Source organism: Emys orbicularis, chromosome 1, assembly GCF_028017835.1.
Source record: "Emys orbicularis isolate rEmyOrb1 chromosome 1, rEmyOrb1.hap1, whole genome shotgun sequence".
NCBI lineage: Eukaryota > Metazoa > Chordata > Testudines > Emydidae > Emys > Emys orbicularis.
In genome coordinates, this window is record NC_088683.1 from 93,624,287 (window position 1) to 93,753,605 (window position 129,319).

The 129,319-nt window shown below is 43.6% G+C and overlaps 2 protein-coding genes and 1 pseudogene across 2 annotated transcripts; 1 reads left to right on the forward strand and 2 right to left on the reverse strand.

Annotated features, from left to right (window-relative positions):
• The first annotated feature begins 11,463 nt into the window (after window positions 1-11,463).
• Window positions 11,464-17,250, forward strand: LOC135895516 (intraflagellar transport protein 56-like). The gene is made up of 5 exons (XM_065423626.1): window positions 11,464-11,516; window positions 11,636-11,773; window positions 12,336-12,428; window positions 15,162-15,240; window positions 16,321-17,250. The coding sequence occupies exons 1-4, from the start codon at window positions 11,514-11,516 to the stop codon at window positions 15,171-15,173; spliced, it is 246 nt and encodes an 81-aa protein (XP_065279698.1). The 5' UTR covers window positions 11,464-11,513; the 3' UTR covers window positions 15,174-15,240; window positions 16,321-17,250.
• Window positions 17,251-28,391: 11,141 nt separating this feature from the next.
• LOC135879126 (zinc finger BED domain-containing protein 5-like) lies at window positions 28,392-30,285 on the reverse strand (annotated as a pseudogene).
• A 19,629-nt stretch (window positions 30,286-49,914) lies between these two features.
• On the reverse strand, window positions 49,915-114,953 carry LOC135885826 (guanylyl cyclase C-like). The gene is made up of 27 exons (XM_065413732.1): window positions 114,743-114,953; window positions 112,565-112,677; window positions 111,900-111,967; window positions 108,192-108,407; window positions 100,269-100,390; window positions 98,936-99,032; window positions 91,513-91,630; window positions 88,712-88,850; window positions 87,129-87,214; window positions 86,058-86,169; window positions 84,733-84,814; window positions 81,612-81,717; window positions 80,634-80,696; window positions 79,981-80,052; window positions 78,971-79,075; window positions 78,251-78,337; window positions 73,235-73,367; window positions 69,337-69,474; window positions 65,169-65,257; window positions 63,784-63,875; window positions 62,147-62,305; window positions 56,885-57,077; window positions 56,314-56,488; window positions 55,135-55,233; window positions 54,288-54,382; window positions 53,705-53,781; window positions 49,915-50,089 (listed from the first exon to the last, which is right to left on the reverse strand). The coding sequence occupies exons 1-27, from the start codon at window positions 114,951-114,953 to the stop codon at window positions 49,915-49,917; spliced, it is 3,222 nt and encodes a 1,073-aa protein (XP_065269804.1).
• Window positions 114,954-129,319: the final 14,366 nt, after the last annotated feature.

The window sequence follows — 129,319 nt, forward strand, 5'->3', positions numbered from 1 at the left end:
TTCCGCTTATCCATATGTATTTGGATAGTAAAGAGAAGTTCTCATGTGTTATACCATTCATCATCCAATAGTTTTCCTTTTTTCCTGGAGATTGATTGTACTCTATTATCTGTTACAATTTCTTTAGACATTTTTTTCTTCAAAGACATTTGTTTAGAAATGTATGATTATTTCTCTGCAGATAGAAAGGGAGGACACTGCCAGAAACATTGATATCTCTGAGTTACTGCCTGATCATTAACGGATCTTATCTCCAAGACTGTATTTCCCCATGAGCCCTTTGGTAGTTCTACTGGAGTAAATGGTGCAGGTGTTATTATTTCTTTCTGAACGTTGTCACTTTGATCATAATTTTCATATTTAGGTGCATAAAGCATATGTAGGCACTTAAATAGAAATGCCCTGGTAATTCAGCAGATATCTGTTGTTCAACATTTCATTTATTTTTGTAAGGGATGGCAATGAACTGTTTACAAGAGTCCAAGTCTCTCATATCTGTGTACATTTATATTTGTCCATTGGATTTTTTGCTACTACTTTTGGAGATATCCACTCAATCAATAGTTTCATGTATGTTATCAAACAGAGCTTGATCTAAGTGATTTCACTGGAGCATCATGGGAGCACAAAGCCCCATGACTGGGGTTTAAATTAGCCGTTATCCCTCAAGAAAGAGGTGTTGGGGTCATTGTGGATAGTTCTCTGAAAACATCTGCTCAGTGTGCCATGGCAGTCAAAAAAGAAAATATTAGGAGCTATTAGGAAAGGGATAGATGATAAGACAGAAAATATCATGCCACTATATAAATCCATGGTACTCCCACACCTTGAATACAGCATGCAGTTCTGGTTGCCCCATCTCAAAAAAGATATATTAGAATTGAAAAAAGTACAGAGAAGGGCAACAAAAAATTAAGGGTATGAAACAGATTCCAGATGAGGAAAGATTAAAAGTCTGGGACGTGTCAGTTTAGAAAAGAGACGACTAACGGGGGATATGACAGAGGTCTATAAAATCATGAACAGTGTGGAGAAAGTGAATAAGGAAGTGTTATTTACCCACTTCCTGGTTCCTTTGATATGTGGTCACACAATGAAATTAATAGGCAGCTGGTTTAAAAGAAATGTAAGGAAGTACTGCTTAACACAACACACAGTCAACCTGTGGAAATTGCTGCCAGGAGATGTGAAAGTGGAAAGTTATAACTGGGCTCAAAAAAGAATTAGGTAAGTTGATGTAGGATAGGTCCATCAATGGCTATTAGCCAAGGTGATCAGGGACATAGTCCTCTGCCAGGGGCATTCCTAAATCTCTGACTGCCAGAAGTTGGGCCTGGACAACAGGGGATGGATAACTTGATAAGTTGCCCTGTTCTGTTCATTCCCTCTGAAGCATCTGGCACCAGCCACTGTCGGAAGACAGGATACAGGGCTAGATGGACCATTGGTCTGAGCCAGTATGGCCATTCTTACGATCTTATGTTCCCTTTCAGGATCAGACCCACGGTCTCTGTGTTTCCATAATTAACTATCCTCTTTTTGAGAGTGGAGTGTTTCTTACTTTGGGCACACTGAGATTGCATACTTTTTAATTGTATATAATGTCTGAATTTCTTGCAAGTTTAGAAACAATCTAAGACCTTCTTTGTTACAGTATCTGAAGCATTGCAGTGTGATGTATGCAGGATTGGTTCTTTCTAGTCAGAGAGAAGCCTTATATGCATGGATTTCTGGATTTTCCACCATAAAATAGGAACACCTTGTGAGAAACTATCCACTTTTATCTTAGGGACTTTAAAAATTATTTATTATGGCATCCATCACAGTGGTATCTAGGTGCACTTATATAGTTTAAATTGGACCATTAGCAATTCAAACTAAGAGGTTCAGAAGATCACTCTCTTCTGCTGCCAATTTGCCCAGTCAAAAGATGATCTGAGAGTGGCTAAATGACCAGCACACAATCCATGGGAAGCCTAGTCAAAGAGATGTGTCTTGCACTCTATCAAAAAAAGGCCAAGTTTTTACTTAAAGAGATTTCTTGCAGGGATATGCCCCTGAGGCATAGCACTCTGTTGTAACCCAGTTCGGCAACAAGAATCCTTGTTTTTCCTTATAGAAAGCTTTGAATCACCTTTATACCCCTTTAATCCTGGGACTAGCTTGGAGCCAATTTGGCTCCTGGCACAAATTAGAACATCAAGACTGCTCTAAATTGTGTCCAGCTGCAAGGACATCCTGAGAGATCATTCTAAAACCCAGGAATTGTTGGCGCACAGAAGCACTCTGGAATGTCCTCTTTCCATTGTCTTACCCTCTATGCTAGAGGCCTTTGGCAGGCTACCAATGGGGATTCCATTATGCAAAGGGAATGTCCAGGTAGTCAGTTAAGGGCAGACGATCCAGGCCAATGATTCTGCACCTTTAATGGCTATTACATTTCCTTTAATTCAGTAGCCTTGTTGGAGTGCTTTCCCCATAAACAATGATTCTCTAATTTTAGAATTATTTGTCTTTTCAGTTATTTGATCATGTATCATTTTGTCAGGTAGGCTATCAACATAGCATGTAGAGACTAGTTCACACAATGCAGTCATATATCCTGCAGTCAGTTTTCTTGGGGTTTCTACTATCTAATGGAAAAATAATGTTCTGCCAAAACATTTATCAGCAAGTCAAAGTGCTTACCAGGTACCAGAATTGTTTTATCGAAGTCTGTGGAATCAGGAAAAGCAGCTGGCTTGACAGGCATATTTTACAATGCCCTTTGCCTCTCACGTCCCAAACAATGCCTCAGAAAAGCTTTCTTTCATTCTGCAGAAAAGTTATCACTGTAAATAGCTTGCAAGTACTTAGGGAAATATAATTTCCACTCCTGCAATGGAACAGCTAACTGTGTAGGCTAAGCTAGAAAAAATGAAGACATCTGAGTCACTTTTCAGCATATAGACTTCAAAATGACCTAGACCAGGGGTAGGCAACCTATGGCATGCATGCCAAAGGTGGCACGCGAGCTGATTTTCAGTGGCACTCACACTGCCCGGGTCCTGGCCACCGGTCCAGGGGGCTGTGCATTTTAATTTAATTTTAAATGAAGCTTCTTAAACATTTTTAAAAACCTTATTTACTTTACATACAACAATAGTTTAGTTATATATTATAGACTTATAGAAAGAGACCTTCTAAAAATGTTAAAATGTATTACTGGCACGCAAAACCTTAAATCAGAGTGAATAAATGAAGACTGGGCACACCACTTCTAAAAGGTTGCCGACCCTTGTCCTAGACAAAGGCAGAAGCAATCCATGATTCCAGAAATGTTATATTTTGACTGAAGCAAGCAGACAGTAGGATTATACCGGATTCTTATTTAAAATAATTCACATAAGTGCAACAGCTCTTTCACCCTCTTGCCCCCCCCTTTTCTTCCTGAACCCTTTCCTAAGGACCCCTCATGTTCTAACGTATGTATTGCTTAGATCCAAGTCCGCCACTTCCAAGATCACAGAATCCCCCTACCTTGCTAAATATCATCACAGTATTCAATCGGCATTCAAACAGAATAATGCTCTTTACTTGATCATTGACCACCCCACTTCATGAAGTTCCCTGAGTTTTTCTTTGAATTCTCTTTTCAAATACTGACTAGGTCCCATGCTGGTTAGTACATTAGAACTAGGGTGACCAGATGTCCCGATTTTATAGGGACAGTCCCGATTTTGGGGTCTTTTTCTTATATAGGCTCCTATTACCCCCCACCCCTGTCCCGATTTTTCACATGTGCTGTCTGGTCACCTTAGTTAGAACTCACACAAGTACAGCCCCAGGTAGTAGAGCTGCAGCCATAAGAGGAAGGCATGTAAAATGAGCTAGACATGACCAAACTGGTTCCTTTTTAACTTTCAAATCCTAGAGGGATTAAAATATCTGTCTGCACTGGGTGGGGAATATTTTGAGCAGTGGCTGATCTAATAGAGAACAGCTGCACCCTCATCAATGTTAATATAATTAAAATGGAATACATACATGAAAAAAAATCTCTAGCCCTTTTGTTTGCAAAATTAGCCATCTGAATGAAAATTGATGCGGTGTTCTCCTCCTGAGTCTGCAGGCAGACAGGCTGAAACAGTAGTTCTACGAGAAATGTGAACTGCCCCATTCACTTTGATGGGGTGTTAACGCTGAAGCCTAATTATGACCATTTAAATTTCAACAGTGTTAAGCATTTCATTACTGAGCATTTTAGAAGAAATATGCAGCAACTGTGCTTATCCATTATTGCTGAATTGTTGCATTGGCAGATACAGGGGGACAGCAGAGACTTTCTTCTCTCCCTAAGAGTTTTCAAAAGAGCATTTCTATAAGTGAGAGAGCCAAGTGCTATACTTGTTCTATGACTCTCAGTGTTTGAGGTTTCCATCCAGATTCAACACCCTTGCCAAGAAGAAGAGGGGTTGAAGATGAAATGAACTGCTTCTCCACTTCCAGCCCAGGAAACGTAAGGCAAGACCAAAAAAGAGCCATCTATGGGTTTTCCTGCCCCCTGGCAGGAGAGAGGGGGTGGGGCTGAGGGAATATCTTCGACCTGTGTTCTGCCCTCCAAAAAAGGGATTATTTTTCTGGTGTTTGATTTCACAAGGCCCTCAATCTCAATCCAATTCACTTCAAAATGTACTATCTGCCAGAATAAGCATTATACAGATGAGGGAGACTTTGCCCTTGGACTCGCATGGAGGTGGATGTGCCAAACTCAGGCTAGAATTGGACCAGTCTCACTGGTTCAGTGACCCAGCACTTTTTCTTTTTGTTCTCCAAAATCTCAGCTTTCATTAAAAAAAAAAAGTCTCTGACTCTTATGGTTGCAAAGAAAGCCTTGAAAATGTTAAATGAGTGTATAAAAAGATGCAGTGATGAGCAGATGATTGATTGCATCTCAGAGAACATAAAACAATAATTCTGAAAGATATGAACTGCCCCATTCATCTCAATTATGTGTTGGCTCAGTTTACCAATGATGATTATTTAATTGTCAACATGGTTAACTTGCTGTTTCAAAACAAGTAAGAAAAGAGAAGAGAGATCACAGACCTGCACAATTTACTGTGAACAGTTTCTCCTTTGATGCCACGAGCAGACCAGTGTAAGCAAAAGGCCACAGCGACAGTAGCATATTCAGATGCATGTGAGCCCAACCAGTGGAGAGCCAATCCCACAGGCACCAGCATGGCACACATGCACCATTCAATGGGTTGAGCCAATATTGGAGAGCTTGTAAGGCATCAAAGCTCGGCAATCCAGCCAACCTTCACTTCCAGAGAAGTGGGGACCAGGTCTGCTCTGGTTATGAGTGTAGCCAGATGGTTTCTTCCCTGTCTCTAATGGCTTCTGATGCTCCCTTTGCTACATGTTGTCTGCAGACTTGGCAGATGTCATTTACACTTCATACATGGTAGGTTGCAGGGCTGCTACTGGCAGGTCAAACTTCTGTCATTTATTGAATGACTACAGAGTTTCCTTCTCAGAGAGATACACCAGAAATGCATCTTCCATAAGATCCTTTAATGCTCTGCCCTGTAAGGCTGAGGTTAGCTGAAATAAGGTATGTTGCACACTGTGCCACCTCACGGCTTAACAGCATAATACAGTTTAGCATTCCATTACATCTCCCCCTTTAATACATTCCTACCATTTACAAAATGGAACTACATGTATCTTTGAAGTTCAGTATCAATTAGTCTGTTAAATATCTCTGAATTTTACTGGCTTTCTAATTACACAACCTGAACGCGTACAGCTTGGTCATCTGGGTGTCCATTAGTTGCAGCAACTGAATGTGGTCAGTTTGGAATCCACTGTCTGTAGAATTTTCTCTGTCGATTGTTCTCTCTGAGGAACAAACTTTAGATGCCAATGGTTTCTGTTGAACTCTCCACTGTTGGTCTCAGTCACATATCTGGGCTCTAAAGTTATTTCTCTTTATGACAGCTGAAGTGTCCATCGTCTCTCTATATCCAATTTGACATTAACATGGTCACCAGATTCTAGACCCAGCAGTTCGCTGAGTATTGTGTGATGTAAACGTGTTTGTAAGCTCTTTTTACTTTTTTATCTGATTTAGTTACTTTTTTCATGTCTGGCCACTTTGGAAATAGATTCTTTTCTAAAGTTGGAGCAGTAGTTCCGAGTTGTCTTCCCATCAGAAGTCATATTGGGCTCTATCCCGTAGCTGCTACTGGTGTTGACCTGTAGCTCAGAGAAAAAGGAATATATCTTTCTGTTTTAGGGTTTTCTTGGCTTTACTCTCCATTCACTTCTGAGTAACATGGGCTGCTAGTAATATGATCAAAATCATATTTTGTTCAGAATGATTTAAATTCTGCTGCAGTAAATTGTGGTCCATTGTCCATCCCTTGTTGTTCTGGAATGCCAAAATGAGCAAAAATGCACTTCAATTTTTGATAACACTGTGCCGTGTTATGTCTCTCAAGTACATTATTTCTATATACATGGAAAAATAGTCCACTACGACCAGGTAATGATATCCTCTGTATTCGCATAAATCTGAAGCTAGTCTCTTCCAACGTCTGTTTGGTAGATGTGTTGTTATTAAAGGTTCTTTGTGTTGTGTTGGTCTATTAGTTCTGCAATGTTCACATGCAGATACTTTATTGTTTATATCCTTGCTGATGCCAAGCCACTGCACTGGCTGGTTACCCTATATATGGCATTTAGTTAATCCTTGATGTCCTTCATGGATGAGGTTTAATATTTCTTCTGTCATTTCATTTGGAATTACAATGCTTTCAATGGCTGCTTAAATGGCCATTCTTCAGCAGGAGGAAGGTGTGAATGTGAAATTTACATTGCATCACAGGAACATTTCAAGCCTCGCATCCACAAGAGACTGCTTGTCGCCAACACCCCAGCGGAGGGTAATCCTCAAAGAAGGGAGAAGGATATAAGGATGAGAGACAGTGACCTCCAATTCACCTCTCCTCCTCCCATCTCTCTGCTCATGACATCAATGAATACCAGAGAGACTCTGAACCAAGGGGGAAGGGAGCAAGGAAGGAGTTCCAGGCTGAAAAGAGGATCCAGTCTGTGAAATTTACTGCAGCATATGGTGAGACAAAATCTTTTGCTTTTAAGTTCACTTGTTAAATTAGGTATTAACTTGCGTTTTACTCTTTTATTTTCTTTTGTAGCCAATCCTGACTTTTATGCATCATCACTTGTAATCACTTAAAATCTATCTTTCTGTACTTATTAAACATATCTTATTGTTTTGTCTTAACCAGTGTTTCAGATAACAAGGCTGGCACATTATCATTTTTCTTTGATGAAATGATGGACTTTCTATGAACTTGTACTGTTCAGGAGGGTGCTGAGCAGCACAAGATGCACATTTCAGGGAACAAGGCTCGGACTAAGAATTTGCAAGTATCGCCCGATATGTAATTCATGAGTGAATGGTCAGAGTGCTCATGTATTTAACTGGGAGTGAATTTACGTGCTGAAGATTGTGTGAGCAGGCCAGGAGTGGCTGTTTATACAGCAAAGCAGTGTAAAGGGCACCCCTGGCTAGAGAACTGAAGTGGCTCAGCTATTCAACAGTCCAAATCGTACCCTAGGTAACATCACAGTGTGCTGCTGGGTTCCATGACAGAGTGTCTGCTGCTACCAGATTTTTCTCAGGAACATATTTAGAAGTTGGGTTAAATCACACTAACCTTATTAATAGACGTGGACATCTCAGCAGGCCTGAGCCAACCCTTTTCCATTGATGAGGGTTTATTGGTCTTTTATCATTGTAAATTAATCCAATCCACACAGATATCTGTAAAAGTTTTCATATGCCCTTACACTTGCCAGGCCCTTGTTTTCATTCACTCTGTATAACTTTTCTGCTTCTGCGAGACTGCGAGAGCAAAACACAACTGGCTTCCACACAGATTTGTGTTGTTGCAACAGTATACCACCTAGGCCATAGAGGTGTTTGCATCCACACTGACCATTGTGGGTTTGTTCGCATGTTGAGACTGGAGCTGCTGAAATAATTTATTTTGCCTTTTATGCAAAAGATGCATTGGACAGTTCATGCAGTGATTTTGTCACTGTAGAAAGGACTTGTAGGTATCAACCAAGGTAATTTACCATGCCCAGTACGCTCTCAGTTCTGGTACATTTGTTGGTGCATTCCATTCTCAGATTCCTTTTAGTTTCTCAGGGCTCAGACTGATTCCATTTTTCTTTATTGACTGTCCCAAAAGCTCAATTTGGGGTAGGTGGAAAACACACTTTTCTTTAACTTCAGTCTGGTCTTACTGATTAGGCCTAGGGCTTTGTTGAAGGTTTTGTTGTGTTCTTCCATTGAAGATCCATATATCAAAACATTGTCCATGAAAAGTACAACTCCGTTCGTGTTCGTTAACAGTTCTGCCATCTTTCTTTGGAAAATTTCAGGTGCACTGGTAATCCCAAAAGGTAATCTTCGAAAGTAAAATCTCCCAAAGGGGTTGATAAATGTGTCAGTTCAGCACTTTCTTTGGCTAGAGGAATTTGCCAGAGTTGGCTCGAGGCATTCAGCTTGGGAGAATACTTTAGTTCCTTTCATTTTGGGAAGGAAATCATCCAGAGTTGGGAGAACATATTTTTCTCTCCCAGTTGCTTCATTAAGTCTTTTAAGATTCACACAGATTCATGTTTTTCCACTTTCTTTATAATTACTACCATTGGGGCACACCATACTGTTGGTCTTTGTAAGTTGTTTCTCTGGCCCATGTGTTCGGAGTACTTTCAGGGCTAGTCAGGGCTGTGTCAGGTGACTTCCATTCTGGGAGGGGTTGAAGGTTAAACGTCCGCTTCTGGATAATTTAAAAGTCACTAGTGTTTCCACGAATATTCAGTTTCACTCTCCAGGCAAACTCTGTGTCATGAGATGTGATAGACGACAGAAACAATGGGTTTTGATTGTCAATAATATGAGTTAACACCCTGAATGCTTTGGTGCAACAAACAACTGCAAAATGTCCATATTTTGTGCAGTGTTGGAGAAGCCATGTTGGTCCCAGGATATTAGACGTACAAGGTGAGTGAGGTAGTATCTTTTATTGGACCAAATTCTGTTGGTGAGAGAGACAAGGTTTTGAGTTTATGCAGAGCTCTTCTTCAGGTCTGGGGAACTTATTCAGAGTGTCACAGTTAAAGACAAGATGGAACAGATTGTTTAGCACATATTTCAAGGGACTGTTCAAGGTGAAGTGGCCCATTAACACTTAAATTATATAAATAAATAAATTAATGGAGATATCCTACCTCCTAGAACTGGAAGGGACCTTGAAAGGTCATCGAGTCCAGCCCCCTGCCTTCACTAGCAGGACCAAGTACTGATTTTGCCCCAGATCCCTAAGTGGCCCCCTCAAGGATTGAACTCACAACCCTGGGTTTAGCAGGCCAATGCTCAAACCACTGAGCTATCCCTCCCCCCCCCACTTCACTTACACCGTTTTAATAAGCCATAAAGCCAATGTCTATTCAGACCATGATATTTAGTTTCTAGCTAAGTTAAGAATTTAAGCTCCCAGACTCGTCTTTTTAAAGTTTTGTGCTGGTTTCCTTTGAGGACGAGGACAACAATCTATAACCCACTAACAACCCCCTCAGCTGCTCTCCTACTTCCTTTCTTCCCTATGCCTGGAGGAAAGTTAATGGGCCATTTGGGGAGGAACTTATCTACAGGAACTCCTCACTTAAAGTCCTTCCGGTTAACGTTGTTTCCTTTTTACGTTGCTGATCAATTAGAGAACATGCTCGTTTAAAGTTGCGCAATGCTCCCTTATAACGTTGTTTGACAGCCGCCTGCTTTGTCCACTTCTTGCAGAAAGAGCTAGTGATGGGGGCTTGGAACGAGGGTGGACAGGCCCCCCATCAGCTCCCCGCTCCCCTGAGTTCCCTGTGCGACAGCCGCCGAGCAGGCTATCAATTGCCAGCAGTTCAGCTGTCCCTCCCCACACCGCCGTGTGTTGCTCCTGCCCTCTGCCTTGGAGCTGCTCCCGGGAGCCTCCTGCTTGCTGTGCATGGTGGGGGGGGGGGTAAGGGGGACTAATGTCAGGGTGTCCCCCTCCCCTCTGCCCCCCTCTTACCCCATCTCCATAGAGCAGAGGGGGGACACAACAGGGCTCAGGACGGAGGGAGCTTTCTGGCAGCAGCTGCTGTTTCAACTTGCTGATCTACTTAAAAAGGCAATGTACTTATTGGAGGTCAGCGTACTTAAAGGGGCAATGAGCATCTCTCTCTCTCACTGAGTGTGTGTCTCTGTCTGCCATGCTGTCTCCCCTCCCTCCATTTGTGCTGCCTTGTAGAGTGTGAGGCTACATTAACAACAATGTGTTAACCCTTGAGGGCTCACCTGTTCTAGTTCATCATTTAGCAGTAAGGCATTCCCTGGGCAATATCCCACCCTCTTCCACCCACTGACTTCACCATCTGAACCAAGCTTCACAATCATCATTGCTGTGTACAGTTTTGTTTGTTTAAAACTTATACTCTGTGTGTGTGTGTGTGTGTGTGTATATATATATATACATAGTCTTTTGTCTGGTGAAAAAAATTTCCATGGAACCTAACCCCTCTTATTTACATTAATTCTTATGGGGAAATTGGATTCACTTAACATCATTTCGCTTAAAGTCGCATTTTTCAGGAACAGAACTACAACGTTAAGCGAGGAGTTACTGTATTGAGTTGTCTGTAAAGGTCCGCGCACACTGATGGCAGTGAAGAGTACAGTGATGACATCACATACCACATGCTGATACATGTCATGACATCACCACTGAATCATTTGTTCCCTGGCACAAAAATCAGTAGTTCCCTGTTCTGATTTTCATTATTTAGTGTTATATCCTATGTAGAGCCTCTAAGCATGTTGTCAAAGGATGTTACTATGTTCTCGCCTGACAAAAGCACTGGTGTTGTACCACAGCCCCAAGTTTTCTGCTGCACAATCACACTATTACCAACCCCAGGCACTGAAAAAGCAGGAGTCAGACACCAAAAATCTGTTCTCTTCGCTTTCTTGATTGATGAGCCTCTCAAGCGTGCCTGGGTCCTGTTTTCAAGCTTGTCTCCATACCCCTGACGGCTGGGCTTGTATTATAAATGAAAACTCACAGTCTCATCTCAACCGCTCGTCCCCACGAGCTGGGACATTAACCACAAATAAATAAATAAATAAATATTGTGACACTGCGGCGATAAAATTACACCCAGCTCCTTGGGTTGCTATGGAGATAAGCGCGCGCCACACCGGAAATGTCCCGTTCTGAAACTCTCCCCGGAGAATCCAGCGGCTCCTCTTTTGCGCTAGCCGCGGGGTCGGGGCCGGAACTGTGAGCTGGGACGTGAGTTCCAGCCGGGCCCTATTCGGTGTCTCACTGACTCATTCTTCCCTCCCCCCCGCGCCGTTACCGGGGTAACGGAGTCGTTGGAGAAGCGAGGAGCCCAGGGGCAAGATGGTGAGGGACAGGGCGGGGAGGGGGTCGCCGCTTGTGGGACCCAGGAGCGGGGAGGTCTGACGCCCCCCAGCGCCTCCCCGCTCTCACCCGGTCTCCCCTCTTCTTTCTGCCCCCTCCAGATGCTCTCCCGGGCCAAGCCGGCCGTGGGGGGCGCCCCGCCGCAGGGTGACAAACGGAAGAAGAAAGGCAAGAAAGTCCCGCAGCTGGAGGAGCTGCTGGCCCAGAGGGACTTCACCGGCGCCATCGCCCTGCTGGAGGTAACGGGGGAGCGGGGCTCGGCCTACGGGGCTCTGCGCTCCCGCAGCTAACGAGCTAACTCCGCCAGTCTCCCAGACAACGGGGGTGCGAGTGGGAGGGGCCGCAGGTCACCGGGTCAGTGCAGGATTGGTGCCCAGAGCACAGCCCCCGGGGCCTTGCCCAAACCCTTCTCCCAGTGACTGGGGTGATGAGGCTCCTTCTGGCAGACTGTTCCCAATTGCAGCAGAGCTCCCTGTTTGGAAAAAGTTCCAGCTCTTTCAACTTAATTTGTTTTTTCTGTTCTTTCTCACACCCTAGATATGCCCCCTGCACCCGCCTGAATAATCACTTGCCCTCCTTTACGTTTACAGCTTTAAAATATTTGTACAGAGACTATGTGACTGGATAGAAACTGCCTGTCCTTGAAAATGTGATATTGACACTGCCTGACTTCAGTGTCCAGGGTTGTCAAGCCAGCAGAAATCATCCTAATATTAATTTTATAAATGAATTTGTTTCACATGAGACAATCCGACAAAATTTGACAGCTGGTGTCATTTTTGCATCCCTTTTTCTTTGAAGTTTAAACGGCATGTGGGGGAACAAGATGAGGACACCGACCTTTGGATTGGATACTGTGCCTTTCACCTGGGGGACTACAAGAGAGCATTGGAGGTGAGATGAAGAAATCCTGCTTCCTGCTGGAGAGAATCTGGATGTTGTCCTAAAGTGGTGGCAGCAGGCAGGAGAGATGGTTTTTGGTGGTGCGGAAGAAATGGGCCAGGCCATTTGTGTATAAATCCAGCAGCAATAGAGCAAACTATACAGAAAAGCAGTTTGGATTAGGGAAATAGGAGTTACTACACTGAAACAGTCTATTGGTCCAGCATCCTAGTTAATCTTTGCCCCAAAGCCTAAATTGTCCTTTTCTTAATTTTATGACAGTTGTTCTAACATTCTTTTCCCTATTTGGTGTGTACACCTTCAGAAAATATGTGGAAAGTTATTGTTTGAGCTGGGTGGAACCTTGTTATGGGTTGGGTTAAAACCTTGTTGCAATTGATGGGTGTGACTACACTCTTCAGTTAACATAACTGTAAGGATAAATTAACCACAGCCCCCCACCTAAAAGTAAAGGGTTACGTGAACCCACCGAACAGGTTTGGACTGTATGAGCATGGCGTGTGTGTGTGCTAAATATTGTTTTTGGTGGGGGTTGGGGGCACACATGCACAGGACCAGAGAGACACAGAGACTACCTGGAAAAATCCAAGCAGAAGCCTATAACCAAAGTGAGACCCCGAGAGAAACTTAGAGAGAGGTTCTGGTTCTGGGATGCTGGCTAAAAAGAAGCTTGGACCTGTAAGCTAAGAAACTCCTCTTTTTGCCTTTGGTTAATCCTGTATTCGGAAAAGCAGGACTTTGATGCAATTTTGTTTATTTACAAGGAATGTACACAGGAAATATGAGATTCCATCTTCAATACTTCCAGCAGGAACATCCCCAGGGCCCTTAACTTTGAATAACCATTCAGATCAAAAAGAGGCAACACAATCATATCCCCACCTTCGTTATTTAGCCAAGCGGTAGTATTACATATTTAATTCTTCTTAAGCTTTTTTTCTCAGTCCCTCTAGCCCCTTAATTGATTCTGTTGCTCTTCTATGAATTTTCTGATGTCTGCCTAAAACCTCCCTTTTACCCCAAAGAGTTTTCAAGGTTATTAGAAAATATGTTTATTCAAATAATCTATAGATTATCAAGTTGCTTGCATCATATAGTGCCTATTGTACTCCTTTTGGGTAAGAAGGTGCCTCTGTGGGATTCTTCCTTCTTCTCCCCACTATCATCCCCATGACCCTTCTGTCTCTCCTGCTGTGAAATAGAATTTGCTGCCAGTCCTGGGTCACTGAGCCCAAACTCTGTTCTCAGGTGTGCCCACACATCACTCTCTCTTGACGTCTAGCAAAACCTAAGTCTGCTTCTCTTGACTATCTTGCCTTGTGCCATTCTGAAACGAGCCCTCACAGCCTATTAATTTGTTTCTATACCCTCCCATTTTCACAGCTCCCTTTAGCCCAGGGAAAAATACTAAAGTGAATTCATAGAACTAGGGATCACAGGAGAAAAGACATTCCTCCATAGTTTTAGAGAATTATGCTTTGAAACTATGATGACTTTTTCCCTTATAGAATTAGGTGGAGATTTTTGCTCACACATACTGGGTTAAATGGGTTTCCAGACTTGGGTTGGAGATGGAATATCCCTTCCCAGCCAGCCCTGAATATGTCTGCAAGATTTTTGAGGATATTTCATTTTACCCTTATTCTGGAACAATGAGCAGGGGACATAAGTTAGGAGGAGATGGAAATATCTCACTTGGTTAATTCTCTTCTGTATAATTGCCAAGGATGCTTGGAATTGGTAGATCTCAACCTTTTCCATCACCTTAAATGTTAGAATTGGGTACGCTAAAGGGCATGAGTTGGCAATACTGAAACTTTTTTTAGTTGCATCTGGTAATATCTGCTTGTGGAGACGGAGAGACATTCCCTTAAAAAAAATTAAGTTTATCCTGTTGCATTGAATACTTTGTAAGGGCTTACATTACTAGAAGGAAATCCAGGATGGATTTTAACTTTCAAACACTCTCTTGGATGCAAAAGTAAAAGAGGACCAGACACATCAGTAAATAAAATAATCCAGTCTAAATCTATTTCACCACCAGGTGGTGATATTGATCCAGGCTTTTAAAAAATGCCAGTATTTGTATTCATCTCTTCGTCTGTTTGTAATAAAGGCATTAGGAGCTGGTCTGTGTGTATACACACATACATATACACACGGACCAGCTTTTAACTTAAAATGGAAAGTGGCTTGGAATTTTTTTTATGCACATGTAGAGAAGTCTCAATTTTTTTAACTGAGTATCTCTCCATCCCCACAAGAAGATAGTTACTGGATGTAACTAAAGAAGATTTCAGTGATTTTTATCCTCACAGCTGTCTTTCACAAGGCACAAAGTTGCTTGATATTTTAAAAAAATTAATCTGTCAAAGGCGCTGAGCATAATGTGCTTTGTTCTACACAAATAACTGATGAAATTAAATGGTTTACATGGCAACATTCAAGCATATGGAATGAACATAAATGTAGAAGGAAGTTAGAGGTGAGGTATTACATATCCAGTACCTTTGCATAACTGTGGCTGATTACTTTGAAATCTTTAATTGGGATCCTGTGTCCAACGGTGGTGTTGTAATACTTAATGTGGATTTTATTTTTGCTATTATGGAATTCCTGATACTGTCTTTTTATGTCCATATTTTAGTCTGTGCTAAACCATGACTTACCTTTATTTAAAAAGGTATATACCAAAGTCCCAATGTTTATATATTCTCAACGTAGATGCATATGTAAACCAGCTGGAATGAGCAAAATAGATGTTCTCATATCCAGGGAGAACCTAGAAAACAGAAGCAGAACAGTGAGTAATCCTGATCATTGTAACACTCTCTATTCTACACCAGTAGAGCTGGAACAACAATTTGTTGCAAATAACCCATCTGATGGATTTTGCCTTTGTTCAAGAATTATCAGACTATCAAGTTTGAATCTCTTGTTGTAATGGGACATACTGGTCCTTTAAAGCCAGAGAGGGGATGCCTGGGAGACCAGGAATTCTGGAGCAGATAAGGGCCTAGGAAATGACGGATGCAGGTGCTGGGAGAGAAGAAGTGGTCCGAAGGTGATAGTGTCTGGGGAAACCCAGGCTACTGTTTCTTTAAGGGCCTGGGATCAGGAGCTTTACAGTGTAGGGTGGGACAAGGCTTCCCTCTCTGTCAGCCCTCTAGAATAAGTTCTGGGAAAAAGCATGGCATACAACCTGACTCTTGCCTCACTCTGAGAGAGATGTGAGCAGAGAAAGCACTGGTTGCCTGCTGACCTTTCCCAGCCCACAGAAGAAAAGATTGAGGTGGTGTGACCTGGCCTCCAAGTTGGGGAGGAAAGCTGAAGCCTTCATCCCAGACAAGGCACCTGGGAGGAAAGGATTTTTGTTATGAAGGTTTTGTTTTGTGTTCTGTTTGCTTTTTTTAAAAAAAGAATTTATTGCCAACTTGGGTGGAACCAGCTAAGGGAAATTTACAGAGGTCGGCTGTGAGAAGCTTCCCTACGGTGGCAGCCGGCTACTGCTGTTAAAAATTAGTCACTGACATTTCTGGGAATAATCCTTGGTCAGTTGGCTGTTTACAAGCAATTAGTAGTAATTATTTGAAATTAGTTAGTTTTAGTTTTTATTGGACACATGTATTATGCAAAATTTGCTTTCTACAAATATTCTTCAATATTAGCTGAAAATATGCTGGTTTTGTGTATGTTCCTCTTGGTGACCTGGTTAAATAGAAAGTACAGAAGGCAAAGACAAGGGACCTTGTCAGTAAAAGCAAATTTGTTTAAAAATTTAAATGTATATTGACAGAATATTCTTTTTAAGTATTCACTCAGGTCTAATATCCAGTGTTCACAGAAGCCAGTTACAATAAGTAAATATCTGACTCTTCTCCAGGTTAAGCTAAGGTTCCTGAGATGCAACATTCCCCACACCAAAAGGGAGTGTCCCAGAAGTCTTCAGATCCCAACTGGAACCCTGAGAATTCCCCATTTTGTCACCTTCATCTTTGAAGCACCATCTTGAGTCTACCATCTAGTGAGATTCCTTCTGAAGGCCAATAACAAAACCTCTCTTTTAAAAAAAAATGAAAATCAAACCAAGACTGCCTGTTGATCTAGATGGCACTTCCTCCTCCTCAGAGCACTGTGACCACACCTGCAGTGTTCCAACTCCCTACCAGCACAGGGAAGGAGACCACCACTAGAAATGAAAATCCAATTTCTAACCATTTTTATATCACACCCATTGCCATAGTACCATAGTGCTTCTCCTGGATGATAGTGAAAATCACCAGTTGCACAGCCTGCTATAGCATCTTTAACTCCCGAAATTTACACAAAGAGGCTACCTCTAAATCAGATGCCGGTATCTCCCGTTCCTCCTCCCAGAAAGCTAAAACGCTGCCTCGACAGTCTTCCTGATCACTACCAGACCAAGGGACAAGAGACTGGGGCTCTGGAAAATCAGATGCTGCCCTTTTCAAAGGTAGCACACTGCAGAGTCACATTCTGAGATATATTGTACCCCTTAAAAAATGCATGGGAACTTCTTATCTGTCTCTCCAACATGGCTTTTAGCCATCTTCAGATATTAAACAACTTCAATTTAGAGACAAATGAAAGACCAAATACAAGAGTAACATGATACAAAAGCAAGAACTAGAATGATTTGTTAGAAAACTTATCTATGTACAGTATCAGTTAAAACAAAATGGAATCAAGATTGATGTGTCTGTAGTGCCCAGCATGATAGGGCCCTGACGCCTGATTGAGGCCCCTACATGTTCCTGAAATATAAATAATAATGAGGATTACATCAACATAATCATGATACAAGTCTACTCAGGGGCTAGAAGTTATGAGAAATTGTGTTGCCCTCACCTTGATAAGAGCAGAGCAGTGACCCATGTCCCACTGATATCTCCCAAAGCCTGCTGGGTCACCCTTACACCAACCCGCTGCTGAATACGTGAATAATGCAGGAATAAGGTCCAGTAGATCTCCAACTTCATTCAGGAAGCGGAGATCAAAGACACTCGGGGGCTGGGATGCAAAGAGACAAAACAAAAAAAAATTATTTTCAGACAGAGAAGTGACTGAGTGAGCAACTTCAGCTGTTAATACAAGTTTGTTTTTCTTTCACCCCCAAAGGAATCATGACCCAGATGAGCACTCAGGTCTCACAAAGACTTTGGGCTTGTCTACATGAGAAAAAAAGCTCAGAATAACTAATGTGTTTAGCTATTCCATATTAACTTCCCTGTATATACAAACCCTTTGATAAGACACATCCTGAGGTTGGAGAGGATGGAGATAAATGATGCCTGGGGAGTTAGGTAAGCTTAGTGATACTAGCCAAATGTGAAACTACTTGTTCAGACTGGTTAATAGAGAAAGCCAGTCACCAGAAACTAGACTAAGGACTTTTCAAAAATCCCATCCTGGCCTAATACTGGCTGTGATTTAGAAGAGGAAGACTGAGACATACATTTAACTTTCATTATATTGCTTTATCCTCTCACATATGGCAGGGGAGGGGCAGGCAAGGTACCTCAGGTCTATAAACAGTGGGATGACTCAAGTGTTGAGGTTTTTTTAAAACAACTCAACAGTGTGATGTAGCCAGAAGAGGGTCCTGTCTGTATATATGACAACTTTAGTTTTTATATTAAATTACACATGAGAAACCACTTTCAAAAATAATCAAGAGTTGGACTGAGAGATTGCAGGGGAGAAGGCCTGAGAGGCTGAGTAGGAAAAAGCCCATGGAGGTAGCAGCAAGAAGTGAGATGGAGCTGTCTTTGGCTGCTGGTTATAGGTTCCCTGGGCTGGGAAGTGGTGTAGTGGTTTGCCTGGGTTCCCATACCAGCCACTGGTATGGTAGCACGAGGCCAGAGAAGGGGAAATAACCACAGGGCTCAGCCCTGGAGCCGGACACCAGATATAAGGACTGGACTTTTATTTTGTTGAACTGTATGTCACCTTGGAATGGGTGGATTTAAATCATGACCTGGCTGTAGGATCATCATAGGAGGAGGCTGACCTCCAGAGGACCAGAGCATCTGTCGGCAGGGGGTGCCAGACAGGGTGAGAGCTGCCATGCCTGACCACAAGGAGCAACTCCAGCGGTGAGTTGACCCCTTCACAGTGATCTACTTAAAAGGGCCATGTTTTTTGGCACTGTGTACAAGGTAAGTGATTGTGATGATGCATACACCATTGCTGACTGGATCAGCACAGTACTTGTATACTGTCTGCATGGGATTTTCAAAAGCGCTCAGTGCTGGTCTAATTCTTTCCCCCACTGATATCAATGGTAAAATTCCAAATGACTTCAATGGGAGCAGGACTAGGCTTTAGAACATCCCCCATCTGGCTCTAAGTCATGACCACCCAGAACCTGGAACAAGCATCCCCCCTAGGGAGACAGGGGAGAGGGAGAAAAGGGGACATCACAAGCATACTCCTACATGTCTAAAGTCTTCTGATGAATCCATTTGCTCAGGAATTAGCATCTCATCTTCAGGATTCTGGGAGAGCCTCAAGACACTGATCGAATTCCTGCAGCAAATCCTTTGAAGTCCAAAGGATGCTGTATAGTTAGGGCCCTACCAAATTCACCATAGGCGCTGACTTCCCCTCTACCCAGGGGGTGCTTGACCCCCACTCTGCCCCAGGCCCACCCCCACTTCACCCCTTCCCTCCAAGCCCCCACCCCGCCTCTTCCCGCCCCTGCTCCGCCCCACCCCTGCCCCCACTCCACCCCTTCCCCCAAGCCCCCACCTCACCTCTTCCCGCCCCTGCTCTGCCCCATGCCCCATCCCCACTCCTCCCCCTCCCTCCCAGAGCCGACCTGCACGCCATGAAACAGCTGTTCACGGCGGCTGGGAGGCGCTGGGAGGGACGGGGAGGAGTGATCAGTGGGGCCGCCAGCAGGGGAGAGGTGCTGGGGAGCAGGGGGGTGAGGGGGGGAGCTTGGCTGCTGGTGGGTGCTAAGCACCCAGTACCCACGGAGTCGGCACCTATGTAATTCAAGATCCATTTTGGTCAATTTCACGGTCATAGGATTTTTTAAATCGTAAATTTCATGATTTCAGCGATTTACATCTGAAATTTCACGGTGTTGTAATTTTATGGGTCCTGACCCATAAAGGAGTTGGGGGGGGGGGTGTCACATGGTTATTGTAGGGAGGGTTGCGGTATTGCTACCCTTACTTCGGCGCTGCTGCTGGTGGCAGTGCTGCCTTCAGAGCTGGTCAGCTGGAGAGCTGATGCTGCTGGCCAGGATTCCAGCTCTGAAGGCAGAGCCACTGCCAGCAGCAGCGCAGAAATAAGGATGGCATGGTATGGTATTGCCATCTTTGCTTCTGCGCTGCTGTCTGCAGAGCTGGGCCCTCAGTCAGCAACTGCCACTCTTCGGCCGCCCAGCTCTGAAGGCAGCAGCGCAGAAGTAAGAGTGGCATGGTATGGTATTGCGACCCTTACTTCTGCACTGCTGCTGGTGGGGCGCTGCCTTCAGAGATTGGCACCCGGCCAACAGCCACCGGTCACCAGCCCAGATCTGAAGGCAGCACAGAAGCAAGTGTGGTAATACTGCAACCCCCCTAAAATAACTTTGACCCTCCTGCAACTCCCTTTTGGATCACGACCCCCAATCTGAGATACACTGGTCTCCCCCATGAAATCTGTATAATATAGGATAAAAGCACACAAAAGACCAGATTTTACGGGGCAGACCAGATTTCGTGGTCCGTGACGTGTTTTTCATGGCTGTGAATTTGGTAGGGCCCTAATTATGAAAGCTTGTGCACTCTCGTCTGAGAGTCAAGCTTTCTTAACGTAATCTCAACAATTCTGGCCTACAAAGAAGTCTCTTTCCATTATTCTGAATGGACACTGTCCCTATTCTCTTTCACTGTCCGGCCTCCCCTGCAACAAAGGCCCAAAGCAAATTCTACAGGGAAAAAAAAAATCCATGTATCCTACAAAGAACAACACTTTACACCGTAATTAACTAAATAATAGCGTGGATTAACCACAGGCAAATGTAGTTGTGATAATGATATTCAGCAATAGCTGTCTCTCCCCCCGTCCTCCCCAACCTCCCAGACAGAGCTTAGAACATAAAACACAATGTTTTGTTAAAACAGGCCAGACCAAATTCTGACCCCTGCTCCGGCCCCTTTACCCAAGTCTGGTAAGCATACAGGAGTGTAAAATGACTGCAACCGAATTCCCGTGGTGCTGTGCAGGGTAGGGCTGACATAAATGGCCCTATGATGCCCCCATTCCCCCCCTCCATAGGCTCAGGAATAGTGTGCATCCTGGGAACATTTGGGGGCATGGTCACAGCTCTCAGGGCTATAGGTTTTCTGTACTGTATAGCAGCCAATAGGCAGCCCAGCAAAGGTTGCTGTAAAGCAGATCAGTTCCCACAGCAATCCATAATCTGGGCCATGCAATGGCGATATAAAGCCACTTTCACCCCCATCCACCTCCCTGGGCTGCACCTGCTGTGCTGAGTCTCTTTGGAGATGCAGCATAAAACTTCACTTGGAATGTTTGCCAGGGCATAGTGATTTCCTGCTATTCTTTTCATTGAGGAAAGGTGGGCTGGGGCTTAGAGGGGTAGTAAAGAAGCATTGGGATTCTTAACTTCTGCTTGAACCGGCCAAAAAAAATGCCTTTAATGTAGTACCTTATGAGAGGGATCACTACTTATATGTGCAGCAATAACAGCATGAGCCACAAGCACAAGTCCTAGTGTGGGGTCCAGAACTACTGAAAGCATGCTACCCGTGGAGCCATCGCTTCCTAGCATCAAGATGGGCAAAAGGCACAGCTTACAGAAATGGCTGAGGTTTTGCAGAAATATTTGTAGTCGAAGAAAGAAAATAGAAATTATATCAACACATGAACCTAAGGAAATAAATAAGGTAGGCCAAATGCTGAGCCTCCCAGTTTAGGGCCTGGTTCTTTTCCCATGTGCACCGGTTTTATACTAGTGTAACTCCATTGACTTGAACAAAGTCACTCCTGATTCTCACAGGTGTAAGTGAGAGATTCCAGCACTTAGTAACTAACATACAATGTATTTGACCTTATAGAATATACACTATACAAAATGTCTACAGTGGGAAATATATATGGAAAAATTACAGGTGCCAAGAGATAGTCCAATGTGGTATTCAGTACACAAGCTTGTCCATAAAGTTATTGAATACAGTAAGCTTGTGAGTTAGTTGGCATTACTTAAACCTGTTTGCAGTGCTAGTTCAAATGCCTCTTTGAAGGAACAGGGCATATTCCCTTCTTAATATATGTTTGAACTTCTTATTCTTGTTAGGTATATAATCATAACAGAAGGAGCCTATACTTTCTCTTTAGCACACAAACAAGATCAACAAACTGCTAAAAGACCTGAGGATTCCATCATATTTTTATTTCTAAGCCATGAATTCAAGAATCACATTTCTAGTAACTCAGTACATACCCCATAAACTCCTGAACTCTGCTTAGAACGGTGGGATTCTTAATTAGTTGTGGATACAGGTTTGAAGTATGGTCATACATACCCCTGAAAGAATAATTGTCAAAAGTTATTTTCTGCCATTTTCCTTTCATTTCTTTCAATTCTGGTTTCACGAATAGTAACAGATAAGCAGCACAGTTTGCAAGTGAGCTGTTTCTTTATCACAGTATTAGCTTCGCATCTCTGGTGCAAGACAAATCATAATGCATGTAATAAGAAGAGACTTTGTTCAGAGTATAAATGGCATAGCTTACCACCCACTCAAACTGTCTTACAATGGAAAAAGATGAGATTAAAGTATCTCTATAATGAAACTTCTGTTTTCAAGCATACTTTAGGGCAGTAGCATCTTGGATGTCCTAGCACATTAATTGAAAGTATGACACAAATGGTTTACTGGAAGATGATCCCATTTGGGATCAAGAAAGCAATCAGGTGGATGCTGATTTCATAGCTTGTGAAAAACTCAACTGACATCTAACAGTGTTTTACTTACCAATTAACCAAGTGTTTCTTCCTCAATGGATTAGCTAAATATCTATGCAAAAAAGGTATATTTAGAGAGGGAAGAAAGGGTCCTGCACACTTCCAGAGCACCAAAGACTCTCTCTGGCTGTACTGTTTTGAGGAAGAGGAATAGATGGCAATTGCCAGGAGCTTTGCTGGGATCCAGAGTGAGCAGAACTAAGCCACTCATCCGTGTAGGGAGCTCCCGCCTAGCATTGAGAGCAATACATCAGAGCCAAATAGGTAACCTGTGTTGCATATGATCATGCTGAGCACTTGTCACAAGGCCAGACTTCTTTCTGTTAAAGCCTGTGACAATCCTAAGTCATTTCACCATGAGGGCAACCCTCATTGGGAGGAATAGGTTTGCAAGATCTGCAGGCCTTATTCCCAGTTCCTCTCCGAGGGTGAAATGCATTCCTGTGCAGAGGGCCTATGCACCACTTACGTCCCTTGTAAGCAGAAAACTCATCTCTGCTCTGCTCCCATTGTACCACTCAGGCGGCACAAAGGAAACAGAGACTCACCATAACTGCCCTTCTGGGGATTCCCCTAGCAGGCAGAGAACCAGCAGAGTGGGCCCCTACATAGTCCTTCCCCTCAGTCCCCAGCGGAGGGGGCATGCTGGGGACAGGGAAGGGGAATAGCCAGAGTGCAATACCCTCCAGCTGGCAGATGGTCCCTTGGGGATGATAGCCAGATAAGCAAGTTAGAGAAGATCCCAGGTTGCTCTAATAAGTGCTTGGGCCAGGGCAGGTAATCAAGGCGTTGTAACCAGCCCCCTGACAGACCCCTCTATCTGCCACACCCAGTGAATGTCCAGCAACATAGGGCAGACTCTACACCAGTGGCATCTCTAGGCTGCTCACTGACCAAGCCAGTGCAGAATCAGGGACTTGTAGCTTCTTGAGAGGCCCGGCCTCCTTGCACAAATCAGAGATCAGATACAAGGGAGGAAGGAGTTCAGGGACTCAAGTGATTTTTTTTTTAATTGCCTTGTGATATTTAATGAAACGTCTAAGTCCTTCATGCTTTATAATGGTGTCATACTCGAGCAGTAATCAGCTCATTAGATTTAAGTTAAAACTTTTCTATTCTACCTAGGACAAAATGTAAGGCAATCATGAAACCGGACTGAGAATCTCAAGGTACACTCCAAAAGAGAATTTCAATTTACCTCTTTAAATCAAGAGGAGCATCACTGACAGGATGCAGGCTGGGTGAGATCACACCAAAGAGACATTTGACCAATGATATTTCAGGTTTAAAGTTTCCTCTCTGGGGCCTATCATGTTCCATTGAAATAAATGAGAAATGTAGGTGCTCAGTGTGATGGATTTGGAGCTGCTCTATAATTGGCTGAGCAAAGTGAGGCCTAGCACTCCTCTCAATTTTATTTCTCAGTCTGCCACTGAAAGGAAGTACGAGGAGACCCAAACCCAGTCAGGTCGGCGGGGATAAGTGCAGCTGATCCACAGATACTGTAACCCAGGACCGTGTCTAAGTGAGCATTACAGGATTCCACCCTGGAAAAGATAAGGACATGAGGGCTATTACCTGTGGGGGTGCACTCAGAGACCAGAGAAGGGATCTGAGGTGCAGCCAGCCCTGTAACTGTGACACTCAGTGCCTCTGAAAGTCAGGACATTTATTTAGCTGCCTAAATATGGATTTAGGTGCCTAGCTTCAGGCACCTGCTTTTGAAGATCTGGGCCAATAATTCTCAGTTCGTTTATAAAACAAGGGTTTTCGAAAGAACTCAGAGCCATTTCTGTGCCAAGCAATGACAGATTTTATCCCAGTCTGAATACAACTAGTTAGTATTAAGGAATTTAACAGGTAGTGCCCACCAAATTTGAACTGTGATTATAAAGCGATTATAAAAGAAACTACTTTCCCCCTCCCTCCCTCCCCATAGTACCAGGTAATGCACAGTTTTTGGGCGCATTGCTAAAAAAAAATTGTCCTCATTTTAATCAGTGTCCAGGGTACTAAATGAACACAGGAATAGCCAAATTATTTCCTTTTAAGAGTGGAGGGGTGTGTGGGGGGGAGGGGGATGAAGTGGTGATTCTCCTTTATTTGTAAGTCATTTTGTTTATAACAAGTTAAACAAGTTAAGAAAAAGCACAGCAGGACACATACTTTTTTAGTCTATACAGTAAAGGATAAGATATAGTAGAAGAGCATCAGCACCTCTGAGTTTATTTCATCATAAAACTTTTTTCATAGTTTTCTGAAACATAGAACCTCCCTATGTGCTCCTGAGTGAAATAGAGCATGCGGGTCTATTTAGATTATTTTGCTGTAGCCTGATGCCTGACAGCTGAGCGGTTGTTGATGATGCAAGTAAAGCCTTCAGCATCTTGGAACAGACTGTTCTGCTTTCCACTTGCTGTTATCGGAAGAGGAGAGCCTTTAAAAGCGGCAGTTAAGCTGCATGGTCACAGCTGTGTGCAAAAGAAGAGAACAAGGGCATATAGAGACTTACTTATTTCTTATGGGAGAAAATTCAGACAATGCTGGTTCTTGGAGAACAGACCTTCCAAATGCACAGAGATTAATGTGGCAGGCAGTTAGATGGGGAAGAAAGTACAGCTTGAGATGCCCCCATTTGTTTTTAGATTTCAACATGGAAGACTTATGCACATGTCCCAAGGGAGAACCACTGCTTTATGTTAACTGGGGTTCTTTCAGCATTTGAGCAAGGAAAGGAAGGGAAGATGTACGTATCCCTCCATAAGAGCTATTTTTAAAGAATGACTAATTCATCCATTTGTGATCTACTTGGGGGAAATGCAAGACAGGACTCCTGGCTTGCATTCCAATTGTTGAATTCTAGAAAAGTTACTTAATCTCTGTGGTTCAATTCCTTATTAGTAAAATAGGTTTAATACTCATCTCTCTCTCCAAGCTGTTGTGAGACTCTTTGTTAAAAAACAAACTAATTTTGAAATCTTTGGATGGAAGGTGATAAGTGTTAATATTGTAACAAATATTTGAACTGCCACACTTATAGTCAGGACCGGCTCCAGCTTTTCTGCTGCCCCAAGCGGAAAAAAAAAAAAAAAAAAGCGGCGGCACTTTGGCAGCAGCTCAATCGTGCCACTTCTTCTGCGGCAGTTCAGCGGCGGGTCCTCCCTCTCTTCCTCTTCAGCGGCAATTCGGCGGCAGCTCAAAGAGGAAGTGAGGGAATGAGGGACCACAGAAGACCCGGACGTGCTGCCCCGATACCGGACGGAGTGCCGCCCCTTTGAATTGGCCGCCCCAAGCACTTGCTTCCTATGCTGATGCCTGGAGCCGGCCCTGCTTATAGTTAACTTATATGCGTCAAAATAGAGAGGGTGAAAAGAGACCTGAAGAAATAGCTGGCAGTATCATGCACTGAAATGAGGTACTTACGGAGTAAGCTAACTTGAAAGGTACTTATGGAGCTGGGAGATAGCCCTGGAAAAAGCCAGCTGCATACATGAGGCATTCATTGCCTATGGACTGACTCCCATAGCCTGCTCTGATCTCCAGAATCCCCCACCTTGTTGATTGTATGGTGTCATTGTAAAAGCCATAGGCATCTCCATTCCTGTCCAAGGAGGCATATCTTTGACCTGGATTGCTTTCTCAGTTTTCATCCAATATACTGTTGCATAGCGGATTTCTGCAAACAAAAACCAAGGAGGAGAAAGTTAGAATGTTGTATTACATATCTCCAGCAATAAGAAGTGTGGGGACCTCATTCCACTGAGATATCCTATCCCTCGTGGAGAACTAGATGGATCAGACAATTGGTAGTGAAGTTTATGCAGCCAACCAATTTTAGGTCACTAGTATCAATCTATAATTAATTACCTAGAATAATTATCATCAGATGCCTGTTTGCTGACTTAAGTAACAGACAACTGGACAGACTGGTTGGTTCACCATATCTGACACCTCTGTTCACAATCTTAAAGGGGGAAAAAATTGAAAAGCTACAAAAACCAGACTACCTACTCAGGCCTAGAGATGGCCCCTGAGGAACAGAGCTAGGGTCAGGCTCATTGGCAGGGCAGAGACAGGGAGAAACATGTATAGCCACTTCCTGTCTCATATTTGACCTGTGGACATCCTCAGTTTCCAGGATTGAAATTCTGGCACATTTCAAAATAATTATACTGACTTTTTTTAATCAAAAGCTCCACCCAGTACTCGCTCAATTAAAGTGAACACATTTTACACTACAGCAAACTCTCCTACCGCCTTTCCAAAGATAGAAACATACTACATTAGCTGCACAAACTGTGACTGTATTAAGACTAACCCTCTAAAAAGCTAGCGACCGTGTGCACAGTGCTATATCACTTGCAGGAAACTGTGTTCACAATCTTTTCAACCACGGTTGAGTCCTGATATAGAAAAAAAGATGCTCCCATACCTGACCCAGAAGAAATCCTACAAAGAGAGATATTGAAAACAATTTACAGAGTGCCATGGGCATCATCAACTTTGATTTCCAGTTGAGATTCAGAAGATTGCAAAGGTTTTTCCAATAGTTCTCCTGTATAACTAATAGTGAAGGAGCCACTTGATAGCTGCTTTGCACCTCAAATCCAGGTAGGTAAACCCAAGCTATTATGACACTGGCTCCCTAGAACTTGAGATTTCATCTTGCTTTTCTATATAATCATGAAAAAACACAAGCTTATTTCCTTTAGCATTTTGAAAATCACATTAATTAAAACAGCAATCTTGCTAAAACAGCAATGCACTTAAGTTAGACTGATGGTCTCAAATTTCAACACCATGTTCACTCTTGTCTTGTATACAAATACATGGATGTTTCTCAGTACAGTTTCTTCAAGTCACAAGACTGAAAGGAGGAGGATTGTTACATCCAGTTTCCCACAAAACGTATATAATCAACGCACTTTCCCACTGATGAAGATGTGCCCACAGCAATCCATGTATTAGTCACCTACAGACTGGGCCATTCTAAATCGCTGGATCAGCGGCTGAAGGTGAAGGCAGCACAGAAACTCAACTGTACAGAATACAGGAAAAGACACCAAGAGCACATCACAATGTTGTTCCATGACCTGTCCCTATTCACTTACTCTACCAACTCAAAATGCTGGTCTTCAGCTGGCATTTTCAAAAAGTGCTCAGAGTTAGCCTAACTCTGCTCTGTAGGAAGTCAATGGCAAAAGACCAATACTGAATACTTTTGAAAATCCCAACCTTCATCTTTCAGCCCTCAATGACATGGGACCTGATAACATCAGGTCTCCATTCACAACCCATCAAGATACCTGCATAGTACCGCAAACACCAAAAGTTCAAAAATGAGGTTGTCTCATAAATTGTAAGTTGTTTTTTTTTAAATTTTAATGATTACTGAGCTGTCTTCTGACTTTAACTTCCCCTGTCCGCCTCCAATGTGTGTGTCAATTCACATTGCCAATTTACAGTGAGAAATACAATTTTGGCCATCACAAGTAATTTTATGTCCCAGCCCCCACATTAACGTTGCACTCCCAACCCCAAAACAACTTATTTTGTGACAAATCCCCAGTCCTCACACTTATCCCAGTTACATATCAACTCCACACACCCAGCCACACAACAATTCTGCACACCTCTTGCCTCGCAAACCCATATGTGCCCCTTACTCCCAGCACACCTCTGCTCCTCCTGTGTAGGTTCTTCATCCCAATCTAGACCTAGTTGGAGGAAAAGCTCCAGGGAGAGAGAGAGAGATGCACACGCGTGCACACGCACACACCTGGGAGGAGGGGCAGCTCCAGTGGATCTTCACAAACACCCCTCTTGCAGGCCTTGGGAGAGGGGAACTCCAAGAGGGCTGTCTTCTCCTCCATCCCAGGCCTGGTGTGGCAGCATTATAGAAGAGGAAAGGGGGGGATAGAGGAGCAGAGAGAAGACTGACCCATTTTTCACAAGAAGGGAGGGAGCAGACACCCTGAGCTGCTGGGCAATTTTTGTTCTCTCCTCCCCTTCCTCTCTTGAGCCTCTATTAGGCTGCTCCAAAAATTATTCAGCGGAAGATCCTTAAACTTTTGTTTCAAATCAGAGTCAGAAATTAAGTCAATTAGGCTTTCATAATCGTGCGCAGTAAAGCCGACTGATTTGGCTGTAATTACAAACGGATTTCATACCCAAGCATTATCATCAGTAGTTGTAGGAAAATATTCTAATAAAGAGGCCTGCAAGTCACATGAGTGCTGTAAAATGGTGCTGGAAACTTCTTCATGGACTGTAGAATTTATTTCAGTCAGAAATTCATGTACTGTAGGGAAGCAGTCGAAGTTCTTCTGTTCTACAGAAGATGCCCAGAATTCCAGTTTCTTTTTTAACGACGAAATTTTATCCATTGTAGTAAAAATGGTCACATTCTTTCCTTGCAGCGACAGATTAATTTCATTTAATTTTGCAAAAATATCTGCAAGATTCGCAAGTCTCATTAGCCACGAGGAATTTGTCAGACAGTCATTAAATTTTCGTCCTGAATTATCTGAAGTGAAGAATACCAGTAGTTCACTACGAAGCTCAAAAAGCCTCACAAGCACTTTTCCTCTGGATAGCCACCTCACTTCCGTATGTAAAAGAAGCGTTTTGTGCTGACTACCCATTTCCTCACACAAAAGTTTAAATAACCTGGATTGAAGTGGTCGAGATTTGACAAAATTGATAATTTGTACTGCTTCATCGAGCACAATTTATATGCTGGTATTTTTTTAACTGCAAGTGCTTGTCTGTGTAGAACACAATGGCTCTTAGTGCTTTCTGGTGCCACACTTTATGATTCGCGTTACAGCTCCCTTCATCTTCCCGATCATTGCCCAAGCACCGTCAGTACATACATCAATACATTTTCCCCAACTAATTTCATGCTTTCTGATAACATTGTTGATGCAGTTGAATATTTCTTCTCCAGTCGTGTTGCTTTACAGAGATTCACATAAGAGCAGGTCCTCTTCAATAATATTATTAAATCTATATCAGAAAAATATTAGTAGCACAGCAAGTCCTGAAACGTCAGTGGACTCATCTAGCTGCAATGAATACTCATGGCAAATTTTCAGTTGGCAAACTAGCTCTTTTTCTATGTCATCGGCAAGATCTTTAATATGGCGTGTAACAGTATTATTTGACAACTGTATAGCATCAATTTTTTTACCAGACTGCTCGCTCAACATGCACGTTACAATTATCTTTTGTGCAAGGCTTGATAAGTGTTTCTCCAATAGTGTGAGCTTCTCCGGCAAGCGCTATACGGTAACTTACTCGATAAGATGCCTCTGTTGCACTTTCGTTGTCTGTTTTAGCAATTTTAATCATCAAAAGTTTACAATTTCCAAGTGAGTCACGCTGCCTCTTGAAAAAAAGTATATCTTTGTCTTTGTATTCAGCATGCTTGGTTTCCAAATGCCTACGAAGTTTAGCAGGAGCCAATGAACTGTTTGCTAGTATTTTGTTGCTCACACCGCACTGCGCATCAGGAACATCTTTATTTCCAACACACGTAAAACCGAAACACAAATAACTTTCAACATACTTTCGTTTTGGTCTTTTAACACATTCTTCTTCTTGTTTTTTGATATACTTCGGTGGAAATTCTTTCACCTTGGATAACTCACTAGTACTAACAGATTTTTCAGCAACAAAAGACTACGATTGTTCATCCTCACTTTGAAGTGTCACAATATTTTGCTCGTTTATTTCGGCCACAGTTGGAGTACCAGAAGAACTTGCTTTTCGTTTCAAAGTTCCTTCTTTTAGCCACAAATCCATGGTGATTAGGTTTAGTAACAATATTTAGAAATACTGATTTTTGTCAAATTTTTTGGTCACAAATATTTATATTGTTTCGAGCGAAGCTAGTTTAGTTGTGCTTATTGCACACACGGTAAAGACCCACAGGTTTGAACGTGTTGAGTGAATATGTTATATTCAACATGGCGTAAAGAGAATGGTGTGTGCATACCGCTGCAGTTCGCGCAGCCTCGAGCAGAAGGGGTACGACGTCACTAACTGAAACGTGCCTGAAAGGGGTAGACGTCAACATACTTGCGTGCCGCGTTCTCTTTACGCCATGATATTCAATACGAGATCTATCAATAACCGGAAAAAGAGTTTTATGTTAATTATAGTCATTCAAAAAGAGTTGTAAACTACGCTTCAAATATGCCAAATTTAAAATTAAAAAAAATTTAAAGACCTTTTTAAAAAAATTACGATTCTTTCACGGAACACCTATTCACATCATGCGGAACACCAGTGTTCCGCAGAACACAGTTTGGGAAACACTGCTCTAGGATAATACAGCTAATGGTGCCAAGGACAAAACTTGCAAGAGCTAGAGACAAGGCATTTTTGATCAAAAGCTACTGACCATGGAACTTTATGCTAGAAGAGCTAAGACGAAGCCCAAGGCTGAATTTTCAGAACAAAATACATGACTCACCTTTGTGCAAAAGGTTTCCTGCAAGAACTGAAGACAAGGAAAAACAGAGGAGAGAAAAATAAGAAACACACTAAGGAAACCTGCCAAGCAGAGAGCTGAATGCAGCATGGACAACCCTGAGAATCTCACCATATTTAGCATTCATACTATGACGACTGGCACCGTAAAAATAACTAAGATATGAGTATCAGCACAATATCTAATGCTTTGCAAAGGCAGTAGGTAATGGCATTCATGATTGGATACTTAGCTCGATTTCAAATAAATTGCACCCATTTTGCTCAGTGCCCTAAAATATCCTGTTAAGAAGTTATTTTTTTCCATCATAAGCTATGAAGTTTTTCAATTAAAAAAAACTATTTTCTGAGTTGCTAAGCTCTTGCTCAAGCACTTCTGACACTGTGATAACTCAGTTGCTTTAAGGCAGTTTTCATTCTTTTTACTTCAGCGTTTATTACTTTAAAAGGTTGTAACTTTACAGTCAGAAACACTTTATTGGCTAGTCTAGTGTTCAGTGAGGCAGAGCAGTAACTGTTTCTCATCATGTCAGTGTTCATAATGCTCAGCTACATAAGAGGTACAGCTCTCTTGAATCAAAATTTAAAATCCAGCTCTGGTTATTATTTACCAGTGAACTAAATTTCTCTTTTTCCAGACTCAGTGTTATAGGAGACGGAGTTCTGTCCATATCAGGTACTTTGGGTTTAACACACAAACAAAATGCAAATACACCTCTACCCAGATATAACGCTGTCCTCGGGAGCCAAAAAAATCTTACTGTGTTATAGGTGAAACCACGTTATATCAAACTTGCTTTGATTCACCGGAGTGCGCTGCCCCCCCCCCCCCCCGAGCACTGCTTTACTGCGTTATATCCGAATTCGTGTTATATCGGGTCACGTTATATCGGGGTAGAGGTGTATGTATATTTGGGAAGGGAACCACTCCAGTACTCCTTCTCAAATGGCAGTTGGGGCAAATGTTTTAAAAGGTGTTGCTTGACTAGTGTGGATGAAGGCTAAATAGAGGGTGCTTTGAGACATGAAAGACTTGAAATTTCTTCAAGCACATATTGCAGAGAAGAAAGTTTAAACCTCCTAATGTATCTGTACTGCTCTTGGTTTAGGAAGAACTGAAATCCCATTGTCAGGTGAGACTCACTCGGGCTGAATGACCATGAAAACAAGAGCTGGTTTCATCAGGCTGGTAAGCAGGTAGTGCTGAAAAGAGTTACAAACAATCCCTGCAAGTCAGGGTGGATTTGATTTAAATCAAATTGATTTAAATCATTATTTAAATCACTAGTCAGGAAGACTCGATTTAATCATGGATTTCTACATAAAAGTGCATTCTTGTTGGTTGTTATAACCTTAATACATATTCTTCACAACTCAGCGATAGATGTAGGTTTCATTTTTAGAAGGTATACACTATACATTTTTAAAGTGATTTATTTTGAAAACCTTTCAGATTAGTTTTACAGCTATATCAGAAAATGATTGTTTGGTTATTTCATTTACCAAAGGTAATTGAAGCAGATATTTAAGAAGTCATTGGGAGGTGAACTATCTCCAATAGTGTGTGTTTGTGTTTGGGGGTTACTTGCTGTGTGCTGATCTTGTGTTTGTTTGTTTGTTTGTTTGTTTGAAGGACCGTGTGTTGTGGCTGGCAGTTGGAAGCTGTGATCTTCTAAACAAGGTTTGAAATCTAGAAGCCTCTGTTCCTTGGCTGAGCCTTAGTCATGGGGCGGGGCTATCAGGAAGGCCAGGGCTTTATAAAGCAGTGAGTCAGCGGCTGCTAACAGGGAGTTTGGAAGGGGAGTGGGAAGGGGGCAAGGTACACTTTAAACTAAACTATAATCAAAAAACTTCTTGATTTAAACAAAAACCTTATCATTAACCTAGGTAGCTGTAGGAGAGAATGTAGGCAGAAGCCCAGCAGCAGAGTGGGGGCTATCCTGTTTATTGCACTCAGTGTAGCATGTATACCTGCCCTGTGGGCGGGTGGCATTTGTGTGCATTCAGTGCAAGGAGCTCCTGGCCCTCAGAGACTGCGTACAGGGAGGCCAGGGTGGCGGAACTGGAGGAGCTAAGGGAGGCAGAGAGGTATATTGATGAGGCTTTCTGGGACACTGTACATTTGTCCCACCTCCGGTCAGACACCCCCTGCGCTGTTAAGGAGGATGAAAGGCTCAGGGAAGGAGAGCAGTCAATGGGAGCAGAGGGAGACTTTCCCATAGTTGGGACCCTCCTTCCAGATAATGTTGGGGTATCCTCTCGCACTGAGGTTACCTCTCCGGGGGAGGGAACTCCAGTCATTAGGAAAAGGCAGGTGTTAGTAATAGGAGATTCGATCATTAGAAACATAGATAGCTGGGTTTTTGATGACTGGGAGAAACGTATGGTGACTTGCCTGCCTGGTGCAAAGGTTGCGTATCTCTCGAGGCATCTAGATAGACTTATGTGTAGTGCTGGGGAGGAGCCAGTGGTCGTGGTACAAGTAGGTACCAATGACATAGGGAAGGGTAGGAGAGATGTCCTGGAGGCCAAATTGAGGCTGCTAGGAAACAGACTGAAATCCAGGACCTCTATGGTGGCATTCTCTGAAATGCTCCCAGTTCCACACGCAGGGCCAGGTCGGCAGGCAGAGCTTCGGCGTCTCAATGCGTGGATGAGACGATGGTGTAGGGAGGAGTGGTTTAGATTTATTAGGAACTGGAGAAACTATTGGGATGAGGGAGCCTATACAGAAAGGGTGGGCTCCACCTAAACCAAAGTGGATCCAGATTGCTGGCACTTAATATTAAAAAGATTGCAGAGCAGTTTTTAAACGAAGAGATGGGGAAAGCCGACTGCTGCAGAGGAGCATGTGGATCGGACAGAGACTTCTCTTAGAGGAGAGTCTCTTGATAGAGATTCTCTAGGTTTTAGTCAGGAGGAGAGGATGGAGGAGGATAATGTAGGGGCCAGATCAGACGAGAAACATTCACATAAAAAAGAATCTGACACATCAGAAAAGGGCAGACAAATAAACAGTGACAAGTTTTTAAAGTGCTTGTACACAAATGCTAGAAGTCTAAATAATAAGATGGGTGAACTAGAATGACTCGTGTTAAAGGAGGATATTGATATAATAGGCATCACAGAAACCTGGTGGACTGAGGACAATCAATGGGACACAATCATTCCAGGGTACAAAATATATCGGAAGGACAGAACAGGTCATGCAGGGGGGAGTGGCACTATATGTGAAATAAAATGTAGAATCAAATGAAGTAAAAATCTTAAATGAATCCACATGTTCCACAGAATCTCTATGGATAGTAATTCCATGCTCTGATAAGAATATAACAGTAGGGATCTATTACCGACCACCTGACCAGGACAGTGATAGTGACTATGAAATGCTAAGGGAGATTAGAGAGGCTATCAAAATAAAGAACTCAATAATAGTGGGGGATTTCAATTATCCCCATACTGACTGGGTACATGTCACCTCAGGACGAAATGCAGAGACAAAATTTCTCGATACTTTAAATGACTGCTTCTTGGAGCTACTGGAAGCCATAAGGGGAGAGGCAAAACTCGATTTAGTCCTGAGTGGAGCGCAGGATCTGGTCCAAGAGGTAACTATAACAGGACCGCTTGGAAATAGTGACCATAATATAATAACATTTAACATTCCTGTGGTGGGAAGAACACCTCAGCAGCCCAACACTGTGGCATTTAATTTCAGAAAGGGGAACTATGCAAAAATGAGGAGGTTAGTTAAACAGAAATTAAAAGGTACAGTGACTAGAGTGAAATCCCTGCAAGCTGCATGGACACTTTTCAAAGACACCATAATAGAGGCCCAACTTAAATATATACCCCAAATTAAAAAACACAGTAAAAGAACTAAAAAAGAGCCAACGTGGCTTAACAACCATGTAAAAGAAGCAGTGAGAGATAAAAAGGCATCTTTTAAAAAGTGGAAATCAAATCCTAGTGAGGTATATAGAAAGGAGCATAAACACTGCCAAATTAACTGTAAAAATGTAATAAGAAAAGCCAAAGAGGAGTTTGAAGAACAGCTAGCCAAAAACTCAAAAGGTAATAACAAAATGTTTTTTAAGTACATCAGAAGCAGGAAGCTTGCTAAACAACCAGTGGGACCCCTGGACGATCGAGATAAAAAAGGAGCACTTAAAGACAATAAAGTCATTGCGGAGAAACTAAATGAATTATTTGCTTCAGTCTTCACGGCTGAGGATGTTAGAGAGATTCCCAAACCTGAGCCGTCCTTTGTAGGTGACAAATCTGAGGAATTGTCACAGATTGAAGTGTCATTAGAGGAGGTTTTGGAATTAATTGATAAACTTAACAGTAACAAGTCACTGGGACCAGATGGCATTCACCCAAGAGTTCTGAAAGAACTCAAATGTGAAATTGCGGAACTATTAACTATGGTTTGAAACCTGTCCTTTAAATCAGCTTCTGTACCCAATGACTGGAAGATAGCTAATATAACGCCAATATTTAAAAAGGGCTCTAGAGGTGATCCCGGCAATTACAGACTGGTAAGTCTAATGTCAGTACCGGGCAAATTAGTTGAAACAATAGTAAAGAATAAAATTGTCAGACACATAGAAGAACATAAATTGATGGGCAAAAGTCAACATGGTTTCTGTAAAGGGAAATCATATCTTACTAATCTATTAGGGTTCTTTGAAGGGGTCAACAAACATGTGGACAAGGGGAATCCAGTGGACATAGTGTACTTAGATTTCCAGAAAGCCTTTGACAAGGTCCCTCACCAAAGGCTCTTAGGTAAATTAAGTTGTCATGGGATAAGAGGGAAGATCCTTTCATGGATTGAGAACTGGTTAAAAGACAGGGAACAAAGGGTAGGAATAAATGGTAAATTCTCAGAATGGAGAGGGGTAACTAGTGGTGTTCCCCAAGGGTCAGTCCTAGGACCAATCCTATTCAACTTATTCATAAATGATCTGGAGAAAGGGATAAACAGTGAGATGGCAAAGTTTGCAGACGATACTAAACTGCTCAAGATAGTTAAGACCAAAGCAGACTGTGAAGAACTTCAAAAAGATCTCACAAAACTAAGTGATTGGGTAACAAAATGGCAAATGAAATTTAATGTGGATAAATGTAAAATAATGCACATTGGAAAAAATAACCCCAACTATACATACAATATGATGGGGGCTAATTTAGCTACAACTAATCAGGAAAGAGATCTTGGATTCATCGTGGATAGTTCTCTGAAGACGTCCATGCAGTGTGCAGCGGCAGTCAAAAAAGCAAACAGGATGTTAGGAATTATTAAAAAAGGGATAGAGAATAAGATGGAGAATATCTTATTGCCCTTATGTAAATCCATGGTATGCCCACATCTTGAATGCTGCGTCCAGATGTGGGCTCCTCATCTCAAAAAATATATACTGGCATTAGGAAAGGTTCAGAGAAGGGCAACTAAAATAATTAGGGGTTTGGAACAGGTCCCATATGAGGAGAGATTAAAGAGGCTAGGACTTTTCAGCTTGGAAAAGAGGAGACTGGGGGGGGGGGGGATATGATAGAGGTATATAAAATCATGAGTGGTGTGGAGAAAGTGAATAAGGAAAAGTTATTTACTTGTTCCCATAATATAAGAACTAGGGGGTCACCAAATGAAATTAATGGGCAGCAAGTTTAAAACAAATAAAAGGAAGTTCTTCTTCACACAGCGCACAGTCAACCTGTGGAACTCCTTGCCTGAGGAGGTTGTGAAGGCTAGGACTATAGCAGGGTTTAAAAGAGAACTAGATGAATTCATGGAGGTTAAGTACATTAATGGCTATTAGCCAGGATGGGTAAGGAATGGTGTCCCTAGCCTCTGTTTGTCAGAGGGTGGAGATGGATGGCAGAAGAGAAATCACTTGATCATTACCTGCTAGGTTCACTCCCTCTGGGACACCTGGCATTGGCCACTGTCGGCAGACAGGATACTGGGCTGGATGGACCTTTGGTCTGACCCTGTATGGCCATTCTTATTTCTTATGTTCAATTCAACAGGTTAATCATTAATATTTGGAGGATTTTCTTGCCATGCTGTATTAGGAGGAGAACATCACCAGACAGACATTTAAATTGTTTTATTTAACTAAAACAACAATATTATGTATTCTGGATGTTTTTCTTCAACAGCAAACATATAATATTTTAACAAAACAAGCATATGATTTTTTTAATTTAGTTAAACATTCAAGTTTTTTAAAATCAGGTTTTTGTTAAAATTGTTTTTAACTAAAATAGTTAAAAAAAATTTAAAAAAATCAAAAATTAAATAGGCTATGTCAGCCAGGTCAACATGAGAAACTTAAAATATTGGCTTCTGCAGCTAACTCAGTCGTCTTCACCTTCATTTTCCTGTTTGTTCATAATCTGGAAAAGAAAAACAAGCTTTCCTGCTTTTTCAGGTCCCAAATGATTTCTCAATTTGGAATGAATTAGTCCAAAGGAACAAAATATTCTTTTACACCAACAGAAGCAGCTACTGCTGTTAAAAGTGAGATTATCACTTCAACAGTCTCTGAATCCAAGTGCTTAAGTGACTTCCACCAGTTCACCGATGTGACTTTCTTTAAAAAATCATCAGCAAACATATTTCTTGAATGGTTCACGCTTAGCTCTGAAGTTTATTATAGTTGGCACTATGGAGGGATAATTGCTGGATGTCCATGTCATAGCCAACTCCTCTTCTTCAGCAGTTAAGGTTTGACCCTGGTACTGAGTACTGAGAATATTTGCAAGAAAGTGAGCTGGAGATAGTGCTTGTCCCATCCTTTTTTAAATGCTTGTAATTTAACTCTGTCATTGCATATTTCTCTTTTTGAGATCTCACTCAGTTCCTTCCAAATTTCAACAGCATCAGCAATAAAACAGCTATTTCCCTGCATTTTGTTCAAGGCTACAGAAATAGGCTTCAGGGTACTCAGCATGTGTTCAACATTATTCTTAAGCCCAAAGCTGAGAACTTTGGCTGTGACAGTGCAATTAATTTTTTTCACGATTTTGTTCACAAACTGTCATCAGATTAGGCCAGTTCTTAATATATTGCTCAAAACAGTCCACTACTGAGTTCCATCGCACATCTTGTGGGAGAGTTAGCTTGGTTCCTCCCACTTTTTTCAGAGTAACTGCTGCAAAGTGGTTGTTACGAAAGTATTTTGCAATTTCAACATTAGCCTTTATTTCTGGAACACTGAAGTCTTTGGCTAGGAGGTGCACCAAATGAGCACTGCAACCGTATATTATTAGCTTGGGACTCTCTTCACTCTCTTCTAAATAATTTCTTCTCATCTTGGATACATTTGCAGCATTGTCTGTGACCAAGCTGCATACTAGACAGTAGAATTTTTTTTCACAGTTTGTTATAGCTCTTACTGCTATTTCTTGTAAGTATTCTGCTGTGTGTGCATTTCCTGATGTATCGATTGTTTCTGTAACGAAGACGTTCCCTTCTTCTGTTGTCACACAAGCACATACAACAGGATCATTGTGGACATTGCTCCACCCATCAAGACTCAGGTTAACAATTTCACCCTCTAGACCTTTTGCACACTGCTCAATTTCTTTTTCATATACTTTATCCAGCAATTTGCCTGAGACATCTGCTCTGTTGGGTGGACTGTATCCTGGTCTGAATGACTGAACCATGTTAATGACGTGTGGGTTCTCAATCAGACGGAAAGGAGAGTTTGTTGCATAAACAAACCGGGCAATTTTTTTAATCAATTACCTCTTTTTGTAATCTGCTGGTTCTTATCACAAACTTATCTATGGTTGTTTCTGGATGATGGAGATTTTTTTTTCTTTTTGCTACAGGTGATATTCTGTGGCTATGTGACATACATGATGTGACTGAAACACTATCATTGACAGATAATTCCAAAACTATAGAAAATAATTGTGATCTTGAAGGTGGATAGTCTTCAGAATCCTGTATGTTGAGGATGGATTCTCCTAAACAAATTAAGTCAATGCAGTTATTAAATTATTATTACCATACTGCTCATTGAGTATTACTCATTGCATTCACTGACACTCAGTACTACTTTAAAGGTGAAATTGTAAAAGATCTGCCTATTTCAGCTACTTATTTTTTAATCACAATTGTATCTAAAATGATTGTACCATAGAGTAACAACTATATTTTTTGCTCAAACATGAGAATTCAAGAATAGTCCAGAAGAAAGACAGGCAGTCCTTAAGAAAGAAGTATGAAATAAAAAAGTTTACCAACCTGAAAATTCTGCATATTCAGACATGTTCCTTTCATCATCTTCAACACAGCTTCCTCCTGAGAAGGAACACTTCTCATGATGTTTCATTCGGGCGACCAGGCCTTGCATTTCTTTATTGCACAGTTTGCATTTTGCACGCATGCCTGTCTTACCCACAGGTAGAGGAACTTCATTAAAATATTCCCAAACTGGGTCTCTTTTACGGCCTGCTGCCATTATAGGTTTTCCCTTCTAGTGAGAGAATGGTATGGTAGATCTCAAATCAATGAAGGCTACACTCAGAAAGACCTCAGGCAGGGCCGGCTCTGGCTTTTTGGCCGCCCCAAGCAAAAACAAAAAACAAAAAAAACGGGGCGGCCAGAACGGCAAAGCAAAAACAACAAACCTGTGGCGCGGCCGGAGCGCGGGTGTAGGGGGACTGGCTGGGAGGGGGAGGGAGCGGGAGCGGGCAGGAGAGAGAGAGAAGGGGGCAGCCAGGGCTACAGCAGGGGCTGCCACGCGGCCCCTCCCACTGCGCCGCCTCCTGCCGCCTTCCACAAGGGCTCTGCTCCGGTCGGCAGGGAGGGAAGGAAGAGGACTGCCCTGCAGGGCGCTCTGGTTCTCCGCGCCGCCGCCCCCTACAGGGCGGCCGGAGCGGAACAAGAACAAACAAACAAACAAAAAAAAGCAGCCGTGCCGCCCTAGGATTCGGCAGAATGCCGCCTCGAACAGTCTGCCGCCCCAAGCACCAGCTTGCTCAGCTGGTGCCTGGAGCCGGCCCTGACCTCAGGACTTCTGGAATATGCTGCTCAAACAGTTTCACTTTTGTTTCTACTGCCTGGCCCTCCCTTCTCACATTTATGTCGACTTCTTCGCCTTGTCCAGATCTATTCCGCCCCCAACGATCTTCTGTTCATTGAACTTTTTGAAACTTTGCACTTTTAGAGAGAGGTAAGGGATTGACTCTGTGTACACAAATTTTCGGAGGGACAATAGGGTTGAGGTCTGTTATTTCTCACCTCTACATATTATTTATTTAAAAACATTTTTGCTGTTAACAAGCATGTTATCTCTGGAGACACAAATCCAGTTTGAGAACTGCAAAACTAAGCATCACTGATGGTATCTTCTAGTCTGAGCACTGAGTCCCATTGGGTAGATAGAAAATTAACCTAAATAATCTATACAGAAGCCCCTGGAACCTCATAAGATTGGGTCCCTAATCCATGAACTATTGGTGCTCATTTACAAAACTTTTCTTAAACATTACATGAATATATTGTCTCATACTATAGAATTAGAATTTATAATCCCTATTCCATGATGAGATATCTTTGATCTATAATATATCTTAATTAAAAATATATTTAGATAAAATGCTTTTTGAGGAAAAAAACCTATAAAAAAATCCAATTTAAATAAATCATTGATTTTTATCCACCCTGCTGCAAGCTGAGTTTACAAAAACTGACCATGTGGGAGTGAAGGGTAAGGAAGAGGGAGAGAACAAGAGTTAATAAACATCAGTACAAGCCAGATTCTCCTGAAAACAGATGGTGCAACAGGTCCTTTACAGAGCAGCACTAGCATCTCCATCACTAAGGTAGAAGCTAGCTTCTAATTAGAAGTCTGACTTCCAGCCTTATCCCCAAAGCACATCTTATTCAAAGAAGCTAATACCCTGAATGTCACAACCCAGAACCATTTTTACCCAGGGATGAGAAATTTCTCAAGACTGTTTTGACTCATCATATCTCAAAAATGACTTGGCCTACAAACTCCAAATGTATATCTTTATTTTGTTGGCCTTGCTGAAGAGTAGAATCTTTCAATGTTTGGGTTTTTGTTTTTTGGTTTTTTTTTTGAGGGATGGAGGAGAGGAAGAGTTAGTGGAGAGCTTGTAAAGATTTGTAATATAAAGAGCTTGTGTGATGGGGTCTCTATGCTCTGTGCTTCGGTAGGTAGGACAAGCATTAACTAGGAGTGTATAAGAACAGGGATACAAAGAGGAGGAAGTGGAAAACTGGGAGGAGAGGACAGCAAGTACTGTATTCCTGCTTAACCTAGTGAATAAATGGGAAGCAACCAAAAACAACTAGAGAAGTTAATTGTTGTTATTATACAGAAGGATTAATTTAGTAATTTAAGGATTTGCATGTTGCAAGATGTTCTCTTCCTTGAAGCAAACCAACTGTTTGCTGTTTTGCCTTTAAAAAAAAAAACCCCCAAAAAACCACGTTGAAGTAAAACCAGATCCTGACTCCCAATCAGTTAGACTAAGGTGGAGAAACAGTCTGTCCAGAGGTGCTTCAAAATGGCAAGATGCATTATTTTGCTTTACACCCTCCCTTCTTATAAATCCATGGCTCCATTCTGGGCCACACTGGTACAGAGCTGTCTTTATGAGGCTATTATAGTAGGCTTTCAATTTATTTTCAAATGTTTATAAGTATAATCTGACCTGCTGCTGACTGCATGGTTTCCTGAGCCTAAACTAGGGGATGCATGGATAAGGTTGAGGGCAGAAGACCGGGGGAAGCATGAAAGGGTAGGATTTGTGGGAGCCATGGAGAGCTGTACTCCCTGGTCTCAAAATGGGGGCCAGGGGCAATGAGGGAGGAAAGAGGTACATAAAGTTTTCAGTGTGAATAGAAGACTCTCCCCCTCTGTCATCCACTACTCTCACATCCCAAGCGGGTATAATTCTCTTCCTCCATCCCCAACTCACCCCTCCCCTTCTATGATTTACTACAATCTGCAGAAGGGGAGACAAGCTTTGATGTGCTCACAAGAACTGCCAGAAAAGTGCTCTCCTCTCACAGGCCTTATAAGCCAACCCAAGTTAAACTTTTGCTGTTTGTTTTCTTTCTTTTATTTTTTTTTTAAATGAAGGAAATTCCCAACAAAAATCTCCATTCAAAACAAAGTTAAGTTTGTTTCAGCAGAGTCCAGCTAACTTCCAAAAACAATATTATACTTTTAAAAAAAACCCAAATACTACTACTAGAGTATGAAAAAGTACATTTAAGGAATCCATCCAGTCCTTCTTAACTCACTCCAGCTGACTTGCAGTCAACCTATTGAGCCTTAGCTCTACGCTGTAACACTTCTAAACACATGAAACCGCAAACTAGCAAGGTCTGAATGCACTTACATAAACTTACATCACAATATAATCCAAACTTTTTGAACAAATAGACCATTCCAATTTTTCTATACTACTAGCATTTCACTCTGTAAGAAAACACACAGAATTGACACATCGTGATGGACCTTGCGATTATAGTTCTTCTGAACCTTGTCACATTAATAAACCTTCTATAAAAATCAATAGCATACACAGGACTTGAGAAAACTTGCCAGGGAGACCTGGAATCTTTCCCAGGTGAATAATATCAACTTCTACAGAGTCTACAGTGTCTTAAAATAAATAAAAAAATTAAATTTCTACACATGGTATTTGCAAAGATAAATAGGAACCAAATGTAAGTGATGCAAACAGTTTCAGTGCCACAGCTGCTCATAGATTTGCTAGACTGCAGCAGAGTGAAAGCTGACCACTGTCTTGTCAGCGTCCACTGCAGTCCACAGGATTCTGAATAACAGCAATGACATTGATAATAATTGGGTCAGTTTCTGCTGCTGCTTGGGAAGGTCTGAGTAGCAGTCAGAGGTGAACATGGGAGCTATTCACTGAGGATGAGTCAAAAAAAACCCTGCGGACAGGGTAGTTTGTGGAGACACCTCCTACCGCACCCTACAGCAGCCAAGACACTATGGGGGTGGGAAAGCAAATGAAACAAGAATACGCCTCCTCCCTTCCAGTAGTCATTGAGGGTTAGAAGGGGGACTTCAAATTTAGCAAATACATACTGGCTGGAAGCTGATATAAAAGATTGATTTCCCCAAGGAAAGATCCAGAGACAGCACTCTAGTATTAATCCTAGCACCCTCCCCTGCCCCAAAAGCTAAGTGGTGTTTGCCTTTCATCTAATGAGACCCTACACAGTGGAAGCCATTACCCATCTTTGCATTGGTCTGTGTCTGGTAGGTGGTGGTCCCAGGGCCGGTGCTACCATTTAGGCAAACTAGGCGGTTGCCTAGGGCGCCAAGATTTGGGGGCGCCAAAAAGCAGTACCCCCAAATTTTTTTTACAGCGTTCCTATGCCCCCTCCCCGAGCGTGCGGTCGCCGCTCCACTTCTCGTGCCTCCCAGGCTTGCAGCGCCAATCAGCTGTTTGGTGCCGCAAGCCTGGGAGGGGAGGAGAATTAGAGCAGGGGCGGCGTGCTCGGGGAGGAGGCGGAGCAGAGGTGAGCTGGGGTGGGGAGCTGCTGCACGGCTCCCGGGGGGGGGGGAGCTGCCGCGGGGGGGGCATCTCAGGGCATGGGGGGGAGCTGCCATGGGGGGGCGCCTCAGGGTGGAGGGGGGGCGGGGAGCTGCCGCAGGGCTGGGGGGGGGCGCAAGGTGGAAGTTTCGCCTAGGGCGCGAAACTTCCTTGCACTGGCCCTGGGTGGTCCTCTGTTATCAGCTGCTGGTAAAATTCCCAAGCCCTATGTCTGCATGTGTGGTTAGGTATGGGAGTCAGAATGAGAGAGAGGGAGAGATTAATGGGATATGCTAAAAATGAGATGCTCTTTTATTTGGTGGTGTAGAAAAAAGAAGAGATATACAACGCATGGTAGACAGTGGAGCACACAATGAAGAGAAATAAGGAGAGAACAGATTGAGGGAGAATGAAGGAAAAGAGGAGACACACATTGCTGATTATGTCCAGAAAAAAAAATCACAATCTACTATAAGAAATAAAAGTAAGTAGAGAGAAAAGCCAAGGAAGCAGGTCCAACAGTATTCAGTAAATGTTATTTGACAAATGTAATTAATATTCATCAAATAAGTTAAAGACCTTTCCCCCCCCCGACCCCCCCAGCATTCAACCAGCTCCACAGCTACTCAAATACCATTTGGCACATCTCACAATACCAGTAAAATTCTTTAAGTGTTGCTTAATTAGTATTTTTTTCTTGCTCCTCAGCCAGTCGTAGGTTAGATTTACATATTTAAAAAGCTTATTAAATGATGGACCTTATCTTAAAATTAGACATACTAAACAACGGATTTATTCCTTAAAACTGCAGGAGTTGCAACTTTGGGGGAATGATAGCACCAGTATTTTTTGCCCAAGTTAGCAGGTTTAGTCCTCAGTGTAGTAAGTAGGTGTTGGGTGTATTCTTCAAGTGCTTTGAATATACTAAATAGCATATTTTAATTACAAAAAGTATCTACAATTAAGTTTGATGGACAGTATAAATTAGCGGGGTAATGCAAAGGATTAATTGTACAACACCATGCCTACCATTTCCGTGAAAATAATTTCTTAACAGCTTGGCAACCACAAATGCAGAACTTGTGCAAATTTGTACCTTTTTCATTTTCAGCCCACAAACACATTGCTCAATAGTTAGATGTCAAGCTTAATATTTCAATTCAACCACAGTGAGGAACTTATGGTGTTTTTCCATTTTTTTATTTGTATTTTGATACTGCTTTTACTATCTGCCTAATAAGATTTCAGAAACCCCCTCCCCCAAAATAGGAAGTTTACACTCTTTCAAAAGTACATTTAAGATTGAAATATGTATCAAATGTTAAATCTCTAGTACTTGTTTATAGAGTTCCTTATACTGCACATATATTAGAGAAGAAACCTCATCCTTTCCAAATTAAGAAACAAATCTAAGGACAATACCTTCTGTTTTATTTGGTTATACACTACTTGGGTTTTCCTTCTTCCAGTAGGAGACTTAATTACTGGCCCAAACTCATGTTTATTCCCCCCAGACTATCATGTCAAAGAAAAATATCTCATCTCACCACACTTGCCATTATCTGAAACTAGTTACTTGATATGTGCAAATGGTGGGAAGGTGTGAGGGGGGGGGGGACATTCAAACCCTATGTGAATTATATACTGCATTTTGAATCTTCCATGCATGATTTTCACAAACATACATACAAGCATAAGCTGCGGAGCCAGGGGCACGAGGGCCACAGCCTCACCATTTTTTTGGCCAGGCCAAACCTAAGTGGTACTACAACCCCATGCACCAGGTCTCAAGGCCACTCACTCAAATTTGGAGGGGCTGGGCATAGGGGTTCATGGGCCAGGGGAATCAGGCTCTTGGGGGACAGGGGAAATGCATAAGAGGCCCACACACACTTTAAATGGCTTTCCGCAGCCCCTGCATACCAGTTAAGTTTTGTTTGTACAAAAGTTAGTCAAAAACAGTTATGTCACCCAAAAAAGGGAACAAAAACAATGCCAGTTGATTTAAGTGACATAGCTAATCAGAGATCTTAAATTGCTAATTTAGAATACAGAGTAATCAATTGAATACTCCCTATAAACAGCACCCAAATTGTGGAGTGAAATTTATCAAACTACTTCAACCCATATTGAATAGTGAACCAATTCATAAAAAATCCATGTTCTATTTAGACAAGTCACTAGAGGGCTTGGGCGGCAGCGGCACCTGGACGCTCCTGAGCCCACGTCACCAGCATTTCCCGCCAAACACCGGGGCTGGGCAGGCGTTGCCGCCCCCCTGGCTCACTCCCCTCGTGCCCCATAAAGCCCACCCAAACAAGCCCATCAGCACAGCAACAGCCCCAGGGCTGCGCCACCCACCAGCCCCTGCCCACATTCATGTCTCTCTACCTAGGTGCTTGTGTGTTCCTCAGACCTGACACTCAGCAAGGGACTTAACCTCACGGGGGGCGGAACTACTCCCATTGTACAAGTGGGAGCTGGGTACAGGGTGAATCTACTTGCCCAAGGTCACAGGGGAAGCCTCTGACCTGGGAAATGAACCAAGATCACCTGTCTCCCCCGCTTCCCCCCCATGCCCTGTTGTCTATTCTATACCAGTGGTTCACCATCTGGGGTCTGGTGCCCCTTTGGGGGGCCATGAGCAGGTTTCAGGGGGTCCATCAAAATAAACCAGAGAGCAGGACTGGCATTGGAATCGCTGGAGCCCAGGGCATAAAGCCAAAGCCTGAGCCCCGTGGTGTAGGGCTGACGCCACAGTCTGAGCAACAAAGCTTCACAGGGCCCCCTGTGGTATGGGGCTCCAGGCAGTTGTCCTTCTTGCTATCCCCTAATGCCGGCCCTGGCTTTTAAGCTACTGGATATGCAGAAAAACAGTTGTGGCACAGGCGGGCCAAGGAATTTTTATAGCATTTGAGGGGCCTCAGGAAGAAAAAGGTTGAGAACCCCTTCTCTATACCATTCTTCCCACTGCTGGGATCAGGGCTGGCCTCTCTTCAGCTTCCCCTATGGATGCTTGTCTTCCACTCCTAAATCCTTGCTCTTCCTGCCAGAGGCAGGTTCATCATAGCAGCAATTTCCTGTATGTTGTGGGGGGTCATGCTGTTATGCCTCTGACTTGCTGCTTCATCCAATGGCCCATAGCGCCTAGTTCCAACTGGTGCCATTTTAACCAATAGCTTCCAGTATGTTCAAGAATCACAAAGTGGCTGTTTGTCAGAAAAGCACGCAATAAAACAATGTATTTATTACAAGAATGAGGCCATGCCCCGTGAGACCACACATTTTGCATCAAAGAAAGACCAGTTCCTTATGTTGCTGAAAAAATATGTCCAACAAGCTCATGTCTCACAAGGCGAGATGATAAAGCATCATCATTCCTCCTTTGCCCCCTGCAATCCAGATTACTTGTAGGTCATGTCAATTTCTTGTCCTATTTTGGGTATTCCTCCTGATGTTCTAAAGCAGCTGTTGATGCATGGTATGCCCACACCTTGAATACTGCATGCAGTTCTGATTGCCCCCATTTAAAAAAAAAGATGTATTAGAAGTGGAAAAAGTACAGAGAAGGGCAACATAAATTATCAGGGGTATGGAACAGTTTCCATGTGAAGAGAGATTAAAAAGACTGGGAATGTTCACCTTAGAAAAGAGATGACTGAAGGGCATATGATAGAGGTCTATAAAATCATAAACGGTGTGGAGAATGTGAATAAGGAAGTGTTATTTACTCCTTTGCATAACACACAAACCAGAGGTCACCCCATGAAATTAAGAGGCAGCAGGTTTAAAGTCAACTTGTGGAACTCGTTGCCAGGGGATGTTGTGACAGTCTAAAGTATAACTGGGTTTTTAAAAGAGAGAAGTTCATGGAGGATAGGTCCATCAATGGCTATTAGTCAAAATGGTCAGGGATGCAACCCCATACTCTGGGAGTCCGTAGACCTCTAACTGCTAGAAGCTGGCACTGGAATGTCAGGAGATGGATCACGTCATAAATTGCCCTGTTCTGTTCACTCCGTCTGAAGCATCTGGCACTGGCCACTAGATGGACCATTGGTCTGAACCAGTATTGCCATTCTTACCAGGACTCTTTTAAAGGCTGTCACTGTAGTTTGTGCGGTAGCTCTTTCATATCAGATGATCTCTCGTTCAAGTCACACGCCAAGGCTTTGGCTCATGCCCAAAGCTCATATTGCAGTGCTGTAGCTGTAGCAGGGATGCAGCACTACTAAATATACCATCCTTGTGCAAAACTGTTTTGTCCTTGTTGCTATTCTAGTTGAAAAGTAAAGGTCCCAGGGTACTTCTTAAAAAGAGGTGAGGATAAACCCCAGTGCGGTGGCTAACTATTCCTCCTTCAATAAAATGAGTTCTAATGTCTAAGGCTGAATGCATAAGTGTTAGGTTTGCCTGAAAACAAATATTTCATGATTTTTCATTTATGAAACATGCTTCATAAAATGAAAAATTCACTTTTATCACATGCTCTCTCCATTTGACATTACTGGCAAGGAAAGAATATTTAAATGAGTTAAATATATTTCTCTATTTAGCTCCAATATGTGATTTACAACTGATTGTCATAGCAGAAAAGTTTTAAAACATGGTTGGAACTATTGTCAGGGTGATAAAGGACCCTCTGAGTCTAGCTGCTCTTTCCTTTCAACACCTCTCTCTGCATTCCTCTCAGATGGTCACACAAGAGGTTATTGCAGTTCTATTAACAAGGAAAACATTTCAAATTTTAGTCTTTCCTTTGATTTCCCTATATTTTCTAGCATCTCCAAGTGAAGGTCCTGTAGTGCTGTCTTGGGTACAGGATATTCATTTGTTCCTCATTTACTTTAATCAAACCCATAGCAAGGTATTATGTTTAAGAAGCCACTGTGTTCTAACGTTAGTTGTGCTGAGATATGTTTGGAATCAATTACCTATAGAGCTACATACCACCACCACAGACTATCTTCAATCCATGAAGATATGCCATAACACAGAATGTATGCAGAGATGCACATGGCCAGCGGGATTGCAGGCACATGCACAAACGGAAAGGGAATACAGACAAGCATTGCTGTTATGAACAGGAAGTGCAGATGTACAAACTCAGTAAGAGGAAATGTAGATACTCATTAACCAAAACACAAGGCTCTCACTCTGATCAAAGCAGCAAAGAGTCCTGTGGCACCTTATAGACTAACAGACGTATTGGAGCATGAGCTTTCGTGGGTGAATACCCACTTCGTCGGATGCATGTGGGTGGGTATTCACCCATGAAAGCTCATGCTCCAATACGTCTGTTAGTCTATAAGGTGCCACAGGACTCTTTGCTGCTTTTACAGATCCAGACTAACACGGCTACCCCTCTGATACTCTGATCAAAGACAGCTGTAGGTTGTATTTGGTGAGATGACTTCAAATGAGCAAGTGAAAGGTGCAACCAAAATCTTCTCCAGTTGGGGGCAGAAGTATGTCTTACTAAGCCATTTGGAATGCAATGCCTTGCAGTTTGTTTTTAAAACAAGCAGGAGCAATTTGGGATTGAAATAGCAGAAGGGGAGAAGATTTCTGATAGTAGAGGGCACTTTGATCTAGCTGACAAAGACATAACAAGATCCAATGGTTGGAAGTTGAAGCTAAATAAATTCAGATTAGAAACAGAGTACATATTTTTAAGTGAGGGTAAATGAATATGAATTTGCCATGATATATGTGGAAAGGAAATGCACAGGACTGGAATATGTGGACAGGAGACACACAATAACACATGCCAACTGATTCATCTGTGGTGTAACTATTTAAATCAAAGGACTTATGCAGGAATTAATGACCCCAACCATGCAGGAGAGGAAATGTCTAATAAAAACTGTATTCAGGGACTGTAAATGTAATACATTGGTGGCTGCAAATATGGGGTCTGTGCTAACCTGTACATGAAAGGCATCGAGGATGGAACCCATAATATTTATCTCCAAAAACATAGTCCGTTGCCACTTGAGCTAAGGGAGAATCTCTGTTTAGTATAACAACAAGTTAAACACTAAGTTTAAAATCACGATAAATTAAGACTCTACAGAGAAGACTTTGGGAAATGGGTCACTGAACAGCTGATCACATTTAAAAAATATTAGACAATATTTTCTCTTTCCCCAAATCAGGGTGGATGTGCCTGGGTGAAGCAATCACGTGATTGGGAAGATGCAGCAAGCATAGAGGCAACTACATTTTGGCACCACAGCAAAGGGTCTGATTCACTGATTAAAAAGCCAAGTGGTAGAGACATTTCCCAAAGAGATAACAGTCTTGTTTTCCCCCCAGCTCTCCCTGAGAATGCAAGTCTCCAGCCTCCATGTAGTATCTTCCATAGCCTGTACATGGTTTTTATGTCACACTAGACATCTAGTTTTACAGATGGGTGCTGGAGTTTTCTGTGGTGGCCAACTGCAGGTACTCTAGGGTGCCTTTTCGGTAGCTGGCCACCCGGGAAGGCTCACGCACCAGGACCCCTTCAGATTGCCTTTTCTCCAGAGACTCTGTTATCATCCCTGCTAAGTCATCTTGCAACCGCTGCTGATTCTCCCTGGAAATAGCAGGAGAGGAAAGATTTCAGTGACTCATGCAGTACAGGTAACTAGGATCCTCAGTTCACAAGCCATTTTTAGACAATTCTATTCTGCCATCTTTCCAGAAGCCCTCAATATACTAATGAGATAGATTGTGAGCAGAATCAATTCCAAGTGGACATAGAAATCCAGTTCAGGATCTACTTGTGACAGTTCCTGACAATATGGGTTACTGTCTCTGCCAAGGAAGTTTGCTTTAGAATCACAATCTCCCACCTGTAGAGTCCGTGAAGTCACTTGGAATGAAGAGAAGAAAAACCTGAACTGGATTCACAAACCCAGTTGAAATGGACTATGGCTCTGACTCTATGACCAGACCCAGTTCCAAATATCTGTAATATTCAGCTGCAGGTGTCTCTCAAAATAGTGGCAGTATTCTTAGAATTGCCACTCTGCCAGAAATTCATTGGACATGTATGATTTTCACAGGTATGTCCCATGCAGAACAATTAAAAAATTCCCATATATATATATAAGACTGGTGCCATATCAGAGTGAAGACATAAACATCACAGATAGCAGTGGGTAGGGTCTGAGGGATACCTTCAAACACACCTTCAGAGGGAGTGCCAAAACCCTAAAGACAATACTCTCTGTTGCTCTTTTTAAAATTTCTTTAGGTTAAAAAAAGTGCCTAGTTAGAAAAGAAATGTACTGAAGAAAGTAGGCCAGGAATATCACTTCCTAAGCCCAGAGATGAATGTTTGTACAACAAGTCTCTCAAGAGTGCGTGGGATTTTAAACTATCCAGAAAACGGGATGCTCTCTGGTCTAGAAAGATCTTGACAAAAATCACCTCTTACCCTGAGAGAAGGGCAGTCTCTTCTGCTTCAGGTAGATATGAATGAATCGGAGGAGTGTTGAACTTTGTGCAATGGGACATGACTTAATTCTCAAAACTTTTGCAATAAAAATAATAAATAGTATCTTACATTTATTTAGTGCCTTTCACCCCAAAAGTTCCCAATGTGTTTTACAAACTACCATATACAGTATGTAAAGGAATTACTTCAATCTGTATTGAAACCCAGTCACTTCTGAGGTGGATCACAACAGCTGCGTAAATAGAACACAGCAACGGGTTAGGAGAGGAAGTGAAGAAGAACTCCATATCTCACTGAAACTATTTGGAAAAATGTAATCAGCCAGACTTGAATTTGATCATGTCACTGGAACTAATGCCCTTTGTATTGAGCAAAGAACATCTTAAATTACCACAAGTTGTCAGGAACTCAGTTTTATGTCACTTCTGAAAGGCAGCACTTCATTGTCACCACACCCCTTTACTTTGGAAACTGACTCAGTGTTAATTCAAAAGGAAGACTGTTACCTACTTGGGTCTGATTAAACCAGGACATCAACCTAGTATTTTTTCCTGGTAACTCCTCTCTTATGCTCCAGAAACTGAAGTTTTGTTTAGAAGTTTTTAAAAATTAAGTCTCTAGACCAGGGGTCCCCAACACGGTGCCCGCGGGCGCCATGGCGCCCGCCGGAGCGTCTAAGTGCACCCGCATACTGGCCAGCGGATGAGCATCTGCCGAAATGCCGCCGAGAAGCAGCGTCATCCAGAGGCGTCGCCGCCGAAATGCCGAAAATCAGCGGCGACGCCTCTGGATGACACTGCTTCTCGGCGGCGACGCCTATTGACGTTGCCACTTGTAGGCGGCATTTCGGCGGATGCTCGTCCGCCGCCACGGTCCTCTGTGGCTCGTCGTCTGGCATCCGCCAGACGAAAAAGGTTGGGGACCACTGTTCTAGATCTTATGCTTGTGAAGTTAATCTTCAAAATGAGAACCCAATATAAACAAAGAGGTGCCTGAGTCTGCAGACAACCTAAAATGGTAACTAAGAGGTGTGAACTGCTCTCGTTCATCTCATTTTGGTATAGAGTCTGAAGGTTGGTGATGACAGTTTAATGTTAATGTTATTAACTGTTTCACTATTGATCAAATCATACAAGAAAAAAAGAAGGGAAATTACATAATGAAATCTGCACATTCTATTGTGACTGGCATCTCATTTTAGTGTTAAAAGTGATTGGAGCTCGGACGGGGGTAAAGTTTGGGAGAGTACCACCACTCTTTCCCCCCCTCCCCCAATCTGAACCTGCACCTACTAAATCAACACCCTTTTCTGGTGCGTTTTCCTTGAATGTCTCCCATCCAAGGCCCTGATCCAGTAAAGTATGTAAGCCTATTAGCAATCCCAGAACTAATGCTATTATGTATACTTGCATGTGTTCATATACACATACAAAGCTCTGTCCTTGTCTCCGGGGGTCCCGCGTTTCCTGGCGGATTTTACTAGCCTCAGAGCCTCACTGTGACCCTCCACGTAGCCCTTCTCTCTCTAGAGGCAAGGGTCACAGCCTACTGAGCCATTTTCATCATAAGCCAGCGAGGGAGGTGAGGAGAAGCTATCCTCCCTTGCACAGGATCTGTTGTCTCCCAGTCTCAGTGATTAATCAAGGGGGGGGGCAAAAGGGGGAGCCCAGGCCCACCCTCTACTCCGGGCTCCAGCCCAGGGACCCTAATAGTATCAGCTATGGTAGCTGACCTTTTAGAAACAGGACACGTACAATTCCCTGGGCTACTCCCCCACAGCAGCCCCCACTTCACCCTTACCTCAGGGCCTCCTTCCTTGTGCCTGATATGGGGTGTACTGCTCAGTCTCTCCAACAGCGCAAATTCCTCCCACAGCTCCTGACATGCACACCCACCTGACTAACTGGGAGGTTTTTAACTAGTTTCAGCCAGCCCCTGATTGGCTTCAGGTGTCCCAATCAACCTAGCTGTCTCCACTGCTTTCTGGAAGGATCTTAATTGGCCCCAGGTGTCTTGATAAACCTGGAGCAACTGCCATTTGGTTACCATGGTAACAGGGATTTGTTTAGCCTGGGGCTAACATACCTGTTTCTCACTACTTTCCTATAGCCATCTGGCCTTGCCCCATCACAGCTATGTATATTTGCATGTGTTCATATGCACATACACAGCCCCGGAGCACTCTGGGTGCTCCGGGGCTGGAGCACCCACAGAAAAAAATTGGTGGGTGCTCAGCACCCACCGGCAGCTCCCCGCCCCCCCTGCTCCAGCTTACCTCCGCCTCCTCCCCGGAGCGCGCTGCCGTGTCCTGCTTCTCCCCCCTCCCTCCCAGCACTTGCGCTGTGAAACAGCTGATTCGCTGGGCAGGGAGGGAGGGGGGAGGAGGGGGAATGCAGCGAGCTGGGAGAAGAGGCGGGGCCGGGGCGGGGATTTGGGGAAGGGATCCAATAGTGGCAGGGAGGGGGCGGAGTTAGGGCGGGGACTTTGGGGATGGGGTTGGAAAGGGGGTGGGGCCAGGGGCGGGGAAAGGGTGGAGTCGGGGCAGGGCCGGGGGAGGAGGGGCGTGGGCACCCACCGGCGCCGGAGAAAGTTGGCGCCTATGTCCTTGACATGAGCCCAAGGAATACCAAAAAGTATAGTAAGTTAAAAATTCTGAGGGGAGAAGTGCACTTCAGCACTTTTGGTGAAGGCTGAAGTGCAAGGCCTGAGAGCTTCTCTCTCCCTTCCCACAAATAAAGAACATCTTACACAGAAGGAGGTGTTGGGAGATTATACTGCTGGTCCTTCACCCCCGTCAGCCAGTAGGTAATCTCAGTTCCTTTGCCCTAATTTGTCAGAGAAGAAAGAAGCACAATTTAGGGATTAGATAGGCACAATATATGATTTATATATTTTATGTTATACTGTATTATATGATTGTTGTATTGTCTTTGCTTACTGTATGTAATAGGCACCCAGAGCATAGGATGGGCATCTATCAAATTTTATAAACTGAAACAAATGAATGTAACAAAGCAAAGGTGAGCAAATTAATAGGCCTCTCCCACCAGGCCCATTCATCACTGCCTCCTCTCCAAATTTTTATTACCAATGATATGTTTCACCTACAGTACTTCCCGGACATCTGTGTTGCCTTGACTTGTGCTTCAAATGCTTTTTCAATGGCTATATTAACTCTAGAGTGGTGTCTCCATCACCCTGTGGCTGTATTACCAACAGATACGTCTCTCTTTCTCTCCTGCTGTTTGTCTAAGATAGGTGAACATTTCAGGTATATGATACCTTTAGATAAGTTTCATTCCTGTGTGTTTGTAGGCATGGTATATGTTACCTTCAGGTAAGTCTTTCCTCTCACTTTATACTGGAAATGGCAGTCTGTCCTCTTCAGGATGGTGATAGTAGACCCACTTACATGAATTCGTAAAGCTAAACATAAACAAACAAGCAACAAATGTTTGATTCGGAAACAATGCATGAACATGTTCATTTTCTGTGAAAACCTGTGCTATGGCAGAGGTGTATCTAATTGTCATTGATGTCTTAGGACTCATTCTGTGAGGAAATGACATTAAAGCTACCCATATATTGTTGAACCCAAAAATAACTACTCCATCACATAGCATTATATATGAGGAAAGACTAAAACAACTAAATAATTATAGCTGGACCAACCAATGCCTCAGGATAGAAGTGATAACAGTATTTGTGGGGGAGGGGTAAATATCAAGAAGGGGAAGCAATGGGAAAAAACTGAGCAAAGGGAAGAAAATTTAGGCTGGCTCTCAGGAAACATTCCTAGTTGCAAAACTATTAGACTGTGGGATATTTATTTATTTATATTTAATATAATAACGATGCCTATCCAAGTCACCAGGCGCCCAAACATAATCAATTATATAATAAATACAATTAAATTAAATCTCAGCAGCATTAAAATCACCAGTTCCACAGGAACTGAGCCAACCAGGCACCTACCCCCTTCATCAGCTAGGAAGCAAGAACTAGGAATAGGCCTGCATTTTCCAGGGTGGAGTGGAGGAATGGACAATTTGATCTTCTATCTTTAAACGTCTACGCTTTGATGATAAAGTTGTTCTTGGCTGGAGAAGGAACTCTAGATTTGAGCACACAACTAGCCTACTGCCAGATTACACAGAGAGGTGAGCTTCAATTCTTACGTAAACCTGTGGATTCCATCCTTGAAGCTGTGTTAACCGTGTCTCCAAATAAACAATAACGAGGCATCTTAATCCCAACCACACCAGCAGCACATGGACCTGAAAGCAGAGGACAGGGCAGGGAAAGAGGAAGACAGAGAGGCTGTTATTCCATGGGGATTCAGAGAAGCCCTTGAGGCCTCAGACATGCCTGAAAGAAACTGAAACTTAGGAATTAGCGTGATGCCAACAGAACTATGGGAGTTATCTGTTAGTGTCCTGGGGTGGGTGAGTGGTCTCATCTGGAAGATGGCACTTCTAGTAGCAGAGCAGGGGCATTGGGGTCATCACTGACTGAAAGCACTATCTACATCACTTTGTACAGTGTCTGGAGGTCTCACATCCAAGTGTAGACCAGGCCTGTCTCTGTTCAGCTTGTAAAATATATTAAATGTATTAAATATATTAAAAGACTATTCATACTATTTGAATATATTTCTGTACAGACAAAAATGCAGAAGTATTAGCATAATTCCTAAGTGTCAGCTCTGGAAGCAGGGGATGGAAAGAATTAACTTAATTATGGAGAAGTTTCTGGTGATGTCTTTAGGGCCTTCCCAAATAACTGAATTGTTATATTCCTTCTCTGGTGATGGACATAAACAACAGAGTACTGAAACAAGCAAAAATAAAAAGATAAAGTTTCCCCAAGTACTTGGGTTCTTTGGATTATCCACAATGCCTCTCTAATAAAGTAATTCAAAAATTGATTCTCAAGTGGGCCTGGTGAGAACATTTGCCTCAAAAGCATTTAATGTAGGCCTGCTTTTCAATAGGGGAGCAAAGATCTCTAAGGACTCAGCTGGGTATAATGTCACCAACTCAATCTCATAAGGAACTACAGAGGTTGGTTTGCTCAGCTACCAACCTAGACAGAGATGGGGTTGTTAAATGGTATGGGAGCAAGCCAATTGTCTATTTAAGTCCACTGCCCTTCCTCCAACAATGGTCTTTTATACCTGATGCTTTCGAAGAAGGCGACTGACAGTGCTTCTGGCCAGTTGTGTGTCATGCTATACCACAGTCCTCACAGAGAATCAATTTATGAACAATGAAGCATGAGCACTTTTAATCACTGTTTACTTTTTGATCTAGATAGAATAGCTATGTCATTCATGTTCAGATGCCATGACCCCATACCAGAGTGAATCCCTATGCGAATCCAAACAGGCAGGCCTGGAAGATGTCGTAATTCAAAGGACCCCATGAAACTAAGGATATCCAGTGCCATCATAGAGATGTCCACTGCGTGGCGGTTGCCGTTTCTCTTTGGTAATCCACTCACTACCATGTACGCATCACCAATGGTCTCCACCTGTGGAAACACAATTAACAGTTACAATTTCCAGTTACTGGAAGATACATATAAATTGCAGATGGAAAAGGCCTCTTAGAGTCATCTTGTTGATTTCTTCTTTGAAAGTGAAGGGTTGCCAAATTCCTTCCAATTAGATGACATCTTTCTGGTAGTGAAGTGCTCAGTACACAGCATTCTAGGTAATGAATCTGTGACCACTTGGTATCAAAAACCATTTACAGAGAGCTATGTGAAGCACATTAGAGAGACGTAATCTTGGCCTGTACCTCTCATTTGTCTTTACTTAGCATACTGGTTTTGAGCCTTTGTTACCAAATTCTATTCCCAATTACTCTGTCTGTGATGTTTTATGTACCCTGATTATTATTTAAGTGTAAGTGAGGCTCTGTTCACCTTGTAAACATCGTGATGGTCAAGAATGTGGTCAAAGTTCTTATAGATGTCATTGAGCATGTCCACCACTTCCATGGGGGTGCTGTATTGGCATAGCGTGGTGAAGCCGACAATGTCGCTGAAGTAGATGGTGACTGCTTCAAACAGCTCTGGCTCTACCCGCCCAGTTTCCTTCAAAGATTTTACCACTGGCCTGTGAAGAAAGGTGGAAGGGAAATGGAGATAAATATACCTTCTGCTTTAGAGGACAACTCAGCCTCCTAGACCTGACAGCAGTAAGTGTTCCAGAAACAGAGGTTTGATAAGAAAACAAACCAACCTTCTGGTGATGAGTTCAACGGGCACTTGGAAAGTCTGACACGCTAGCATTTCTGGCTACAAGAGCCTTCTAGATTATGAGCTCTTATTTAGATTGTAAACTCCTTGGGGAAGAGACTTTTCTTATATTTTTGTAAAATGCTATGCATCTCTATGCCTCCCTATATATAATAACTGAGAAAATCCAGAGACAAGACTGGATCAGGCAGGCAATCTCCTCCCAAGACTTGCTTTCAAGTTTCTAGCTTGGAATTGTGCACACTAAAGCCAAGGAGACACAGGGCTTGTCTACATGGCCCCACAGTTTTGACTATCGAGGTGTGAATTGCAGCACACACTTGTGTGCTATGCTATAACTCCCCTGTGTGGATGCTGTGGGTGCAATCTAAAAGGTACCTAGTTTGTACTAAGTAAGTCCTGTTTGAAGAGGACTATGTTAATGTGAAGTAGTTAGTTCACGCCTGCAGCATCCATATGGAGAAGTTACAGCAGAACACACTAGAGTGTGCTTCAATTCACACCCTCATCGTGCAAACTGCAGGGCTGTATAGACATAGCCATACTTCTTTCTACTTAGTTCCAATATGTCTGGTGAGCATCTGACAGCTTTGGAAGTTGAATCCAGTTTTCAATGTCCTTTTGTACACATACACTTTCTCTGTACATCTTGTTCTTGACAAGACTGGAGGTGTCTGGCTTGGTGTCCTGGCCAAATTCCATGTTGGTTAATTACATTCTACCTCCCTGAATTCCCACTCCCATTTCAGTTGTCAATGGCAGTCTGTCATTCTTCACATCCTAGAGCTTTGGAAGTATATTAAACTAAAGCACACAAAGACCATTTTAGTGAAAAATAAGAGTGTCTACATGGGGAGCAAAATAGATAGTGTGCTTTAAATTCACACCCTAGTTTACTCCACACTAAATTCCCTATGTAGACAAGACCTTAGTGGTGTTGTTTGCTGTTAAAACTGCTGCCATATGCCACCACAGAGGTGGTTGCATTTCTGTAGAAGGTAAATTGATTCCCATATATATCATTTGTAAAGCTTGTAAAAAACTTCAGGATCCTTGAGGATGAAAGGAGCTAAAGATATGTAAACATTACATTCAAAATTCACTGATTATGTCACCTAATTAACTGAAAAGTCATCTTAAAAATAGGTGTTAAATTCATGTTGTGAAATGTTTGTTCACTGTACTCCCAAGGACCTCATTCCATCCTCAAGCTAGCTTTTCAATCAGTTTGTCCATCATCATGTATAATGATTACATGAAGTCTGGGAATTCATGATGTTTCATATTATCTCCAGATTGTTTAGCTCTCTGTTCGCACATGGCACCTACAGGTCTCCCTCTAGTATCCTCCTGTAAGTCTTTCAGATGTGACACCTAGATATACTGAGGAGGACTGGTTTCAGAGTAGCAGCCGTGTTACTGGTTTGGCCAGTTCTAGGCAAACAACCCTCTTAAACATCATTAGCATTCAAATAGATCAGTTATTTTATTGGTCATGGTGAGACATGCATAAGCTAGAAAGTGCTCATCTATTGCAAGACAAATTTAAATACTTCAGTTACAAATCTTAACTACAGGTGAATCAGAAAGGGCTTGCCACAATACCACCCTTCTCCACTCAACCACACTTTACAGATAAGAAATTGGGATAGGACTACACTACGGAGACTATACCGGCATAGTTAAATAGCCATAGCTATGCCGGCATAACCCTGTAGCGTAGATGCAGCCTCCACCAACTGAAGGGGATTTTCTGTTGGTGTAGGAATACCAGTTCCCTAAACAATGGTATTCTTCCATCAACATAGCTGTGTCAACACTGAGGATTAGGTCACTATAGCTATGTCGGTCAGGGGGGTGCTTTTTCACACCCCTGACTGATGTATCTGTGTCAACCTAATTTTTAAGTGTAGACCAAGCCTGGATTTTTTTCTCCCATCTTTTAAATCATTAAGCAGTATTTTAATTTTAGATCAGATCTGGGGGGTTTTGAGCCTCTGCAGGTACTTCCTAGTTAAGGCTCTGATTTAGCAAATAATTTTAACTTTAACAATGTGCTTAAGTGATACGCTGAATTGGGGCCTTAGACAGGGACTTCCTGGGCACTGGCCGGTCAGAGCAGTTCCTAGGTAGCTGACAAACTCTGTTGAAACTCTGAATCTCTGTCTGTGCAAACAATGTCACATTTTCCTTCTCTGCTATACATTTTCCCCAAATATCCTGTATGGGGAATCAGAAAGAGTAGAGTGCAGAGGGAACTGGAAGCCCTGCAAATTTACCATCTGCTGAGTTGGGTGAATGGGGGAAATAGAACAGAGGAGAGGTGGAAGCAGCCTTTGATTCTCTAATTCAAAGAAATACAGGATCAGTGTTAGGATAACCTCCATCTTCTAAAAGATAGAGAATATCTGTAAATAAACTGCAAGTGAGAACTTTCAAAATGGTAGACGACTTTTATGATAATAATTTGATGTTTTTCTAGAATCGTTCATCTTGGAGGATCCCAAAGCACTTTACACACTGTGGGTATAAGGATTATTTCATCCACTACTGAAATTAGGGTGACCAGACAGCAAGTGTGAAAAATCAGGATGGGGGTGGGGGGTAATAGGAGCCTATGTAAGAAAAAGACCCAAAAATCGGGACTGTCCCTATAAAATCGGGACATCTGGTCACCCTAACTGAAATACAATAATTTCTGGGACAGAATATGGCAACTCATTAGTAGCAGATAAGAAAAACAATGCTTCCATTTTAGAAAGAACAAAGACTTTCTCCAAATGAAACTGCAGGCTGATTTTAGATTAGCAGAATATAATTCTCCAATTTGGAATTTGTTAGGACCACCAACACTGACCCCATCCCCATTCATGTAAACAGTGACATTCAGTTATGTTTATGAATTTACTTTGATTTATAACTCTAATACCAACAGACACACATTTAAAGCTCTGAGTGTCCTCACAACAAATTAAAATCACAATATCAAATACAAGCATAAATTACATTGCTCTCATTTTTTCCATCCACCTCATCTACAAATGGACCTTGTAGCATGTGATGGGGTATACCAGGCCTTCCCTGCCCCCGTGCTGGATGCATCACCACCCTGACAAATCTGCCCAAAGGCAGAGTGTCACCTGGGAAAGAGGGGCCAGGAGTGCAGATCTCTGAGCACGGCCTAGAGAAGCCACTCAGGCTCTGGTACTGGCAGAACCAATAAGACTTGGTCCTTCAGTAGTTAGAAGAGCCCTGTGGAGGCAGTCAACAATCAGACTCACCTGTCTGCTTCTGCTAAGAGGGAGCATGGGGGAAAGCTGGAGCAGGAGAGCAGCTCCCCAGTGTTAACCCAAACCATCCACGCCCAAGGTCAGGGGCTCACAATTTGACCTCACCTTCAGTTTAAGCATGCAACAAACTCTTCATTTTTATTGAGAGTTTAAAAGCCCATTTTTAAAGCTTAATTTCAACTCACTGTTACTCATCTAGCAAAGGGCATACGGCACAAGATGCCTTGCTCCTGGCAAGCTGTGACATAGCTGATCTGGCAGACCAGGTGAGAAGCATGATCCAGAGCAGCTCAGGCTTCACAGAGAATGACCTGTTGACAGCCCCATTTCTTCTGTAACAAGGTCTTCTGTTGACCACAATTGCAGCAGTACAGTTTAGGGAGAGAGGTGGTCTCATGGGCAACCAAGTCCCAAACTATTTAGTACTTTACAGGTGAAACCCAACCCTTCAACTCCACTTGGATACCAACAGGCAGCCAGTGCAGATCCCAGAGCACCAGCATTATGTGCTCTTAATGTGAAATTCCACTCACTAAGCAGGCAGCTGCATTCTGCACCAGCTTCAGTTTCCAAGTTATCTCAGCTCATTAGAGTAGCCTAGGCTGAAAGTGACAGAAGCATGAACAATGGTGGTGAGGTCTGCCTGCATCTGAAAGAAACTGTCCTATTCATCTCACCAGATACAAGACTCTTGGCTATAGCTTCTAGCAAAGCACCCTGGAGCAGTCATCAGTCTAACAAAACACCCATATTACCAACATGTTCCATAAATGGCTGTCCCTCCATCTGGGGATCTGATATAATCTTTGCAAATTCTTTTGATAGTTTCCCTCAACCCACTCAACCTCAACTTCAATCTTATGTCTGTGATGCTTCAGCCAGCTAGCTCTCAGCTAGCTTTCCACAAACAAATCTTTCTTTGCCTCCTGCACAGCCATGGCATAAAACTGTAAAAGTTCTTAATGTTCCAGTTAGTCTAATTAGCACAAAACTTCCTCCGGAAGTGCTCTGTCAGTCACCCCACTTGCTCCCCTCTTGCAAGTCATCTGTAAACCATGGCAGCGTAGGAGATGAAAACACTGTATGAAAGAGCATGTTGGGGAAACTATATTAATAGCTGTGGACAAAAAAATCATTATAAAGTTCAACCAGGCCATGAATATTATGGTCTGCTGGCAAAACAGTATTTTCAATCAGAGTCCTGTGGAACCAAACCAAATCCATCACCCCAAGAGGAGAGGACTGTCCTAATGTGGGTTAACAGTCAGTAAAGGCTAAATGATAAAGACATGGGATCTTTAATCACCTTACAAGTTCAGACCTCCGTTCTACAGCCCATTTGAAAGGTGATAATGCCAATCATAGGCAAAAAACAATGAAAATGGGCCAAATTCTGCTTTTAGTCACTTGTTATAACTCACAGAATAATTTAGCCCATTTTGTCTGACCTGGATCTCTGGAGGCAAGCACTGTGAACTGTTACAATTTATTCTGTGGAGCAAATATTATTCATGCCTTCATGCTCACTGTGGTTGGAGCTTCCCACAATGATTCTGATGCATTACACACCAGTGGGCCTCACAGTCAATATTGAACGCTTCCTACTGCATGGAAACCCCTGCTGGTCAACACTTACCGTGGGAGCAGCATGAAATTAAGCCTGTCCGCTCTGTCCCTTTCTGCCTTGTATAGCTCCGTCCTCTCCTCTACCAGATGCTCTAGGTTCCGGGAATACAGCTGCAGACGCCGGATCAAGGTATCCATGTAGCTTTCATTGGTCTGACTATGGTAGTTACTGGGAACAGTGGTTGGGAAAAGGATGAAGAAAGCACATTGGCAGGTCAAGGGCAAAAGTGAGCTACAGAAGGTTATTTCAGAGTGTGGCTTCCTTGCAGTTAGAATGGAAATTGCTCAAAGCTCATAATTTCACCTCTTAGCAAAGGTCTTATTCTTAAGGCATAAAGGCCTGAGGCCCACCCAGGTCACCCTGTCTTGCTAATTTTCTGAGCCCCAGTTCTCCTGGCCCTGCTAATCTCCATAGTTTCAGGTCACTTAAAATAACCTGACACACAAATATTCAATGGGAGAGAGTACCGTGGAAAGCGAGAATCCTGAGAAGGAGCTAGAGGTGATAGGAGGCAGCAAATTAGATATGAATTTGCAGTGGGACATAGCACCCAAAAAAAGCCAGTGCAATTTTGGGTTGCCTTTGCAATGGCATCTTATCACGAAATGGGGAAGTAACAGGCTGTGGGTCCATTCACTTATTTACTCATTGAGATCTGCTGGTTTCCACTGGTGGGACCTGGACTGAAGACTCCCATCAATGGACCATCTGCCAGAAGCAGAGATGATATAGCACAAGCCAGTCATAATCTCTGCTTCACTTGGGGTCCTGAGCTAGCAGATGCAGCCTATGAAGTGGATGGGGCCAAGATGGCTGGAAGATCCAATAATTTGGATTCTGATGGAAACTGCCTTTTCCCCAAGCAAAACATCCATGTTAAGGAGGCAGCGGAACCAACTGCCCTCCTCTGGGGTAAGCCTCCCTCTAATGCAACTGCCGCTGCAGTTGTTGGGCATGAATTGTGTGTTCCTCCATGCCCCTGGAGGTGAATCTAACTATTTTTCTGCACTTCTTTGGTGTGACCTCATCTGGAATGTTGTGTTCAGTTACGGACACCACATTATCAGAACAATAATGACAATCTGGAAGAAGTTCAGAGAAGAGCAACAAAAATATAAGCATGTGGCTGGTGGGACAGACTTATGGGGATAGGTTTAAAAGTTGTGAAACAGTCTCTGAAGGGAAGTGGCTGAAAACCCATTGCTTGGGACTTTTAAATAACTAGATTAGAAAAAGTATGACAGGGAACTCATTTCACTCAAACCCTATAATTACCTTACTCTGAGTAACCTGATCTTTTCAATCACCTCACTTTGTGGTCATCTGAATCCATTAATATCACCAAAACAAGTCATCTAAACTTTCTAATCATCTCATCCCCAGAATATCCAACTCCATTAATTTCCTGAAACCTGGACATCATGACCCATTATCGGACACTTGGGTAGTCCCTATTTACACAATGTAATAATTTGGGCTCTGGGTGATCATCTCTCTCACACACCCACACCTGCCCTTTTGTCAAAGGATGAGGAAGGACCCAGTCAGTGGATTCTGTTTCTCACTGATTGAGTCATGTTGCATCAGAATACACACTTATAACTATCAGCATCCAAGTAGCTGGGAGTTTGGAACACAGTGCTTACCTGAATATTTTAGCCAGAGTGCTCTCAATTTTCTTAAAGTCAGGCCTTTTCTCTGGATCTTCCTCCCAGCAACTTTTTACAAGCATATACACCTGAGAATATACAACCCCGGGGAAATTCAGGTGAGTAGTTACAAAGAATGGTAATAGGGTTAAACAGCAAGACCAGGATCTGTTCACTAGTCAATATGGAATTCCTCTCCCATCCCTCTTGGCCAGTAACTTATTAAAATGTGAACAATTGTTATTAATCTGTGACCAGGGAATTCATTATAGGCACCTTACAGCAACACTCACTTCACGTTAGCCACTGGTCAGCAGCCAGATGATACTGACATTCAGTAATGACTACCAACCTGAACAGAATTTGAATCAGTGGTCCATAAATGAAAGGCAAGTGAAAGGATCCAATCCCCAACCTGGTACCAGACTGTAATTATTGACCTAGAAGTGAAAGCCTTAGTAATTCCATCCCCAATTCCCTGAGCTTGGGTCCTGGCTGGAACTGGTGACTCAGAGATAAAAAGTCATGCTGTTACCAGTCCTCTGAGATATCCACTCTAGTGCTTAATGATTATTATTAATCTTAATGATTAATAATATCAACATTTTTAAAGACATACTACTGTAATATAGAAATGAATACTGTACTACTGTTTGAAAGTGTTGTCAAAAGATAAGAGTAGCCCTTTCCCAAATAGTTACATAGACCCCATAAATCACTCCACTTAAGAATATAGGATTTGCCACACTGGATCAGACGATCCATTAATGAAGTCCAGTATCTGGGCTCTTGTCATGTAGAATCAGATGATTAATCACTTAGCCCAGTTATCCCACCTGCAGAATTGGCTAATAGCTGATGCTTCAGACAAAGGTAAATCTCCCTCCCCTTGATGCATCTGGTCAGGACGAACAGACACTTGTGCCATACTAAACATACATGTGTTCCTTAAAATGAAAAAGGGGTCTTCTTTGTCCCATATGTCCCATCAAAAATTTAATGCAATAAAAAAATAATAATTCTAAAAGTGGGGAAAATATCCTGTGATTTGTTTGCTTTTTTTTTTTTCTTTATCAGTGGATTGGCAAACGCCTCCCACTGGACACCATGTGAATTCAGAAAGACCCACCCTTAACACATGTTGTAGTTGTTGGAAGCCACCAGGTGCAGAAGAAGGAAATGCTGTGCTGTGGGCACTGGAGTGAGGAGGAAAGAAGTCCAGTGAATTACATTTCACTGCACTGATGTTAATTATGGGACATTTTTTCTTCCTGAAAGGCCACAGCATTGGAACATACAGTGTGTATAGCCTTCATCCTCCCACACCAGCCATCTCTGGCCTGGCTAGAAGCATTTCCTCTTTTCCTTTAGTGTAGGCTTACTTCCAGCTCCCCTTCTCCTGCAGTCTCTAGGATCAGGTCTGGGCGGAAGGGTCTAACTCCTTTGCCACTCTCCACTCTGTAAAGTTTCTCTAATGAAAAAAAAAAGGGCAATATTTAAACAACAAAGTGGCAGTGCATTTCTGGGTGAGTTCAGTATGCCAAGGTAGTTTTCTAAATAGAGATGGGCCCAAAGCAAAAGCATGGCTCTGGACACCCATGTTTTTTTATCTGGATCTGAACTTTGGGGGGGTTCTAGTTATAAGGCTTAAGGCCAGAACAGAGTGACTTGAAGCCACCTGAGAAATGAAAGGAACAGGAATGTACATGTGCATGTATTGGGCATGACAGACATAGACATGACAACTTCCCAAGTGGGCAGTAGCCATATTAGTGCCTTTTTCAGGATGGGGTGTAGCCATAGTAAAAGGCAATGTGAGAAGCCCATTAGGATATTATGGCCTGATTTTCAGAAGTGCAGAGCACAATCTCACAAAGGCAATTGAAGCTGCAGATGCTCGGCCCCTTTAAAAATCAGAGCATTAATATATATGAGTATAATTTTGAAACATAGCAGTTTGTTGCCTTATTTGTACCCATAAGCAAGAAGACACTGTCCCATCCTACCAAAACTCTCTGACTCTTGAACATGTCAGAATCCAGGTCATGTTTTCAAAACTCATTCATACTGTGACATCAACAAACTATTAGCTTGCTTCCTAACATGCAATAATGAATGTTCTGCTAACCCAATCATGTAAAGGGCTTCTGTAAGAGATATCACAAATGATTCTACACATACAGCAGGGGGATTTTTTGCCTATTACTGGTCTTTCTATCTATCCATCTAAAATATTTACAGAATGCCAATCATCATAGTGTCTAGGTGCTTCATTTCAGAAGCAGAATATGACTCAAGCGTAATTCAAAAAGTCTTCATTTGTTACCTGTCCTCTCTCTGATCCTAGCTAATGAATTAGGCCAAACATTTATAAAAGAGGAACTGTTGAGGGCTTTGAAAACCTTCCTAATAGTGAGTCCCAATCCCCACTGATTCTTGGCAGAATACTATAAAACCTAACCTCTCAGCTGTCTGAATGTATGCTAAACTTATTTAACCAACTTCTGAAATCAGGATCAATATCAGAACCCATTACATCAACGACCCATATATCCTTAATACTAAAATAAAGGGAAGAGCTCCATGGAGTGTGGCTGTAATATCATTGCTAAAGAGAAACTTTAAAATTTTAACAAAAGATTGGCCCACAGATTTAAAAAAAGTTACTCGGTGAATCCAGAATGGCCAAAGAAGCTTCAGGCCCAGTAGATTTAGCCACTACTAATATTAGGAGACTATTAAATGTCCTGTCACCTGTGAGCCAGCTCTAGCAAGAGGCATGGATTGCATCCCATGATGCTAAGAAAGCTGTCAGTAAGTTGGTCTAAGCCTACAGGATGGAAACACTAAAGTGATTTGGAATGGACAAAACTTTTCTAAAATGGTGAAGCTTCATGATAAAACATAGGTCAAAGTCAACACAGAGACAGATTGTGACCCTAGTGCCACTAGCGAAGTGGGGGTGGCGGGCAGTGAGGACCCAGGAACATTGTGCCTGAGCTGGCATCGTGCCTTCAGCACAGCAGGAAGAACATGGCCACTGAATCACCTTTTGAAAGAGTGCAACTTGCTCTCTCACCCTCACATGCAGCAAGCCCTGCTGGCTGAAGTAGGGAAGGGAGAGTATATCCCTTTCCCCTCTCCACCCATTTTGGGGAGTCCTTTGCCAGTAGTGACACTACACTTATCAAATCCTTGTGTTCACTGGGATTGTGCCTACCCCCTGCACAAGGAGGAATAAGACTTCTTATACTTTCTGCTCCCAATTGTACTCCCACACAGAACCAGGCATCATTTGACACACAGTATGCTCTTGGGCAGACAGGGTTATAAAGATGACCAATATGCCGTGAATATAGTATGTTTAGCTAATGATTCACTATCTTCTAACTAAGTAGAGCACTGTAAACTTTCAAAAATTGGTGGTGATTTGCTTGTTTGTTTTTTAGGCAAACAGAGACCCAAAAGTAAATCTGAAATGTCCCCTCCCCCCAAAATGAGCTTTCTCAGATGTTCATTTGTATTGAGTTAGCAAATGAAAGGCTGTGTTTCCCAGAGTATAAACATTACGTGTCTGGGCAGGGAGCATGCTGAGCTTACCCGAGAAATTCTTCTAACATGTTTAGAGGGAAAAAGCTAATAGGGAGGCTGAGTTGCTGCTGTACTACGTGTTTAAACAAACACAGGGAGGGTTTGGCAGGATGACTCAGTGGTAGAAGAGGTGTCTGAACTCGTTATCAATATGCAGTCTGGGGAATCCTAAACTCTTACATACATGTGATTATTCTAATTTATAATAATAGATGGATTCTGGTGTTGTGGCATTATTGGATTTACATCATATAAACAAAATTTGTCCATTTCAGGAACAATACAATGTTGGCTTCCCAATAAAAGAAACTTCTTCGATATCTGCAAACAAGACGCTTCATAGTTAACTTTGTCCATTGTAGGTCCTTTTTTAGTATAGCCTTCTATCCGTGTAAACCTAACACAATTATCTCACTGGCCTACAAAGCTTTTGGCAAAGTCTTTTGCAAATCAGGCAGATAGAGACCTAAAAGTTGTGTTCATAATATGAGGAAGGGTCATGCATTGTCCACAGTCAGATGAAAACTGGACTAAAGTAAAATTTTCAGAACTGCCTAAGTGACTAAGAAGCCCACTAGGACGCTCTCTTGTTGACTCCACCTGCGCCTCTCGCCCTGGTGGAGTACCGGAGTTGACGGGAGAGCGCTCAGAGGGTCGATTTATCGCGTAGACGATCGCTGGATCGACCGCTGGATCGATCGCTGTCCGCCGAGTGAGTTAGGCAGCTAACTCGTTCAAATCAATGGAAGTAAGGGACCTAACTAACCTGCTTAGGTGCTTTTGAAAATCCCACTAGGCACCTAAATACCTGTGAAGGTCTGGCCCTTGGTGTTTATGCCCTTAATGTAATTGTAGACATTTCTCATATCCCCCTTAACTGTAGAGCTGGTCAGGAATTTTTTGACAAAGTTTTTCATCCAAAAATGTTGATTTGTCAAATCCTGTCAAAAGAGCAGTTTTGATTAAAATTTTTCTTAGCTTCGAGTTGAAATTTCTACTCAAAATAAAAGACCAAGAGACCCTGGAATAGCCTGCTGGTTATGGCACTCTCTTAGGATGCAGGAGCCATAAGATGTCTAGGTTCTAGGGCCTGCTCTGCCTAATTCAGAGCAGAGACCTGAACACAGGTCTACCTCATCCCTGGTGAGTGCCCTAACCATGGAGCTATAGAGTCAGTCTTTCTTTCTGAGCCAATGAATATTTAACTTACATGAAGTGGAACAGCTTCAACAGGAGAGATCCACCTTAGAATAGCCTGGTAGCTAATGCACTCAGCTGGGATGTAGATGATCACAGTTCAAGTCTCTGCTCTGAATTAGGCAGAGCAGTGACTTGAACCTAGGTCTCTCATGTCTCCTCCATCATAGGTGAATGCCATAAACACTAGGCCATTGGTTATTCTATAGTTGATCATTCTGATTTTTCACAAAAAAAATTTCAAAGGTCTCAGTTTTGTCCCACTGTAGCATGGGAAGTTTTTCAAAATCATGAAATTTCACGCAGGACAGCAAAACTGTTTCCTACCCAGTTCTAGTTAGTTGCATAATTTGGCCAAATGACATATGGGATTTTTTAAAAATCTCCCTACATTTACCATGTCCTCTAGCCCCTGGATTGTTTTCTTGCTATTCTGATCTTCCAGTTTGTCAGACATATATAAAAGTAAGAGAGAGAGGCTATTACCAAGCCGCTTATTGCAAAGACCTCCACAGCAGTGATCTCAATGGGATTTCACAAATACAAGATTCTGACTTAATTACAGGATGGAACAGAAGCTGGAGGCCTAGAAGACATACCCTTAGACTCTTTATTCATTGCCCAATGAGAAAAGTAGCAGCTCAAGTACTTAACAGAGACAGTGTTTTTCACTAAAAATTGTGGAAAATGTGACAGTCACAGCCACAACATCCAAATGTTACATTTGTAGCGTTAGATAGATGTGGGTTTTTAGTCTTTTACCTTTATGGTCCCGGCAGAAGTTAGTGTAGAAGGTCTCCCTGCGCAAGATGATCTCCTGTGCAATGATTCCATAGCTGTACACATCACCTTTCTGAGACACAACAGCATGACGAAGATTTTCAGGAGCTGTCCACAGATCTGAGCAGCCAGAAGTGGTAGATATAGAGAGAGATGAAACTGATTTGTGTGAGCTTCTTCAGAACCTCATCCCCTTTGTGTTGTTTTAATTTTATCTTTTTACTATTGTTACCCCCATCCCCACTAGAGCTTGGTATTGTTTAGATATTTGTTCAGTTATTGTGTGGAAGGGCCGACTTCAATACACACTGGATAACTGACTACCAGATATGCTTAGGTTCAAACACAAGTTGTTGAGCTAGATGGAGGAATTACTGGGTGAGGTTCTATGCCCTGTGTTGTGCAGAAGGTCAGATTGGATGGTCATAAAGTCCTTGCTGGCCTTAAATTCCATGAACCTATGAAAATAATCCCCAAATGTTTTTGAGGCTGACAACATCATTGTGTCATAACATCTGTGGCTAGATAACAACATACATATGTATTTCTTGTACACCAGTCACCATGATATCTAGACATTGTGGTGTTATTCTGTTGTGCCAACCTATCATGACATGTTGATATCGTATCATAATGTAAAGCAAAATCATTCTATTAGCTGCAACACAGCAATCACAATGCAAACACCACCCTGTTGTGATGAAATAACTTTGTTTCAAAGGATGAATTCTAACAACCAATAATTCTTCAGTTTGCTTCTAACAACATTTCCCCCTGAGCTACCAGAGAAAGAAGAGAAACCTGTTAGTAATATAAAAATAAGAACATAAGAACGCCCATACCGGGTGAGACCAAAGGTCCATCTAGCCCAGTATCCTGTCTTCCGACAGTGGCCAATGACAGATGCCCCAGAGGGAATGAACAGAACAGGTAATCCTCAAGTGATCCATCCCCTGTTGCCCATTCCCAGCTTCTGGCAAACAGAGACTAGGGACACCATCCCAGCTCATCCTGGCTCATAGCCATTGATGGACCTATCCTCCATGAACTTATCTAGTTCTTCTTAAAACCCTATTATAGGCTTGGCCTTCACAACATCCTCTGGCAAGGAGTTCCACAGGTTGACTGTGTGTTGTGTGAAAAAAATCCTTCCTTCTTTTTGTTTTAAATCAGTTGCCTATTAATTTAATTTGGCGATCCCTAGTTCTTGTGTTATGAGGAGGAGTAAAAAACAGTTCCTTATTACCAGTCTCCACACCAGTCATGATTTTATAGACCTCTATCATATTCCCCCTTAGTCATCTCTTTTCCAAGCTGAAAAGTCCCAGTCTTATTAATCGCTCCTCATATGGAAGACGTTCCATACCCCTAATCATTTTTGTTGCCAATTATTTCAATAAAATGAATATAAATATGAAATGTGACAATGAGAAAACCCTGAGCGGGAGGAGTGTAACATTTACATTCAGTGCACTTTTCCTAGCCACTAATGTTCCATATTCCTACCTCTATTACTGCAAATGTTTGTGTGTGAATCTAAGAACTTTCTCTTGCCATTCCAGCCCCAGGTTCTCTTCTGTCTACATATCACAGAGATGATACAATATGTGTTTATGACATTCCAACTGGTAATCATACAAATGATTCCAGTGTCACAATTTCAGGTTTATATCTTCACTCAAAAATCAAGTGGGATGAGAAGATAGGTGGGGAGAAGAGAGGAATGCTTATTTATACAGAAATACCCCATGATGATTACCAGAAATAGAAAAAAGGTGATGAAAAAAACAGTGAAAGCTATAATTTACTGGAACTCCATCTAAGGAATATAATATATTAAGGATCTCTTTAGAGAATTACTTTAAAATGTAAAAATTATGTAAATTTATGTAAAATGACATGTTAACGTTTGAATTACATCATAGTACATCACAAGATATTGTGATATTTCATGCAGACACTCCACTGTTTTGTGATCAATAATATCATGGTGTACCTCGCCTCTTTTCTGCCCTGTCACACAATCTCATCACTGTTGGTGTGTCAGAGTGACTGTCTCCAGGGCCGACGAGAGGGGGGGAAGCCGGTACAAATTACCGGGGCCTGGCGGTCCTGAAGGGGGCCTGGTGCCCGGCTTCCCTGGCTTCCCCCTCCCTCGTCAGCCCTGTTTAGCCAGTCCGCCCTTGCTGGGGGGGCCCGAAACATTTTTTTCACTGGGGCCCGAACCCGCTCTCTGCGGCCCTGACTGTCTCCTTTGAGAAGGAGCAGGGTCCAGTACACTGTAACTGATCAGCTGCCTCCATGTTGGGTTTCAGAGGGGGCAGCGAGGCTCTAGGGAAAGAGAGAAAGGGCAGGTGAGAGCTGCCTGAGAAAGAAAGGAGAGACCAAGAAACAGATAGGAGCAGCAGAGGAGAGTTGTTGGAGACAGAGAGGAGCAGAGGAGAGCTGCCAAGAGTTACTGGGAGACAGCTACAGGAGACCTGGGTGGGGGAAAAGATGGTGATGGGAGCTGGTACTGAGGGCTGTTGGGAAGACCTGAAGTTGAAGAAAGTTGTTAGTGAGCCCCAGCTAGAGCTAGGGAGCCCTGCCAAGTTTCAGGAAAGCTCGTGCAAAAGCCCCAGGGCAAAGAGGAAAAATCAACTTGGTCAGGGAAAGCTGAGAATGAAACAAGAGGGCTGATGCTGGAGTGTAGATCCCAGGAGCAGGGGTAGGACTCACAAGCAAAGAGGCCTGGGGAATTGGAACACTGCAGGGAGCCCTCTTGTACCGGCCTGAATGGAGGGCTGCAGGAAGCCGAGCCCAAAACCAAGTGGGTTGAATCTGGAGAGATGTTCCTTAAGCAGGATAGGACTCACAGGCAGGAAGGCCTGGGAAGTAGAACACTGCAGTGAGCTCTCTTGAGGAAGACCTGACTTGGAAGGCTCTGGTACTAGAGTTGTGGGAGAAAAGCAACTCTGATAACTCTCCAGCATATGGCCTGGAGAGTGGGCCCTGGAACAAGGGCAAAGGAACTGTGAACAGAGTGGTGACTGACTCTTGGGTGGGTGACCTGGAAATGACATCACTGAAGAGGGCATGAAAAACTGTTTTGTTTATACCTGCTGTACCTTTGGATTTGGAGAGAATGGTTTTATCATGAGGGTTATGCAGATTACTGAATGTGTACATGAATACATTATGCCCACAGGTGGGCTTTTGAATTTGACATTGAGAGAGACTGCGTTGTTTTTTGTATGGCTGGACCAGGAGAAACTGAGGTAGCTGAACTAGTTGTGCTGCAGTCTGCCACAGGGGGACACTTTAGCTGGGCCCGCCCTGCCACATGCTGTCAGAGAGAGCCTTTTCCCTGCAGTTCCTGCCATCTGAACAACCTTCCTGTCTTGCCCTCTCACAAACTCCCCATGCTTTTCAAATATCAGTTGAAAATATATCTTTCTTTCCTCTCTTCTTTTTACTACTTGCTTACTTTTTCCTTCTGCCATTACTTCTCTCTGTGACTGTATTATTTAACTCAGTAAAATGTTTTCAGACACAGTTTGTATGAAAGATGCGATACAAAATAAAGTTGTATTGCATGTCATGCATTCATTTCTCTGTATTCAGTACATCTAATGCATCATAGATCACGGGATATCATGTAGCTTTTTAGAGAGTAAACATTAAAAAGTCTCAGTGGACTAAGAAAATCTAACTTTCCACAACATTATAGTGAGTATGTGTTAGACAAACCAGTAAGTTTACTTCTGCATAGAAACATACATATTGCTTTCACTTAAACCTATTTCCCCACATGCTGTAGTTTGGCCTAATAGTCCCACAATCTTATTCCAGGGCTGGGAAGGAGATGAGAAGAATTGGGATTGGGACTATTTTTGCATACCTTTCCTTGGAGGAAGAATGGAATTGCAGCCAAAATCAGTGATCTTCACCACCATGCGGCTGTCCACTACACAGTTTGTGGACTTGAGGCGGCCATGGACCTCAGTTTTGCTTGAGTGCAGGTAGGACATTCCCTGTGAGAAAAAGAGAGAGAGAGACTGTATGTGACTTGATTGCTACCAACATTAGTAAGAATGTGAAGGTTCATCATAAAATATATCTAAGTACTTACATGGCCCTCATCAGCATAGTATCTGAGCATGTCACAATTATTAAAGAATTTTATCCTCACTACACCCCTATGAGGTAGAGAATTAATTTACCAAAGGGGATTTTCCAAGGTTAAATTAGATGTCTGTGGTAGAGCTCAGAAATGAAGCTAGTTCTCTAGAGTTCCAGGCCAGTGCCTTAACCAGACTATCCTTCTTTCCAACTACCACTGTCTGATACTGTGATGTGCTTCTTGACAGTGCTAGATCTGCTGAGTTTGGGAAATTTATTTCCTCCAAGTGAAGTTCATTGAATTTGCAACAACTGCTTTTATGGTGTTTTTAATAAAGGTTACAGTTTTGTATAAGTATTTTACAACCCTAAAAATGTGGCTGGGGAAATGTTCCAGTTTTTTATTTTGTAAAGAATGAGCACCTTAGCTAAATGAAAAATCCCCATTAACTGACAAAAGTATTAGGATTGTATCCTTTCTGTAGACATCAATCTACAAGTGGGACTCATAATCAGCAGCACTTGAGAAGGTCTGATTCTCCGAAGCAGAGGGCAGCTGAAGGATCAATGCAGAGATTACTGGATGACATTCTATGGCCTATGTAATGCAGGAGGCCAGGTTAGATGATCATAAAGGTCCTTTCTGATCTTACAATTTTTGAATCTATATACACTAGTCAATACACAATACCTGCAGTCTGTGGGCTAACTTCAGAGGTGAATCTTCCAGTTCCCTCAGCATGCAGGTTATGCTAATTCAGATGTTTTTAGACTCCGGCTTCCTGAACTCTCTTTCTCTGACACACATACTTGCAGACATGTAATTTGCACCCCTTTATTCATCACTTCTGAATTTGGCCCACTTAGTCTAGGACCATCAAAGATGGCATATCTGGTATGTCATGAAGCTGGAAGAGCAGCGCCGTATTATTGCCTAGGCCGACAAGGCCTAGGCCTAGGGCGGCAAATTTTCAGGGGCAGAAGCTCCCCTCCGCGCCCCGCCCCCCTGCTCCAGCTCACCTCCGCCTCCTCTGCAAGCTTGCCGCGGCGTCCTGTTTCTCTCCCCTCCCAGCGCTTGCGCCGCGAAACAGCTGTTTCGCGGGGCAGGGAGGGAGGGGGGAGGAGGGGGAATGCCACCGCTGGGGGAAGAGGCGGGGCTGGGGGCGGGGATTTGGGGAAGGGATCCAATAGGGGAAGGGAGGGGGCAGAGTTGGGGCGGGGACTTTGGGAGGGGGTTGGAATGGGGGTGGGAAAAGAGCGGAGTCGGGGCGGGGCCAGGGCGGCAATTATTTCCCGGCCTAGGGGCGGCAAAATTATTAATCCGCCACTGTGGAAGAGCGATGTAGCAGGAGAAACAACTGGTAGGTAGGTGTAAGTTTAAGTAGGCGGTGTACAATTTACACCTATTTACAGTCTCCTAATAGTTGTTTTTCCTTCTACACCTCTCTCTTCCGGCCCTTTGATATGTAAAATGCAATCTGTATGCTGAGGAGGCTAGAAGGTGTATATGACATCAGTTTAGATCCCCTCTGAATTTGGCCCCATAATTTTAAACACACACATTCAAATGTCATCCTCAAGGATGGCAGATGATAATCATGAATGTGGATTATACAAATTGAGTAATCATAATCACAGAGTGTGACATGCCGCTCTTTCACAAGAGAGAACTGTGCTTTGCTTATAGTAGGGGAAGAGTCAGGTTGTGTGGTGAGACAGTTGAGACAGGAACAGAAGAGGTATGTTTGAACTCCAACTGTAGGGGGATGCAAGCATCCCTAAAAATGTGATTGGAACTGGTTATCCTGTGCATACATATATCATGCTGGAACCTGTGGAGACTATGTAATAATGTGTGTCCAAAGGAAACACTTCTTAACGCTGCTGCTACTCCCATGCAGCCCTGCTGACACCACCTAGTGTAGAGAGCCTACAACAGCAGGCCCTTCTGCAAGCTTCAGGGCTCACTTTCTGCTTCTGCATCTCGTGTGTACTCCTGCTGACACCAACCCAGGGAGCAAATCCACTACAGCAGAAACTCCTCACCAGTTTTGGCCTCCTACAAGGTGATTCAATGATACTGTGGTCTACATGTGACAGAACTCCCTCGTCTTCAAGTTGGGGAGCTGGTGTGTCTGAGAAGGCTTTCTCCTCCACTGCCATCCTTTTTACTTGGGAAGCGGGTTTGGAAGCAGAAAGCCTGGTTAAGCACACAGGTGAGAGTTTCAAAATTGCCTGAGTGAGTTAGGAGCACAAATCCCATTGACTTTCAGTGAGGTTTGTGCTCCTGTATCTCTTAAGGACAAATAAATGGGAGTTAGATGGCTTGGCGCTTTTGAAAATCCCAGTAGGTGCCTCTCTGCATCTTTAGGCACCTAAATACCTTTTAAAATATAGCCCCAAGGCATTTATAAAGATCCCATCCTTCAGCTTTAATTCTGACCAAGCCCTTTCAACACGGCCATTTTTCTTATATGGTACAAAAATATTGTATTCAGCTGCACAATTTCCTTCAGATTATTTAACAATGCCCTCTTGTTTAACAAGCAACAGCCTTGCAACAGCAACATTTGCCCTTGTGCCCATAAGGCTCAATGACTGTAATTTCTTTGTATCAGGGCTTTTGTCAGGTCTTTTCAGTCACTTGCAGCTAGTACAGAATATAGATGTGCCAGTCCTGGGGCTCTGTGATGTGTGCTGAAGAAGGTGCCGGTCCTTGGACCTGTCATGAGTCTGCAGAGGCAGCAGGCACTGACTCAAAACTACCTCTGCTGCTGGAGCCTGCACTGTCTCCTCCACACCACCAGGGGCTGCTACAGTGGCAGCAGCTGCTTCCTGCTCTCTTTCTGGACACAGCTAGAGGGGAATCAATGAAGATAGCACCAGCTGCCTGGCACAGAAACAATGAGCTGTAAGAGGCATCAGGCCCTGCACCAGCTCTCAGGGTCAGCTGAGGAGCTGGGGAAGCAGAAGGCAGAATTCACAGGTAGGGTAGCAATCAGGGAGGCAGGAATTGGGGTGCAGGGGAACAAGAGCTGGTGATGGAGGGTGCAGGGTTGCAAGAACTGGGTGTTGGATTAGTGAATTGCAGGAAGTAGCAATTGGGTCTGAGGGATGCATGACCTGTATATTAAGGGAAATGGGAGCTGGCAGGCAGTGAAGCAGGAGACGGATGTAAGCAGAGAAGGAGCTGTTGGGATAAAAGTAGGGAATTGTGTGTGTGCATGAGGGTCAGGTGAGGTGATGACAGCAGAGTGGTGTATGGTAGGGTGACCAGACGTCCCGATTTTATCAGGACTGTCCCGCTATTTACTTGTTTGTCCCGCGTCCTGACCGATGTTCGGTCGGGATGCGAATTGTCCCGATATTTTGCGCACAGGCGGAGGGGGCTCACGCAGGGCTGGAGCACCCAGGGAGAAAAAATTAGCGGGTGCTTAGCACCCACCGGCAGCTAAGCTCCGTCCCTCCTCCCCACTCCCGCCCGCTGGCGGCCCCTGCCGATCCACTCCTCTCCTGCCCTCCCAGCACCTCCTGAACGCTGTGGATCAGCTGTTCAGTGGCAGCAGCATGCAGGAGGCGCTGGGAAGGTTGGTGAGGAGCAGGGATGGGGCACGCTCAGGATCAGGGGTGAGGTGGAGTGGGGGCATGAAGAGTTGGGGTGGGGGTGAGGCCTTGGGGGAAGGGGTCAAGTGGGGGCATGGCCAGGGGCAGAGCAGGGGCGGGAAGAGGCGGGGCAGAGGTGGGCCAATGAGAGCAATGGAGCCAGTGCTTGGGGCCGGGGCAGCGTGCAGAGCCGCCTAGCTGTTCCTCTGCCTAGGAGCAGCAGGGATGTGTCACCACTTCCAGGGAGCCACACGGAGCCAGGTAGGGAGCCTGTTGGCCCCACGCCACCCAGACTATAAACCGGACTTTCAGTGAAAATCAGAAATGCTGGTTTACTGAGCTTTCCGGCTGGTAAAGTGCCGGATAACACAGCTTTTAGTGTACGTAGTGAAGGTTACTTAAAACCAGCCTTGATTTCAGTGCAGGATGAATTTCTTCCCATGCTAATTTGCCCTCACTTCCTGAAATGGTTACACCTAGTACTAGTAGTGAGTTTTACCATGAACATAAGAATGGCCATACTGGATCAGACCCAAGGTCCATATAGCCCAGTATCCTGTCTTTCGACAGTGGCCAATGGCAGGTGCCCCAGAGGGAATGAACAGAACAGGTAATCACCAAGTGATCCATCCCCTGTCACCCATTCTCAGCTTCTGGCAAACAGAGGCTAGGGATACCATCCCTGCCCATCCTGGCTAATAGCCATTGAAAGATTTACATTTAAAAGATTAACTACCGTGTTCATTTAAAAAACAAACCCTATTCCAACCCAAGATGGTGCGAGTCTACCATTCTGAACAAACATTGGAGTTTTCCTTTAAGCAGCTTGCCCAACGCCACACACCATAAATTAGCAGCAGAGCTAGGAATAGAATGTAGGGCTCCAAGTACCTAAATCCCTTCTCTAGCCACTAGACTGCACCTTTTCTCTTGATAGTCTAAAGCATATATTATGTTAGGCCCTGCCAGCACGGCGAGCTGAGGCTGCGGGGGAGAGGGGACAGCAGGGGAGGGGCCGGAGCCGGCCCGGAGCTCAGGGGCCGGGCAGGACGGCCCCGTGGGCCGGATGTGGCCCGCAGGCCATAGTTTGCCCACCTCTGTGTTAGGGCCTGTCACCTATAGCTACCCACTATGTAAGTTTTATAGCATGTGGACAGGTTTATAAATGCTTCAGTGCCACCAATTCACTTACCTTGGCAATATCATACATGACAGAGATTTTAAACTCCCAGTCCATGAAGGTGCCATCTGGGTAGGAGATCTTATCATTTAAGACATCCTGGAAGGACAAGAAGAAGACAAAGGAGCTGACCTATAGCAAGGAAACAGCCGGGGAAGGCATCTCTTTGTAATGTTAACAAAGCTCTGAATCACACAGCCTTTTGGCAAATGACTAAATAGGGGTACCTCTCTGTTTTACTTAAGAAGTATGTAAATTATGACAGACACTGGGTTACTTGGAGGCTAGGGAATGGAATATAAGTTTGTCCTACACAGCAACTACAAAAAGGTGAGAACCTAACTTCTAGCCACTGTGGTTTCCAGTGGCAAAAATGAGCCTCTGTGAATATGTTTGCCTACATGAACACTGTGGAAAGCCTAGCAAGACATTCTGACTTGTCTGTCACTGCATCCTTTAATTATGAGAGTGATCCAAAGCCCACTGAAGTCAATGAGAGTCTTTCCATTGACTCAGGAGCAATGCCAGTTTACACCTGCTGAGGATCGACTCCAGGCAGGAGAAGGGAGAGGAGCAGAAGAGAAGTCAGTGACATTACTTCATAGAAGTACTGAAGTAATATTACTGACTTCACTTCTGCTCCTCTCCCTTCTCTCGCCCTAGGACCCAGCCGTCTGGCAGGTTAGCATTTCCTTTTACAAACTGGTAAGAGGGGCTTGCACAGGTATTTACCCGCAATGATCCTCTCTCACAGTATTCAATCACCCCAAAGATCATCGTGTCCATCTTCACTGTGCCATAGAACTTTGTCAGGTTGTAATAGTCGATCTGGAGGAGCTAGAGCAAAAATAATGTATCCATTAAAAACAGTGTGGGAGCCAAAATTAAGTCTGATGCTGTGAAGGGGCTCTCAATCCCAGACCCTGATATGATGTGTGGGTTCTCTGTGTGCAGGTGTGTGAGAACCAAAGTGGGTGATTGCTGAAGGGTAGCTCTCATTCCAGAGCCTTCTGATCTAGGAGATAAGGGTGGGGAGTGACTGTTTACTGTATTCCAAACTCTGCTGTCTCCATTATTGCCTCTGCAGGAGAACCTCACAGTTTCACACCCTGGACACGGATACCCATTATAAATGACTGAATGTTGCAAATTAGTTAGTAAATGAACAAATAATAAAAATATGAGGCTCCTGCATGATAATAAGTATTTTGTTCATTTAGTTAGGCTATGGCAGTTTCATTTAAATTATTTATAATACTTTACAATGTATCTGTCCCTAATGTAAAAATGTACTTAATATATTTTGTAAAAAATTATGAAGTATTAAAGCCAAATTAAACCCTAATATAGGGTATAACTCTGTGAAAGTTAATGGAGATGTATTTGTATACACCGGAGATGCATTTAGCCCTTAGTAATAGGAGATTTGACTACAACACTCCACTATTAAATGATTGGTATGAAGTGAGGAAAGAGAAAGCATCATTTTTAGCACTGATTATAAAAATGTGGATTAACAAGGTTCTATCAAGTTCATGAGCGATCTCAGTCATCCTCAAATTCAATGACTTACAGTGCAGAATCAGAACTGTACAGAAGACCCCCCCCCCCCATAACAAACAGAGGGGCCCTCAGGCTACAGTAGCCTGTGGGATGGACACACACACATGGATTTGGGGGTATGAGTTCACTAATTAGTTTCCTTCAATCTGTAGTGTCTAGCTGCTACATGAAACAGTTACCTTGTTCAGTTCTATCTTTTGTTTCTCTGTGAAATTCCCATCATTGTGTTTGAGATCTTTCAGGATCACCACCTGGAAAGAAAAAACAACTGGAAGGAAACCATAGCAGTTGCACAATAACAATCTGTGCTCCCTTAAATTACTTCTGGTATTTGAGTATATCCTTATCCACTAATAAGTAATGGAGTTATATTACTTTTCACAAGATTTACCAAGTTGTCCTGGAACAGACTAAGGGGCTGATCTTTCAAACCCTTCACTCACATGAGTGACCTTACTCAGGCAAAAAGTTCAACTGAAATTCAGGGGATTTCATAAATAAGAGTCCTCCTTTTCCCATCTAGTCCACTAATTTATCTCATGCCACATCATATCAGACCAGTGGTCTATTATGTCCTGGATCCTGCCTCTTGCCATTCGGGACCAGGCCAGTGGTTCATTGAGTCCAATATTCTGCCTCTGGCAGTTGCTAATACAAGGGGTCCTCAAAGGAAAATGAACGCCTCACCCCTTCCATAAACTCACCAGTTTAGCAAGGTTAAATGAGAATTGGGGTGGCACTGCTTCCTGATCTCTGAAGAGAATCAACTGCCTTTCACAGAGGCCTCTCACTAAAGAAGGGAAGGGGAGCAGAGATGCTGTGCTCATTTTACCTTCTTGTCATATTTGGCTTGGCGCAGTCTCTGGATTGTGTCACGCCTCTTGTCTTCATCAATCTGGGGAACAAAGAAGACTCATTAGCCAGCAATATAACATACCAACCCCACCCTGGCAGGCACCAAACTGCAGAGAGAAAAATAATGCCAAAGTATGGTACTGTCTGCATGGGTGTCTCTCTCTTTAGAGCCCAACTAAATCCCAGAGCAGGGGTCGGCAACCTCTGGCACGTGGCTCACCAGGATAAGCACCCTGGTGGGCCGGGCCAGTTTGTTTACGTGCTGCATTAGCAGGTTCGGCTGATCGTGGTGCCCACTGGCCGCGGTTCGCCGCTCCAGGTCAATGGGGGCGGTGGGAAGCCGCGGCCAGCACATCCCTCGGCCCACGCCGCTTCCTGCAGCCCCCATTGGCCTGGAGCGGTGAACCGCAGCCAGTGAGAGCCGCAATCGGCCGAACCTGCTGACATGGCAGGTAAACAAACTGGCCCGGCCCGCCAGGGAGCTTACCCTGGCGAGCCGCATGCCAGAGGTTGCTGACCCCTGTCCCAGAGCATGCAATCACCATTCATGCGACTCCCATATGCCATCAGGGTCTCTTCCTCTGATCAATACTATTGGCCTGTGATTTACAGACAAAACAAGGATCAACCCCTTCCTGAAAAGGGATGTCACTTGTGATACTAATGATGAGGGAACCCAATGGAAGAGCATGGAAAGAAATACCCTGCCTGTTTCACAGTCGTACAAAGAACTTGTACTTGCTGTATTAAGTGGGGAAGTTACTGGGGATTAATCTCATTCCTCTTCTGCACAGTGCGTAGCAGGTGAAAAGACAGTGAACCAGTTTTAACAGATAATTCTACCATTGTCAGAGCCCAAGCAGTAGTCACTGTTTGTCTAACACTAAACCTTGATAGTGCAGAGACTCTGAGCCCCCACAACCCTCCCTCCGTGGGGATATCTTGTTTCTCCTACCTTCAGACTGACGTGGCTTGTCTCATTGGTCTCCAGAGGCAGGATCTTGTCAGGTGGTATGTGAGACCATTTCTTCTGCCGAAGTGCAATATCTCTCCTGTACTTCCTGTGAAAGAAGCAAACCTGTTTAAGATCATCCTATCAAACAACTGGAATCCACACTGCTGAGTGCGGTGGGGAATCTTGGAGTACTAGAGAGAATCCTGCGCACCAGCTCCTGCACTCTCTTCTTCATGCATTCCTGGAGAGCCTGCTCCTACAGCTCCCAGCTTTGAGGCCTGAAAGGGAGAAATACCCTCTCCATCACATACTCCTTTTCCCCCGATCCTAGGGAAGTCTGGGCTCTCTGAGGTTTCAGCACTATAGATCTGAAGGGGTCAATGCAGAAGAGAAATTGCTGGTAGATTGCTGCCTAATTCTTCACATTTACACCCGGGAAAGACAATGCAAGTTACTGCAGAATGAGTCTGCAGAAGCTTATCCTGTTTACTTTTCTGTGCGATTGAACATCCTCTGAGGGCAATCCCAGAGGCAAACATGGATCAGATGAGCCCCTGGCAGCAAGGCTCTTGCAGAAATGAATTGTGCTATCCAGGAAAAGCAGGAAGCCAATGGGGAGGCAGCAGAATGAAGTAAGGTGACTTCTTATAGAGGGCCTTTGCCTCTGGCAGATTTCCTGATTATATTGGGGAATAATCCTTGGAATTGGGGCACGGAATCCCCTGTCTTTTCTGCAGGAATGTCCTCCCTCAACAGAAGAATTATAAGAAAACAGGAAAACAATTCATTGGAATTTCCACTCTTCTATGCAGGTTACTCCTGTATAAAAAACATGGGCACCACAGATTGGTTAGTGGAATGCTAACAAATCCTGAACAGTGATTGGCTGCTGGAGAATGCTCTGGAACACTGAAGATCCTAGGATGCTGACTGACATCAATATTTTATGTTTCTAACATATTTTAACTGCCATTGCTAAGGGGAGAGGGAGGAAATATCCATTTTTAGCTGTAAATGTTTTTTCTGATTTTAGTCTGGAGTGTTTAGTTGCATTTGAACCATCATAATTTGCCAAAAGGAGCACCAATCAAAGTGCTAGACAGTTATGAGATCATGGGGCTCTAATTATATGGGTCTCACTGTATCTCTCCTGAATTCCCCACATGAAGCTCTAATAGCATTCAAGAACAGAGAGATATCATAAGGGAGAAATTTCAAGATGGTTAGGAAAACATTAAATTGTGGGAAATTCCCATTTCATAATCTTAACTAGAAAATTCTATGAACTATCAATAAATAAGGCAACTAATCCCAGTAGAAAAGAAAGATCCATTTGACTTGTTAGTACCTAAGCACTTATTGGACTGGAATGACATTTCCGATGTCTAATACTGGTTTTGTGTTTTTTGAGGACTCTGGATTGATTTGTTTACTTGGAAGTCAGAACTACCCAGAAAAGTGTGGATAGTTTAGGAACTCCACACACTGGGTGATATATAAGAAATGATTGGAGCTCTGGTTCATTTTCTTGCCTAATGGATCCTTAGGAGTATTATTATCATCTATCAAGATATAAGACTTACTAGAGCAGGAAATTACTGCACAATTGAAACTAGGGTCAGAAGATCGCAGTTTAGGTAGTCTGCTTGTGGAGCTTGGCTATATTGATGGGAAGAGCAAAATTGGTATCAAGTGTAGACAGTTATTAATCAGGGCATTAACTGGCTGACAAAAGAGAATGTCATTGTCAGATCTCTCTTCCTTGAGAATTATGAGGTAATCCACTGCATCATCTGAATTAGCTAGGATTGTGAAGTTTGGTAACATTTCTACATGCAAAGCGTAAATTCTTTGGAAAAGATAGCAAGAATTGATTCTGAGGACTCCCCAGGGATTTCTTCTGCATTGGAGGCTCTCAGAGACCACAGTGATGGGTGTGGCATAAAACTCTAAATAGAATTCAATGATTAATATCTTTGCCATCAGTAGATTCATTGGAATAGATTCAGGAGGGGTAACATCACCTTTGGCAGCAGTACAAAGTGTCTGGAAATAGCCTTTTGTCAAATTTCTGGTAGCTCTTCAACAAATAAACAAATACAGATTAACTTTATCAGTCTGTTGGCATGTTTGTCCTTAGGTTTGTGAACAATGAGCTCTTCTATTTCTTGGGTACAGCTGGGCATCCAAGTGTGGACTGACTACATCAACTTGGATTCTTATCTCATGGAAAGTGTTAACTAGCAAGGAGAACACATCAGGTCAAAATGACAATGGTTAAAGTGTGCTACCAATCAGGTTTTCATAGAATCCAATTTTCTTGTTGTCTCTGAAGTCCTTTGATCTGTGGAAAAGGAGTCGTCTGAGCTACTAAAGGTGGAAGGTCCAGGTAAAATATACACCTCTAAAACCACTGAAAATGACGGTTCTGGGTCCTGTGAATATGAGAGATATATAGATGCACTGCAAATGGGTTGAACTTTTTCTTTGAGAGGATCCTAGAGTGGGTTTCAGTTTCTATTTATTTGATTTTTTTGCCATGATAGAAGCTATACCACAATCTAGTCAGAAAATTTTATCCATAGAAAAAGCATGTGAACTAGCTGCAATGAGGCAAGACAAGTCTGGGAAAATAGTAAGAGATAAAGTGGGTCTAGAGACTGTGGCACCAAAACTTTCTGGTGTTTTTATTAGTGCAATGACACAAGATCATCCTTTCAGAATGAACTGTTAAGTCACCAAAAGGATAAAGAAACATAGTAGAGTAATAGAAAGGACTAAGTGTGAGCAGTAAGTGAGAAAAAGTCTGAAGGTTGGCCTGGTCCTCACAAAGACACTTGCTAAGTTTGTGTGTGTATGCAAAGCAGTGCTTTCTAGTGGATGGAATAGGCCTGATCATCTGTCACATCTACTACCTGAGCAACTGGATCATTTCTCAAAGCGGAGTGCTGAATACAGGTGCCATGCGTGGTGTCTACAATAGAGTGGCACACACAGAGGGAGAAGCCAACAAGAGCCTTGCCGATGGGTGGGAGATAATTGGACAGATTTTCAAGGAGATATCAAACAACCCAGGCCCAGAAGTAGCAAATGCAGGAGAGAAGAAAGATGAGGCTGGTACCTCAACACCAGCAGAGCGATGATCAGAACCAACACCACGGTCCCTGTGAGTGCAAAGACAGCGATAGTCAGGATGTGCGGGCCTGCAAAGGAGAAAAACGGGAAAATATACAACCTTAGTGAGAACACTGAACACCTTGTATTAAAAAATACATACCCAGGGCCTGATGAAAAGCCCGTTGAAATCAGTGGAAGATTGGCCTCCAGTTAGGAAGGCAGGACATCAGGTCACCAATAAATAAATCAGTCAAGCAGATATGCATGAGGAGTCACGAGGTGTCTCCCTGCGAACCCCCTGAAACATGTGTCTCACTTATAGAAGCCTGCATGATTCCAAACTCACATTTTAATAATGTGACTGGGTGATATTTGAAATGGGAGTATTAGAGCACCAGTTTTATTCTTGAGGCTCTGCTACCCTCTTGTGGCTACTCACACTATAGCATGCTAAACAGTATTCCACCACGAATTAATATTATGTATTCTTCCTAAAGTACCAGAATAAAATTTATGTTGGAGTGTATAGACCCCATCCAGGGATTGGTAGGGTGGGCGTTAACACTCTGAGCAATAGAAAAATCAAAGGTGAAAGCCCTAATTTCAAGGGATGTCATGGGGAAGAGTAGCAGAATTGGATCAGCAGTTGCAAATTACACACTATAAAAGGGTTAAGTATCAGGGGGTAGCTGTGTTAGTCTGTATCCACAAAAACAACAAGGAGTCCGGTGGCACCTTAAAGACGAACAGATTTATTTGAGCATAAGCTTTCGTGGGTAAAAAAACTCAAATGCATCTGAAGAAGTGAGGTTTTTTACCCACGGAAGCTTATGCCCAAATAAATCTGTTAGTCTTTAAGGTGCCACCGGACTCCTTGTTGTTTTTATAAAAGGGTTGTGTTCTAGTTATTGAGTTTGGTTAGCTTTCTAGAGGAAAGAGGACATAGCTAGCTAGAACAGTTTTGATAGGAGGTGGATGGTAACAGTAACTTAAACTTTGGCTATCTAATGCCATTTTCTGTTTGAATATATTTGTTTGGAAACTGGGCTGGAGGAAGCCTTTTTAAATTCTTGGCTTTGGAAAGCATTTTCGTTTGTTTTGCCTAAGCTGCAAAAAATCTGGTTATATCAGAAGTTGGACTTCTAGATTTGCAGTGGTTCGCTGTTCCTGGCCAATGGGAGCTGCGGGAAGTGATGGCCCGGCCAATGGGAGCTGCTCCTATTGACATCCCTATGGCAGTTAAGATTGGGTGGCCACATTGCATAGTAAGTGTTATCTTAACAGTGCATGAGCCCCCTCCATTATGAACCAGTTTAGTAGGTATCTCACCGGTGCTTGGAATGTCATTAGGAAGCTTGCGGTTCCTCCAGCTGAAAGATGGGCTGGTAGTCATTGGTTCTGTCTTATTCTGATGAGTGTCATACTGCAGGAGGGTCTGGAACTGTGAGAGAATATAGAAATGAACTTTGTTAATAGCTCTCGTGCTCAGTCCCTTTCCTTTGCTTCATCCTCCCATAATGCACTACACAACTCTCAGCAAAATAGATTCATGCCCTCTACTGCAGTGATGTGTCCCCTCCAGCCTGGTTCATGTTTCTGTTTTTCATATTCTGCCTGTACTACTCCTCTGTCCTTCCCAGAAGTGCAGCAGTCCCACAAAGTCTGGTGTTTTTGACTTCATCAGTCTACCAAGTCATCAGGGTGACTTCTTTCCTCACTTGCCTCATTGTGCTGCTGTGAAGGGGCATGCTCTCAAAATGGCAGAGAGGAGAGAAACAAGTTCCCCTGGGCCTATTCAACACCAACAAGGCACACCTGCAAGGCTTGTTCTGCCTGGAGTGGGGGGGAGCTTAAAGGGGAACACTTGCCCCAAGATGAGGGCAGTGAACAGGATGAAGGCTGCCCTGCCTCTGAAAGCCAAGCTAGGCTCACAGAGAGAGACAGCAACAAGCTTCACTTCTCCCAAAGCTGCACAACTGAGCCTCAAAACAACATGCCCCGTGAGGAGGGGCTGGAGATAGACCCCCATCTAGACTAAGCCCAAAGAGCTGACCCAGGAAGACTGCCTGAGTCCCAGGTCACCCTTACTTTTCTCTAATTTCCCATGGACTCCCCTCTCCCAAAAGGGAAGAAAGAGAGAAGACCTTTCATTTGTTTGCTTGCTCCGAGGATCCCTTGGGCAGCTGCCAGCAGGATGAGAAAGACAGTACAAGGACCTGAAGTGGGGTCTGGGAGGGGACTTGAAGGGACCCCTAGCTCCCACACCTGCACACAGACAGCTCTAGTACACCTCCATTTCAGCTCTGGCTATCTCTCTTGTCATAGTCACACTCTAACCCAGGGCCTCTAGTTCCCCTCTCACAGATCACCACAGAACACCTTCTTAATGGAATTACATACTTGATAGGTATCTACTGATGTATACAATAGAGATAAATTGACATCAAGATCTCCAAATTCATCCAGGGTCACTGGACCCAGTGCACCTGTGAACACAAGGAACAGATCAATGAAGGAGCCTGGCACTTTCCCAAGAAGCATTAACATGTGACAAGAAGAGAGGTGTAAATTAAGAGACTTCTGATGTTAGGGTTTTTCTTCCCATTAACCGTCTGCAGCTACACGACAGCACCCTTCTTAGCACCCACGTCAGCTTATTCAGCCTCTGCTTCTCCCCTATTTCCATACTATTTTTGCTTTAAAATATGAGTTTGGAATTGGTAAAAGGAGTAGATCTGACAATACTGAAGAATGAAGCCTCCCTAACCACAGAAAAGATACAACTTGTGTAGCAACCAGTCTGTTTTATTTCCATACACTGATCCTGCCAATGTGCCTTCAAGGGACCTTCTCTAGAGGTGAGAAGGAAACTCTGATTCTATCCCTGGTCTCAAAGTCTGTTAACAAGGAGGGAAATACAGAGATAATATATGTTCTTTTCTACTGGCTTCACTTGGGCTAGATTTTCATCTTTTGAGGGATAGCTGTTTGGGTCTAATAACCTTGTGTACCTTGCCATTTTAACCATACTTTTTCTTACCCTGCTGCTTTCTTTCTTATGGTGGGGAACACATACATTCCATAACTCAGGATATGTTAATGTTACAGACTAAGGATTTTAGGGTGTAATCTTCAAAAGCACTCAGTGTTGGCCTAATTCTGCTCCCTCTGAAGTCAATGGTGAAATTGATGCTGATGCTTTCTTGGCCAATGTTAGCTGTGGCTGAACGTTATCTACTATACATACTCCCCACACTACCATCCAGGACAATGACAAAAGAAGAACTGGCTACATTTTGGGGGATGAAGCTTAGAGATGGATTTGGTTCAATGTTATGTATACTTCATCCTCATCCAACCTTGTGTCTAGCCTAAAATAAAACCTGGATGCCAGTCAGATGACAGGGAAGAGTCTAATGGACTCTGCAACCCACTTGGATGCCTCACAATTACACATCCTTTGGTCCACCCAGGCAATAGTTCCCATATAGACAATTCAGTCCTCTATACCTACATCAGAAAAGCACAAGGTAATAAGGCCAGGGAGCTTAACATATGTCATCCTATTCTGTGCTGACCAGGGAGTGCCCCTCCCACTATACAGGGATATTCCTCCTAGGTCATTTCTGTACCCTTTACACCGCCAGACCAGTGTGAAGAGCCTGCAGCCCAGGAGAGATTCTGGCCCCCAAACACTTTGGTCCTAATTGAAATTTATAAAATGTTTCATCTCTTATTTTGTATGTGATGTATACGGAGGGGGATTCTCTGTGTGTGGATATTACTTAGTCTGTTTCTTCAGTGCTGATTATCATAGTATATTTAGAAACATCAATTGAACAGAACAAGAGGGAAGACAACTCATTGCAGAGTCTGAACCCGTTCAGCAGTAAGGGGACTTCCCCTCATGCCCACCTGGAAAACAAACTCCCTCTCCCCACAGTCCACTCAGTGAGCTGTTGCTCAGAATTGTACTTGATTACCTTGAAATGTGATGTTCCGAAACTGTTCAATGAAATCAGCGGGACTCCCAATTGGCTGTTGGGAAAACAGAAGTTTCTTCAGGACGTGTCCAAAGAGCAAGACTCCATCCAAATAGCCGACAATATAGTCATTATTCAGCTAGAATAGGGAAAAAAAAGAAGTTGGCAACACAGCCTGTTTATACCTCCATCCAAAACTGCAGCATAGTTGGGAGTATCAGCTCAGGAGAAACTTCAGGAATGGAACAGCAGAAGCTGCTGCAGATCAGAGTGAGGTGCATTGGTAGTGGTGTGTGGGGGATCAGGCTTGGAAAAATAGGATGCTGCAAGGTGGGATTGAGGTGTATAAGCAGAGTGAGGTGATGGAGCCACAGGTCTGTAGTAAGAGGGTACTGCAGGTCAAGATTAAGGTGCAGTGGCAGAACTGGGGAGGCCCAAGGACTGGAATAGCAAGAGGTTCTGTGGGTCAAAAGTATTTTCCAGTAGACACCTCCTGACAACTGTTGATTTCTGAATCTTCCATGCCTTGGGTTTAGTTCACTAGTCTATAATACTTGATGGCACCTCAAAGGTTTCTAGAAGCCTGCAGGGGAGACTTGGTGATATTAAAGGTACATAAGGCACTGGTCCTGCCTGACTTTTTTCTGATGCGACCCAGGTAGCAGAAAGTTGACCCAGAAAAGAAATGCAGCAGCACAACCTCCAAACAACCCTGGATCTGCTGTGACATTGAATGACAGGCCCCAAATGGGCAGAGCAAGGGCACCCATAAAAAATCACTGAATTACCTTTCATCAGAGTTTATTCTGTTGTTCTGCACCAGAGAGCAGTAGCGATACCATTGCACTTATCCCCAGGGGCACAGGGCAAGGCAACTAAGTCCTGTAGCTGTATTGCTCAGCTAGAAACCTGTTACAAGAGGCTCTCCCACCTCCAAATCCCCCATTTATTCTCCTTTGGGAGCAAGGTGCTTCATCTCTGTCTTCCCACAACCCCCCCAAATCACAATTGCAGACCCTTCCTTTTTCCCCGGGCTTCCTCAGTAGTGTAGCAGAGTTTCTGTCTCTCAGCCCTTGTTTTCCCCACAGTCTGTGTCTCTGAAACCTGGCCACCGCTCCTTTTTCCCCCACAGCCCCACCACATCTATAAATCCGGCCTGAATTATGTAGTATAGCTACTCTAGAAAGCATCTGATAGACTTTACAGTCACCCCAAAACTTGAGGTACAGTCCATATTTTCTACTTCTGAGGGTATTCTGTGCCAAAAAATTAAAAATTCTGTGCACGATATATTAAAATTCTGCAAATTGTGCTTGTCAAATAAATGTGGAGGCTCCAGCATGGCATTGGGGAGCACAGGCCACTGGCTGCACAGAAGTGGGAGATCACTGTGCAGCTCCCTCCCCACCCCCCCGGGACACGGACTCAGCAGTGAGGCTGCACCCAACCCTGACACAGCGCAAGGACCAGGCCTGCCCCAGAAACACCCCAAGCCCTGCCCCTCCATGCCAGGTGCACCAGGTGTGGGCAGGCAGGCTCAGCAAGGCAGGATGCAAGTGTGGAGGGCTTAGCGTGGGGGGATCCAGGTGTGGGTTAAGAGGGTTCTGTGTGGGGCAATCTGGGTGCGGGTGGCTCAGTGGAGCTGGGTGCAGGCAGGATCTGGATGCACAGGGGCTTGTTGGGGGGTTCTGGGTGCAACGGTAATGGGACTGTACTGGGTGAAGGGGGTTGGTGCTCAGCAGGGGGGGTCTGAGTGTGGGCACAGGATAGAGCTCAGCAGGGGGGTCTGGGTGGGGGGGTTCAGTGGGGGGTCCAGATGCTGGGGGAGTGGGGTTCAGTTGGTTTGGGATCCAGGTGCAGCTGGTTGGGGCTCAGTAGGGTGGGGATCTGGGTGTGGGTGGTCTTCGGGGTGGTCCAGGTGCAGGGGTAGGGTGAGGCTCAGAGGGAGGGTCTGGGTATGAGGGGGTCTGGATGCACAGGAGTTGGACGGATGGGGGAGCAGCTCCCTGTACAGTGATCCCTCCCCCTGCAGCTGAGGAACGATGGGTGCAGGAAGTGCTGGGGGGGGGGTTGCAGAGCTTCCTACAGCCGGGGGAGAAATCTGGGGGTGGGTCTGACCCGGCCCCAGATGCTGTGTAGGAGAAGAGGAAGTCCCATCCTCCCCAGCTCAGCCGGGACTAGCAGCTGAGTCTGGCGCAGGGTAGGAGCCACCAGCCGTGTCTTCTCCAATCCTGCCGCCAACCCACAGTGATCTACCACTCTGCTGGCTGCCCTGGGCACCTGAAACATACTGCTGGGGAGGGTCGCATGACAACTTTTGTGGCTTCCCTTTGCTTCTCTGTCAGAAAGTCATTTTTCTATGGGGAAACAAAGAAATCTGGGGGGGATATAAATTCTGTACATGCGCAGTGGCACAGAATTCCCCCAGGAGTAAAAATTTTCACAGCTCTCTCCCAAGTCCCATAAACTAGACACTTGCAGGCCAATTAAAAGCTTTGAACTTAGTTTGGGCCTCATAATGTAGCACAACTGTCTTGCACCTTTGTTTTGTGATGCTGTAACCCTACATCATGATGCCACATTACAGCAGGAGGATGAGAGGTCATCCGGCATCGTCACACTGTCATGACATGAAGAGCTAAACATTCCTATACCATGCTGCTGTTTTGCAATGTGATTAATTTATTTTGTGGGATGAGTAGTCAGTAGCAGCCTTTTTTTTTTTTTTTTTTTTTTGGAACACTCTTGTGTGAACACAGGTGAGCTGGATGAAATGATCAGATATGAAATAGTGTGGTTACCAGGTGTTCTTCTGTGGAATTTGTGGAATTCGGTGTGTAACTGGGTGGTGGCAGCGTCAAGACAAGGACATTCCGCATATAACTGTCTGATTTGGTGTTGTTCTGAAAGTAGATGTTACTGCAAAGAAAAACACAAGTGCTTCAGGGACAATGATAGCAGGAGCAGGGGAGACCTCCAGCTCTGCATACCTAGAGAGACCTTCCCCCTCTCCCCAAAAGGAACTGTTGATTAACAGGTTCACATGGTGGTTCTCAAACTTTTTGACATTGTACATCACTTTTCACTGTGGTAGATACATCCCCTTCCATTGTTCACACTATCCCTGTGGCAGCTATAGTGTTTAGCTACACAAAATGGTAATATTGGGACAGATCTGAAGAGACCAGATAAAAATAAACACATATGCCTAAATAGATTCTATTGCCCTGCTTTGTTTCTGTGCTGTTTATTTTCTCTCCCTGCTTGAAGCACTTTACACGTAGAGAGACTGGTCAATTTGTTTTTGACCTCTGATGCATTTACTAGCCCTCTAATTTTGGTGTCCTTTACAAACTTGATCGCAGCAGAATTTACATGACAGAAACACTTGGCCAAGAAAGATATGAAATAGCTATACAGGGTGCAGAGAAGGGCTGGCTTGTTTTTCCTTAGTTTAGTGAGCTAAAAGAGTCTGTGGAAACCATCAAAGTTTGGTGATGAGCTATACTAGCAGGATAGGCCACTGCTTGAAGATGGCTGCTACTTCGCTTCATGACAGAAGCAGCTCCGCAGACCATCTGGAAGTGCTCCACAAACCACAGTCTGAGAACCACTTGCTGAAAGCATCACTGAGAGGAGATTGACTATATCAATGGGAAGGGGCAGTATTATATAATTGTATTTGATACAGTTGGATTGCTAAAAGCTCCTTTTGTGAATCTCATCCCATAACCCACATTTGATTGCTCATTCTTGTCTTTTTAACTTTCAGTATGAATTTAGTGCCAGAGTAAGAACTTTGGAGACCAAAGTCCTCTCTTTAGCCCAAGCACAGGAGGCAGCAGCAGCTAGGACTATAACAGGGTTTAAAAGAGAACTAGACAAATCCATGGAGGTTAAGTCCATTCATGGCTATTAGCCAGGATGGGTAAGGAATGGTGTCCCTAGCCTCTCTTTGTCAGAGGGTGGAGATGGATGGCAGGAGAGAGATCACTTGATCATTATGTGTTAGGTTCACTCCTTCTAGGGCACCTGGCATTGGCCACTGTTGCTCAGGAGAGCTGGCTATATTTTAAAGAATCCTTATTGAGGTTGCAGGAAAAAACCATCCCAATGTGTAGAAAGAACAGTAAATATGGCAGGCAACCAGCTTGGCTTAACAGTGAAATCCTTGCTGACCTTAAACGCAAAAAGAAGCTTACAAGAAGTGAAAGATTGGACAAATGACCAGGGAGGAGTATAAAAATATTGCTCAGGCATGCAGGAGTGAAATCAGGAAGGCCAAATCACACTTGGAGTAGCAGCTAGCAAGAGATGTTAAGAGTAACAAGAAGGGTTTCTTCAGGTATGTTAGCAACAAGAAGAAAGTCAAGGAAAGTGTGGGCCCCTTACTGAATGAGGGAGGCAACCTAGTAACAGAGGATGTGGAAAAAGCTAATGTACTCAATGATTTTTTTGCCTCTATCTTCACGAACAAGGTCAGCTCCCAGACTGCTGCACTGGGCAGCACAGTATGGGGAGAAGGTGACCAGCCCTCTGTGGAGAAAGAAGTGGTTCGGGACTATTTAGAAAAACTGGACGAGCACAAGTCCATGGGGCCGGATGCGCTGCATCCGAGGGTGCTAAAGGAGCTGGCGGATGTGATTGCAGAGCCATTGGCTATTATCTTTGAAAACTCATGGCGATCAGGGGAGGTCCTGGATGACTGGAAAAAGGCTAATATAGTGCCCATCTTTAAAAAAGGGAAGGAGGAGGATCCGGGGAACTACAGGCCAGTCAGCCTCACCTCAGTCCCTGGAAAAATCATGGAGCAGGTCCTCAAGGAATCAATTCTGAAGCACTTAGAGGAGAGAAAAGTGATCAGGAACAGTCAGCTTGGATACACCAAGGGCAAGTCATGCCTGACTAACCTAATTGCCTTCTACGAGGAGATAACTGGGTCTGTGGATGAGGGAAAAGCAGTGGATGTGTTATTCCTTGACTTTAGCAAAGCTTTTGATACAGTCTTCCACAGTATCCTTGCCAGCAAGTTAAAGAAGTATGGGCTGGATGAATGGACTATAAGGTGGATAGAAAGCTGGCTAGATCGTCGGGCTCAATGTGTAGTGATCAACGGCTCCATGTCTAGTTGGCAGCCGGTTTCAAGTGGAGTGCCCCAGGGGTTGGTCCTGGGGCCGGTTTTGTTCAATATCTTCATTAATGATCTGGAGGATGGCGTGGACTGCACTCTCAGCAAGTTTGCAGATGACACTAAACTGGGAGGAGTGGTAGATACGCTGGAGGGTAGGGACAGGATACAGAGGGACCTGGACAAATTAGAGGATTGGGCCAAAAGAAACCTGATGAGGTTCAACAAGGACAAGTGCAGAGTCCTGCACTTAGGACGGAAGAATCCCATGCACTGTTACAGACTAGGGACCGAATGGCTAGGAAGCAGTTCTGCAGAAAAGGACCTAGGGGTTACAGTGGACGAGAAGCTGGATATGAGTCAACAGTGTGCCCTTGTTGCCAAGAAGGCTAACGGCATTCTGGGCTGTATAAGTAGGGGCATTGCCAGCAGATCGAGGGACGTGATCGTTCCCCTCTATTCGACATTGGTGAGGCCTCATCTGGAGTACTGTGTCCAGTTTTCGGCCCCACACTACAAGAAGGATGTGGAAATATTGGAAAGAGTCCAGCGGAGGGCAACAAAAATGATTAGGGGGCTGGAGCACATGACTTATGAGGAGAGGCTGAGGGAACTGGGATTGTTTAGTCTGCAGAAGAGAAGAATGAGGGGGGATTTGATGGCTGCTTTCAACTACCTGAAAGGGCGTTCCAAAGAGGATGGATCTAGACTGTTCTCAGTGGTACCTGATGACAAAACAAGGAGTAATGGTCTCAAGTTGCAGTTGGGGAGGTTTAGGTTGGATATTAGGAAAAACTTTTTCACTAGGAGGGTGGTGAAGCACTGGAATGGGTTACCTAGGGAGGTGGTGGAATCTCCTTCCTTAGAGGTTTTTAAGGTCAGGCTTGACAAAGCCCTGGCTGGGATGATTTAGTTGGGAATTGGTCCTGCTTTGAGCAGGGGGTTGGACTAGATGACCTCCTGAGGTCCCTTCCAACCCTGATATTCTATGATTCTATGATTCTATGACAGGATACTGGGCTGGATGGACCTTTGGGTCTGACCCAGTATGGCCATTTTTATGTTCTTATATTCCCCACCCCCATACACACTGCCCCTGCCCTTAATCATATCCCCAGACATTCACGCTGCACCTTTCACCCTGAAGGGATCTCAAAGTGCTTTACAGTCAGGCTTGGACTGACCAATAGGGAAAATTCCCTGGAGCCCACAGGATTTAGTAGCTCTGCAAGAGCCCTCCTAGCAATGGCTGACTTAGTTCTACAGATCAACATGATCTATGCTTGAGTCCTGGCTGGCAGAGGGCTCTTGGCCCAACAGAATTTAAAGCCACAGAGCTATCTGGGGAACTCCACCACTGGAGAAAAGTGGGGCCTGACCCAGTTACCCTCTGCTGCTTGTTTGGATTTAGCATATTTCTGTGTTTGTATATGAGAAGGCCTGATCTGAGACATCCCATAAACTACAGGGTTATGCTAAAATCAAACACAAGCAGCAGCGAATGGTAGGATGGCACCACGGCATTGAGGCAGCTGGCCCTGTCAGAAGACCACATGCTGCAGCAACTGCAGTGGTGGCTCCAATCCTCCTATTCAAGGAAGAAAAAATCATCTCATCCCCCCCATCCCGGGCGGAGTGCAGATTTAGTCTGTGCTATCACTGCACAGACCACCCTATCTGTAAATATGTATATGCAAGGTGGTGATGCGGGGCCACGTATAAATGAATTTATCTTCAAAACACCTCTATAGAAGTTGTCTATATGGCATCGGCAAAGCGCATTAGAAGGGTGTGATTTGTAAAATGCTTTAACTGCCCCATGTAGACCTTGCTGGCATGAACTAAAAGATACTCAGATCGTGTTAACATAATCCTTTTAGCTTGTTCCAGAAGGGTCTATGCAGGGCAGTAGGAGCACAGTTCATTGAAGCGCTTTATCAATCACATCCCTCTAACATGCTTTGCCAGTGCCATGTAGACCAACCCTTAGTGATGTGCCCAAGGTCTGTGGCAGAGTCAGGAATGAAGCCCAAGTGTCCGCGTCCAAGGAGCGTGCCTTAACTAGGAGCACATCTTCCTTCCCAGTCTGCTCTTTACATCTATATAAACACAACACCTCTGAAATATAGGCAGCTGGGCGGGGGAGAGAGGCAACCAGTTTCAGACACCACTCTGCACGCTAGTGAAGGCAGGGAAATTGTGGCTAAGGACACAAGGGCATCCCCCTGATCTTATGGAAAGTGTCATAGGATCCTTGATGTCAGCACAATGCTTACAGGACTCCATGTTTTAAAGGTGTCATCTGAAAAACACACAGTGAACTGCAGGCTACTTCATGTATTCCCTTTGGAGGAGGAAAGATTGAGTTGAGCCTGTTGGAACTTTAACCTGTGATTCCAAGAGGTGTTTGAACCTAGAACTTAGATTACTAAACTATTCCTTTAGTGCCTCAATCCTGACCCAGAGAGGCCAGCTCTAGGATTGAGAGGCATTCAGACTCCATGGTCCTGCGGATTCTTGGCCTCTTTGAGGCTACCACTACTGGAACCAGTTAGTATGGTGAAAACACCTATTGTTTTAGTGATATTGAACTGAGATAACCAGTCCATTTCACATAGAACTGTAACCAGTGAAAGGCTCCATAACCCATTCCTAATCTGAGTTTTCCAGTTTCTTTGCCTGCTAGCCATGGCATGGACCTGATTGGAACTGGTGACTTATAATCACAGGATATTTAGAGTACCATGAATAGTACCCTGTTTTGTAATATTTTCAATAGCTCTTACATCATTCTACCATCCATAATAAAAATTTGTCCTATACATACCATCAAAGAGATGGTCAATATACTACTGCTACCTGATTTCCTTCAGATTTATATACTTATGTCTGAGCTTAGTATGTTTCAAAGAGGGATATAATCCTAGGGCAACCCTGAAAGTCCATTTCTCTCAATGCCATCAACACTTATTGACAACAACTCCCTTTCCTGTTATTGCAGATATGTGTTTGAGTAAAAACTTCTAGGCCTCCAGCTGCTGTTCCATCCTGTAATGAAGTCAGAATCTTGTATTTGTGAAATCCTATTGAGATTACTGCTGTGGAGGTCATTACAATAACCACTTGGTAATAGCCTCTCTCTCTCACTTTTATATATGTCTGACAAACTGGAAGATCAGAATAGCAAGAAAACAATCCAGGGGCTAGAGGAAATGGTAAATGTAGGGAAATTTTTAAAAAATCCCATGTGTCATTTGGCCAAATTATGCAACTAAGTAGAACTGGGTAGGAAACTGTTTTCCTGTCCTGCGAGAAATTTCATGATTTTGAAAAGCTTCCCATGCTACAGTGGGACAAAACTGAGACCTTTGAAATTTTTTCTGTGAAAAATCAGAATTACCAACTATAGAATAACCAATGGCCTAGTGATTATGGCACTCACCTAAGATGGAGGAAACATGAGAGACCTAGGTTTAAGTCACTGCTCTGCCTAATTCAGAGCAGAGACTTGAACTGTGTCATCTACATCCCAGCTGAGTGCATTAGCTACCACGCTATTCTAAGGTAGATCTCTCCTGTTGAAGCTGTTCCACTTCATGTAAGTTAAATATTCATTGGATCAGAAAGAAAGACTGACTCTATAGCCCCATGGTTAGGGCACTCACCTGGAATGAGGTAGACCTGTGTTCAGGTCTCTGCTCTGAATTAGGCAGAGCAGGCCCTAGAACCTAGATGTCTTATAGCTCCTGCATCCTAAGAAAGTGCCATAACCAGCAGGCTATTCCAGGTCTCTTGCTCTTTTATTTTGAGTAGAAATTTCATCTTGGAGCTGAGAAAAATTTTAATCAAAACTGCCCTTTTGACAGGATTTGACAAATCAACATTTTTGGATGAAAAACTTTGTCAAAAAATTCCTGACCAGCTCTACAGCTAAGGGAGATATGAGAAATGTCTACAATTACATTAAGGGCATAAACACCAAGGGATTTTCAAAAGTGCCTAGGAAGGTTAGATCCTTAACTTCTATTGATTTGAATGAGTTAGGTGCCTAACCCACTCGGCGGGCAGCGATCGATCCAGCAGGGGTCGATTTATCATGTCCAGTCTAGACGCAATAAATCGACCACCAAGCGCTCTCCCGTCGACACCAGTACTTCACCGGAGCGAGAGGCGCAGGCGGAGTCGATGGGGGAACGTCAGCAGTCGACTCACCACAGTGAAGCCACCATGGTGAGTAAATCTAAGTACATCGACTTCGTAGCTGAAGTTGCGTAACTTAGATCGACCCCCCGCCCCCCCAGTGTAGACCAGGCCTTAGATGTTTTTGAAAATCCCACCAGGTGCCTCTCTGCCTCTTTAGGTGCCTCTATACCTTTGAAAATTCTAGCCTTCTGGCCAGATTTTCAAAGGAGCCTAAGGTAGTTAGATGCCCAAATCCTAACTGAGTACCTAACTACCTTAGGCTCCTTTGAAGATCCCATCTTAAAGAAGGAGAGAAATCATGTAAGGTGATCTGAAGAGGCTGTAATTGGGAATACTAAGATGAAATCGAGCAAGTGAATATTTAGGCTGAATATCAGGGAATACATCCTAGTAGGGAGATCCATTTGGCTAAGGAATAGTCTCTCAGTGGAAGTGGTGGAAGCCACACTACTTATGTCATTTAAAATTGGATAAGACAAAGCCCTGGAGAATATATTTTAGGGTGCATTTCTGCATTTGCTGGTGGGGTAGTAGGGAGGAAGATAGAAAGGACACTAGGTTCTAACTTTGATTTCTGTTATTCTATAATTTCATCCTGCAGTGAGGTCATGACTCTATGATTATGACATCACAGTCCAAAATTTAGATGCCTTTGAAAAAATCTAACATAGATTGGATAAGTGATGTGGAGGATGCGTCCTGGTTCAAACACCAAAAAGCTTTGATAATTGGCTAAAAGGGGGCCAAGAAGACTATGAAAAGGAGGTAACTGGGAAATGTTTCATGGTAAAATGTCTCCTCAGCATGAGAGTTCCTCTTGCACTATTTCCATTAGCTCCATCCTGCAGGAAATGGGAGTGGGAGCAGAAGGAAAACCAGTGGTGATACTTTACTTGTGAAGATCCACCAGGATGATGACTATGTCCTCATCTACTTTCTCTTCCCCTAGGATTGTCTTGACCTCAGCTGGGGAGCCACACATGATGATCACTACAGACCAGGCAAAGACAGATGGAGAGAAGGTGAGAAGCATACAAATAAGGAAAGAAGGACAAATAGAGTTTAACATACTGTTCTTAGACCATAAAATCTAGAATATCAGGGCTACAGCAAGTCAGGGCTGAGAGGCATTGCCAGAAATAGGAGAACAGATAGTTGTGGGTCAGGACTGAACTACACTGTCAGTGGGAGGAGAAAGCTTGCTCAGCACCTGCCCACATTATGCCTGACTCCAACCATTATCAGCACCTTCCTTTCATGAGCATTAAAATCGCACATAGATGGAGTGCAGCATAAACTACTATCAGTAACATGGTATAGAACAGGGATCAGCAGCCTTTCAGAAGTGGTGTGCCGAGTCTTCATTTATTCACTCTAATTTAAGGTTTTGCGTGCCAGTAATACATTTTAATGTTTTTAGAAGGTCTCTTTCTATAAGTCTATAATATATAACTATGCATGTAAAGTAAATAAGGTTTTTAAAATATTTAAGAAGCTTCATTAAAATTAAATTAAAATACAGATTCCCCCGGACCGGTGGCCAGGACTTGGGCAGTGTGAGTGCCACTGAAAATCAGCTCGCGTGCCGCCTTTGGCACGCGTGCCATAGGTTGCCTACCCCTGGTATAGAAGGTTCTAAGGCAAAGAGCATTAGAAGAATAAACCATTAATCTGTCACTGGCTTCCTTATTCTCATGCTCCCCCTCCCCAGTGATGTCAGGGCTTAGCATTATCATAAGCACTTGTTAATAGAGCTGAGGTATCACCACCATGGCCAAGGTTTCCAGTAGGGATTGGTCATTCCCCCATGTTTGAAATGAGCCCCCTTGTTGCACAAAAGGGGTGTGTGAGAGAGAGAAACAGACACAGAGAGAGAAGCTGGGCATTCTTGTGACACAGGAATCCAAACAATGACTGGGGGCTGCTGGGTTATGAATGCTCCACTGGACAGGGCTTGTAGGAAGACAGTGTCATGTCTTCAGAAGATAATCTACCCCAAGAGGCCTCTACAAGCAGAATATGCCCATATGCTTTATCAGGACAGTGGGGGAATTGAGTTCTGTGCCATCTTCCCATATTCACAAAAATAGAAGATGAAAAAGAGTATCTGTGCTCTTTCTGCCATAAATTGAAAGATTTTCCCCCAGAACATAACCCAGGCAGTAGTGCACAGATAGAGATCAACAGCATGCATGCAAGGGAGAGGGAACTCTCATCTCCCCTTACCATTGCTTTTCCGGCTCTGATCCTTCACAATTTTCTTTAATTGTTCTGGTGTCCTTAAAACCTCTTTGAACTTCACCTCTGAAGAGAAATATGAGACTCCAACCTCCAGTGCATTGAGGTACCTAATGCAGGGTAGGAAGTGCGGGTTATAGATCAGCAGAAAATATTGCTAATGCCTTACATTTATATAGCACCTTCCCTCATTAATAATCCTAAAATGTCTGATAGACTGTTTACAGCACATAAGGATCACTTCACCTACTACAGAAATGTAGCCACTTCTGGGCTGGAATGCAGCAGCCATTCTGCATCAATAAAGTTAAACAACAGAATTTGGGAGGGAAAGCAGTACAGAGAATGTGAGCATAAAAAGGAAAACTTTGAACCTGACCAACAACCACTTAAATCTGGTATTATAAAGGATTGGGGAATCCTAGAAGATACAAATTAAAGTTCAAAGGCGCAAATGTGGTTTTTCAAGGGACTGCTTAAAGACCTGATGTTTTAAAAAAAAGTGATTAAAAAATATAGGAGGCAAGAAAATAAGAGTGCAAAGGCAAGTAAGACTCACTGGAAAGAGATAAGGAGAGGAAAAAAGCAGAATGAGTAAATGCTAGGTAAAAGCACTAAAGGGACATTTCTATCTGAAAATTTTGTATCTCCTATAGTTACGAAAGAGACTTTGTGTCACTATGTCTGAAAAATTAGTGGAGGGAGAACAAATAATTTTCTCTATTTTTCCTCCCCTGGTTTGCTTAGTTTGTGATCTAACAGCACTTGGGGCACCATCCTTTGAGGTGCTGAACACCTTTTTCTCCCATTGTCTTCAGTAAGAAAAGAGGGTGCTCTGCACCTCACCAGGATCATGCCCTTAGTGAGTAAGGCTCCAATCTTGCACACATTCAGGTGTCTTAACAACTTTGCACACATGAATAGTCCTGTTGAAGATACTCATGCCTCTAAATATTTGTGGGGTGGAAATAATCAGGCCATATTATTTAATAGGTGCTTTATCAGAAATTGGATTTTTTTAAAAGAAAATAGTGAATTTAAAACACTTCAAGTTAACCACAACACTTTACACAAAATAAGTCCTGCCTGAATATAACAATAAAAGAAAAAAGTTTGAACAATTAGGAAGTAAGGAAGACCATGAAAAGTAGTATTGATAAAGGAAATACATGAAAATACTTGGAAAATATGAAAATACACAAATCAGCAGCTCTGAATGGTAGGAAACCTAAGGTATTAAAGGAATCTAGCTAAAGAATGTACGGTACCATGGACATTTATTTTTGGAAAGTTATGGAGAACTGGGGATATAGCAGAAGATTAGAGAAAAAACACTATTTTTCAAAACATGAAAGAAAAATGATCCTGGCAATTACCATCCTTGTAAGTCAAGTTTCTATCCTTAATAAAAGGACAAATACTAAGAGAAAATGCTCATTAAAAACCTATGAGATAATGGAACTGGGATTGTATTTTAGTTCCCAATTCAATAGAGCACTTAAATACATGCTTAAGTCACACTGAAGTCAATAGGGTTTAACCTGACGCATAAAATTCAGCAGGTACTTATGTGTTTTCCTGACAGAGGGCAATAAAGAATAAATCTTTCCACACAAACTTGATTGCTTTTTTAGTTTAATTTCCGAATCACTGAAAGAGTGGAGTGCACTAAATGTAATATTTGGATATTAATAAAGCAATTGTCTCAATCTTACTTGAAAAATTAATTCAAACTGGGATAGGAACACACTCAAACTGACAATTGGCTGATTGATGGACATAAACAAAGGGTAATGATAAATAGCAATATATTGTGCGGGTAAAGTGTCTATTGGACTATCACAGAGATTGATATTAAGTCTGTACTAACATCTTCATTAATGGAAGAAAGAGTAAGGGTATGTCTACACTACGAGAGTAGTTTGATTTTACTTAAATCGAATATGTGGAATCGATATTACAAAATCGAACGTGTGTGTCCACACTAAGGACAGTAATTCGACTTTGTGAGTCCACACTGACGGGGAAAGCGTCGACATTGGAAGCGGTGCACTGTGGGCAGCTATCCCACAGTTCCCGCAGTCCCCGCTGCCCATTGGAATTCTGGGTCGAGCCCCCAATGCCTTCTGGGTAAAAAAATGTGTCGAGGGTGCTTTTGGGTAACTGTCGTCATCCGTCCGTCACTACCGCCCTCCCTCCCTGAAAGCGCCGGCGGGAAATCAGTTTGCGCACTTTTCTGGTCAGTGACAGCGCGGACGCCACAGCACTGCGAGCATGGAGCCCGCTGCGACCATCGCTGCAGTTATGGCCGTTGTCAACACCTCGCAGCTTATCATCCACCTTTCCCAGAGGCAGATGCAGAGAAATCAGGCGAGGAGGCTACGGCAGCGCGGTGAGGGCCTGAAGTCTGAGAGTGGCACAGACCTGTCAGAAAGCACGGGACCCCGCGCCGAGGACATCACGGTGGCAATGGATCATGTTGATGTTGTGGAACGGCGATTCTGGGCCCGGGAAACAAGCACGGTCTGGTGGGACCGCATAGTGCTGCAGGTCTGGGATGAATCACAGTGGCTGCGAAACTTTCGCATGCGGAAGGGGACTTTCATGGAACTTTGTGAGTTGCTGTCCCCTGCCCTGAAGCGCAATGACACCCGGATGCGAGCAGCCCTGACTGTCCAGAAGCGAGTAGCCATAGCCCTCTGGAAGCTTGCAACGCCAGACAGCTACCGGTCAGTCGCGAACCACTTTGGCGTGGGCAAATCTACCGTGGGGGTTGTTGTCATGCAAGTAGCCAACACAATCGTTGAGGTACTGCTCTCAAAGGTAGTGACCCTGGGAAACGCGCAGGTCATCATAGATGGCTTCACCGCGATGGGATTCCCAAACTGCGGTGGGGCTATAGATGGAACCCACATCCCTATCCTGGGACCGGACCACCAGGCCAGCCAGTACATCAACCGAAAGGGCTACTTTTCAATGGTGCTGCAAGCACTGGTGGACCATAGGGGACGTTTTACAAACATCAACGTCGGATGGCCGGGCAAGGTTCATGACGCTCGTGTTTTCAGGAACTCAGGTCTGTTTAGACGGCTGCAGGAAGGTATTTACTTCCCGGACCACAAAGTAACTCTTGGGGATGTGGAGATGCCTATAGTCATCCTCGGGGACCCAGCCTACCCGCTAATGCCCTGGCTCATGAAGCCCTATACTGGCGCCCTGGACACTGAAAAAGAACTCTTCAACTACCGGCTGAGCAAGTGCAGAATGGTGGTGGAGTGTGCTTTTGGCCGTCTCAAGGGGAGATGGAGAAGCTTACTGACTCGCTGTGATCTCAGCGAAACCAATATCCCCATTGTTATTGCAGCTTGCTGTGTGCTCCACAATCTCTGTGAGAGCAAGGGGGAGACCTTTATGGCGGGGTGGGAGGTTGAGGCAAATAGCCTGTCTGCTGATTACGCCCAGCCAGACAGCCGGGCGATTAGAAGAGCCCAGCGGGACGCGCTGTGCATCCGGGAGGCTTTGAAAGCTAGGTTCCTGAGTGAGCAGGGTAACCTGTGACTTTTAAGTTTGTGTACAGAGAAGCTGAACCTGCCCCCGTTTCTTTACCCACTAAATGTTCAGTATCCTCTCCAGTTACATACCCCGTTCCCCCCCTTCCAACACACGTTTAAAAATAAAATCACTTGAATTTTGTTAATGAACACCGTTTTCTTTATTACTGTTTTCGCGGGAAAGTGTTGAACCTGGGACGCAGACTGTGGTGGGGAGCGGGTGTAGTGTAGCGATGCAAATGACGCTTCTAAACTCCAGGAATGACAGGCTCCGCAGTGGTGGACTGGTTGTTTCAACGGAGCCTGCCACCCCTCCTGTTCGGGACTCTGTGTGTGTGGGGGCTATGTGACTTTGTGGCGGGGGAGGACGGTTACAGATCCCCTGCTGCGTGGCTCTGTGATCCAGGATAAGGACCACTGCATAAGATCTCTAACTGCCCTCCCCCGCCACAAAGTCACAGAGCAACCCCCACCCCCCCACCACAGAACATGAAAACCACCTCCCAGACTGACCAGGGTAACTAGTGACTGCACTGTGTGTGTGCCCTGCTGCTGAACCTGCCCCCGCCTCTGTACCCTGGTAAAGGTGACTGTTCTGTCCAATTACCAACACCCTTCCCCCCCTTCAGACAGACTCTCCTCTAAAAGAACATGATGGAAACAGTAATTAACAGAAACGTATTTTTTATTAGCAACTACACATGAAACTGCGGGGTGAAACTTGGACGGGGGCTTGGGTGAGGCGGGAAGGAAAGGACTTGTCAAATTTTGGGGAATGAGAGCCTTCTAGTACTAGAGCAGTCTGCAGGGGAGGAGTGAGAGTTTTCACGGACTCTGCCGCCCCTCCTTCTTTGGACTTTGGGTGAGGGGGGTATGGGACTTGGTGGCGGGGGAGGGCGGTTACAGATAGACTGCAGCGGGGCTCTGTCCTCCTGCCTCCGGTCCTGCAGAACATCCACAAGGCGCCGGAGCGTGTCCGTTTGCTCCCTCATTAGTCCAAGCAGCGTTTGAGTCGCCTGCTGGTCTTCCTGCCGCCACCTCTCCTCCCGTTCCATGTGTGATCGGTGCATTTGGGACACGTTATCCCTCCACTGGGTCTGCTGGGCTGCCTGGGCTCGGGAGCAGCCCATAAGTTCCGTGAACATGTCCTCCCGTGTCCTCTTCTTCCTACGCCTAATCTGCGCTAGCCTCTGGGAGTGTGATGCCAGGCTAGGTCGGGAGACAGTCGCAGCTGTGGGAATGGGAAAAAGGGAGTGAATTCCTCAGAAAGATAAATTTAGTTGTGAACAAAGAACATAGTCTTTCTCTGTGAAAAAGACCATGCACAGCACCTATCACATGCGCACTCAGGACAAGGTCGAATTTTCGGCCTTCGCATTCAGTGCCTGGGGTCTTGCAGTGCAGATCAGAGAAGCGGGGCAGGACACCGGAATTTGTGTAGCAGGCCGACATGGTAAGCCGTAGACTTGTGGCTGCTTAAAACTTTAATAGTAGCACTGGCCTCCTTTCACATTGAAAGCAATGCCAGTCCCTGCTGCCAGCAATCCGGCAAGCATGAACTCTGCCCCTGTCCCACCCCCTCGCGGCTGTCCCAGGGAAAGATCCCTGTATGCTGCCCCTCTCCCGCCTCCACCGCGTGGCTGTAAACCGCCGGTTACAGTTCTGTAAAGGAACAGGCAAGCAGTCCCAATACTAACATTCCCCTACCTAATTCAAAGCAGGTCACCATGAGCGACATCACTCTGATGAGGATTTCAGAGACGGAAAAAGAAAGGATGCTTCGGGAAAGCCTGCAAAGACCAGGGCCGTATGCCGCCATGCTCTGCAGGGCAATGATCCCGGAGTACTTGCTTGTCTCCTGGCGCGGAAATGTTTGCTACTACGGAGGACCCAATAAGGCCGCTCTCCCCAGGAACCTGATGCAAAGGCTTTCCAATTACCTCCAGGAGAGCTTCGTGGAGATGTCCATGGAGGATTTCTGCTCTATCCCCGGACATATAGACCGGATTTTACTGTAGCTGCACTGGCAGGGACTAAACAGTAGAGCGGCTTGGGCAGAACAATCATGCTAAACCGGACATTGTTAGATTTTTTTCAGTAGTTGCACTGCCAGGGACTGAACCGTTAAGCGCCTAGGGCAAAGTAATCATGCAAAACCCATTGTTAATATTGTTAATATTCCTGTTCTGTTAAAAATAAATGTTTAGATGTTTTAAACACTTACTGAGTGATCCTTCCCCTGATTCTGTGTCCGGGTTAACGGCTGGGGACGGTTGGTAGGGGATCTCTGTAAGGGTGATGAAGAGATCCTGGCTGTCGGGGAAATCAGCGTTGTAAGCGCTGTCGACTGCCTCGTCCTCCTCATCTCCTTCCTCATCTTCCCCGTCCGCTAACATGTCCGAGGAAGCGGCCGTGGACAATATCCCATCCTCAGAGTCCACGGTCAGTGGTGGGGTAGTGGTGGCGGCCGCACCTAGGATGGAATGCAGTGCCTCGTAGAAACGGGATGTCTGGGGCTGGGATCCGGAGCGTCCGTTTGCCTCTTTGGTCTTCTGGTAGCCTTGTCTCAGCTCCTTGATTTTCACGCGGCACTGCGTTGCATTCCGGCTGTATCCTCTCTCTGCCATGGCTTTAGAGATCTTCTCATAGATCTTTGCATTCCGTCTTTTGGAGCGCAGCTCGGAAAGCACGGACTCATCGCCCCACACAGTGATCAGATCCAAGACTTCCCGATCAGTCCATGCTGGGGCCCTCTTTCTATTCTGAGATTGCACGGCCATCTCTGCTGGAGAGCTCTGCATCGTTGCCAGTGCTGCTGAGCTCGCCACGATGTCCAAACAGGAAATGAGATTCAAACTGCCCAGACAGGAAAAGGAATTCAAATTTTCCCGGGGCTTTTCCTGTGTGGCTGGTCAGACCATCCGAGCTCGGACTGCTGTCCAGAGCGTCAACAGAGTGGTGCACTGTGGGATAGCTCCCGGAGCTATTAGCGTCGATTTCCATCCACACCTAGCCTAATTCGACATGGCCATGTCGAATTTAGCGCTACTCCTCTCGTTGGGGAGGAGTACAGAAGTCGAATTTAAGAGACCTCTATGTCGAACTAAATAGCTTCGTGGTGTGGACGGGTGCAGAGTTAATTCGATGTAACGGCGCTAAATTCGACATAAACTCCTAGTGTAGACCAGGCCTAAAATATACTAATACAACTCCAATATGATATGAAATTAGGAGGAATTGTACCTACCAGTGAGGACAATGAAAAAACCACCAAGGGACTTAGAAAGATTAAAGTCTGGGCAAAAAGTAACTAAATAAGATTGATTCAACTTGGGAAAAGGCAATGTACTGTAACTAAAGGAAGAAAATCAGTATCATTGATTGAAATTCAATGGTAATGAAGAAGACTCTAAAAAACTGAACAAGGCCTAAGGGTGATAGCAGACAGCAGATTAGATATGATTTTACAATGCTATGACAGAAAGATCAGCCCCTGCAGTTGCATATACTGAAGTATCATGTCACAGAGCAGAAAAGTAATAATATCCCTCTATGGCCATGGTCTGGTGAGACCATACCTAGGCTATGGCTTTCATTTTAGGTCATTTCAATCAGAGAAGAACATTGATCAGAGTTTGAAAGGCATTCAGTGTAACAAAAATAACCAGTGACTGGAGGGACTAAGGTGAGAAAGAATTAAAAGAGCTAACTCAGGCCCTGAACTTGCAGACTTTTATGCACATCAGTAGTACTAAATGGGACCTCTCATGTGTTAAGCCAGATGCATAACCATTTATGTCAGGGATTTAAACAGTCTACAAATGTTTGAAAGGTGTAAAACCAAGGGCTTGATTTTTTCCTCCGTTTCACAACCCCAGATACACCCTTTTCCCCTAGCAAGATACAAGTAACAACCAGACTGATTTGTATCCTGTGTGGGGACAATCAGGCACCAAGGAGGAAGTAGAGGAATTACTTAGGATGATACAGAAGGTCATTACTAGGAGTGATGGGATGAAATTGAAAGAGGGAAAATTTAATTTAGATGCCAACAAAAACTCTGGCAGTGAAATCTATTAGACTGTGAAATATTCTCCCAATGGACGTGATGAAAATCTGTAACTTGGGAACATTTGCAAGCAGACTGGACATAACACTGGTAAATGTAGTGTAGAGAATATTGCTGTTCTGGAAAGGAGAGGGATTGGATGGTCTAATTGGTCTTTTCCAATTCTCAGTTCTATGAGAGCAATAAAGAGAGTTAGAGAGAGAAATCTAAGGACAGCCTAAAGAAAACATGCCAGAGGTGAGTCTGAGTTTTCTTGGACAGTAGCTGGGAGAGACTTGGGAATGCTCTTACCAGAAGCAGTCTTCTGTGGTGTTATCTGTCTTATAGAGGTAGGTGGATTCCCAGGAGCTGGTTTTGAATGGCAATTTGGACTCTTTCCAGAAATCAACAAAGAAGTAGATCAGTTTCCTGGCTGGAGTTAGGATTCGAGTTAGGTTGTCTTTGTAGTCACATGACAGCCCAAAGCTCCCTGCAGAGATCAGAGGGAGGCCCAATATTGTGTCAACGCTAAGGGGGAAGAGGAGAGGGGGAAAAAAACAATATGATTGTTACATGAAAGCTTATCTTCCACCTGGGGAGCCTTTCTGAAAACGCTACAGACAGCCTCCAAGTGATGGCTGCTATGACTCTACAAGGACATGTAATGAAACCACATGTCTCTAGACTCCATCTTGGGATGTCAGTATTTTTCCACAGACCGGTCTGGGAACCGAGCTTTGGGAACAATGGGTTCCCGCCATATGCAAAAGCTATATAAGGCAGGGAGTGACATCATCTGGTGTTCTTCTCTTCCCACCCAAGAAGACTCCTGGAAACACCTGAGGAACAAAGACTGGACTGGAGGGAGTGCTGGACCCAGGCTAAAGGGTTTTCTAGCCTGTGAATGAAACATCTGGGGATTCCGAGCTGTAAAGCAAGTGCAGCTTGCCCCTTAAGAATCTGCAGCCTGCTTGTATCATCTCTTAGGATGAGAATCTGCTATTCATATCAAATCTATCTAGCATATCAAATTTAGTTTGGATTTTTTGTTTATTTGATAGATAATCTGCTTTGATCTGTTTGCTATCACTTATAATCACTTAAAATTGGGGAGGGATAGCTCAGTGGTTTGAGCCTTGGCCTGCTAAACCCAGGGTTGTGAGTTCAATTCTTGAGGGGGCCACTTAGGGATAGGGGCAAAATCAGTACTTGGTCCTGCTAGTAAAGGCAGGGGGCTGGACTCAATGACCTTTCAGGGTCCCTTCCAGCTCTATGAGATAGGTTGTTTCTGCTTTATCTAACCAGTGAGTTGGAGTGAAGTGTATGGCAATCATAGCTCAGGGCAAAGGCTGTTGCATATTCCTCTCCACATTGAGGGACGGGGTGAATTTTATGAGCTTACACTGTACAGTTCCCTGTGCAGTGCAAGACAGTATAGTTTGGGGTTTATACTCCAGAGGGGGTGCGTGCCTGAGGAGCTGGGAGTTGCCTTTGCTGTAGCCTTCCAATGCAGGGGCTGGTCAGAGAGCCTGCATGTAACTGCAGCTGGGTGTGTCCCTACCTGTATATATGCTGGTGAAAGTGCAGGCTGGAGGGCTTTGCAGCTTGTCACAGCAGTACAGGGTGAGAGGGAGCCCAGGCTGGTGGGTCAGGGGGCCAAGTAGCACCCCAGTTCTGGGTGGCACCCTGGGGGGAACCCATCACAGTTGCTGTGATGCCATCTTCTGCTTCTAGGAGTGGGTCTGAAACCTATCAACTTATTTTAAACAGTTCATGGAACAGCTATCAGATGGTGATGATTGTCATTTTCTTGAGGCCAGAGGGGAGCTAGAAACAAAAAGCTACCTGTCTGCTAACCGATCCCTTGTGTAATCTTTCTCTCAACCTCTAGGTGTGATATAAGAACCTCCAGAACCAGTTATAACGTTTCATCTCATGTAGAAGGGTGAAATTATTGTACAGTGCCAGCCTCTGCACTAAGGCAATCTAAAATAGCTTAGTGAAGTCTTGTTATTTCCATCAAGCCAGTTTTGGATGAACTGTGGGCTGACATCCTTTGCCAGGTGAATGATGTCAGATGAATCACAGGCCACCAATAGCCACTCTTCTTAAATGGGTTTTAGCATTTTATGGAGCAGGGCTGGAGGAGAGATTCTCAGAGCCATTGACAAATCTTACTTCTACAACCAGACTTCTTAGTGTATTTTGGGTAAGGGGAAATAGCAGTGGTTATAGAGACAAACATGGCAAACCTCCACCTGGGGTGAATTTATGAAAACACCACTATTTTTTCTCCATAGAGAGGTTGTAATGGGTGAAGGTATTTTCTGCAATGTTGCACTGTTATCACATTACACTAGAAAAATTCTGCAGTTCTTTTGGGACCATCTTTTACACTTCATAGGAAATATTGTACTGAACAATATGGCAATTAGAATTATCTGGCACTGGTATGACAGAACTACTGTCTAACTTTATCTCCAGGTAAAGGCCATTATTATTATGAAGCGATGTAGCTTATGTTTGATGCAGTAGAAAAGGGGGAGCCAGTGGAGGGATGTACAGTGCTCGGGAGGACAACTGATGGAATGAGCCAGGAAGATGATTTAATTGTTAAAATGGAAATTTACCAGGCTCGTTTAGAGTACTGCCAGGTAAAGTACCTGCTTTTGGTTCCCAAATCTGTTCATTTTACCCTGGGTCAACTTGGTTGCCTAATGGTTAGTGCTCTTCATTGCCATGCAGAAGCTTCAACTCCTCATAAACCTTCTGAATTAACTGGGGGGATTGAGGGGGAGAAGACTTGGGAATTATTGTAAACAACTCGGTGAAGCTCTTTGATTAAGGTACAGCAGGAGTCCAAAAAAGCAATGCTAGGATGCTTAAGGAATGGGATGGAGTGTAATACAGAAAATATTATAATACTGCTATATGCAAAGCAGGTAATATTGTATAATATAAATCAATCATACACTCTCACAAGGAATGATATGTTCAGTTCTTGTCATCCCACCTCAGAAAGGATATAGAAGAAACAGAATGGGGTCAGAGGTGGGCAGTCAGAATGAGTAGGGACATGGAAAAACTCTTGTATGAGGGAGACTGAAAAGTCTGGGATGCTTTACCTTAGAGAGGAGGCAAATACAAGGGAGCATGATTAAAAACATACAAAACAGTGAGTGGAAAAGAGAAGGTGGATTTCTATTCATGCTGACCCATACTAAAAGAGCAAAGAAACATTCAATGCAGTCGAAAGAAGGTAAATTCAAAACTGATTAAAGAAAATATTTTTTCACACAACTCACAAATAGCCTATAGAACGCCTTGCAACACGATGTCATTGAGGCCTAGAGCTTAGCAGGATTCAAAAAAGGGTCAGACCATAATTTTATGGATAACAATATCTGCACTTATATATACACACAACATTTTACTCTTGTGTTGTTCATGTATATAACTAAATATATTTTTAAAAACAAGGATTTGGAAGGCATATAATCACTCATATTTCAGGGAATGAGCAACCCTCTAAATATTGGAGGTTAGGAGGAAACCGTCTCTTAGTGCACATTATCCCAGCACTGTCTTCTGCAAGGTTTCTTGCACCTTCCTCTGAAGCATCTACTACAGTCCACAGCCAGTGACAAGATACTTGTCTAGATGCACCACTTGTCTGAGCCAATATGGAGATTCCTATGTTCAAGATAATTTCTGTCTCCTGCTGTGAGTGTTAAAGAGGTAGCCTGCTGAGACCTTGAGTGATCGGACTACTTTTTGTCAATCATTATCACTCCTCTCCTGAGTCCTACCTGGTAAAGCAGTTGCATTAATAAGCTCTTTAGGGGGCATTTTGTCCTTGCCAGAGGTAGTGGCTAGGTATAAGTGCTCTGTAGGACCCTGATTGTGAAGCACAGTATGCCCCACATACAAGTTCAGTGCCTCTGCTAGTCTGAATAGGAAACAATTTTGTTGAGTATTTTACTTCCTTGGAACACAGTAATGTTTTTTTCTGATACTTACGAGACCATCTGGTACGTGGCATGAGTACAAATGGGTCCCAGGACAACGCAGCCAAGTGTGCCGCTATTCTGCAAGAGATAAAAGAGCATTTGCAACGGAGAGTGCAAAGTGAGGGAAGGGGCTACCGATATGGGAAATGCAGAATGTGGAGCAAGGCACAGGCAAGGGGGATTGGGAGGAGACTGTGAAATGTGAGAAGACACAACACCAAGATAAATTGCCACTGAGCAAGTGCGGAGTGTTGAGAGAAGGGGCTGTGGAATGAGGGAACAGATAAGAGGATGAATCTGGAGCAAGAGAAGAAGGGAGGTGACAGAATGATGCATGGCAGTGTGTGGTCTGCACAGAGGTGTATGACAAAGCTGTGTGGGAGCTCAGGTCTGGAACAGCAGGGAGACTACATGTCAGAATTAAAATGCATCGTTAGAGCTGTGTTGGAATTGCAGGTGAGGAGCGAAGTGGCTCAAGAGAGGCTAGCTATACAGATGTATGGGGCAGACAGTAGGAATTAGGGGGTGCTATAAATTGGAAATGAGGTGAACTGAGTGTCTGTGTAGGAAGCTTGTACTTTGCCACCAGTACACACTATACCTGCCTCTAGCCAACACTCAACACACTTCCATTACCAGAAAAGAAGGATTCCTGTAGAAATGCCTAGTACTCACATAGAGTTGCTTGATGACCTCCACACCCTCACAGGTGGTAGTGTGACAACCCTGTGAGACATACAGTGATGTGTTGAAGCCATGGTAGGTGGCGTTGATTGTCACATTTTTTCCTATAGAAGGAGAAATGGGAAATAGCATTACAAGACACATCTACTCACTGATGCACTGAGGGTCCCTCTCTGTTCATTCATGACACAGAGCAGTACAGTCTCATACTAACAGGGCCAGATTAAGAACATTCTGGGTCCTGGAGACAGAATATCCTGAGCCAAACTATACTCTCTGCCCCCGGGGGCCTCCCTTCGGTGTTTTTAATTGTTTGGAAGGGTGGGAGGGCCTCAGTTTCAAAAACCTCTGTGCAGCCCGCACTTACCCTGCAGCAGTGGCTCCTGTCCCATGGGGCTGGGGCTGGCTCCCTACTCTGGGCATTGTGACCTCTCACTTGGTGTCACAACACTGCTCAGGTTTGTCCCAGCTGGGCCAAATTTGAGTGTCACTGCAAGTGAGTGCAGATCGCAACATTACTTACTGCAATTCCATGGGTTTGGGGAGGGTGTAGTCTTCTGAGGGACCTGGGCTATGGCCCCGTTAGCCCATCCATTAATATGGGCCTGCATACTAAGATGCCTCCTTTCCCAAAATTCACTGGGAAGCAATTCCCCCTACCCTCCATTCCACTGAATAAGATTGCAGAGTTAGCTCCACTATAGAGGGCTGACATCCTTCGCTGAAGCGTCAGGTATTGGGCATGATCAGAGACAGAATATCAGATGATTTTTAAATCTACAGGAAAAAAATCAGAAGGCATCAAATTCAAATGAAACAAAAAGACAAAACATTAAAAATGGAGAGGAAAAGGAGATAGTTTTCTTGGAACTTGCTGTAACAGGACATTATGGAGGCAAATAGTTTAATGCAGAGGTTCTCAAACTGTGCTCCGTGGACCACCAGTGGTCCGCGAGCTCCATTCAGGTGGTCTGTGGATAGTTCCCTATAAGGTGCACGCCTGGGTGGCCGCACACGAGAGAATGACGGGCTACCCACCTAATTAGTGGAGCTGCACAATCGTGGCTCCAATAATTAGGTTCCTGGACTCTGGAGAAGATGCACATGTAAGGTGAGGTGGTGACCTTGGGGGGAATACAGGGTAGGTGGGAGGGGGCAGTGGGGTGAGAAGGGGGGTGGGGGGAATTTGAGATGTTCAGGGTTGCAGCAGCCAGAGAAAGAGGCGACCTTCCCCAGCTCCAGGGCTGCGGCTGCTGGGGAGAGGCAGCCCTCCTTCCCAGCTCCAGCTCTGTGGCTGCTGCGGTGGGGGGAAAGAGGGAGAGACCACCCTCCTTCCCAGCCCCAGCCCGGGGGCTGCTGCGGTGGGGGAAAGAGGGAGAGACCACCCTCCTTCCCAGCCCCAGCTCGGGGGCTGCCATGGCAGGGGAGAGAGGGCACATCCATCGCATTAGAAAAGTAAAACTACTGATCTGAAAATATGAGTTGTGTGCTTTTATTTGTAGAACAAAAAATTTTAATTATTTTTTTATAAAGCGCTTTTATCCAAAGTGCTTTAAAATAGTTCGCTAACAGTACAAACAACATTTGGAAAGATCGTTAAGTGGCTTGTCGAGACCCTCAGCAATTTTCAAGTGGTCCGTGGAAAAAAAAAGTTTGAGAACCACTGGTTTAGTGATATTGAAAAGAGGGGTTAGATATGAAAATGAGTAAGAATAGCATCTGCAGTGATGCTACCTAAATTAAAAGTTATAAGGGCTGCTGATCCCCACACTTCAGGGAATAATCTGAGCAGCAGCTGGGGTCAGGATGAAATTTCTGATCTGTTCTGCTAGAGGAGGAGCCAGGATACTGGACTCAATGGACCCTTGATCTGGTCTGTTCTGGTTCAGCAGTTCCTATGTTCTCAATCCCAACTGAACATCTTCAGAAATTAACTCAGGGAAGGGTTTGCATCAATTTGCACACAAACATCCCTGGTTCAATCCTTGCACTGTGGCTCCACTGCTTGGAAAGAAGGGGACAGTTATTGTCTGATCTACATGGTGACTGGACAGCCCAAGAACAGCTCTGAGGCGCAGTTTGTAGAAGCACTGACTGAGGGGGGCCGGGGCTCACAGTCTGACCCAAAAACTCTAAAGGGGAAAAGAACACACAGCTTCACACCCTTACCTGCCTTCTGCAGCTGCTCTTCTACAATACGTAGTCCCAGCTGCACAGCTGGTTTTATTTTATCGAAGGTCCATGGAAGGTCTGAGTGATTCAGCTGCATCACATTGATTACATAATTGTCCTTGACACACTTGCCCGCACCAACCTGCCACAGCAGCTGGAGACAGAGGAGCAATGGCCAGAGGTCCGGACCCAGCACTCGTTGCCTCATTACTCCTCTCAGTTTAGACCCATAGCCCAATGCTCACACATACACGCGCACTACATTGTTGTTGTTCCTAGATAGGCTGAAACAAAGATTCATGTTGTATATCCACCGATCAGCTATACCGAATCTCTTTCACCCCTTCACTCTCTCCCCTTTTCTGCCTCCACCTCCACCCCACGCCCATCTACCCTAACTGGCACGTCTGCTTGTGAAGAATTAAAAGCAACAGAACTCAGGAAAGGAGAGAGGCCAAAGGTTGCTTTGTATGTTTGCTCATGAAAAGGTTGAGGCTATAAAAAAGAGATATTACTGGCACCTTGTCTGATAAGGACACTTTAGCTTTGCATCACAGTGAACTGATGGGTAGAGAAGAGAAAGAAGGAGGGGCCAGCTGGGTTGTAAAAGGAGGCCATTTAAAATGGATATAAAGTAAAAGATCCATTAAAGCCCCAGAGGAATAGAGATGGTTGCTTTGTGTTTGTTTTGCCCTGCCATGTCAACCCTTTTGGCTGTGCCCCTAAGTTTGGGGGTTATTAGATCACTCTGTATAATTTTCATGTCTTTAAGATACCATTTTCATTTCTTTAGTTTTTCCCATCAAAATGATTTTTAGTGCTGGCAAAAAATGTCTGACTGAAAACCTCCAGGATCAGCACAGAATCAATCTTTTAGGAATCCCCCAATATCACCCTGGGCAATGTGCCCCAGCTCTGCTATAGAGAAACACCTCTAGGGAATGCAGTTTTCATAGGCTATTGAGGCCTTGACCTGTCTCCTGAGACTACCAACGAGGGGGCCAATTATGTTAATTGTTTTTGTGATGTGGCTGCTAAGAGTCATGCAGGGACCTAATTCCTGCAGGTCACAGATTTGACATGTGGGACCAACGCCAAACCTCAAATCATTCAGAGGTAACAAGGCAGTATTCTTGAGTGGATCCTCTCAAGAACACATCCCGAGAATGTTCTCAAATCAGGGGGTAAGAAAAGGTAAAAAAATCTACTGTCCCTGGCTATTCTGACAAGGGAGAAAAGGAAATAGAAAGGTAGAGGGAGCCAACAGCTCTTAAGGCAGATAAATATTGAATCCATATTTTACTGAATGTGATGGATCTTGCATTTTGGGACTAATGGACATCCACAGCAGCTACTACCTGTCCACCAGAACCTGGACTGAAGCCCCACTGAAGACTCAATAAACTTTTATAACTTTCCAGAGATTATTTAAAAACAAAACAAGGAAATTAAACACCATCTGTGCAAATACAGTGTTTGTGGCACAGACCAAGTGAACTGAAACCAGAATTTTCTTGGTTTATCTCATTATAAAAGCCTGTATTTAAAAGAGCACTATATATTTTATACCTGTTTACAAAGTCCGTGTAATATTTATATGAGCCTACCCCTAATGCCAAATAAATGCTTCACTGTTCTTTATATTTGGAGGGACGGGGAGATAACTCAATGTCAGCAGCCAGGTTTATGAGCAAACCACATTACTCTATCCAGCACTTATAAGTGAGCCTAGAATTGCAACCCAGCACATTCAACCCTGTGCTTATAAACAGGAACTCTAAAATAACAAGCTGGTATAGAAGTATGAGCACAGGAGTGGATGGATGGATCATCAGATTGGGAATGGAAGACGAAGCCTTTCATGTCTAGTTCATTGGCTCATCTCTGGATGTTCTGAGGTAATTACTCATTGAGGGCCTGAGCTTTCTCCCACTTAAGTCAATGGGAGACTTGTCAATGGGAGCAGGCTTTGGGCCTAAATGCTCTTCTTAGCCTGCCTACTGGAAGCAGTCAGCAAATACTAGTAAAGTTACTGGAATTAAGTATGTTACATTTGCATGTCATGATAACTATGGGAATTGTGTAATGTACTGGGATATATCTACTATTTATTTGGATTTAACTGCAGCTTAAAACTGCCCTCTAAAAACCCAATGCAAAAATAACTAAAGTATCAAAACAGCAGCACATTTCTCCCCTCTTTGCCACATAACTCAATCCCCAGGCAGCACTCATATTATAAATCAATAGCTCCCACCCCTCACGGCCTCACCAAGCAAAAACAGAAATCCTGTTTTTTTATATCTGTTGCTGTCCTCTTCTCACGGAATATGTCATCTGCTCATGTCAAGTGTCTATCAGTTTGACTGCATTGTCCTCAAGTGGCTTGAGGCCTTGAAAGCACGTACAAGCCCTAGTACTACTAATGGCTAATGGAGATCTTCCTTTAGATCACTTAGTAGATACCTATGTTATGAGTACTATTCCCTGATGCTTTAGACCATATTCTGCCTTCAGATATTCATGAACAACTCACATTCAAATCAATGGAAGCTACACTTTGTTTAGGGGGGAAACTGGGTCCCTTGCCAACAAGTATAATATCTGGGTATGTGTTATGTGGCCACAGACTTTTGTAAATATCCAAAACACTGAGAAAGAGAGAGTGAGTTTCCTGAATTTCAGTGTTATATTTGAAATCTTGGCTCCATTGAAATCAATAGGACTTTTACACTGACTTTAGTGGAGCCAGGATTTCATCCCGACTCAAGGACACTGCTTGTTTGCCCAGCTTGCTGTTGTACTGGATAATAAACAACTGGATTTTGTTCAATCTAGTTTAAACAGATAATACTGCATTAACCACCTGTTCCAAAACTAATCTGAGTGCATCTCTCTTATTCTTCTGGAACATTCATAGATACATAGAATAACAGAAATCAGAGCAGAATACCTACTGAGTCATTCTGTCAGCTCCCTCATCCCATCAAGAGTGGTCCCTGTAATATCTTCTCCAGTGCTTTGTCCAGTCCAGTTTTAAATTACTCAAGTAATGGGGCTTTCAACACTTCTCTTCAGAGACTAATTTTATTAGAAACATTATTAGAAGTACAAGAACACTGTGCAGTGGTTAGAATATGGCAGACATGGTGCAATAAGGTCCTTTAGCCTAGAGAGCTCACATTCTAAATGAGGAACTGGGAATAGAGTGGGGCAGAGTCATATTTCCACAACTTAATAGAGCTCATTGTTAACATTTTTTCTGATATCCATCCTAATCTTCCTTTTCTTAATTACACCCCCCTGCATCAATTTGTACCTCCTTGGGCTACTCATCATAATTCCTCTCCCTCCTTGGAAGGTGGAGGCCAGAGGAGTAAATGCAACAAGCAAGTAACTGAGGATTCCTGTATCAGAGGGGTGGCTGTGTGAGTTTTCAGGATTCCTGAAAACTTATAGCCTAGGAATCAGTAGATGTTGTGAAAATGTCAGATGAACGTAGCAGCAATCAATCACACAAACATGGATGTTGACATCACTTCTGTGGCCCTAATATTTCTGAGGGGTGTATGAACTCACATCCTGCATTTTAAGGGACATCTCTTATTTGCTGCCTAATGTCCCACATTCTGTCTGAGCTACTAAGGAACATTCAATCAGCTAAAAGGTATGTTTTCAAACAATAGTCATGTCGAGAATCATACACTGCTATGCAAACATCTGATTTTATACTATGAATGAAACATTGTGGTATAGTGTCCTATAAAAATAATTTTTTCACTAAATGTTTCTTACAATTGTTTATTTCTTCAGTGTTGCCAACTTTTGTGATTCCATTGTGTCTTGAATTTGTAGTGTTTTTTCCCCCTGAAAACTCCAGATGCTGGTATCTTGATATTACATTAGAATCTCAGCTTTCATTTTTTAAAAAGTAAGTTTCTTGCTCTCCTAGATGCAGAGGCAAAGCCTGAACATGAGAAGCAAGTGCACCAAAAGGCTCAAAAGCCAGAAGTTAATTAAAAAGAACCAAACATTTATTTTTTTTAATCTCTTTATTTTTAAGCCAATCATAATTCTTGGGAGGCTGGACTCATGATTTGTATATGTTTGGATTGGCAGTACCATTTCCTTTATTATGGATGGCTATGTTACATAGAATTTGTTTAGGAAATTTCATGTTTTGGTGGTAATTAACCCCTCCAGCTTTGGCCTAGGGCAGTGGTTCTCAACCTATTTACCATTGTGGGCTCTATGTGTTATGTGGGCCACCTCCACACAATATATATACTACCTGTATGGCCCTGAGGATGGCACATAGACCGCAGCTGTGTGCTGATTGAGCCGCAAGCAGGCCGCGGGTTGAGAACCACTGGCCTAGGGGTGTAAGATGTAGCAAGATCTCACATACCCCTTTTTTTCTGCATTCTGTCCTCATATGACACAGCTGACAGGGGCGGCTCCAGGCACCAGCGTGCCAAGCGCACGCCTGGGGCGGCAAGCCGCAGGGGGGCGGCCTGACGGTCGCCGTGAGGGCGGCAGTCAGGCAGCCTTCGGCGGCATGCCTGTGGGAGGTCCACTGGTCCCGCAGCTTTGGCGGCGGGGACGCCGAAGGCGCGGGACCAACGGACCTCCCGCAGGCATGCCGCCAAATCCACGTTACCAGCGGACCTCCTGCAGGCGTGCCGCCAAAAGCTGCCTGCCTGCCGTGCTTGGGGAGGCAAAATACATAGAGCCGCCCCTGACAGCTGAGATTCTTTTCAAGTGTCCTTGATCTTCTTCACTCCAGTGACTTTTTCCCATATGTAGTATGTTCAAAAATAAACAGTTGCATTTGCAGGTAAGTCAATAACAAATGCTTCTGTTTTAGTTTATTTATTCAGTGTTGTTAGATGCCAGAATCAAAATGTCACTACAGTCTTAAAAAGCAAACCTGTGACAGTAATGCAGTGTCGCAGTTTATTTGCTCTCAGTGGTGCCCTGATCCAATATGGCTAGTTAGAAGATGATTTTTCTAACTGCCAACATTCCAAAATCCATCTGGGATCTGAAATTCAAACTTTTTCTGCCTCTTAAATCATCAGTGGTAATAAGGATTCTACTATCCAGATCTGGCAGACAGCATTGTTGATGATAAGCAAGGCATAATAGAAGCTCCACTGGCTTTTCAGAGCTAACTTTATTTCTAATTAAAGTTGGCTGATAGATTATAGGGAGAAGGTTTGTGAAGACAAGTGTCATTATTACACAGCAATGTTTCTGTCCATAGACATGTTTCACTTGTTGGAGCCTGACATGCTGAGAATAAAGGTTCTGATTCTCCCACATGGAGCTCTTTGGACCCTTATTGAAAGCTGTGACCAGGCCAATGTTACACAGAAAAGAGAACAGGGAGAGAGTCCTCAGCTCAAAGTGACAGGCAGAGATTTTTTTAAAATCAATACAAAACTCAAGCTCATCCAGTGTCCTAAAATCCATAATGAATCAAACAGCTGAATAATCTAAATGGTAAGAAAAAAATGTAAAGACTGGTAATTTCTCTCCTCTTCCATCTTTGTAGCTTACAGCCAAGACCCATCTTTCCTTTGGCCAGAAGGAGTCACACTTATTTAAAAAAAAAAAATACTGCAGTTTTCAGACTACGTATCCCTACTGTAAGATGTGTTTGGGACCAATACTGTAGAAAAAACAACTTACTCATTATATGACTTTGGCTTAATTTCTTTGTACATGTGTCTAAGCAAGGCATCAGAGAGGCAAAGTCTATAGGATACTGGCCCCAGAACTGCACATTTTTTCAGAAAGCCTATAGGATTCTCACCCTGACTCCTGCACTGCTTTCAATGTTTGCCAAACTGACACTGGCCCTGTCTTTGTGAACAATGTTTAATGCTGTCAGGATGCACTCCACTTCCTGCCTTTCTTTTCTCTCCCTTTTTTCTTTTCTCTTTCCTTTCTTTCTCTTTTTCCCTTATTCTCGATCCTTACCCTCCACTCTTCGTTTTTTAATTTAAAATCTTGTGTTCCCACACTTATTTCTATGTTTAGCCCCACTTGCAGGACTTCCCCTTTTGCTGCTATCAGTACACATAAATTCACTATCTCCCAGCAATTCTGTGTGGGAATAAACAAGATCATCAGTCACACTAAAAGTACATGGCCTGGGAGATAATGCAGATGATTAATACACTGTTGCAGCAGTATGCCATCATTATTAATAAAGAAGCCAGATTTCTCAGTCTGGCACTACATTTTAAAAAAGGTTTGTTGGCATTTAATATGGAGAACAAGACTACTACATCTACCTCCTTTGATCTGACTTTCCATAATATTTTCTGCATCTAGTTTTCCTAATTTTTAAAAAAAGTTAATTTGGTGCTGATAAAACATGCTGGATTAAATAATAATATGCCTTTGAAGATGAAATCCTGTATTTGGGCCTGATCCAAAGCCCAGTGAAGTTAATGGAAAGATGCCCATTGATTTAAATGGATTTTGGATCCAGTCCTTTATACATGGAACCCTTATACCACCAGCTGCAGTAGTACAATCTACCAGCTATCTGCCACTAGCTTATGTCTCTCAGCCTTGACATGAAGGGAACATCTTTGGGTGTTAAGAGAGGAATTCAGTCTTCATGGTCCATTCAGTCCTTAGCCTTTCTGCTGCAATGGCAATAATAATGTCAATGAGCCCTATTTGTGATGGCAGTTTCTCTGATTTGAACAACTGACTAATTGTAACTGAGAAACCACCAGCTTATTATTAATGAAAGAATGGACACAGAACCTATTTTACCCTAAGCAAAACTCTTCTAAATGGTGATGTGAATGCCTGTGCACTGCTGGAAGTAACTTTGCATATGGACATGTGCTGTGTTACAACATGTTAAGAGTAACACACAGTGGTTAGCAAACCAAATTTCACTAGCATAGACCAGTGGTTTTTAACTTTTTCTCATTTGCAGACCCGTAAAAAAATTTGAATGGAGATGCAGACTCCTTGGAAATCTTAGACAAAGTCTGCGAACCCCCAGGGGTCCACGGACCACAGGTTGAAAACCACTGATAGATAATGTCCAAGTGTCACAACTTTAGTTGTACAACTCATTTAAAAGATATCTGTAGTATTTTGACTGAAATAAGCTAGCAGTCAATAGGATTAAACTGGATCTTTTAAACAAATTCCCATATATGCAATAGATCTATCATCTTATTTTTCTTCTTTTTTACTTCCTTCCCTAAGATCCCTCAGTGCTGGAAAGTAGGTAGGATAGTTAGTCATTCCTGCAGTATTCAGTTAGCATTAGATACAACACTTCCTCTCTCCTTGGAAAAAAGAAAAGTTTATTATACCAGTTGCTAAATATAGTGTCAATCTCTAAGCAAATAATCTTTCCTATATGGCCTTTTTCCAATGCTTAGCTTCATTGCTTGGTTTTATAGACCTTTCTTGATCAGTTATTCATATTTCCGCTTATCCATATGCAGTTGGATAGTAAAGAGAAGTTCTCATGTATTATACCATTCATCATCCAATAGTTTTCCTTTTTCCTGGAGATTGATTGTACTCTATTATCTGTTACAATTTCTTTAGACATTTTTTTCTTCAAAGACATTTGTTTAGAAATGTATGATTATTTCTCTGCAGATAGAAAGGGAGGACACTGCCAGAAACATTGATATCTCTGAGTTACTGCCTGATCATTAACTTATCTTATCTCCAAGACTGTATTTCCCCATGAGCCCTTTGGTAGTTCTACTAGAGTAAATGATGCAGATGTTATTATTTCTTTCTGAACTTTGTCACTTTGATCATCATTTTCATATTTAGGTGCATAAATCATATGTAGACACTTAAACAGAAATGCCCTGGTAATTCAGCAGATATCTGTTGATATGCAGATGATAATTCCAATTAAGTATCTTTCAGGTTGTTCAACATTTCATTTATTTTTGTAAGGGATGGCAATGAATTGTTTACAAGAGTCCAAGTCTCTCATATCTGTGTACATTTATATTTGTCCATTGGATATTTTGCTACTACTTTTGGAGATATCCACTTAATCAATGGTTTCATGTATGTTATCAAACAGAGCTTGATCTAAGTGATTTCACTGGAACATCATGGGAGCACAAAGCCCCATGATTGGGGTTTAAATTAGCCGTTATCCCTCAAGAAAGAGTTGTTGGGCTCATTGTGGATAGTTCTCTGAAAACATCTGCTCAGTGTGCCATGGCAGTCAAAAAAGAAAATGTTAGAAACCATTAGGAAAGGGATAGATGATAAGACAGAAAAGCCACTGTCATTCCACTATATAAATCCATGGTACTCCCACACCTTGAATACAGCATGCAGTTCTGGTTGCCCCATCTCAAAAAAGATATATTAGAATTGAAAAAAGTACAGAGAAGGGCAACAAAAAATGAAGAGTATGAAACAGATTCCATATGAGGAGATTAAAAGTCTGGGACGTGTCAGTTTAGAAAAGAGACGACTAACGGGGGGGATATGACAGAGGTCTATAAAATCATGAACAGTGTTCTTGTTGGGGTCATTGTGGATAGGTCTCTGAAAACATCTGCTCAGTGTGCCATGGCAGTCAAAAAAGCTAAGAAAATGTTAGGAACCATTAGGAAAGGGATAGATGATAAGACAGAAAATATAATCATGCCACTGTATAAAGCCATGGTACCCCCACAACTTGAATACTGCATGCAGTTCTGGTTGTCCCATCTCAAAAAAGATATACACCTCTACCACAATATAACGCGACCCGATATAACATGAATTAGGATATAACGCGGTAAAGCAGTGCTCCTGGGGGGCGGGGCTGTGCACGCCGGTGGATCAAAACAAGTTCGATATGACACGGTTTCACCTATAACGCGGTAAGATTTTTTGGCTCCCGAGGACAGCGTTATATCGAGGTAGAGGTGTATTAGAATTGAAAAAAGTACAGAGAAGGGCAACAAAAAATTAAGAGTATGAAATAGATTCCATATGAGGAGAGATTAAAAGTCTGGGACGTGTCAGTTTAGAAAAGAGACGACTAACGGGGGATATGACAAAGGTCTATAAAATCATGAACAGTGGGGAGAAAGTGAATAAGGAAGTGTTATTTACCCCTTTCCTGGTTCCTCTGTTATGTGGTCACACAATGAAATTAATAGGCAGCCGGTTTAAAAGAAACGTAAGGAAGTACTGCTTAACACAACACTCAGTCAACCTGTGGAAACTGCTGCCAGGAGATGTGAAAGTGGAAAGTTATAACTGGGCTCAAAAAAGAATTAGGTAAGTTCATGGAGGATAGGTCCATCAATGGCTATTAGCCAAGGTGGTCAGGGACGTAGTTCTCTGTTCTGGGCATTCCTAAATCTCTGACTGCCAGAAGCTGGGCCTGGACAACAGGGGATGAATCACTTGATAAGTTGCCCTATTCTGTTCATTCCCTCTGAAGCATCTGGCACCGGCCACTGTCGGAAGACAGGATACTGGGCTAGATGGACCATTGGTCTGAGCCAGTATAGCCATTCTTATGTTCTTATGTCCCCTTTCAGGATCAGACCCACGGTCTCTGTGTTTCCATAATTTACTATCCTCTTTTTGATAGTGGAGTGTTTCTTACTTTGGGCCCTCAGAGATTGCATACTTTTTAATTGTATATAATGTCTGAATTTCTTGCAAGTTTAGAAACACATCTAAGACCTTCTTTGTTACAGTATCTGAAGCATTGCAGTGTGATGTATGCAGGATTGGTTCATTCTAGTCAGAGAGAAGCCTTATATGCATGGATTTCTGGATTTTCCACCATAAAATAGGAACACCTTGTGAGAAACTATCCACTTTTATCTTAGTGACTTTAAAATTATTTATTATGGCATCCATCACAGTGGTATCTAGGTGCACTTATATAGTTTAAATTGGACCATTAGCAATTCAAACTAAGAGGTTCAGAAGATCACTCTCTTCTGCTGCCAATTTGCCCAGTCAAAAGATGATCTGAGAGTGGCTAAATGACCAGCACACAATCCATGGGAAGCCTAGTCAAAGAGATGTGTCTTGCACTCTATCAAAAAAGGCCAAGTTTTTACTTAAAGAGATTTCTTGCAGGGATATGCCCCTGAGGCATAGCACTCTGTTGTAACCCAGTTCAGCAATGAGAATCTTTGTTTTTCCTTATAGAAAGTTTTGAATCACCTTTATACCCCTTTAATCCTGGGACTAGCTTGGAGCCAATTTGGCTCCTGGCACAAATTAGAACATCAAGACTGCTCTAAATTGTGTCCAGCTGCAAGGACATCCTGAGAGATCATTCTAAAACCCAGGAATTATTGGCGCACAGAAGCACTCTGGAATGTCCTCTTTCCATTGTCTTACCCTCTATACTAGAGGCCTTTGGCAGGCTACCAATGGGGATTCCATTATGCAAAGGGAATGTCCAGCTAGTCAGTTAAGGGCAGACGATCCAGGCCAGTGATTCTGCACCTTTAATGGCTATTACATTTCCTTTAATTCAGTAGCCTTGTTGGAGTGCTTTCCCCATAAACAATGATTCTCTAATTTTAGAATTATTTGTCTTTTCAGTTATTTGATCATGAATCATTTTGTCAGGTAGGATATCAACATAGCATGTAGAGACTAGTTCACACAATGCAGTCATATATCCTGCAGTCAGTTTTCTTGGGGTTACTACTATCTAATGGAAAAATAATGTTCTGCCAAAACATTTATCAGCAAGTCAAAGTGCTTACCAGGTACCAGAATTGTTTTATCGAAGTCTGTGGAATCAGGAAAAGCAGCTGGCTTGACAGGCATATTTTACAATGCCCTTTGCCTCTCACGTCCCAAAAAATGCCTCAGAAAAGCTTTCTTTCATTCTGCAGAAAAGTTATCACTGTAAATAGCTTGCAAGTACTTAGGGAAATATAATTTCCACTCCTGCAATGGAACAGCTAACTGTGTAGGCTAAGCTAGAAAAAAATGAAGACATCTGAGTCATTTTTCAGCATATAGACTTCAAAATGACCTAGACAAAGGCAGAAGCAATCCATGATTCCAGAAATGTTATATTTTGACTGAAGTAAGCAAGCAGATAGTAGGATTATACCGGATTCTTATTTAAAATAATTCACATAAATGCAACAGCTCTTTTACCCTCTTGCTTCCCCCCCCCTTTTGCCTTCCTGAACCCTTTCCTAAGAACCCCTCATGTTCTAACGTATGTATTGCTTAAATCCAACTCCGCCATTCCAAGATCACAGAATCCCCCTACCGTGCTAAATATCATCACAGTATTCAATCGGCATTCAAACAGAGGAATGCTCTTTACTTGATCATTGACCACCCCACTTCATGAAGTTCCCTGAGTTTTTCTTTGAATTCTCTTTTCAAATACTGACTAGGTCCAACGCTGGTTAGTACATTAGAACTAGGGTGACCAGATGTCCCGATTTTATAGGGACAGTCCCGATTTTGGGGTCTTTTTCTTATATAGGCTCCTATTACCCCCCACCCCTGTCCCGATTTTTCACATGTGCTGTCTGGTCACCCTAGTTAGAACTCACACAAGTACAGCCCCAGGTAGTAGAGCTGCAGCCATAAGAGGAAGGCATGTAAAATGAGCTAGACATGACCAAACTGGTGCCTTTTTAACTTTCAAATCCTAGAGGGATTAAAATATCTGTCTGCACTGGGTGGGGAATATTTTGAGCAGTGGCTGATCTAATAGAGAACAGCTGCACCCTCATCAATGTTAATATAATTAAAATGGAATATGTACATGAAAAAAAATCTCTAGCCCTTTTGTTTGCAAAATTAGCCATCTGAATGAAAATTGATGCGGTGTTCTCCTCCTGAGTCTGCAGGCAGACAAGCTGAAACAGTAGTTCTAAGGGAAATGTGAACTGCCCCGTTCACTTCGATGGGGTTTTAACGCTGAAGCCTAATTATGACTATTTAAATTTCAACAGTGTTAAGCATTTCATTTCTGATCATTTTAGAAGAAATATGCAGCAACTGTGCTTATCCATTATTGCTGAATTGTTGCATTGGCTGATCCAGGGGGACAGCAGAGACTTTCTTCTCTCCCTAAGAGTTTTCAAAAGAGCATTTCTATAAGTGAGTGCTATACTTGCTCTATGACTCTCAGTGTTTGAGGTTTCCATCCAGATTCAACACCCTTGCCAAGAAGAAGAGGGGTTGAAGATGAAATGAACTGCTTCTCCACTTCCAGCCCAGGAAACGTAAGGCAAGACCAAAAAAGAGCCATCTATGGGTTTTCCTGCCCCCTGGCAGGAGAGAGGGGGTGGGGCTGAGGGAATATCTTCGACCTGTGTTCTGCCCTCCAAAAAAGGGATTATTTTTCTGGTGTTTGATTTCACAAGGCCCTCAATCTCAATCCAATTCACTTCAAAATGTACTATCTGCCAGAATAAGCATTATACAGATGAGGGAGACTTTGCCCTTGGACTCGCATGGAGGTGGATGTGCCAAACTCAGGCTAGAATTGGACCAGTCTCACTGGTTCAGTGACCCAGCACTTTTTCTTTTTGTTCTCCAAAATCTCAGCTTTCATTAAAAAAAAAAAAAGTCTCTGACTCTTATGGTCGCAAAGAAAGCCTTGAAAATATTAAATGAGTGTATAAACGGATGCAGTGATGACCAGATGATCAATTGCATCTCAGAGAACATAGAATCATAGAATCATAGAATATCAGCGTTGGAAGGGACCTCAGGAGGTCATCTAGTCCAACCCCCTGCTCAAAGCAGGACCAATTCCCAACTAAATCATCCCAGCCAGGGCTTTGTCAAGCCGGGCCTTAAAAACCTCCAAGGAAGGAGATTCCACCACCTCCCTAGGTAAAGCATTCCAGTGCTTCACCACCCTCCTAGTGAAATAGTGTTTCCTAATATCCAACCTAGACCTCCCCCACTGCAACTTGAGACCATTGCTCCTTGTTCTGTCATCTGCCAACACTGAGAACAGCCGAGCTCCATCCTCTTTGGAACCCCCCCTCAGGTAGTTGAAAGCAGCTATCAAATCCCCCCTCATTCTTCTCTTCTGGAGACTAAACAATCCCAGTTCCCTCAGCCTCTCCTCATAAGTCATGTGCTCCAGACAACTAATCATTTTTGTTGCCCTCCGCTGGACTCTTTCCAATATTTCCACATCCTTCTTGTAGTGTGGGGCCCAAAACTGGACACAGTACTCCAGATGAGGCCTCACTAATGTCGCATAAAGGGGAACGATCACGTCCCTCGATCTGCTGGCAATGCCCCTACTTATACAGCCCAAAATGCCATTAGCCTTCTTGGCAACAAGAGCACACTGTTGACTCATATCCAGCTTCTCATCCACTGTGACCCTTAGGTCCTTTTCTGCAGAACTGCTACCTAGCCATTCGGTCTCTAGTGTGTAGCAGTGCATAGGATTCTTCCGTCCTAAGTGCAGGACTCTGCACTTGTCCTTGTTGAACCTCATCAGGTTTCTTTTGGCCCAATCCTCCAATTTGTCTAGGTCCCTCTGTATCTGATCCCTACTTTCCAGCATATCTACCACGCCTCCCAGTTTAGTGTCATCTGCAAACTTGCTGAGAGTGCAGTCCACACCATCCTCCAGATCATTAATAAAGATATTAAACAAAATTGGCCCCAGGACCGACCCTTGGGGCACTCCACTTGAAACCGGCTGCCAACTAGACATGGAACCATTGATCACTACCCGTTGAGCCCGACGATCTAGCCAGCTTTCTATCCACCTTACAGTCCATTCATCCAGCCCATACTTCTTTAACTTGGCGGCAAGAATACTGTGGGAGACCGTATCAAAAGCTTTGCTAAAGTCAAGGAATAACACATCCACTGCTTTCCCCTCATCCACAGAGCCAGTTATCTCATCATAGAAGGCAATTAGGTTAGTCAGGCACGACTTCCCTTTGGTGAATCCATGCTGACTGTTCCTGATCACATTCCTCTCCTCTAAGTGTTTCATAATTGATTCCTTGAGGACCTGCTCCATGATTTTTCCAGGGACTGAGGTGAGGCTGACTGGCCTGTAGTTCCCCGGATCCTCCTTCTTCCCTTTTTTAAAGATGGGCACTACATTAGCCTTTTTCCAGTCATCCGGGACCTCCCCCGATCGCCATGAGTTTTCAAAGATGATGGCCAATGGCTCCGCAATCACATCCGCCAACTCCTTTAGCACCCTCGGATGCAGCGCATCCGGCCCCATGGATTTGTGCTCATCCAGTTTTTCTAAATAGTCCCAAACCACTTCTTTTTCCACGGAGGGCTGGTCACCTCCTCCCCATACTGTGCTGCCCAGTCCAGCAGTCTGGGAGCTGACCTTGTTTGTGAAGACAGAGGCAAAATAAGCATTGAGAACATTAGCTTTTTCCACATCCTCTGTCACTAGGTTGCCTCCCTCATTCAGTAAGGGGCCCACACTTTCCTTGACTTTCTTCTTGTTGCTAACATACCTGAAGAAACCCTTCTTGTTACTCTTAACATCTCTTGCTAGCTGCAACTCCAAGTGCGATTTGGCCTTCCTGATTTCACTCTTGCATGCCTGAGCGA

What these genes read in the sequence shown, in the direction of transcription:
- LOC135895516 (XM_065423626.1), top strand. An exon ending in GCGCCATCGCCCTGCTGGAG is followed by an intron (nt 11,774 to 12,335) that starts GTAACGGGGGAG and finishes TTTTCTTTGAAG; the next exon opens with TTTAAACGGCATGTGGGGGA.
- LOC135885826 (XM_065413732.1), bottom strand. Translation starts at nt 114,953, where the DNA reads ATGAGGCAACGAGTGCTGGGTCCGGACCTCTGGCCATTGCTCCTCTGT. An exon ending in ACCATCACGATGTTTACAAG is followed by an intron (nt 56,489 to 56,884) that starts GTGAACAGAGCC and finishes GTGTTTCCACAG; the next exon opens with GTGGAGACCATTGGTGATGC. An exon ending in GAGGAAAGACTTACCTGAAG is followed by an intron (nt 53,782 to 54,287) that starts GTAACATATACC and finishes CTGACAAATTAG; the next exon opens with GGCAAAGGAACTGAGATTAC.